Here is a 121,896-nt window from a genome sequence, read left to right on the forward strand (position 1 = left end):
CGCTCGGTGAAACCGGCTGGGCTGGCGGCGAGGAGGATTGAACGTCGGCGCGTGCTCTCGTTGCTCGGAGAGGAGAAGCAGTGAAAGAGAGAGAGAGAGAATGGAAGAAGAAGGAAGAAGAAGAGAAATCCGTTTCACTTCCTCCGCGAGGATGCGATGCCTCGTGCCGCCGCCGGTAAGCGCGCAGCTTCTGAACCTCGGCGCGCCGGTGGAGAACTGCTTTCGCGCTGGAGACCCGGCGGCGCGGTGTGATTGGTTCTCGCGATGACCGCGATGAGGCGCCACTTCGTGGGTGACTCGGAGAGGAGAGCCTCAACTGCGGAGGGCTTTTGAGCTGTGCGATTGGAGGGAGCGCCGCTCCATCCGTTCTCGTGGAGCAGAGACGGTAAAATTTCTAATAAAATTAATTACTGTTTACTGAAACTGAAACTGAAAAAAAAAAAAAAAACTGCGCAGGGTACGGAATACCGGTAGAAGAAGTAGACAAGACGAGCGCAGACTATCAACTTGGTTTACTAACAACATCAATCTTCCACTGATGCCAACGCACATGCGCACAGGCACTCGCGACAGCATCACATACCATGTTAAAGGCATTTTATCTACCCCGAAAAGTTCAGGCCCCCAATAGTTCAAGCTCCTTTTCTTTTTCTTTTTTTTTTTTTGTAGATAAACGGAAGGTTCACTAACACACATACCTGGGCCAACCCTCATAATCACGAACGAGCTTTACTTGATTACTAATTATGTTTCTAAACATTTTAAGCGTAGCTTAATTACATTACAGGTTACAGCTGGCCGAAAGTCACGACATCACATTACTATGACAGTTGAAAGTTAATGAGATTACTTCAAAATTATACTAAGGAAAGTTCATTATTTGGGCACGATTCATGTGCCCTATATTTACAGCACTATACTTTGAAATCTTGGAGATCTGTGGAACTTCCCGCGCTTTAAGTTTGGCACTGATTGCTTCGTCCCTGTTATTTTTTTTCTCCACTTCTTCGGTCATTTTTTATGTCATAAGGCAAGCGGATATGCTATATTTAAGTCAAAAGTAATTGGGAAAATAATGAGTAATTTTCTTCAAATTACTCGCTTGAAGCAATTGGTTACGTTACTATATTACCAGCCCCCAAAAGTTATGCATTGCATCCTCATAACAGCAACAAGTAATTTAATTACTATAATTTCAATACTGTCAAGGCTTTCTTGGAGTGAATCCGTGAATCGGACCAGCCGTATGTCGACGCCTGTGCAAATGTGCGCTGGTGTGTACTCCTTTGGGAGGAGGAGGAAAAGCCGACAGGTGTCCGATTTTCTACCCTATGCAGGGGAAAGCTAATTGAGGGATTAAAGGAAAGAAGGAAGAGGGAAGGACACGCTGTTCTATTCTGCTCTGTGGAGAGGTTGATGTTTATATACGCCCTCGGACTACTCGCGCGGGAAAAAAAATTCACCCTGCTCATTTCGATGTGGTATTTCGATAGAATATGTTCCCAGTAAAAAACCCTACCACGTGTGGTGCATGACGGCATATCCTTTGTGTAAATTACAGGATATTGCAAAGTGTCGTTATCCAATGCCCACTGTTGCTCCTTTGAGGCAAATCCCATTGTTTAGACGAGCAAATGAATAAATCTGTTCTCCCACCCCGAGTGATATTTTGATAGCTGTCATTTATTAAGGCGACATACTTGTATGGTTCATCGGTTAAAGACGCCGGCGACGTAGACCGGTGGCGGAATGAAGAGGAAGGGTACGAATAGTATGGCGACGGTAAGTGTAGATATAATTGTGCCAAATGGTTGTAGGAATACAATTTCAACTGAATTGAAATTGAGCTTAAAGAGAACCAACGTATATTTCAGGAAGGAAGGAAGGAAGGAAGGAAGGAAGGAGGGAAGGAAGGAAGGAAGGAAGGAAGGAAGGAAGGAAGGAAGAAAGAAAGAAAGAAAGAAAGAAAGAAAGAAAGAAAGAAAGAAAGAAAGAAAGAAAGAAAGAAAGAAAGAAAGAAAGAAAGAAAGAAAGAAAGAAAGAAAGAAAGAAAGAAAGAAAGAAAGAAATGAAGAAAGAAACGAAGAAAGAAACGAAGAAAGAAACGAAGAAAGGAACGAAGAAAGAAAGAAAGAAAGAAAGAAAGAAAGAAAGAAAGAAAGAAAGAAAGAAAGAAAGAAAGAAAGAAAGAAAGAAAGAAAGAAAGAAAGAAAGAAGCGCAGACAGGGAGATTAGCCAGTATTTAGACCGGTTGGCTGCCCATGTGCTGGGGGAAGGGGGATAAAATATGATAGCAGAGAGATGTTATAAAAAAAAGGATAGCTGGAATAGAAAAATAAAAGGAAAGAAGAATACGACACTGCTTAAAGTCTGTCTCCAAGACCAGTTGTCCTCTCAATAACGCTTTCAACGCCTTCTGTGCCGAGGACGGACTCGGCCAGTGTGCCAGAACCCTTTGTTTCGACAAGCGGCGATTATAGAGTCTATCTAACGTATTGGGAAGTTATTGTCTTGGCGCACTGAAACCGGAACGCTCACACTGAAGATGGGCGATAGTTTCTTCGCTGCTGCAGATATTGCACGTAGAGTTGTTGGCCATTCCAGTCAGAAAGGAGTAGGTATTCGTGAAGGCCACGCCAAGTTACAGGCGGCACAGAAGCGTCTCCTCGACTCGCGATATTCCTGACGGAAGACGGAGCTGGAGATTGGGATCCAAGCTGTGTAGACGAGCGTTGGTAAATTCCGCCGTATTTCACCGTGCAATTGTAAGTTCATGTGCCAGCGAAACGAAGCCTTGTAGCTGCGTAGGTTCTGGAGAATGGTATAGCTGTAAAGTGGACACCGTCATGTGCATATCCGGCGACCTCATCTGCACGGTCATTACCCTATATACCACAATGACCCGGTGTCCACCGATACGCTATGCTGTGTTGTTTTTCGATTGCATGGCGGTGAAGAAGACTTATGCGGGCAACTACGTGCTTATTAGGTCCATAACGAAATGGTGTCATAAGACATTGAAAAGCTGCCTTGGAGTCAGGGAAGACGGATCAAGCTCGTGAAGGTTCTTCAACTACAAACTCTTGTGCTGCACGGATGGCGGCGAGTTCTGCAGCCGTCGATGACGTCAAATGCGATGTCTTGAATTTTTTTAGTGACGGATTTCGCGGGAAGTGACTGAAGTGGCAATCAAGAGTGAATCAAGTGACTTACGTGCGAATCAATAACGAATCAAGCTACTTCAGTCTTAATTAGCAGTGAATCACTTCACGCCATCACATCGACCAGTCCACAAGGGTTCCCGATACATCGACTGCTGAGAACCACTGCCTATAGGGTTTCGCCTGCAATCTCCTTAGCGTTGGCTAAAGGAACCCGATTACCTTTGTATATTCTTTGGCTGTTCCCAGATGTCACTTGAAAAACTTCCCGCTAACCATCTTGCATAACGAACCGCTGCTTATTTTCTAACATAACTTACAGTTACCCATTTCTTTCCGGTTTTTGTAATACTACTAATCTTTTTAGCCACTCCAACTTGCGAATAAATAAGCAAGACAATCACTCTGTCATTGATCCTCTGGAATCCACGCTCTAAGCGGTGCGCGCCCTCGGCAGATATCGCGGACGGAATTGGAGAGTTGGGCTCTGAATCGGTGAGCTTTATTGGCGAAGGCGCGCCATGGAGATGATTTCGCGCGTTCGCGAGAAATGCGCCGCCTCATCGGGTGCTATATCTCCGCGCTTCGGCGATGACACTCGAGCGAGGCGAAATCGCGCCGCCTTCGACTTGTCAGCGACGCCAAATGAAGAGAGATTTACCCTTCCAATATCGACCGCGGAAATCTGCATCGTTCCGGGGTGCATTCGGCGAACGCAGCATCTTCCCTGCGCGTTCGACCGAAACCGCTAGCGACATCTGTCGCTCGGCTGAGCCTATACCCCGAGCATGCCCTCCAACCGTAGTCCTGCCCACTCACGCCTGCAAAGATGTGTTTTCTTGAATTCTCTCTTTCTCTTAACGCGACGCATTATACAGTCTAACCCGTATATATCCAACCCACATTAAGTAGTTATTGCGTATATCGAACAATAGTAAAATTCCCTTGATATATTTTCGATATATAGAAAATATTTTATATATCGAATTTCCTGTATATAGAGCTTTCTCGTAATCCCCGTCAGATACAATATATCCGGGTTCGACTCCATGGAAAGTAAAGAACACCGTCGGAAGTCTTCAATAAATCAATTAAAAAAAAAGACTTACCTACCAAAGTGACGCCTTACGGCTGTGGCGTTGCGTTTCTTTGAGAGAGGGTGCGGGTTCGATTCCTCGGAGGGTGTTCCGAGATGAGGAGCGGTACGCAGAAATACTGACTACTTACATTTTTTTTTTCATAAAATACCGACTACTTACATTCTTTATAAGGCGCACGTGCACGTTATAAAGAATCCCGTGTGGTCAAAACTGATGCGGAGTCCGCCACTACACGGTGTTCGTCATAATCGTATCCTGCGTTTTCGGCGCGTATAACATTAGAAAGCAAACAGAAAAGGCAGTTTTTTTTTTTCAAATCGTGATAAATCACAGTGCAATCTTAATTTTCGCTCGATTGAGTCGCCCGCCTTAGCTGAGGCATCTTTGTGAACGTCATGGCAACCTCCGGCTTCCACCTCTTCGTTAAATAAGTATGCGTACGGAGATGTCGGCGCTTCACAAAGACGCCGTCTACTGTTTCGGTTGTACTTATTATATAAAATTCAGCAGGGAGAGAGAGAGATACAGAGAAATACTTTTTATTGGAAAAACATATTTTTGTCGGCGTGTGTACTCCGCTAGCATGCTACTCCGTATAGGAATGGGATTAGGATTCCAGAAGAGAGGGAAGAAAATAATAATACAAAGAAAGAGTATAAACAATTATGAGATTTGCAAGTGAACCTGATACATAATGTACAGCCAGGATGTATTTTTCATCCATTGTGAAGCATGCCGCGTTTTGGACTTCACGAACGGTGGACGTGATCTGCGATAAAACTTGTTAAGGCTTTCTATCTGTATGAAATAGTCAATCATTAAAGCTTTTCGACTAGGCCTGTTTCTTACAGGTAATTGAATAGTGACTGTAAAACCAGTCGCTATTTTGAAGGGCCGGACACTGGGCCTAATATGCTGAGCAACGTTAACTGATCGTGGTAAACCAACACTCTGCTGTTGGTCGTGCTGCTTATAAAGTAAGTTGCAAAGTTAGATGTTGTTCTGCAACTGTTCATGTTTTCTTATACCCTTCGCAGTCGACGATCTCCCCCCTCTCTCCCCTCTTCATCCCAGCTCCTCTTGTGTCTACAACGGTGCGCATTAAATTACTCTTCTGCAAATCGCACCAGATTAATGACATGCACGCTGTCAGTAACATATATCTGTACCTTTCGAATAATACTTGTATTACACTCTCTCTCTCTCTCTCTCTCTTTCGTTGCTTTTACAACCTCTCCTGATTTAATTTCCGGCCTTAAGATTTCCCTTCTTGTATCATACTCACTGGTGCTCACGCGACGGTCTCTACGTTCTCTAAACCTAAACCGGCCCCCGCGAGGAAACGTTGACGCCGCAATAATTTTCCTGGATAGGTCTGGTCTCGGACTCATAATCACAGCCCGTTGAGTTCAGAGCGCAGCTGGTGGTATATAAGCTTTCTTACTTAGATATACCGCCACGTCTCCGTAACGCCCCTCCTCCGCTTTACGCTGGTGTCGGCGCCGTGCTCCGCCTCATCGACGGCGTGCAGTGCGGCGAAGCGTACCCGTATAGTAGTTGCCCGCGTGGTGCCGGATCTAAGCTGTGTTGCCTGGGGGGGGGGGGGGGTTATTGGCCTAAAGGGCTAAAGAAAGTGAAACGGCGTGGCCGCTGGCGAAGACACACAGATCGAAGTCACAGCAACGACAAACCGAAAGAAACTAACCCAGAGACCAAACCAAAACCAAACCTGAAACCAAAGGAGCCACAAATATTGTCCTGCCTGCCAGCGCTTACGTTAAGTGAACTTGTTGCTGGACTAGAATTTGTTGCTGGCGATATCTTGTCTGCTGTTGATGGTTTTCCATAAATACGCAAGCTCACCGAAAAATAAACCGTTAGTTGAAGTCAGCGCTCTGTCCTGTGTCTTTGTGTTAGTGATGTTTGTGCTGTTTTGCCTATGAACTATGCATCACCAGCTAGCCTCCCAGCAAATCTTACTGGGCTAGTTAGTGCATAATTGTGAGCTTCAGAACGCAAATTACGTACGTGACAGAGAATAATACACACAGCACAGCGTTTGTTTGTGATTGCATACACCCATGTGCTACGTTATGTCATTAATCGATCGAATGGAAAAGGATAACGAGGGATCCTCCAAGTCTACCCCATTTACCAGCGTAATAGCGGCAATGTTTTGGCTTAATGCTGACTACCCTTCGCTAGTGTTGTATAGTGTTGGCTACCAAGGGAACTGAATGTAATTAGAGGTAATCGAAGATAATGCTGGCGCCCCTTTCTCCTCGCATGTACCGCTAAATCACCGCCGTTTTATTTCCCTTCCACGAATACTCCGATGAGCTATTGCAAACCTTCACCTCGGGCATGTCAATAGACCCCCAGGTTTCGTCACTAACGACAAATTCAATTAATATCGTCACCTGCCCGCGAGATCGGGACACCAGGGCTTCTGGATAGTTTACATTATGCAAAGAGCTTCATAACAGTAAACTAGAGGAAAATCTGGCGCTAGTGTCAATGGAAGCTGCAAGGAATGCCGCTTCAGCTAGCATGGGAATAAAGCTTTTAAATGGATTTGCTTAATATTCGTTATTTCGTCTCCGTGTGGCCTCCAGCCGCTTTGTGGCCAGACGAAGTTCAGCAAAACTTCAGCAATCTCGCTTTGCCACCATTATCCTATTAGGCTGACCAATTCAAATGAGCTTCCGAAGTTGACAACGAGCCATTCTTTCATCCGAAACAAAAGCCAAAACATGACAATAAACAAAACTACAAGCGCGTTCGACGCAGCAAGCACGAAGATTAGGCAAATACGTGCTTACCCATCATTCTCCATGGTGGCTGAACGATCACAGCGCCACAGTTCCCTCAGGTAAATATTGCGGGAAACTCTATCGTTTACATACCATATGCTCTTGGGAACGGGAGTTTCTCGGAACGGTCAGTGACGTAACATGGGCAAGCCATCCTTTCCTTCTGATATCGATGAGCTTGCTTTCTGTTTGCAAGCCGCCGCAGGGGTCTTGTGTAGTGGTTATGATGCTCGGCTGCTGACCAGAAGGTCGCGGAATCGAATCCCGGCCGCGGCGGCCGCGTTTCGATGTAGGCGAAATGCTAGAGACCCGTGCGCTTAGACTTGGGTGTACGTTAAGGAACCCCAAATAGTCGAAATTTCCAGAGCCATCCACTAAGCATGTATCATATTAATATCGTGGTTCTGAGACGTTAAACCCCAACAATTATCATATTATTATTGCTTTCTGTTTCCGTACCGGCCGACATGAGCCTTGTCGTCTTCGCTGCGCTGCACGGAATTAATCAGACTCCACTGTAGAGGTCGGGGTGGACGGCGCTTTCTTAACCCAGACACGTTTGCGGTCGCAGCTTCCGTGAGTTGGCCGGCAAAATCCGGGGCAACCGCAGGAAGCTCTTCGTAACGTCGCGCATAGCAATGCACATTCTCGGCAGTGAACCGCATAGAGAGAACTTGCGTGTTTGCTTTCTTTTTTTTTTCTTCTCCCTAAGCACGCCCCCTTCCCCTCTCGCTTCGCCCTTCAGACGTCATATAACAGATTCTCAGCCGGTCTCCACATAACCGGACCTCCCTAACGGTGCCGCGTTCACGCTCCGAGGAGCACCACTTGACAAGCGCGCCACATGCGTACACGCGTTGTCTTGTTTAAAACGAGGCGTATAGTGCGCGGGTCAGCGCAGGATTTATAAGATGGCTGAAGTTGGCTTAGCCGCGGCGGCTCAGTGCTGGCAGTTTAACTTGAATGGGCTAGCTTGTCTCCGGCGTGTTTGTGACGTCGGTGCACCTTCTTGTGCCTCTTCCACAATAATAAATAGTCACACGGTCTTTTATGCATTTGGCTAAGACGACTCCAAGGCGAATGTCATCTTCTTTTTCTTCCCAGTCGACTGTATCCAACGGCTCACAGCGAACGATGCCGACATCAACGCCGACACCGAAACGAGCGCAACGAGTGCGTGGTTTAAAGGCCTACTCGTTACAAAGTGCTCTGGCATAATTATGTCATCATCATCAGCAGCAGCAACAGCATCTGTGAAGTGCGCAGCTGCGCAGCTGCACGCGTTGCCTTACGGACGCGTAGTGGGTATTTCGCCGATTCCCCAAAAGGAAGAATTGTGGTGCATCGGGCACTTCGCAACTTTACTTGTAGTAGGCACTCTAGGATAGTTTGAAACGGGCACAGAGGTTAATTTTCTCGCGGCACGGTTGAAGTGCCCAGTGAGATGCGAAGCCAGGATAGCAATTGAGAAGGCGGTGCGCACGGGTCCCGAGTATACGCTATCGCGTTCTACTCTTGAAGGCGAAGCTCGCGCGTCCTCCCAATTTTGTTTGTTTTGTTTTGTAGCGAAGAGCAACGCTACAGTGTGGCATCCTCTCAAGCGCCATCTAGTGGGTCTGTCTCTAACGTGCATTGCTCGTGAACGCCGGCCCTGCTCGGGTTCCGTGAACTGAGTCGTTGGTTGAGCTACCGGTCGACCCTTACGCCAGCGTCCAATCAACGCCTTTACAGTTTGTTTGTATTTGCGCGCTCGCTTTCTTGTCAGCTATTCTTTCCAACTTTATTTCCCCCTCTCTTCCCCCTAGTGTAGGGTAGCGGACCAGATGCTATAATTCTGTTTGACCGTCCCTGCCTTTCCCTATTTTTTTTCTCTCTCTCTCTTTCACAACTCTTCCCTCACTTTTCTGAATTACACAGAACTGACCTGCATCTACTCGCACACTACCAGCAGTAACTAATGATGGCTCACCGGTTGGTAACGGTGTCTGTTGTTGGCTATCGCTTGCTAAGATCGGTTAACATTAGCTATTTTGTGTTACAACCACGAGATTGTCTTCATTCAGTCTGACTCCAGAGATTGATCTGTCTGCCAATTTTCTGTAAATGCTGCACACACAGATAGACGAATCAACTGAGTTTGTGACTATGATAACACAACATCTAAAACATGGATCGTTACAGCAATAGACGATGGCCAAATCATCGGGTCGTTGAAGTAACACTTCATCATTTAGGAAAGTCGAACTTGAAGAGGTAGAACTGGCAACAAGGGTTAGTGTGTACTTAAGAAGTGAGAACAAATTCAAGCGAGGCAAAATTTAGAAGAAAGGGGAAAAGAGCGAAGAAATATAAAAAGAATATAATAGGAATGATAAGGACAGTCTGAATCAGCATCACGTCATTGCTTGAATAACAGTGTAGTTGTCATCGTCGTCATTATAGTAGCAGTAGTTGTAGCAGTAGTAGCATCAGTATTAGTAGCTATGGTTTTCCCACAAATTTGCTAAAATTGTTATATGCGCCATTAGTGTAGTTCTATAGAGAAATAAAAAAAATCCAAGGTGTTTGGCGTATAGCTTTTATACCTCAATCGGTCGTGCCTTAGGCTATGTGAAAAGCCTTCAGCACTGAATGTAGTAGAAGTACCGAAGCAATGTATTCATCTGTGTAAAGCTAGGAGCAGTGTTTACAGAGGATCAAGTTTAGTAGATGACGATGCAATGCGGTGAAAACTCTTACAGACACCACGCGTCAACTGCCTCATTCCCTCCTTACGGTGTCTTTCTGAATGATATGGTATTTAGGATGTCTGAGCGCCTGTGGAGAGCATTCGCGTGAGTTCAACCTAGGCTGTTGTGCTGCACGAGTTGCAACTTCCACTGCGCTTCTGGAGATTGACAGATGGAGACCAATTGCAGATGTGCAAAAATATGGATCTTTTCGTGTGGAACGAATATATAGAGCACAACGATAGAAAGGTGCCTATATAAAGATAAAAAGAAAGATATAGCAATTGTCAGGGTTTTACGTCCCACAACCACATTTGCACCAAAACACACTTGTACTAAAAGCAGGTCACGGCAGAGATAACATAAGGCATACTGGAACGTAAAGTCATCTCGCATCAATGCAAAAAAAAAAAAAAAACTTACAAGAGAGGTCGCTTGCCTTACCCACCATACTTGTTCTACCAAAAGCCACTAGCTTCAAGCGACCTTAGGAACTGGGCAAACGGTAAGAAAAAAAAATCGAAGGCATGGAGCGGCATACCTTAACGGCAAACGCTGGTTTGGGGGAGTTATGAGTTGACAGGCCCAGGGCATAAGGCCACGACGGCATGCTCTTTTCGTATGCCGTGCGTAGCTTATACGCGCTTCATATTGGAGCGTAAACTTTGTTTGCTTGCCGCGAGAGCAGGGGAGACCTTTTACGCGGTTGAACCACCACTGTGCTGGGCGATGCGCTTACGCGTGTATCCTGTTATTCGGACGCTTGATCGCGTAACAGCCTGCCCCAGCGCCCCGTGGCCGTGGCCTGACCCTGGCTTGGATCGTGCTGACATTTTTTTGACAGGCAGCTCGGAGATAAACAAAAAACTGTTCGAGGGGTAAAAACGGAAGTTTAGCCAGCTGGCATGCGTCTGCATATGTAAGAAGGCACACCCGGTTCGCAGGTCTCGTGGCTGTCATCGTTGGTGGGATAGGCAGCCGCTCCGGTAAGCAAGCACGCAGTCGCAAAAAAAAAAGAAAAAGAAAGAAAGCAAATAGCGAAAGGTGGAAGAAAAGGAACAGCCACTGGCGAAGTGAGCTCCACTTTACGATTGAAATTGGTTCCATACAGCGCGGAGACTTTGTTGTTTGTTACTGCGTCACTTCCTTCCTGTATGTCGGCTTCACTGCCAACATACTAGCGAGAAACAGATGAAAAGAAGACTCGCCCCCGAAAAATAAAGGGAAGGGCGAGACAGGTAGGTCGCTTCTCGGAACACCGGGGAACATGCCGGAGGTCGAGGGGCGAGGCGTATATGGAGTGGCTGTGTGTGTGTATAAAACAAAATCGGTTCACCCTCCGCAACCTGCAGCACTAAGTGCTCCCAGGACCTCGCTGATATCGTCTTCTTTACTTCCGTTTTTGTTTTGTTTGTTTGTTTGTCTTTCCTGCTTTCGAAGCTGTTTACGGTCGAGCAAGAACAATTCGTCTAAGCGTGCAACTAAGGGTAAAAACAAGCGCAAAAGAAAAATAGAGCCGAGTCCGAAGGAACGCGTCGTTTCGGCCCTAAACGTGGCTCTGGCAGCCAAACGCATCGCAGTGGGAGGCAGCGAATTTCATTCCACTAGCTCGGCTAATTTTTCTTTATACCTGTGTCTTCGTGTCGGCCTACCGGCGAATCCTATCCTCACACTCCTGACTCTGTTCTGGTTTTTGTATTCTATGAGGCTGTGCCTTGCGTCGACCGCGCTTAAACTTTTGATGCTGCCACCGTTGAGACTTGGATCGTTCTGTGAACCATGTGGCTGACACCCATCAGAGAGAATGCGTTGGTGCCTGGGCCCTTCTTGAAGACCACCATGGTCGTTGTGGCTCGAAGAACCACGCTGAAACGTTGACGAGAAACCGCTTGCGAGATTGCTCTGCATGATAGTTACACAGTAAAAAAAAAAGAGAGAGAGAGAGAGAGAGAGAGAGTGTGTGTGTGTGTGTGTGTGAGAGAGAGAGAGTTCGAGGGCTCGAGACAGTCTCCTAGGACGGGGTGCTTGTGGCCCCACCCCGCTCAACGCCGCCGGACATATTCAATGAAGTATTTACCCATTCATTCCTATGACTTATTTTCGTTAATTCAGACTTACCACGTATATTACTCTTCGTGGAATAACTAATAGCCCAGCAAGGTTAGAATACGGGCAGTAAACAGAAAAGTGCACAGCGCTGAATTCACAGCTAGATTTATTTTCAAAAATTTATTCCGCGATGAACACTCACCGATTAGCCCAACTCTCGATCCTGCTTCAGCACGTATTTCACTCTCTTTGAAGAGACACATGCCTAAAACAGAGTTAACGTGTCTCTTTAAAGAGAGTAATACACGCTGGAGGTCAGAAATCACCGAAAAGAGAAACACATTTTTTTCCCTTAGAGTGTAGGACGGTACGCTTGGGCAAGTGTGCAATGCAGGCCGGGGCGTATGAGCAATCAAAGATATATCTAATCGATGTCAATTGAAAGACAAGCGTACGAATTAGCGGGTTTTGGAAGTATTTAACAACGGAGGATAAAGCTACAGTGTAGCGAACAAAAATTCCGGAGGTATCTTACACTGTCGCTAAGGCGACTCAAAGGCGAAATCCTGAGTGCCGATGCATTAAGGACTGAAACGTTCCGTCAGAATCGTGTCGTGCTTGTCCAGGCTTCCGTGTCGTTGCGTACCTTTTTGGACTGCCACATCATCCACTAAGCCATTTTCTCGCTCGGCCTTTCCGGGTTACTCCATAGACGTCAGCAGGCCGAGTCTGGCGAACGCCGATTTTATCTTAGGGGCGAAGCTCCTTATTGGCCTCGAGGCCCACCACTGGAAACGCCGGCGCCACCGTCGGCGTGACGTGCTTGGCAGGATCACGTGGTCTCAGCGGCCGCGTCGGCTGCTTGTGGCGCACTGCCGCGTGCTTTGAAAACGAGTTTCAAGTCCCACATGCGCTGCGGTCTGTTCAAATTCGGAAGTTTTCTCTCATTTTCTACTCAATTTAAACCATTGTAATAGAGTGGCTGCCTCCGAAGGCGACGAATATGGGGCTCTACCGCTCGGTGCCGCAGTGCCGCGCTTACGCAAAGGAGCCCAGTGTCAGCCTGCACTGGTAACCGCGGGACAAGAAACAGCGTGAAGCATGGGTTGTAAAGCTAAGAACCGGCAAGTAGCCATCCGCTACGAGTCTTGTGTGCAACAAGCACTTCCGCGACGAAGACTTGTTACTGCGTCGGGCCGGCGATGTTCGGTGAGTAGCAGACAGCGCGCACTGAGACGAAGGCTCGCACGCGCTTCCCGCCGGCAAATGATGCTTATCTGCCACAGGATGGTAAAAGCGCTACCTTTTACCACGTGCGATGCCATCTCAGAACCCTCCAATGCGACCTCTTGATCGTCGGCCCCGTGCTCAGCGTCTACAAAATCGGCTGCAGATGCGCAAGTCATTGTTTAGATACGTTAATTAAAAAAACGCACAGGGTCCCTTATGCATTCGTTAAAGATGACTAGAAGGCGAAAGCCATCTTCTTCTTGTCAGTCGATGTACTGATTCTCCCGCGCCCCCCTCCAAAAGCGTTCTGCGCCTAACGGGGTTTTGCACGGCCTCCGCGACCGATCACGGAGGCAATGCAAAGCGACCATGACGTGTGAATACGTCATCATTTGACGTCACATTATATGATGTCATAATGACGCTACATATTTTGGCGATCTGTACATCATGATGACGTCATATGGTGACACCATCACGTGACGATTATTTCTTGCATCACTCGTGTTGCCGACGCCGACGGGCAACCTTCCCATTTGATGATGCATGCATTGCTTCATAAGCTATATAAAGTTTGCATTGCCTCCGTGAACAGCCCACCGGCCAACCCCATGTATTTTCATGGAGCCTCATTTATTTACGTGGGAAAGATGCCACCCTGTTCGCGTTAGGCACGACACTGCTGCCAAAATTGCTGGGGTACTTGCCAAATAATTACTATCCTCTTTTGCGGCTCCTGGTTGCTGCAATAACTTCTATTTTATTCACCGCTATTTCAAGTTCATGTGGGTCCTAGTTCACAGCCGACGCTTGCAGAACAAGTCCGGCAAACGTTACTGTATTTTCTTTCTTTTCCTAGGCGTCGCATGCTACTACATGCTCGGTCTCGTAGACTGGTTCTTCTTCCACCAGCAATCTCGAAGTGGTGAAGCTTTGGTCAATGAATTTGTTGATGACAGAGAGCGGCAAGTTCACTGGAATGCAAACGGAACGATAATTAAGGAGCATTAAAAAAAGGCGTCGCATTTGCTCACGTTTTGTGTGAGCACCAAACGAAACGAATGCGCTGAATAAAGAAACAGAAGCAGCGGCATTTGCCCGCTGAGAAGACCGATCAATACGCAGTGCGAGACAGCTTGTCAAATGACATTGAAACGTACCCGAATTTAGACCGAAAAAGAAAAAAAAAACACTGAATCGTCGGGACGGCAGATCACAAAGTTGCCATGCGCACCGAAGCCGCAGTTGTAAGGAAATTGTTTTTGAACTGCTCTGATAGCGTCCGCGCAACAGTAGTTGTTCGTTTACTCACAAATTATCATATTTTGCGGCTTAACGTTCACAGCGCGGTGCCAAAACGCGCTCGTAGCAAAAGCGAAACCGTCAGTACGAACATACATGCAGACGCTCATACATGCAGAGGCACCGTCAGTCGTCGCGAACCCGTGCAATCGCAGGCTTGAGGCTTCTTTCTGTTATGCTCCGTTTGGTTATACAGGCAGTCTACTCTAACGAGATATTTCACATAGTTTGCACTCAGCGAGTGACTACCTTTCACGCAAGAAGTCGGTTCAGGGGTCTCCAACGCGGCGACAGCGTGAAGTGGGTGCTCGGTTTTTTGCAAAGAGAGCGACTGTACACTATCTTGTGCTTTCAGTTCGTCGAAAATCATTATCTTGACATTAAAGAACACAGTTCATTTCGAAAGTACTTACAGAAATGCCCTGGAGGGCTTCCGCGAGGTGTTTTTGTAGAGCGCCGACAGCAAAACCTATGGGGAGCGCGCCGGCGGTATCCTGCCTAGCACGCAATCGAGGCGCGTCCGATAGAGGGTGACTCCGTAACTCCTCGAGGCCAATAGCATCACCTGGTCGGTCGTCGCTCCATCCGGCGTTCCCCCGCCGTCGCGTCTCCCGTATCATTCAATAGATCGCGCTGTCCCATAGAGATGCATGCAAACTGCAGTTGGGTGACGATATACGAGATGACGCTGTCCCATAGAGATGTGTGCAATATGGCGGTTTGGTGAATGCACGCTCGATGGCGTTATAGGTGCCGCTGCAGCGTTGACACGCAGTGGAGAAAAAGAACTAGGAGGCTCAGCAGTAAATATACGGCTGGCAGTGCGGGCGATATGGCAACAAGGAGCATTAAGCGAAAGGTCAGAGAGGCGGAGAGGACTTATTGGATGACAGCGATGAAAAGAAGCCGGTTCTGAGTAACTACCGAAAAGGAAAAAAACGAAATAAGGAGGGAAAGGTTTTATGATAATTCAAGGGGAAGCACTTTGCTGTTTGAAGCAAGGTCGGGCTGCCTTAGAACGCGTAGTTATAAAGCCAGATTGAGTAACGAAGAAGAACAATGTACATGCTGCGGGGGAACTAAGGAAACGATGGAACATGTACTGATTGAATGTGGCGATATTCACCCAGGTATACGTGTGGGCACGAGTCTACATGAAGCCTTGGGTTTAGGGACAACAATGGAAAGCTGAACACGCCCGCAATAGAAATAAGTAAGAGACTGTTAGAGTATTGGTGGCAGAAAAGTAGAGATAAAGTAAAAAAAATAAATAATTGAGAAAAAAAAGGTCATTCTGCCTTAAGAGGCAGAGAGATGGACCGTGAATTTATATTTTTTGGTATAATAACATAGATTTAATCAATGTAGATAAGGCATTAGGACAACATGAAACAAGGAAGTTTTTTTTTCTTTCTTTTTTTTTCTCCTTCGAGCCTGGTGGCAGACATGTCACCGCCCCGTTATAAAGGGGACGCTCATAGCATCCATCCATCCATCCTCTCAGATTGGCTGCTGCGCCCGTTATCTCTCATTCTCCTTGATCGTCGCCGTACATGGAGGAGTGCGCTTGCCTGATCGTGATGCTTGGCGGACCATGGACGACGAGGAGCGCCGGGTGCGGAAAGCCCGCTGCGTCTGGTGCTCGTCGGTAGGATCCCGAGGTGCGAGCTCGAGAGGCTGCCGCCAAGCGAGCGCGGTGTAACCATCACTGCTTCAGGAGCTTCGCCCGAGCTCTTCACCATTCACCCGTGGATATGCTGTAATTTTTTTATTGTCATAAACGCCGAAACACACAGCTCTTGCCTGGGACGTGACGTGCTATCTTTCAATGCGATATCGTGTTAGAGCTCGCTTCGCGGAAATTTCGGTGTCGGCATCGCCGTCGTTGATTGTGAGCTAAATATCAGCGTTGCTCGTGAGCAAAAATTCGAGATATATGAAATTCGAGATCGATGCAAAGAAGTAATAAAAAAAAACCGGGTCGTGTGGGAATCGAACCCAGGACCTCTGCGTGGCAAGCAGGCGTTCTACCACATGACCACGCCGGTACTCGAAGTTGTTGAAAAAAAAAACACGATATGAATATTATGTAGTGCGAAAAGTGTCATTAACACTATTGCGTGGCAGAGGCGTAGAATCACACCAGCCGTCGAAACACGTGAATTGCGCAACGAGTGTTTGTTTTCAAAGCCCAACAATAACGAAGCACACAGGCATAACTAATTATCATCATCAACAACAGCAACCACGGCGTGTGCAGCTGCCCGTGTTGCCTTACGGAGCCGTAGTGGGTGCCTCGCCAGCTCGAAAAAGGAAGGAATGTGTCGTACTTGTTCACCGAGAAGAGAAGCCGGGCTAGCGATTGAGACGCCGATGCGAAGAGGGTCCAATTACGCTATCGCGTTCTGTTTACTCTTGAAGGCGAAGCTCAAGCATCCTCCAAGTCTTTAGTTCTTTTTGCCACGTCGTGATGACGCCGAATTTTTAGAGCGCGGCTATTAGGCGCCCGTTTCTGCGTTGAGCAGCGTCGCCGTTGGCGTCGGCGGCGTAACATAGCGAACGAGGACGAAAGAGAGCGAACGCGGGGTCTGTCGATATCACGAGCTACTGGCCTCTAACCTCGCTTTCTTCCTCCGTCACGCGCGCTAGCCCCTCAGTCGGAGCTCGTGCGCATGCAGGGCTGGCATGTGCACTGCAGCTGGCTTCGACTGTAGTAACGGGCCTGTCAGCGTTTCGCTTGGTTCGCGACGCCTGCAATGCACAGAGTGGTGTGCGCAGCACTCGAGCGCTGGCAGTTTCTGTGGCAATACGTAACGAATGTTACATTGCCACGACCGCGGATGGCCAAAACTTCAAACCCAGTTGACGTTGCCACAACACGAAGCTCAGAATTCGCATTAGGCAGTATCGTAATCGTCGGTGAATTTTTTTGTCTGGTGAGGCATATAAAGCTTTAACAATGAGAAAACATTCGCTATAGAATCTGGAGCGGTGAACGCGCTTAGAGCAAGAAAGGCTGTCTGGGAACGAGAGGTCTTGTGTGGAAAATATATCTTGCAGGATTGCGAACTTACAGATGTTTCAACGTGTTCGCAAGGGGGCGCTCGCTATATTGCAACGTGTAATACTTCGTTTAGAGTTACGGCTAGGTGGTTTGAGTCGCCGCCTGATCAAAATGGCACAACGCCAGGAATGCATGCACGATGCTTTTAGGGTTAGGGGATAGTAGCGGCAGACGTCACGTTCTGAATTTATTTGATGTGCTTTGAGCATGATTGTAATGCGAGTGGCTACGGGAAACTTATGCCGGATATTATTTAGACTTTTCGCACACGCCCAACAATCTCGCGCAAATATCGCGCGCAAGCTCACGAGGTTTCGAAGTGTTTATCAACGTAGCAATATTACGCAGGAGGGCTTTCGGGAAAAAAAAAGAAGAAACGTTGACAGCCAAGGTACCAGTAGAATCAACAATCTTGCAGCCATCGTTTTTCTGCGAGACCTTTTCTGTTTGCAGGACCGACGCCTCCAGAACAAACATCCCGCAGTGGGGGCAGCGTTTGTTGAAGTTTCTTTCGGAGATAACGGTCTACCTCGTATGTATACAAAGATGACGCGTCGCTCAAGGGGTTCCAGTCTGCCTTTCCTGAATGATCGGAGGGATGCGCCTACGTCATTGTGTAAAAGCACGAAAGCGTTTGTGCAAATGCGTGACCTTTTCAATCCGCATCCGCAGCTTTCAGTCAAATGAGCACCATTCATGTTTAATGTTTCTTGCAACTGTTTGCCCGCGTCATACAACGATGACCCAGGTCAGGCCCTGAAGTCTTGTCTCTCTTCCCTTAAGAGCCGATTTTCCACCAATCTTTCTGACAGTAATGGAGGAGCAGGCGAAATGGTAGTTTGCTCATCGCCAGTCCCCGATGGCGTTTCAATTCTCTCGCGCTGGGGGCGAACTGGTGTGGTCTTTCTTATGCCGCGAAGAGATAAGATCAACTAAAGGTAACGGAATGTGTTCGGCGATGCTTATGTACTACTGGTTAAGTAATCTATTAGTTGGCGGGACTTGGTACCGAAAGGAAACACCACGGAATGCAAGCTGCGCTACATAGATGTATCAGAGGGAGCTGTAGAATAACATCACGCGCTCACGGAGGTGGTGCTCTGACAGAATTCATTTTCATGCGATGTCTATGCGGCGCAGCTTGCACTTCGTGACTTCGAAATGAGTGTTCTATGCGTAGAATTTTAGGGTTGTTATTTAGCAAGTAGGCAGGTGGAGGGCACAGGCGTTGGCTTGATAACCCTGTGTGTTATGACGTCGGCGCTGCAAGTACTGGCCTTTACGAAAATCGGTGTAGAGGTTACGTTTCATATTAACACTCAAGCTGTTTAAGCCGGTCGTAAAAGCTTTTATTTGTACGAATATGTACAAAAAACTATCACCATCACGAACGCGCATGTGCCACAGAAATTTGGCAAATCCCACTACTAGTTTAAGTCCGTAGTTTAAGTCGAACCTCTCTGCGCTGAGAAGCGACCTAGAAACAACCTAACATCACCTAGCTAAAGCCTAGCAACAACCTAAAAGCGACCAGATTAGACTTCAGAGTCGTCCGGCTTCGCTCTTTCAGGCCTTGCGCGACTTAGTGCAAGCTTCGGCATTTTTTTTTTTTCCTAGGGCTACCAGCCCTACTTCGTATCACAGCGCAACGTGTCGCTATCGCATTCATTCGTTCCGCCTTCCAGCGAAAGTGTGAGTTTCATCATTATTGCGTCCTTTACTCATGTCCCCAAACGTAGATTTCGACCGACCAGTCATTTCGTCGGCCACATTTCCCACCTCTTTTCTTGCTGGCTTTAGTTTCCAATTCACCGCCGTTATCGCTTTCCGGTCTCATATATGGATCTGATTGAAGCGCACGGCACTAAATTTTGCGACCCCGGTGTCAGCTGAGGAACACTAAGCATAGCCACTGAGCCGCTCCTGTGTGCGTCTGTACACGTTCACACGACATGCTTAGGGTATCGCCAACGCAACTCCCATACTACTGCGAGTCTTCCGGAATGCCACGTACCCTGTGTCGCATTCTCGCGACCCACAAGACACCCGCTATAACCGAAAAGAGGAGTAAAAAACAGCCGAATGGAAGACGACAGAGGAGGGCACGGGATATCTGGCTCAGATATATTAGCGCAAGGAATAGAACTACAAACACACAAAAAGAAAGAAGACGAACGTCAGCGCTTGCCTTCGTCGTCTTTCTTGTGTTTGTAGTTTTATTCCATGCGCTAATATGTCTCGGCCAGTCATGCACGACCATCTAGCCCAACAACTAATTTGTTAGAGCAGGGAGGACAGTGGCAGGACGTGCTGTACCTGTCAACGTCTCCGAATTTCCTTCTATCTAGTAATGCTTCAGATTACAATAAACCAGCGCTCTCGCTTTGTGGCCGGTCTTGTCTGAATGCGAGCCCGGTACCCGGTATTCGAACCTGCGACCTTGCTCTCAGACGGGGAAGATTGAGCAAGTCTGGCATCTATCCAGAAACCTCACCGCAGTGAACTACGGCCTTCGGCAATATCTGGCTGCTTCGTAAAGTATGAAGGTATCGATTAACCGTGTATACACAACCAAGCGAGAGCCCACTGATCAAAAGTGTCCACCTCTTGTGTTGGGAGACAACAACCCGGAGCGTCGTTGTCGCTGAACGTTGTGGCCCATGTTAGCTCGGAATAGGGTATATGGCACGGAGCAATCAAAACCCGAAGGCTTCAAAGGAGGCTCGTCGACCAACGGGTGTTCCACGCGACCACAGTTGGCTAGTAACAATAGCGGCGTCTCTTCAGTACGAATCTTAGTGCAATCCTGTCTTGCGGATTTCCGCGCACAATCCGTTAGGTCATTTCATGGTCGAAGGCATGTAGCACTACGCTAGGACTAATGAGATGTTCTATTTGGGAAATAGCCCGCTCTTTGGAAAGTTCGGGTGGTGAGTTCATTCTTGCGTATTGGAACTCTTTTTTTTTTCTTACTTGGAAGCTGTACTCGAGTTTATAAGAGGATTCGTATAATTTACCTTTTACGCATACGTATGTGTAAGCGCCCTTAAACACTAGGACGAGTAGTGTGGCGCATAGAACGGGACAAAGGAATTAACACGACACACACCGAGCACAAACTATCAACAGTTTATTTATCATAGTACCCACAGCGCCCAAGGGCATTACGAGAGTAAAGGAAGGGCATTGACGAGAGTAAAGGAACCCTTTTATACATTTCCACGACAACATTGCGCATTGCAGCAGTGAAATTTAACAAAAAGCGCATGCAGCGGTGCAAAATAGTGACAAGAAACCATCACCTACACGTGCCGTGTCACTCACATATGCTAATTCCTTCTTAGATAAGGAGTTGGAAGCTGTGCTAATACACCGGTCATTTAGACAATTGTGATGGTGCGGGCTTCGATAATGAGGCGGGCCATTTCATCCTTCATCTTGACTTCCAGCTTTACTTTTTCAAGCCTTGCGCGACTTATAGTTCAAGCTTCGCCGTTTGTTTTCCTAAGGTTCAGCTCTTCTTCATATCACATCGCAATTTGTCGCTATCGCATTCGTTCGTTCGGCCTTCCAGCGAAAGTGTGTTTATCTTTATTTCGCCCTTATATCATATCCCCAAATGTAGATTGGCCGACCAGTTACTCTCTTGGCTACATTTCCCGCCTCGTTTCTTGCTGGTTTTAGTTTCAATTTCACCGCCGTTATCGCCTACCGGTCTTATTTGGATCTGATCGAAGCACACGGCACTAAATTTTGCGACCTCGCTGTCAGCTGAGGAACACTAAGCATTGCCACTGAGCCGCTCCTGTGTGCGTCTCTAAACACGTTCACACGACCTGCTTAGAGTACCGCCAACGCAAATCCCACACCACTGGAAGTTTTCCGGGCTGCCACGTACCCTGTGTGACATTCTAGCGATCTACAAGACACGCGCTCTAAACGAAAGGAGAATTAAAAAACAGCCGAATGGAAGACGACAGAGTAGGGCACGGGATAACTGGCTCAGATATATTAGCGCAAATAATAGAACTGCAAACACACACAAAAAAAGAAGACGAAGGTCAGCGCTTGCCTTGGTATTCTTTCTTGTGTTTGTCGTTTTGTTCCTTGGGCTATAATATGTCTCAACCAGTCACGCAGGAGCAACTAGCCCAACAACTAACCTTTTTTAGAGAAGATAGGATAGTAGCAGGACGTGCTGTCCCTGTCAACGTCTCCGAATTTCCTTCTATCTAGTAATGCTTCAGATTACAATAAACCAGCGTTCTCGCTTTGTTGGCGGTCTTGTCTGAATGCAAGCCCGGGACCCGGTATTGGAAACTATATGACCTTGCTCTCATGTGGAGAAGACCGAGGCGGTGCGGCTGGTATCTATCCAGAAAGCTAACCGCAGAGAACTACGGCCTTCGGCAACCTATGTTTGCTTCGTGAAGTACAAAGGTATCGATTAACCTCATATACACAACCAAGCTAGAGACCACCGATCAAAAGTGACCACCTCTTGCGTTGGGAGACAACAACCCGGAGCGTCGTTGTCGCTGAACGTTGTGGCCCATGTTAGCCCGGCATTGGGTATATGGCACGGAGCAATCAAAACCCGAAGGCTTCAAAGGAGGCTCGTCGACCAACGGGTGTTCCACACGACCACAGTTGGCTAGTGCCAATAGCGGCGTCTCTTCAGTACGAATCTTAGTGCGATCCTGTCTTGCGGATTACCGCGCACAATCCGTTAGGTCATTTCATGGTCGAAGGCATGTAGCACTACGCTAGGACTAATGAGAACTTCTATTTCGGAAATAGCCCGCTCTTTGGAAAGTTCGGGTGGCGAGTTCATACTTGCGTATTGGAACTCTTTTTTTTTTCTTACTTGGAAGCTGTACTCGAGTTTATAAGAGGATTCGTATAATTTACCTTTTACGCATACGTATGTGTAAGCGCCCTTAAAGGGGTCATGAAGTACCCCTTGGGCTGATTGAAAAAACACATCCTGCGGAAAGCTGACACGGCTATGAACTGCTCTGCCAAATATTACAGTCGTGCGCGCCGCGTAATGGCCACAAGCGGAGCGCGAAGTTGCCGTTTCCCCAGGCACCCTCTTTTCAAACAGAGGCCGGTTCTCACTCTCGTCGGTGTGCGGGGCGTCTGTCCGCTGTACGTAGCAAGAGACATAGCATGCTTATTGGCCGATAGCCGACGTAAATCGAGAGCGGCGTTCGGATCATGCGCTTCTTGCCGCGGGGTGCCGCCACTTGCCGGCGCCGCACTCCTCAGTACACGGTAGCCGCACTCACGCAAGCGAATCACAGCGGGAGAGCGATCGCGTTTCATGATGCGCGCTGGCGTAACTTCTTTCCCCCATGCCATCCCTCCCTGTCTAGCTTCCAGTGCGCTCGCCGGCACGAGAAAAGAGAGAAAGCGCTGGGAGCGTGCGCCAAACCCCCGTAACTCCGCTGATTCTTGACGGATTCGAGAAATTTTTGCGGCAATCGATTCGGGAGGCAGTACACTCCGATACTGAGGCCATTAGATCATTACTTGGAAAAGTGGTTCATGACCCCTTTAAACACTAGGACGAGTAGTGTGGCGCATAGAACGGGACAAAGGAATTAACACGACACACACCGAGTACAAACTATCAACAGTTTATTTATCATAGTACCCACAGCGCCCAAGGGCATTACGAGAGTAAAGGAAGGGCATTGACGAGAGTAAAGGAACCCTTTTATACATTTCCACGACAACATTGCGCATTGCAGCAGGGAATTTTAACAAAAAGCGTATGACAGCGGTGCAAAATAGTGACAAGAAACCATCACCTACATGTGCCGTGTCACTCACATATGCTAATTCCTTCTTAGATAAGGAGTTGGAAGCTGTGCTAATACACCGGTCACTTAGACAATTGTGATGGTGCGGGCTTCGATAATGAGGCGGGCCATTTCGTCCTTCATCTTGACTTCCAGCTTTACTGTTAAATTGTTATTGTTGTTAACAGACTGTGATACAATAAATTTTTCGAAACACACTTTTTTCAAGCCTTGCGCGACTTACAGTGTAAGCGTCGCCACTTGTTTTCCTAAGGCTCACGCCTTCTTCATATCACATCGCTATTTGTCGCTATCGCATTCATTCGTTCGGCCTTCCAGCGGAAGTGAGTTTATCTTTATTTCGCCCTTATATCATATCCCCAAATGTAGATTGGCCGACCAGTTACTCCCTTGGCTACATTTCCCGCCTCGTTTCTTGCTGGCTTTAGTTTCAATTTCACCGCCGTTATCGCCTTCCGGTCTTATTTGGATCTGATTGAAGCACGCGGCACTAAATTTTGCGACCTCGCTGTCAGCTGAGGAACACTAAGCAAAGCCACTGAGCCGCTCCTGTGTGCGTCTCTAAACACGTTCACACGACCTGCTTAGAGTACCGCCAACGCAAATCCCACACCACTGGAAGTTTTCCGGACTGCCACGTACCCTGTGTGACATTCTAGCGATCTACAAGACACGCGCTCTAAACGAAAGGAGAATTAAAAAAAACAGCCGAATGGAAGACGACAGAGGAGGGCACGGGATAACTGGCTCAGATATATTAGCGCAAGGAATAGAACTACAAACACACAAAAAAAAAGAAAACGAAGGTCAGCGCTTGCCTTCGTATTCTTTCTTGTGTTTGTCGTTTTGTTCCTTGGGCTATAATATGTCTCGACCAGTCACGCAGGAGCAACTAGCCCAACAAGTAAACTTTTTTAGGGCAGATAGGATAGTGGCAGGACGTGCTGTCCCTGTGAACTTCTCCGAATTTCCTTCTATCTAGTAATGCTTCAGATTACAATAAACCAGCGTTCTTGCTTTGTGGCCGCTCTTGTCTGAATGCAAGCCCGGGACCCGGTATTGGAAACTATGACCTTGCTCTCATGTGGAGAAGACCGAGGCGGTGCGGCTGGCATCTATCCAGAAAGCTAACCGCAAAGAACTACGGCCTTCAGCAACCTATGTTTGCTTCGTGAAGTATAAAGGTATCGATTAACCTCATATACACAACCAAGCGAGAGACCACTGATCAAAAGTGTCCACCTCTTGCGTTGGGAGACAACAACCCGGAGCGTCGTTGTCGCTGAACGTTGTGGCCCATGTTAGCTCGGAATAGGGTATATGGCACGGAGCAATCAAAACCCGAAGGCTTCAAAGGAGGCTCGTCGACCAACGGGTGTTCCACACGACCACAGTTGGCTAGTGCCAATAGCGGCGTCTCTTCAGTATCGAATCTTAGTGCGATCCTGTCTTGCGGATTACCGCGCATAATCCGTTAGGTCATTTCATGGTCGAAGGCATGTAGCACTACGCTAGGACTAAGGAGATGTTCTATTTGGGAAATAGCCCGCTCTTTGGAAAGTTCCGGTGGCGAGAGCGTACTTGTGTATTGGAACTCTTTCTTTTTTTTTTTTTTTTTTGCTTGGAGGTTGTACTGGAGTTCATAAGTGGATTCGTATAATTCAACTTATACGCACACATATGTAAGCTCCCTAAAGTATGCACCTGTTTGAAGTCCAAAGAGGTGCGGCCTGACGTATATACAGGGCGTTGTTTTGTTGTTTTTTTATCAGTGGAGCTGTTTATAAACTCTTCGTTCTGCCGTTTCGCGTGACCAGAAAACTAAGCTGCGCCTAGCGCGTGCAACGCAATAACTCGGCCTGTGCGCGCTCTCTTCGCTCTTTTATTAATGTTAGGATTGGCTATAAGTAACGACAGTTAGCTATTGGCGACGTACATTCGAGAAATAAGGATAGTTACAGCACATTTTGGCGTATCGCCTAGTAATTTGGCGGATAATAAGGCCTGGAGCCTAAAGCCCCTGAAACTTCGTGAATTTGCGACACTCTCCTCGTCCAGCTTGATTCCTCCTCAGTTCTCCTCCTTTTCGCGCTCCCTCTTCGACCATGGCGCTGCCTGCACTGCTACTGCAGCGTAAGTGACGACATATCGAAGAGTTAAATGCGCGCACGGCCGGGCGGTGCGTTACAAGCATTCGCGCTTGCAGACTGGCTGCGAACTTCCTCATTCGCGGCGCAATACTTCTCTCCGGTGGCTTATACATTTGTATTAGGTGCACTTTTCGATTGTTTTGACAACTATTCCACATTGAAAGTGCCTAAACTATAGCGTAACCGTGGCTCACATATCTGAAGGTACTGTGTACGCTATGCAGTTCATCGCGTAACTTTTGTAAAGAACCCGTATCGCCAGGTCCTGTGGCGAATCGTTGTAAATGACACGAAAGAGACTAAACGCTAACGTCACGGTATACAGCAAACCTCTCTGAAACCTAGATATTCCTCGTCGACCTTGCCAGGTGAATTCGCAGGGTGTGTCGGTTATAACGCACGAAAGCTGGCACGAAGAATGAGTGGCAGCCGCTCCGAAGGCTCGGAAGGGTGTTACAGCTTCAGTACCGCTTACGTGCCAATGTTTGTACTAAGCACGCATGGCCGCACAGATAGTAGACACCAGCGTTATCATGCCTTTAACGCGTCAATGTTAACAGCATTATACGCGCTGCGAAATTGTACGTGCGTCTCCAAGGCTTGTAACGCTGTGTAGCGACGACCACGCCACGTATCTCGGTCGGACCCGCAGCTAGCTTGTGCAAAGGTACATAATATACCCTTCTATCCCGAATCCACCGCCTGACCATAAGCGGTAAAGAGGAAAAAAAACCCATTAGCTGTAAAAAAAAAAACGCCAGGCCTGCGATGAAACCGCAGCACAGTCACAGCGAAAGCTGGAAGAGCGGCGTTTCTAGAGCCCGTTGTAAGCTCTCTTCGGACTACAATACAAGTACACTAGAAAGGTACCCACTACGCCATAAATCACAATTTTTGTGAAGTTGGGAAGCACCTACTAAGCCATCATTCGTCATTCTGCGGAGAAGCGAGGCACCAGCTACACGTCTGTAAGGAATTATGTGCACTTTGTTGACGCGGCGACTGATGACGATGAAGAATTATGGTTCATCCCTTTGTAATGGGTTGGGAGCTTTAAACGGCCCACCAGTTATGTAATTTGCATTGGGTGACGCCCGGTCGTTATTTCCCTTTCCCGTCATGCTGTATAACATACGTTGACGTGGAAGAGGGACGGGGGGGGGGGGGAATTTACTGAGACCCCGAGGAAGTGGATCATGCGCTTATGGGCTTCCTTGGCAACCAATACAAGTGCACTTGCGAGGAACCCACTACGCTCTAATTCATTGTAATTTTACTGAGACCCCGAGGAAATGGATCATGCGCTTATGGGCTTCCTTGGCAACCAATACAAGCGCGCTTGCGAGGAACCCACTACGCTTTAAATTATTGTAATTTTTGAGAAGTAGGGCAGCAGGCACTGTGCCATTTTGCGTCATTCTATGGAGAGCCGTGCTACCTGCTAAACGCATGTAAGGCATTATGCGCACTTTGTTGATGCTGTGCCTGATGACGATTAAGAATTATGGCAGAGCCCTTTGTAATGGGTTGGAAGCATTCAACAACCTACTCGTTGCGCAATTCGCATTGTGTGACGCCTGGTTACAGAATTCGCGTTGTGAGACGCTTGGTGCTTGTTTTGCTCTTCTACCACGCTATATTGCATATGCTAATGTGGTTCCTTCCCGACATGAAGCCTGTACAGGACCTTTTTGCAAAGCAGTTTCAAGCACCGGCATAGCTCAGAGGTTGAATACTGGGCTCCCACGCAGAGGGCCCAGGTACGAACCTCGTTCCATCCCGGAATTTTTAAATGCGAAGCATTTCTTAGCGAACCTCAGGCACTTTGGCCGTTTCTATCTACGTATCTATCTATCTATCTATCTATCTATCTAGTCGCCTACGTCTGGGCGCTCTCGTGGTCGTCTTCATAACTTGTAATATACCAAAATTGGCCTAGCAGGGGATCAGTGTATGACGAACACGATTCACTGGTCATGACATGAATAACACAAAATACCTGTCGCGTACGTCATGAAACCCTTTCTCTCAGTCACGTGTGGCACATACCCGTAAAGCAGAGTTAACGTTATGCGGGTATGTGCCACAGGTGATACACAGTCTCAACCAACACAGTAACCGCGAAAACACACATTGACACGCAAAGAAAGTGATAATAATAACTGTCGGAGTTTTATGTCCGAAAACCACGATTTCATATGAGAGACGCCGTAGCGAATGGCTCCGGAAATTCTGACCATTGGATATTCTTTAACGTGTTTCTAGATCGCACAGAACACGGGCATCTAACGTTTTGCCTCTATCCAAATGCGACCGCCGCGGCCGGGATCGAACCCGCGACCTTCGGGTCAGCAGCCGAGCACCTTAACCGCTACACCACCGCGGGGAACGCAAGGAAGTGAGGAAATTGAAGACAGAACACCCCTGGAAGACGCTCAAATACCATCCACTCGTCCACATGGTCCGCAACGTGGACCACGGGGATTACGCAAAAACCGGCGTCAATGCTTCCTACAGTAAATCTGCTGAGAGAACCAGGCCTCTCATCATTACCGGTGTCTTGAACATTGATTTTTACAAGACCCAAAAATGCTTGATCCTTATATTGCGTGAAAGACGGATTGGATGTAGAGAGGGCATCAAAAGACCTCGCTGCCACGTCCACGACAGCAGGCATTATAGATCATTTCATCGTAAGAGGCATCCAGGATTTCCACCAGCTGTACTATACCTCGCACTTAACCACACTTAGACCCCTCGTAACTGCGATCACCGGATCCGATTAACAAGTCCGGTCCAGCTGCTGGTGCTCATTGATCACGGTGATGATGACCTTCTTCGAGAACTGTCAAGGACCCCTTCTACACATACACACGGGTTCGTAAAACGTGCGTGCATTCTCCGTCATAACGGACAAGTATAAGCATTACAAATGTAACTGACCGTAACGTACGTGCAGTGCGCTTGGGCGTGCCATTCGGCTGTGTGTATATCTAAGGAAACTTTGATGAATTAAGCTTAGTTGCGACTTACGCCTGTCCTGTGCGTCTGTGTTCCTTCTTTGTCCTGTTCGGATTCGCACTATCCAGTATTGATGAATATAAGCACTACATATCAGTTTACCGCGTCTGGTGTTGGTAACACCCATGTTCTGTTGCCATCGCTAGACAACTGTAAACAACTGGTTATATAATACATAGGCGACTTTTCAACATATGAGTCTGCGTATACCACTTTCATATTTCTCTAGCGTCATTTCGTAAAGTTTCGCTCAATGTGAGAAATTAGGCCGTCACCATCCCGCGCATGCTTCGCATAACATCGATTCCCACGGTACGTGGGATCTGCCAGTTTTTTTCTTATATAGTTTTTTTTCTTATTTCGAGCGATACTGGTTACGGACACCGGCGGCGGCGGCGGAGGACAACTACGGCGCCAAAAACGGCCGGTGAAATGATCTCATAACAGCTTTCGCTGTAAAAGCGATTGCGTATTAAAAAGAGCCACGAATTTGCAATCTCACCTTACAAGGCTAGATTTCGTGACCCAGTCCCGTGTTTTATGAAAAGAACTGTGCTGAATTTCTAAAGTTCCGAAATCAAATTCTTGCACGTGTCCACGCGTCCCCGTAAATTAGACAGTCCGCGTTTCACGGCAGAGCTGTTAAGCTTTTCGTTAGGCCGTGCGGATTGAACAGAAACTATCATTATCATGAATGGCCTCTACCTTATATGGCACCTTGCGTTGCCTAGCACCCAGCAGAGCTGCGCCGAGCGCTTGCAACGCAATAAGTTAAGCATAATCAAGCCTAATAAACTAAGAATAATTAAATTAAACCTAGTTAGGTCATGTCTAATTAAGGTAGGCTTATTTTAGTCCACTTGAGCCTAATGAAGCCATGTCTAGTAAATTTATGCCTAATTAACACTGATTATGTCTTATTACTAAGCTTATCCGGATTAAGCTAATGTAATAATAAATATAATATCTGGGGTTTAACTTCCTAAAATCACGATATAATTCTGAGAGACGCCGTAGTGGAGGGTTCTGGAAATTTCGACCACCTGGGGTTCTTTAACGTGCACCTAAATCTAAGTACACGGACCTCAAACATTTTCGCCTCCATCGAAAATGCAGCCGCCGCGGCCGGGATTCGATCCCGCGACCTTCGGGTCAGCAGCCGTGCGCCATAACCACTAGACCACTGTGGTGGGGCCATGAAGCTAATATAGACAAGCTAATCCGGAATACGTTAATCCAGATTATGTCGAGTTCGCCTAGACAGGTCGGTGGTTAAGCCAGACCGGATTAAGCTAATCCGGACGAACCCGAAATAAGCTAATTTGATTTATTCCGAAAATCGAAACTGCCGATTTCGGCCCTCCGTGACCAAGCCATTCGTATGTGTGTGGATACACTAACCCGGATTAGCTTGATCCAGATTTAGCCACGTTAAGACAAATACAGATCGAGTCGTGATTGATGAAGCTCGGCTCTGCGAGCCCGTGCCGGATATTAACCCACGCTTGGTCAAGTCACGTTGTATTAAGCTAATCTCATCCGTGACCCGACTGAGTCAGTAATAGTTTGGTCCAGCCTTGCACCAATAGTGCAAGCTGGCTGAACTTTTTTAATTGAGCCTTTGCTGACCTCAGTAGGCTTTATGTTGAGATGTAACGCAACGTTATGCTATACATTCTAAGAGCTCTTTCGAAATCACTCGGGATCAGTTCAGCACAGTAACTGATCGACAGCGTCAGTAGGACGTACAGACTACAGACCTTGATGAGTTTGAGGATTATATTAGATGTCAAGTTGACATGCGCCTGTTGTAAAGATATGAGAACGTTCCCGACTAGTCTTGTTATGTATTCAGGGTGGATTGAGATTTTATTGGCGCAAGAGGTGCGCATGTTTCCTGCCATAACTCTTGGCCTAAATGTGTATAACAAACACAATGCTTTCTTGATAAGTAAGTCTTTATTGAACTAAATAGAGATGCCATCTTTCAGGCTTTACATCCAGAAACGAGAACGCGAAGAACAAGTGCTATATGGATGAAGCGACGTCACGTCCATTCACACAAGAGGCATTAACAATATACATTGAGAAACAACGCTTGAATTATCTATACAAACAGAGGACACGTTTAATGACGTAACCACAATATGCTGTCCCACCGAGTTTTCCGCGATGGCTCCTATCAAATTCTCAAACCTTACTGCCCCATTTATATTTGATAAGATTTTGTGGATTGTGTCAATTAGTAAGTAAAACAAAAGTTGTGTTTGACGTACACATTTTTAACTCGAGGTAACATTGAAAATATACGCACGGTTTGCTTTAACAACGATGCAAAAGGAAAATTTCGAACTCTAACTGAGGGATCCGCGACGGAGCTCTGATGCACCTGCTGACTGATGCAGTCGTAAGCTCCGGCAACGCTCTATCAAACGTATTTCGTGCTAGCATATGACATATTTTATTCAACAAACAAGGCAAAAGAAGGAAACATAAGAAAGCTTAATAGTGGTTTGCATAGTAATCTTCTTGTAGTTAATCGCAGTTCTTTTTTTTACAGTGCGCGTCTCGAGCATTTCTGGTCACAAGAAAGGAAAGAAAATGAAGCAAGCCTCGACATTTTGAGCGTCTTTATGTAAACCCTGAACTAGCTTACAAGTTAGTCTATCTTGACTCGCGCCTTCCACTATTGACGCTGCCAGCTATTTAGTTTCGTGGTCTGGTTAACCACTCATGACTTAACATGCACAGCTTTATGTTGACGAAGTTCTCGCGAAATTGAAAAAGAAACCGAAAATCCGTGTCGCTGTCATCGTAATGTACTCACTCTCTCAGCACACTAACGCTTCTTCGGATTTTCACAACGGCATAGAGTAGCCAAGCAAAAGCTCTCCTGGTTAATCTTTCTGCCCTCCGTCGTTGTTTCTTGATTTCTATTTTTTTTCTTTCGCATTCTCACAAGCCTCTGCTAAACAGGCTCTGGTCACGTGACCGCCGTGCTAATGAACTGCAAGGTTACACAAGGTTATCCGAAGGTTGAGTAGCACTGACCATTGGGCGAGTTGGTACAGATGCATCCGAAGGTTCCAGGTTCGGTCCCTATCGGCGGCAAGTTGTCTTTTCGTCCACTTTACTTTCCTCACATTTTTATCCCAATTACTACAATACACTTAAAACATTACAATTACCGTCCCCTATACCTTATTTGTCTGCATTGTCTGTTGGTTTTCATTAAGGTTGTGTCAAACATAAAAAACAAGGCCTCAGTATTACCTTCCTTCCTTCAAGTTTACACAAGCGAATACACGCAGTTACATTGCATACGTTCGTTGCAACCATTGATTACCACCTTTGTACGAGACATCAGTGGTGAATTTGGCAAGCACTAAAGATGGTTTGCGTCATTGAATGATCCGATTTTTTTTCTCATTTACCTGCGCTGCCCTCTGCCTGTTTGGTAGGGGCCTGGACAACCGGTATTGCCAGAACGAAGGCCTCCGAGATAAAGAGGCCTTTCACGACTTTTCCGCTAGGGCAAGGGCGCATACGCCGCGGAATCGTGAAAAAGGCAGATTGTTGTTCGGCGGTTGTCAAGCACTGTTTTCTATTGTTGCGTCCTCACTTCTTTATCAGTTAGGACTGTGTGTCGTATAGCATTCAAGGCTTATCGACTTCAGCGCGACTCGCTATGAAGGTGTTACTGTGATCCCTTAGAGAAACCGGACTAAACGACGCATTGTGGCCGTTCACTGCAAAGGTTGGTGTGTAGTTTCTTGGACAGTGCTATTGCCATGACACTGTAGTGTCGTCACTGACTCTCCTCCTCTTTCATCTTTTCTCACTCCCTTTCTGCTTCCCACGCACAGGGTAGCCAACCGGAGAGTTCCTCTGGTTAACCTCCCTGTATTTCTTTTATTCATCTGTATATTTCTCGCTGGTCATATTAACCTTTTTTTTCATATTCCGATTTCTTTTGTCGTTCTGTTTACCCTGGAATTTCGAAATAGCGGCTCACCCATAATCGCACGCTTTAACTATCTCACTTTAATGATCTAAGGGATGTGCCAAGCCAGCCCCATATCTTTACTATGTCGGACGTGTCCCGTCATTGTTTAACGTGCGGGGTTACGGAAATGCAGATTTGGACAACAGTGGCTGCCTGGTGTTCTATTCTACGAACGGTTAACTTCACGCGTTTACCCCTGGAAAGCCAGCAACCAAAGGCAGGCCGCTCAGAGCAGCACATCGTTGCTTCATTTCCATTTCTGCATGCGTTGCAACGGTTTTCCTCCAAACTCGTACAACGGGCGGGTGCTGCAGTGCAAATCCTCCCCGCCCCCCTGTCCCTAATGGAGATCCCGCGCAAGCATATGCCCACGCCGATTGACCACTTCCGAGTCGACACTACGTCCGGGCTCTTCACGGCGGAGTCTCGAAGTCACTGTACATCTGGCGAAAGGACGTGTCCGCCTTGCCGTACACCATGGGTCCACCGGGCACCCGGGAGGGCGACGCATGGTGGTAGTGGCTGCGACCCGCAGCCGCCGCCGACGTCGCGTGCACCACGGGCGCCGGCAGCGCGGTGGAAGTGACGCCGGCACCCGGGGGCATCCGGAAGTCTCCCATCACGGAGGCGATGAGCTGCTTGCGCTTCATGGAGCGCCGCTGCCACCGGAAGCAGAAGAAGCCGCCCAGCATGAGACCCACGTGGATGGCCGACACCACTAGCGCGGTGATGATGATGGTGTTCTGCGGATCGCAGGCGGGCTCTTCCTCGACTGGCCTGGGAGGCGGCGGCGGCGGCTCTGCGAGAAATGGGGACCATGACGAAATCCAGCTAAGTGTATAAAGAAAGTGGAGGAAATCGATAGGCCGAAATGCCTCGAGAGTTGGAGAGACAGAAAAATCAGAGGGAAGATTGCAAGGTTAGAAAATTTAGCAAGTTGGTCAGTATTATTCTTGGGGTGTGTTCCACTACTCACCGTACACGGCTAAATAGACATCAGAGCGGACGGCAGCCATCTTAAGTCACATTCCAATTCTCACATAGCCGGCAAAATAAACAGCTCCGCGCGGAGAGCATCAGAGAGAAATACGATGCAGGCTACATTGCTGTCCAAACATGATGGCGGCTAAGCGGAATGATTCGATAGCTTGGCTCTAACAGGTATGGTCGTCTGCCACAAATAGACGTTTTTTTCAATGTAAGCCACGTTCAGTCTTTTATATATTCGAACACGAATAAAGTCAAAAGAATACCAACTATGTTTGTTTTTCCTAGCTTTCTCGTGTCGACGTGAGGTGGCGTCATGTCGCGAAGTGGTCATCCGGACGCATTCCGTTACTTGGACGACTCGGCCTCGATGCCTGTCTTCTACGCTGTCCAACGTTGATTGTCTACGAGGCTGTCCGAGAATTGGAACATGAATATAGGAGAGAGTGAGGGGAGGAAACACGAATGTAAAGAGAACAGAAAGAGGCAGCACAAACGTCGCGCTGTGTTCTCGTGTTCCTCTTGTGTCCGCGTTTGCAAGCCTCACTTTCGTCTACGATGAAGCACAGAGAAGATTCAAGGAAGTGAGACAGGCGGAGTCCTGGTTGGCCTTCCTTCGTTGGGAAGTTAAGAAAGATGACCGAAGGATTAGAAAGACGGGAGAAGTTCACAGTGTGCACGCACGAACAAACATTTCAGCATACACATCGTTCAGTTCTCCAGAACACGTCGTGCATACTGTGATCAAAACGATCGGTACCAGCAGCAGCAACAGTACAGCCAACGCTACTGAGAAAAGACAGGCAGCGATGTTGGGACTCAACCACGTTTAAACATTTTTCAAGCACTCGACTCTTTCCAAACGCTGTCAGGCATTTGGTCTGTGTCCTCACGTTTTATCGCGGCGAGTAATTGCGGTCTAACCGCAATAATTTGTTCAAAAATAAACAATTCGCAGTGTCTCAAAGCCGCTCGAAAACAAAAATTAAGCATATAAATGTGCTACTCGTGAAATATATGTGCAACTGTAGACACGGCCGATTAGCGCCAGACACCATATAGCGTCATAATTCATCGCAGTAATCTTACTCGGTAACTCCATGACTTTATGTTTCAGAGTTCGAAGAAATGAGGTAGTATAAAGTGAGATATGGAACGTACAAGTATAACTACTAGTACTGGTAATGTACTAGTAACGTATTGTAAAGGCATTCACGAAAATGTACCCGCCTTCCTGTCGACATCCTTCATTGCTACGTAGCTGCTATTGCCTTGCTCCTGTCTCTGTGTTACTTGGGTTTAGCCCCTACTGCACTGAGCTAAGATTTCGTCTGATAGGTCGACAGAAGACACTTTTGTATATGTGTTCATCGGATGAAGAAATTGTCGTTATGTATAGGTATTAAAACGAACGAGATGTCCTATTCAGACATCTCGCAAATTGGGCAAGCTCGGAGATATTCACTACCTGCAACGTACCCGAAAGCAACTACAACATCCAAGAACACCTAGGCGGGACTTCGGAAATTAGCCTATTCTTCGTGGCATAGGCACACGAGGACAGCTTATGCCCGAAACTCTGCTGCTGTATAAAGTTGCGCGAAACATCCTTTTCGTGCTGGCAAATGTGACTGCTTTCCACGCGCCCCGCGGTAATATATTGTGAATGCGATGCACATCGGATGTAGTTTGCCTCGCGCGGCTCCTACGCACGAGCTGACAAAAGATGGGTCCCTAACCGTCGCCATCGCGACAAAAGAGGGCGCATAATAGACGCGCGTGTAATGCAGCTCCGGAGTAAGAAGTATCGCAATCACCTCGCCGACAGCGCTTTGTCCACGAGACGACTGTCGCAAAACTCGCCGGGGACACTTTTTATGGCCCGGAGTTCTTTCCCGTTTTGTGTTCGCCGAGTTCGGCCGGCCTCCTACGCGTAAGCCCGGCTCCCTAAAACGGCGCACCACTGTGAAAGCCTTCCTGGTGGTGTCGGCCAATCACGAAGATCGAGCGTTGGCGCACAGGGTGTTACTACGCAGCTAGTTTCGTCTCCTGCTGACAACGGCTCAGCGAACTGAAGACGGCTGCTTATTGGCTACTCAGGATTCGGAAGCGGACGATAGTACATCGAACGCCTGCGTAAAAATAGAGCGTCTAATTGAGGCTTCTCGATTGCTGCAGGACTTGAATGACAGCTAATACGACAGACTGTTGATCAAGACGCGAATCTTATCTGTTATGACTGCTTGCGAGAGCTAAAAACGGAAACTACAAGATGTCTAGAGAAAGCGACAGACCGACGTATAGTAGTCTTTGCCTAGCGTTTGAGCTCTCGCCGGGATTCATGAACTAGAAAATCCTGCCTGCAATATTATATGTCCCCATGATCGTAACATAACAGATTCATAATGTTAGACGCTTGGAGAAAGTGGACGAACTACTTTTAGCTGCGGACGAAGCATCAACACGCTGCACACGCTCCCGCCACGCTGCACTTATTTAGCGAGGTAGTGAGTACTACGTGTACACACACGCACACCATATAGAGAAAGCGGCACGCGCGGAATTCGTCTTCATTACCGTCTCATGACACCGAGCGGTGGCCGGCATCGTATAACGCCAGCTAGCTATAGCTACCCCCCCCCTCCCCCCTGCCACAGCCGCACTGACGACTTCCTCACCTCGTTTTCGGCTTCGTGGAGGCTGGTAGACGCCGCCGCCGGAGTTGGTGGCGGCGTTCCTTGCCCAGCCGTTGTCGGGCTTCCCGCCGCCACCGCCGCTGTCTTCGCCCACCATAATGGCTAGCGAGAGTGGAACTTCCTCGGGGTACGGCTTCTCGGTCGTGGCGACGATCTCGCGCAACGCCGAAGAAGGTCCGTACCCTCCTTCCATCTCTCGCACAACGAACTGGCCGCTGGAATTCGTCGTCATCTGCTGCTGTTGCTGCTGCTGTTGGAATAGCGCGTTGTCCTCGCCGTCCGCGAGGCCTAACGTCGCTTTCGTTTCGTTGATTCCGGGGGAGAAATTCAAGGCGTCGCTCCTCGCTTCCGCAGGCGGTGAATGTAGAGCCCCCTGCCAGGCGTCCGTCCGCGGCGGGACGACGTCCATTTGTTGTAGTCCTCGTCCGCCCTCTCGCGTTCCCCGTGAAACGAGCTGCTATCGCCGTTAACGCTTTCCCGAATACGGCCGGTAGGACCCGAAGGGTCCGATTCGAGTCCGGGCTTTTGAGAGTCCCTACCGGAAGCCAGATCTCGGCTCGTTTGCCTTAACGACGCGTTTACGCGGTCCGCGGTTCGGTCGAACTCGCGATGATGTCCCGCCGCTTCGTGGTAATGGAGTCCACGGTTTCCGGAAAGTTCCTTCTTTTGCTCGTTTCCGGCCATGTCGTGGTGATTAGGCTGATCTAATCGACGATCTTCGTTACGACGACGCTCGGCTCCTGGCTCGATGGCCCCTGGTCTCGGCGGTGGGCCGTACGGCATCCCTTTCCAGTCGTGCGAAAAGGATTGCGTCGAATGTGGCCCCGTTCCGCGGCGATTATCCGTATATGTGTGACTAACACGATGGTCGTAGTACCCACCGTGCCCATAGGGGCTCTGACCGCCGTACGGTGGCGGTGGCGGCGAGCCGTAGTGGCGGCCGTAGCCCAATCCGTAGCCACCGTAAGGCTGAGAAGTCAAATCGAAAGGAACGGCCGTTGCCTGCTGAGAAGGAGCTCGAACGTCACTTTGCATATGTGGGCCGTCAGGGTCAGGGTTACGGAACACGACGGCCGAGGACACTTGCTCGATTCTTTCGCCCTCCTTCGGAGCTTGCTGCATTTCCGGGCTGCTCACGTTTCCATCTTCGGGCAGGTACATTTCCTGCTTCCGGAACATCAAGTGCGGTTCGCTTTCCTCGGCATCGTCGTAAGCATCACCGTCCGCTTCTTCCGAATCAAAACGAAGAGTTTCGTTTGCATCGGGAAAAGGAGGTTAAGGTCGCTGCCGCAGTCTCTTCATCAGCCTCCTCGGTGACCGTTGTGTTGTGAGGCGTCTCTTCCGCGCTCTCTTCCATCATGTCACCGGTAGCGTTCTCGAATGGAACCCCTGTCATCGTCGATACACTATCTGTTGTCGACTCTGGACTAACGGTAGTCTCCGTAAGGCTCTCCGTGTCGCTCTGGGTCGTTGACGTCTCTTCCGTGGAAGCCGTCGTCGTGGTAGCGGGTTCGACCGTTGTGGTCTCGGGAGCTTGAGTCGTCGTAGTTGTTGCGGGCGGCTCGTTCGTAGTGGTAGCCGTTGTGGTCGTGGTTCGCACGGAATACGGTCTTATCACGATGGTCGGTTTGTGCGCCTTGAGGAAGATCGGCCTGGTTCTGTTCCTGAAAGCGAATCTGGCGAGCGGAGGGAAGGACACGTCCCTTCTTCTGCGGCCAAACGACTCGCCACCTCCTTGGCAGCGAACCTGCGTAAAGTTGAGGAATGTTCACCATGACCTGTGACAGCATTCATTGCTTTCATTTTTGACGTACCATCCCGTCACATTTCGTGCGCGATAAGAAAGGGTTGCTTTTAAATTTATATCCGTGTTATATGTTAGCTGCCAATAATAATATCAACCGACATAAAGCACCACGTTGTAATATCTAGAGCGATAAAACTACAGAAGTACCGATTAAAAATGATGGTAGACGCAGTATTAGCAATACCCAGAGCCATCTCTGTTGATTCGAAGCTGTATCCGTCCACAACTTTTGCAGAAATAGAGCTCTGGAGGGGATGGCACGAGTGACTGAACAATTAATTTATAGTTATACACTTTGTAAAGAATGCACTTCACCGTTTCTTAGCAAATTTGAACGCAGAACTATCTTCAGGCTCGGGCTGCTTTTTTTATCTCCACGAAAACACTATCTCCTCAATTCCTCCAAGCCGCTGTCAGCTGTGACATCACGCGCTTAAACAGAACTCGTGCTCCTGTATATTCATAAGAAGTTCACGAGGATATCTATGGGACTTTTCGAATAGAACACGCAGAATAAGGCTGGCACTCACCGGGTCACACCTGTCTTGGCAGAACCTTATTTGCACCTCGAAGTTAACCAGACCGGACGAGGGAAACCGAAACGCCTTGAAATTGGCGAAGAGCGCACCCGGTTGCCTGTAGTCCGGTCGAAGAGGCGGGAATATGCTCGGATCCACGGGACAACTGCGCAGCACATCGGGAGAAGGCGAGAGAGTGACGGTCAAGACGTTACGGAATTGAACTCAAGTCATTCTGGACGCCACCTTTTAAGGAAGCCGCATAAAATAGCTACTTGTCGCGGAACATATACCCCGTTGAATTTTTCCTGAGATTAACCGTTCAGAAAACCGGCCGCATCAAATAGTTTGCAAGTAATCCAGATAACGGCGAAAATAGGAAAGAGGAAGAAGTGAACGTCGTTTGATAGAATCTTCAAAGTCGGGCTACTCTCTTAAATTTTCAGCAGGTAGTGTTTCATTGCATGAGTGACCCCTGCTGTCTTTGTAGACTGCTTCCCAAATCTGTCAGCCAGGTTGATAAGAAAGCGCGGCATTGTGACACAGGTAACTACAAGCGTCGAGAGCAAAATGTGTGTGCATCCACGCATGTACAACTAGGTTTTCGTGAACGCGGGCACTCCCATCTTTGCAAGTTCATTCATTCATTCATTCATTCATTCATTCATTCATTCATTCATTCATTCATTCATTCATTCATTTTTGTACAATAGGTGGCATTCCCTATGCATCTCTTCTATAGCATAAGCGTTTTATGCACACAGCCCTCTTTTCAAGTTACAGGCTCGCTTGACCACATCTCCCTATCAATAGGAGTGTCGCTGCCGATGTTTACGGTTACACGTAAAGTGTATTAAGAATTTCTACGTGTTACTGAGCCGTCCGTTTCACACCTTAGTTCCCGAAAGAAAAAAAAATGTATCACAGTAATATCGTTTCAGCACATAGTATAACCACGTTAAACATCATAAATAGCGTCCACTGTGCCCGATTTACCCTTTGTGCATTGCTGCATGCGCCTACCTTACATTATGCTGCTTGCCAGCGTAGTTCTCGCCCTTACGTTCACGAAATTAGTCGAGAAAACCACCGGTACCGATTCGCCTTGCGTGTTCGCTCGGCAACAGTGTATTTGGCTAGACAATATGTCCATAACACCATTAGAAATTTAGCTAGCGTGATTCTGCACAAGCACTGCAGCTCCACATCAACGGCACGCGTCGTGATACTAGTAAATGATATTGTACTTACCCTAGGCTGTCAATGAGGAAAAGCGATTCGCCATTGGAGCTCCTCGCGTAAAGGTTTCTCGCAAAAATGGCAAATGCACCTGCAGGGCGACAAAAGCGAAATTTGTTAATTAGTATTGGCTCATTACATTGACCCACTTAAGATGCGGCCGAACTGCCTTATATTTAACGATTAAGCTATTTTGACTGTTGCTTCCCTGCTTTGTGTGCACACCTTCGTTAGGCTGTTTCATTTAGAATCATTCCTTCTCAGGGATGATTCCTCAGGGATGATTCTCAGAGATGAACGACCAGCCTGTTTAGTTCTTCCAATCGTATAGCATGTCATTGCGCTGTAGCAAACGATTACTGCTACGCATCGTCGCTCACGCCGTAACGAAGCTTTGAAAGCTCGCGTTTATAAACTGCTTGTGGATCATTAAACAACGACTTTTACATTAACCAGTAAAAAAAAAAATACATGACTCGAGCTCTGCCGTACTACGGTAGCTGGATTTATTCGCTTTTATGTGGCCCTGGTGAAACCGTAGTGCACCGTGTCGCAAAATTTGCCGCATGAACGACAACTCAGAGATAGTGAAGTGCGCTTTATATGGACACTAAGAGAGAAAAAAAGATTTTTCTCGATTAGTGAATTACTCTTTCACGATACCAAGGTCACCACACTTGCCGCTGGGAGCCGCTTGGTAAGCGACAAAACGCGCAAAAACAAAATGCGGGTGGCGACGCCACCTTCATGTTCCTGCACCAATTGCGGTGACGTCATTTATTTCGAAGGCTTCTACTAAGACATACGCAGTTCCTAACCGGTAAAAATGAGGTACATTTTCCTCTGAGGGGACCAGAGACTTAACATACCGAATGTCAGGAAATTTCGTTGAGCCATAGTCGCCAAAATACGAAGCATACACTTCAATATCCATGACGTCACGCGAGGAGATTCCGGCACGAAATTTCAAAATGAGACTTTGGCCTTGATTTTGTCGTCTGTTATTAAAGCTGTGATGGTGAAATTAATGACGTTAGCGCTTTCGAAGTAAAATTTATCAATCGAAACTGATTCATCGTTTCACTGTATAGTGTACCTTTAACAGCACGAACGACGACTCAGAGATAGTGAACTGCGCTTTAAAGCAAGATCAAGTACAAAAAATGGGGTGAGGTCTCACTGCCGGGCTCTTGTATTTCGATCCTGAGCGTGAGCTCGTCCCCGAGGCCGACCACTCCTGCGTCACGCCCGCTGGGATCCAGGATTCGCATGACCACGTTCGGAGGCGGGGCGGTGTTGGTCACGACGGACGTTATGGTCGGCTGGTGGCGAGTTCTGCGGGCAATCACGAATTCGAGGTGGTTGCACGGCGCTGAACGAACGGAAGGCCAACAGTCGTTACACAAAGCCGCCATGTAAAGCCCGCGCCATCACCCCTTTGAGTCTGTATCATACGGAAGCATCAAGTGATTTGCGCCGCTTCAGAGCAGAACACAGTTGTACCACCTTTGTATCGGCAGCCTTATTGCGGTAAAGATAATTACTGACACAGACCGACCTCATTAAGGGACGCTTGTCAATTACACAACTGCAACCTCTAGGCTAATTATTCTCTCATCCCTACCTTTAAACCGTCATTTGTACTTACAAAGCAGGAGTATCTATATGTATGTTCATGAAAGAAGCTGAGGCAGCATGCGCAGAAAGAAAACCGTATCGACAAAGCTGTAACACCTCGAACTGTAGGTAGCGAAAAGAAGCGCACGCATTCACAAGAGGAGGTAGGACAAGCTCGGACTCGTACCGATTATTAACCGGCAAGAGCCGCTACAGTAACAAACGACATGAAACGAAGTGCGCATGCGCTATGGCATGACCTCGAAGCATTATCTATCGTATGCACCAAGAAAAACCTTCCGCATATTATACTGGATGATAGACTTACCACTAACGCACTCACTCAAGTGGTTATTCGCATATATTTTTTTAAAGGCTTGTAGTATCAGTAGTGCTTTCGCTCGGAAAAATCTGCATTCTATGCTATACCCTACATGCGCAGTAAAAAATGACTTAGAAATGTTTGGATGCGAATTCTTTGGTACGGATTCATCGATAAAAACACAGCGTTAATTAAAACACGGACCAGGAAACATCACAAGAGGACAGCGCCAGTCCTCGTGTGATGTTTCCTGCTCCGTGTTTAAATTAGCGCTGTATCTTTATCGATGAAAAAAAAAATAATAACGCTTCTTGTGCTTGGTCAAGGAGGACTCCCTGCATTCCTGCGCTGCAGTAAAGATATCTTGCGAATGGTACAGTGGCATAGCCCGGAGAATACGACCAGCTCCGCAAGCAAATATTACGCCTCTACGAAACAGGTATCTGGCAAATCGTTTCCTATAGCTTCTAACCGCAATGTTTCCAGCGAATACAAATACGTGATGACCGTGACGCTGTTACTCCCCATCGTTCATGTTCACATACGTATAAATATGTAACTCACGTGACGTCCAGACCACCACTGTAGGCGCCATTTCGCGCGAAAGTGGAGCCCAGCGTGACCGTCCTGTCGCCAGCTTCAAAGGAGCACACGACGCGAATGTTACGGTCCGTGTCGGTCATTATGATGGGGTGCTGTTGGACGACTACTTCGTTGGCATAGCGACCATCCCCCTGCGTACAGAAAATGACGAAGAGAAACCGACTCAGGCTGCTGTTTATGCAGGTGCACAAGCATATGGGCGCCAAGGCATAATACGGCACACGCAATTTTTTTTTTTACGGCGAAAGCCTTAGATTCCTCTTCAAACGCAAAAATTTACCGGCGTCCCGCGTCGGCGTCTCCCGTCGGCGGCGCCAACACGAGTGATCCAAAAAATCATCATTATTTGATGGCATCACCATATGACGTCACCACTACGTTACAGATCGCGAAAGTTCGTGACGTTATTATGACGTCACACTGACGTAACGTCACATGATGACGTCATCACACGACGTCGTAGCGTGATCAGAGGTAGGCCGATCACGGAGGCAGTGCAAAACCTGGTGAGGTGCCTCCGATCCTAGAGGCAGTGGAAAACCACGTTAGGTGTAGAAAGCTTTCCATGTGTGGCGAGGCAGAATCAATGCGATCGACTGAGAAGGAAAAAAAGATGACTTTCACCTTTCAGTCGTCTTGGGTTAGTGCATAAGGGACCCTGTGAGTTTTTTTTTTTTTTAGGCTCCCCATTTGAAATACTCATCACGTGAAGAAACGGGTTATGATTGCTGATGAGATGTATCTGAAAGATTGCAACTCCGTATAAAATTGGCTGACAACTCAATCACTGGATTAAAATTAAATCATGACGACGTTGCTGTTATAACCATTTAGGTGTCTGGTGTGAATGTACAAGTAAATAATCATTGCACACTTTCCTTAGTATATTTGCTTTTCTTTTGTGTTGAATCGTTACATTATACTATACATATTTAAAATTTCATTTGAAGAATCCTTGGCCAATCTCTCAGTGTGGCTACGAATCATATGTGAGGTAACAGCAACAGCAACAACAAAGAAGTCATCGAACAGCCATCATTTGTCAATTATAGGCACACATCCGCAATCATTGAGCCAAAAATTAGCCAAGCTAAGCCAGTTCTACCCCGTTCTTGCACTGCGCGAGTAAGTACGACAGGGCAGGTTGCTACCGTTCACCATTCTCTGTTCACCTGTCTATCACAAATAGCTTGGGAACTAGTACACTTAATGTTCTCTCGCACATAAAATAGAGATAGATAAATGAATAATTCCAGCGCTTCATTATTCCCTCTTTCTCTCGTAATGTCAGTCAAAATGTGGAAGCCTCTTTCCCACGCACCCACCCAATTCGCGAATGACAAGGGCGTTAGGGCGAGCCACGAGCGTGGCGTTTAGGCCGGATGACATGTAAAATAGTTAGCGCTCGGATATATTTATGCGACTATTCGAGCGTGAAGTTTCTGAAGGCGTCGTGAGAAACCGAAAGTATTTCCAGCTAACTTTCGCTCGTAGAGCCTGTCCCGACATCCCCGGACTTCGTGCATGGCTTGCGACGCCCCCTGACTGCTTTAAGTAGAAATTCTCGCCTTTTTTTTGTACTTTATATCTGGAGCCGGCTGGCGTGAACGTGAACTCCACCATGTTACGCTTAGTAAAAGCATCCGGCCGCGTATGCGGATGTGGTTTTGCATAAAGAATTCGCTTACGCGTATATTATTCTGTCAGGTCTTTTGAGAAGAAGTCGTCGTAACATTGTTAACGATTTCTTGCTAGTATAGACTGAAAGCGTACTTTAACGCAGCCCTTTAGCGCAGCATATTAAACACGCCAATGAGGCAGCACAGCTGTAAAAAGTCGCATGGTCCCTTATGCATTTGTCGAATACGACTCGAATCTGAAAGCCATACTTTTCATTGTATTCTCAATAGACTGTATTGATTCCCCTTCCCCCAAAAGCTATCTGCACCCAACGTGGCTTTTACACGGCCTCCGGGATCGGAGAATCTGCAGCTTTCTTCACATAATGCGTCCGCCGCGGTAGTGTAGCGCTTACAGTGCTCAGCTGGTGATCCGAAGGTCGCGGGTTCGATCCCAGCCGCAAGGACGTCGTTTCGACGGAGGCGAAATGCTAGAGGCCCGCGTACTGTGCGATGCCAGTGCACGTTAAAGAACACCGGATGGCCAAAATTTCCGGAGCCCTCCACTACGGCGTCCCTCATCAGTAAATCGTCGTAATACCTCAGATATTATTATTATTCTACACCTAACGTGGTTTTGCAGTGCATTCGGGATCGACCCGCCTTTCACCAAGCCGCTATGTCATCATGTGATGTTATGACGACTTCACAAATTTTGGCCACTTGTGACGTTACGATGACGTGATAGAGTGACGTCATCACGTGATTGTGATACTTTCATCATTTGCGTTGACGCCGCCGCTGTCGACGGTCACTTTTTGCGTTTGATGAGGTATCTAAGGCTTTCGCCTTAAAACTTGTGCAGAGATGACTCTCAAATGTTTCAACGCTATGCTACGCAAAATAGGCTTATAAATTGTGGTGTTTATTGTTGGCCCCTGCGTTTATACTGTTATGTATTTATTTCTGTTCTTTTAAACAGGCTGGGGAGGTTCACGGTCCGAGTTCCTGCATACTTCGGAAGTCAAGGGTTAGCTACTGTACCTGCTCACAAGGTCCCAGGGTTTGAGCCCCGATATACTTGGTAAGTAGTGGGCTCGAATCGTTATTCACCTCATACCATTATAGATTTCCAATGTATTTACAATGAACTCAATGTGTTCCTACGGGAAAGGCGTTGTGTCACAGACAACTTTGGTGAGAAATTACAGCCTACGAATACTTCGCCTTGCAATATCGCAATCGATATCTGGGGGACATATTCACGGAAGCTTTTCTTACAACTACCGTGTCCCGAGTACATACACTAGTTTCCTGGGCCGACGAAAGCGCACCTACAAGATTAGACATTCAGCATGCGTTACTTGTAATTAAACTATTATGTTTTGATGGTATAATCAGTGTAACGTGTGTCACTCATGTAAACCCCTAGACTCGACTTTAAAAAATTATTAGAATTTATGCTGCCGTAGTGGCACGAAAGCTCGCTTCACGGAAGCTTAATGAAACGGAACTATACTCGGTAATATCTTTTTTCAATACTTGGTTCAAGTGCTAGGCTTGTTCCAGTGGGGTTCCACCCATCGCATATTTTGTTCTTCATACATACGTACTGTCGTCAGTAAAGCAGTGGTTCAGTAAAGTGGGCTTTCCGCACATATTACGCATTAGTGGTGAAGCCAGGTTTAACGGGCGCTTTTTAGCAACGTGCGAACGCCCACAGGGTCAGTCGGTGTTTCCAGAAGGCTGGTGTTCAACGGACACATATCAGCTTCCAACAGTGCTGATGTTTTGTAAGCGTTACTGGTCGTCTCGACTAACGAACGTGCTGTAAAATGCAGGGAAATATATAGGTACCCGCACAACCCATGGATGACGGATGGTCTTCTAAAAATTTAAGGATGAGGGAAAACATGTGCAAAAAAAGACTAAGCGTCAGTTCTGTAACACTGCACTCGCTAAACGATATAACAGTTGCTGTAAATTATTGAACGTTTTGCTTAAACAGGCGAAGAAAAAGGTACTACGAAAGTAAATCTGTACAGAATAACAATAACCCTTAGAACCAGTGACAGCTACTAAACTCTTTTTCTTAATAGGTCGTTTGGTGATGCCCCCATAACCAAAATAAATTTTAATAGTCTAAGTATATCGGAGCCGAATGAAATCGCGAATGCTTTCTCGGACTACTTTTCTTCCATTTATTCGAATAAAAGCCGACATGCGCATGTGCGTAGCACCTTACTCCGCACGACACAGTCATTCTTTTTCTTACCTGTCACACCAAATGAAGTGTTTTCCACAATTACTAATCTTAAAAATACAGGGCCTGGTTTTAGATAAAATATATCTGTGAAACATTTAAAACTAGTTACACATTTTATCTCGGACACGCTCTCTAACATTGTTAACCTGATGTTTAAACACGGCCCATTCCCTCCTTTCTTGAAAAAAGCCAAGAATATTCCTATTTTTAGAAAAGGTGACAAACAAATAGTTAACAATTACCGACCAATTGCAATTAATTCCTGCCTTAGTAAACTCATTGATAAATTATTTGCTAAGAGTCTTAATTAATACCTAATAAAGTCCCAGTTGCTAAAGAATATCCAATTTGGTTTCCACAAAATGCGTTGGCGGGCTAGTGGTTGGCGGATTAGTGGAACGTTCAGGGTGGTTTCCACCCAGAACGTTCCACTAATCTTGCTGTGCTGTCTCTGACTGACTACACTAAAAAATGCACCGATTCAGGAAATTTAGTAGGATCTGTTTTTTAGACTTCACTAAAGCTTTTGACACGATTAACCATCAAGTGTTTTTTAACAAGCTTCAGTGTTATGATATAAGCGGTCCTGCGCTAACATTCTAAAAAACACAAAAAGCTACTTACTTGACCGACAATGCACAGTACGTAGCAAGCACAATCTCGGCAACTAAATGCATTAGCCAAGGTGTACCACAGGGCTCAGTTATAGGTTTGCTTTTCGTTTTATATGTTAACGATCTTCCGGATTTTTTTTTAACTCCACCAATAACGATCACTGCGTTTTATACGCTGATGACACTGCCATATCTTCAGCCGATAAATCGATTACTGCTCTTACTTCAAGGTTAGATATGGCATTGAGTAACATTCTGAATTGGTGTAGCAATAATTACTTAGTTCTTGATCTTCTTAAAACAATATATATGTTGTTTTAAGACTGCTCAAAGGCTATTAACATTTATTCATGAACTAAGACTTGGGACTCATTTTATAACCGCTTACGATGATGTTACTTTTCTTGGCATAAATCTTGACCCTAACCTTACATTTTGCTATCACTTCCACCATCTCAAGCAGAAGACTTCGTTTTGCATTCGCGCAGTAATCAAATATCGTCATTTTTTTTTCTCGGGAGGCTCTGCTAGCGTTGTACTTTGCTTTCATTCATAGTCACATTCACTACGGTATCGTTTCATGGGGCAACACGTACGCTTGTGACTTGTCATCAATTCAACATATACAAAATCAGTCAGTACGCATCATCACTTCCAGTTCCATACAATCTAACGCCTCTGTGTTACTCCATTTTTACATTATCTTGCCTGTTAATTATTTGTTCCAGTTTAACGTAGTCATCTTGTTCCACAAACTACTTCATAACAAGCTCATGCTTCCGTTCATGTCATATGATCTATTGCAGAATAAAAATGTAACAAGATTTGCAGCTAATAACAATTTTTTGTTACCCACGGTTCATACTAATCTCCGCAAAAAAAGAAAAAAAAAGACATCTGCGTTCACTGCAGTTTCACTTTGGAATGATTTACCATCGGCTATTAAATCTCTTGTTTTTCTTGCAGTCTTTAAAAATGATCTTAGGCATCACTGCCTCAAATAACTGTACTCATATTCTGGCTTTTGTAGCATCGACTTTTTTTTTTTCACTTTCTCCCTTGTAACTTTAGTTTCTTTTTTCTGTGCTTTTTCATTTTTTATCGATGCGAACTGAAATGTTCTATCTAATAAGTTTTGCATTTGCCAGTAATTGCGTTCATTTGCTGTGTTAGTTATTACCATCAGTGTTTGCATAATTAACCGAGGGTCCCACTACAGTTCTTTTACTTTGGGACCCTCGCCTGTATATCTTTGATTCTGTAATACTTTTTTTTTTGTTTGAAGTGAAAAAAAATTAAGAAAGTGCGTCCAGGACATCCTATCTATGACGACTAAGTTCTTCACCCGCGTTTATTATTCCGTTATACACAGTTGGCTCGTGCGATCTGTGCCAAATTTTACGACGCGTTTTTCTTTCCTAAGCGTCAACGAGCAACGCGTGCCACCTCCAGCGGCATCACATCACGCCAGAGATAACAATTTTTAAAAATAAAATGGCCTTGAAGAAGTGCTGTCCTGTTCCGATGAAGCGGATAGCGAAATTTCGCTCCTGAACTGTTCAAGATGTGCGGCGGAATCGAATTATAGAGTGTCATCACTGAGCGGTAAGCACGCCGAGACAAGGACAACGAAAACAAACATAGAAGGCGATTGTGCTCGTTTTCCTTGCTCTTGGTGCGCTAACCGGTTTAAATGCATTACTTTAACAACTAGCTCGGACCCAGATTCCAAGTCACCACTTAACTACGAAATGACGTGAAGTTGGCTTCTCCACATTAGAAGTAATATTGCGGTGAAGCGTGCCTTCAAAAATTCACATGGTCCATTATGCATTCACTAAGAGGGCTCGAAGGCGAAAGCCACCTTCTTCCCTTTTTCTCAGTCGGTTGTACTGAATTTTCCCCTCCCCCTTTTCCCCCTTTCAAAAGCTTTCTGCACTTTACGTGGTTTTTCAGTAGATCCGGCATCGCAGGCACTACAAGCCTTGTGCACCTCACTGTGTTTTGCAGAGCCCATGGTATTGGCCCACCTTTAACCAAATGACGTCATGCGATGACGTCACGAATTTTTGCGACCGGTGACGTCATGATGGCGTCATAGTGATTTCATAACGTGATGATCTTTTTTTTGCATCACTCGTGTTGACGCCGACGGTCACATTTTTTTTACCCGCCGGGGTGGTCTCGTAGTTATGGGGCTCAACTGCTCACCCTAAGGTCGCGGGATCGAGCCCCGGCCTTGGCGGCCGCATTTCGGTGGAGGCGTAATGCCAGAGGCCCGTGTACTTAGATATAGGTGCGCGTTTAAGAACACCAGATGGGCAAAATTTCCGGAGCCCTCCACTACGGCGTCCCCATAATCACATCGTGGTTTTGGGACGTAAAACCCCAACAGTTATTGTTATACGGTCACTTTTCGCGTTTGATGAGGCATCTGCGGCTTTCACGTTAAAAGTGCACAGACGTCTACGTGAAGGAGAGCGCACCTCGGTCAGCGTCCCGCAGCGAGTGCCGAGCGAGACGGCGAACTGGAGTGTGTTCTGTCCATTGCCCACCACGAAGCACTGTGAGGGGTTGCCCTTGGCGTAGACGCGACCGTGGAATGGCGTGTCGAAGTTCATCGCCAGCAGCATGTCCTGCTGGTTGCACTGCACGCTCACTGCAACAAAGAAAAAGTCGGCACGAAAGAGAACTGCTTTTAAAGATAGCTTAACGAAGACTTTCGTAGCACTCACACAAATTATCATGCGATCCGTGTGAATCCGTTGTTTTGAGATTAAAATTTCGCTTTGGCTAAGCATGCAGCCTAGTACAATTGGTTACTGCAAATTAGCTTGGAGTTTTTTCCGACGGACTTCTGAGCCTCCACTCCGGCTGATCATGTTCGCCGGTAATACGGTAACGCGCAAACAACGGAGAAGTTTGCGGACACACCAAATAGGGTATTTTAGACGTACCGCTTTACCGCGCGCTAATTGCGGAAATACCGTACCCTCGTGGTCGCCACGTATCTTTCTTTAGTCTGAAAGGCCTATTCTAGCCATTTTGATCATCGTATCATGATACCGTACGCAATGAACCGCTCGCGCGGCTAAGAAGTTTTAATGGAAACTACTTGCCGAACACGACGGTACAGTATTATTGTACTTACCGTACGGTAAACCGGCACTGCTAAAACTCCCTAATAAAGTGTTTTAGAAGAGGCAGTAATGCTGTTCCGTTGTGATCTGCAAGCATTTTTTTTAATTGGGCGAGCTACGAACTAGTGGCGCGAAGATTCAGGAAAATCAGCGGAGCTAGAGGCGTTCCTTCGTCCTTTCCCTCTTCCACAGCCTCGTTCCCACCCCTTACTATACTATACTATGCTATACTATACTATACTATACTATACTATACTATACTATACTATACTATACTATACTATACTATACTATACTATACTATACTATACTATACTATACTATACTATACACATGTGTTCTGCACTGAGTCTAGCCAAAGCCATCTGTGGCCAACACGCAGCTGTACCAGATCATCACGTGATCGGCATTTTCGCGGGCTTTTGCATCGGTATACGTGGACATGACAATGGCTGTTACTAAGGGCTGTCTATGGTTCACGTGACATACCCTTACGTGGGACCCCGTATGTACGGCTAGGGTAAGCACGACCAAGCATTTCTATAATTCATGAGTTATTGATCACTTATTCATTGGCTAGCTATTGGTTATCACAACGTATCGGGAAGGTACTTTTGGGTCAGGCTAAGCTCATCCAGGCATTTTCTATGATGTATTGGTTGTTGCTTGATTACCCATTAGCTATTCATTGACTATCGATTAGTTATCACAAGGTATCGATCATGTATTTCGGCCATGCTAAGCACATCCAAGCATTTTCTAGAATTCATCGGTTATTGATTAATTATCGATTAGCTATTGATTCGTTATCTATTGGCTATCACTACGATTTGGCCATGTATTTGGGCCATGCAAAGTACATCCAAGCATTTTCTAGAATTTATTGGTTATTGATCGATTATCAATTAGCTATTGATTTGTTATTTATTGGCTACACTAGATATCGATGGCTAGGGTGAGCTTAAGTAGTCTCAGCCATGCATAACTAGACTCAACTAGGCTTAACTAAGCTTGACTTAGACTGTATAGGATATGCAAAACTAGGCCGAGCTTTTGCGAACGCCGCACTTCGAACGAAAAGCTTAAACAACTTAGCTGTTAAAGGGACTGACAACCAATTTTATGGTGCCTATTTTCTTTAACGCAACGGAAAGCTTATCGGTGAGAGTGCCTATTCACGGAATGGTAACGTAGAAAACGCCGTGACACATTTGTAATCTGCATTTTTCTATCTGCGACGAACATGAAATCGTATACACAAGTGACAACACATGCTGCAAAGAGTGAGCGCGAGAGCGGTTCGTGTTCGAGCGTGGTGGTTTACTGCGCACGCGTGCACTCCGCGCATGCGCCGCGGCTCGACATGTTCCACTGTCTACCGCGAAGGCAACGCCGCTTCTCACAGTGCAACTCCTTTTTACCTCGTAAGCAGCACAAAATAGAGCAGGGACAGATATTAATATACATGCTCCAATGTTCAGGACTAATTATGGCGCGCATGACAGCGTCACACTACGTGACTACGTACAGCAAAGTGATCCACTCCATAGTCCAACTTCAAGGCTCTCCCGCTAGGCTACGCGACATACAAGTTCTTTTGTTACTTTTAAACACGATTTAAAAATTAAATCCTACTCACAACGCGAAAAGGATGCTGGAATATGTCGCCATATTTCACGGTATTTTCTTTTCTACCGGGATCTAATCACACGTTCTGACCATTTGTCAGTCCCTTTAAAACTTCTTGGCAACGCGACTTTCTTATCGCGGACGGTTATACTTGATGAGACGATGAAAATGGCTAATAGTGGTCTTGTAGACTGAGAAGGCTACGTGCCGATTTTTCGCTACGCACCACCCCGACCACGGTAACCATATTACCGTCATTGATAAAACAGCGTAGTACCTCTACTGAATGACTGGTCAATCGACTGACGAACAAGCATTTATGGTTCCCATAAATGCTTGTTCTGCTACCGTGCCTGGATAGCCGAATGGTTACGGCGCTCGCCTTCGGACCGTGGGTAGGCGGGTTCGAATCCCGGCACGGGATTTGCGCGAAGTGCTCGGGGACGCCCGCACTGGCGACCAACCTTGTTCGCACGTTCCCTTCTCGCTGTAGACAGAGTACCGGCGGTGCACGAGCGCGGCCGCTCCCAGCGGCGTGCTCTGGGCGTCCTCGCTGCTAAGCGCGCAGTCACGGTGCACCGTCTCGAAGTTTACGGCGCGGCAGCTGAACAGGCGCTCCAGGTCACACTGGCGCTGACACTCGGCCAGGCTGAACGCGTGGCCCAGCCGGTCGATGATGGGCAGGAACCGGTCCACGTGCTCGCGGTACTGACACGTCGATGGCTCTGCGATAAGGAGACGCTTTAAACGGCGTAAACATGGTCATTCAGCGTAGGTATTTATGCGCGGAATTCTGGGCTGGTCTCGAGTACACTGTAACCAAGCAGTCGGAAAACCCGAGTGTCCTCGTGTCGCGGAGCTATCCGTTAAAACTCTTCTGTATTAACGAGAGTAGCGTGCGTGCGTCTATATGTGTTTGTATGTTACGGAAGCACTTCCCATATTATTAAGCGAAGCTTTTACACCTCACAGATTTCGGCGACGTACAATGCTCCCGGATTGAAACAGGACAATTCAGGGCTAAGTAACGTCCATACTTTTGTTTCCACCCGCTGCAGTTCGGGTCATCTATCGGCGTAATTTCGACTCGAACGCGTAGATCAGAGCCAACGTCATCTTTAGAGACCAGATTCGTCGTGACATGACGTTGTTATTTCGAGCAATTGCGCATACCAGTCGTTATCGTCCGTTGTTCTTTCTCAAATGGAGTTTAACTACAGCAGCTATTCTTATCGAATATTACGTATTGCTCATGTTTGGTTTGTTATACCTCAACCATATACTTACCCGGGGCGCACATGTTCTCCAGGTAGTCGATGTCCTCCGCCGTGCGCGCGTACAGAGCCGGCCGGGTGCGCCTGTTCTCGGCGTGCAGCCGGCACAGGAGCCGCGACTGCTGGTAGGTTGCCGAGCGGCACACGAACGTCCGCTCGCGCAGGCACAGGTCCTCGCATTGGGCGCGCCGCAGGACGCCCGGTACCTCGCGGTCCGCGTCGCCGCCCAGCGTGTGGCCCACGGTCCGCTCGAAGGACCACATCTTCCCGCACGTGCGTTCTGCGCGCAAGGAAACGCGTTAAGGAATGAGAGAATCGGAGGTTCGTTTGAACTACATGTAGTGTTCAGAGAATGGCTCGGAGACGCCCGCACCGCACACTCGTACACACACACACACACACACACACACACACACACACACACACACACACACACACACACACACACACACGCACGCACGCACGCACGCACGCACACACACACACACACACACACATACACACACATACATACATACATACATACATACATACATACATACATACATACATACATACATACATACATACATACATACATACATACATACATACATACATACATACATACATACATACATACGTCGTGCCGGTCCGAGAGTATTGACAGGCCTATGTCTGTCAGTAAGTCTAGTGGCATGACAGCAGCGCAGCTGTCTTAAAATTGCGCACGGCACGGGATTTGCCTTTCAAGAAGAAGAAGATGTTTAATGACAAGAAGGAGGAGAAATCGGCCTGGAAAGCGGGTTTCTGGCCTGTTACTCCTCACGGGGCCAAGGAAAGGCGGCTTTCAAAAAATTTGAGGCACCTACGCGTTGGTGGTGTGAAGACTGTGGAAACAGCGCAGCTGGTGACCTTGCCTTTCTCGTTTTCCTCCTCCTCGTCCTCACCCTCACCTCCCTTTCGCACCCCTTTGCTATACTCTAGCATACATGACCATACTATGCTTTCTTTGTGTCTCTCTTCATTTCTTTCTTTCTCTCTTTTTTTTGTCTTTCTCTGTTTTTCTTTCTTTCTTTCTTTCATTCCTTCCTTCTTTCTCTCGCTCTCTATCTTTTTCTCTTTCTCTCGCCCATAGCAACGCAATCATATGGTTCCCATAAACGCTTGTTCTGCTACCGTGCCTAGATAGCTGCATGGTTACGGCGCTCGCCTTCGGACCGCGGGTACCGAGTTCGAATCCCGACTCGCCAATAAATTTTATTTGGTTTATTTATTTATTTCGTCTCCTCCTCCCCTCCACTTCTCATCTCTCCTTCTCCCTTCGTTGCTCCTCTCCACTTCACCGAGCACGTTTTCGCTTAACGCTCTCCTCCCCGCTGCTTGCCTCAGCTCTCCTCGCTTTGCTAGGCTTTACTCTCTCCCACCCCAGGCTCCCACCTCCTTCCCCAGCGCTCTCCGTCACTCTCCTTCCCTCCACTCTATAGACCTCTAATGTCTTCGCTTTCCCTCGCACCTGCTGTGCTCGGTAGTGAGGCATGCCCAGTGCCTGTGGCGCATACCCGCCCGAGCTTTTGCTAACGCCTTGCGGGGGATTGGCAAGCTTAAACAGCGCCACTGTTAAAGTCCTTCCAATGTGACGTATACAACAACCGCTTTATTCCAAGATGTCCATGATGCGGGAAAGCTAGCGGCGCTCAGCTCGAGTCTTCGGGAGACATAGAGCACAGTGACCGATGGGCTGTGCTTCTGCGCGCATGCAGTCCTATCCTATTTCCTATTTAAGCTAGCCATAATTTGTGCAGCCCATCAGAGAACCATCATCATCATGAACGGGCATGTGCCTCAGAAATTGGGCAAATCCCACTACTCACGACTGGTCCACTAAGAATGAAGGCTACAGTTAGCCCAAGAAATGGCTATCATCACGGGTATGTGCAGCAGAAAATGAGCATGCCAAACTAGTCACCATTGGTTCACTAAGAGAGAGGGAAAGCTATAGAAAGAAAGGGAGAGAGAAAATTTCAGAGAAACAACGGGAATAAAGACATAAAAAAGATAGAAAGACACAGAAAGATATAGAAAGAGAAAGAAGGAGAGAGAGAAAGAGATAGAAAAAATAGAAAGATCAAGAGATAAATAAAGAGAAAGAAAGATTAAAAAAAGCAGAGATAAAGAAAGGTTCGTTCTATGAGAGGTGCGAACGCTCGATTCTGGAGTTTGGACATCCGTGTCGTGACTAACCTAGCTCAGTCGTAGCAACAACCTTGATGCATCCAGATTAGACTTCAGAATCGTTCAATTTCGCTGTTTCAATCCTTGCGCGACTTACTGCAAGCTTCGTCAAATATTCTATTCCCCATTTCGTTCTGCCTACTCTAGGGTAGCAGAACGGGCGCTTGTCTCTTTTCCATCCCCGATATTTTCCTCTTAGCTCTCCCTTTCAAGAGCCCCTTTCTTGTGAAAGAGATGTTTATTTACGTATCTTACAAAGCTTTTCTTAGTTGACAGCACGTAGGTGTGGGTTACGTTGATTGTCCTAGAGTCCCAAGTAAGTTATGCGAAGTATGTATCAGCGAAATGCCCGTCTCGTGCTTTGGTATCGTCGGTTTGTGGTCACTCATTAAGTTGGACAACACGCGCAGGCACTCGTCACGCTCGAATTATCGCACAAATTTCGAAAATTTGATTAACCTTGTCATATTCCCACAATATAGAAGCGAACAGAAATTATAAGTCATTTTCAGCGCTGCATGCACATTTCCTTTTGGCCACGATTTCCAGTTTGCTCATAATCTTAGAGGCCTTCTTCCTTTATGCATTTAATGCGAACTTTTTTTACCCGGACTACGCCACTGTGCCGAACAGTCTTCTTTCCTCTCCAAAATAAAAAAAGTTCGCTTGTTTTGTGTGTATTCTCTTGTTTTCTAAGTTGGCATGCAAATAAGCAAGCGTATATAGTAAAATACGACGAATCCCGGCAAAGTGTGTCGTAAAGAGCTGAGAAAGTTCCAGCAGGAGACCACCCTTTCCGACATGCTGGAAACGGGCGGGCGCGCGCACGCACGCACGCACACGCACACACACACACACACACACACACACACACACACACACACACACACACACACACACACACACACACACACACACACACACACACACACACACACAGGCGCGCGCGCGCGCGCGAATGAACGAACACACTGACGCGATTATTTTCGGGATCCTCGCTGTGTTGCGGCGTCAGCTTTATACAACCAGAGCACCGCGAATTGCTCGTTCCGGTGCCTACGCGCCGTCCCGAAGCGGTTCGCTCTCTTTTTTTACGTCATTTTCCAAATCCTTCCTTTCTTTATACACTCCTCTTCCTGTTTCCAAAACTCGACATCCGCAACTATGGACTGCGTCGAGCGCGGCAACCACCTCGCTTGTTTGCAATTCCGCCCTCCTGCCATCCGCGGCGCCAATCTTCAAAGCGCGTTCAATTTTCTTTGTTCGAGCGCTTTTTACGTTTATCTCCCTCTCTCCTGCCTCTCGGTCTCTTTCTCGCTCTCCACCTTTTTATTCGTCATTATTACTTCTTTCTCCTACTGCGCGAAGCTCGGCCTTTCCTGCACGCATCCTCGCCGCCTCCGGTCGTGGCCGGGTGTATAAACGCGCCCGTCTAGCTCGTCGCGTGGGTCATTATGCGCGTGGCGGTTAATGAACTTACCGCCCCAACACACACACACCACGCACTCTCGCTATCCAGCGCGCCTTGCTCGCTTCGAGAGCTCTCGCTTCGCTTTTGTGTGGCACATCGGGCACCGGACACATCGGTGACGCGAAGCCGTAGTCCGGTCTTCGCGCACGAAAGGCCGCGCCGAGTTTGCTTCAGCCATCGTTCATTACCGTATTCCTTTCTTTATTCTTCATTCATTCTTTTTTTTTTTCATCCTTATCCGCCTTCGTTCCCTCGGGCGTCAGAGCGTCGCCAGCAGAGCAGATTGCTGGGTGGTTCGGAGGCGCCTATCACTTGATGTATCTTTCCTGTAAGCGCGACAGCGAATATTGAACGCCTAATCACTCCAGCTCTATCGTGTTCTTTTGTTGTTGTTGTTGTTGAAGCGTGACAAAATATGCATATATATTGTGCGTACGTGACTAGATCTGCGCGTCGAGCGCGTGAACGATCTAGATTGACTCGCCGGCGTTGAGGAAGCGCGAGGGGGGTGCTTCTTTTTAGGACGAAGGGTAACAAACTGTATACCTTACGTCCTTTTAGCCTACCTGTATGTCTGCCCATCTCCTCTTTTAATTAAGCGGGCGATAATGGCGAAACCTCGTTGGCGCATGTCAGCTTAATGTATACGGAGTGTGACGGTGGGCTTTCGTCGTCGGGCAATGAGTGATGCGTGCGGAAAAAGACTGCTTTGAAGATTTAAGCGTGTATCTAGGTGTTGCCGGAAGAATCGCGCGAGACGAGGTGGTGTTCCGTTGTCTTATCGTGTATCTATAGGAGATGTTAAGTAATAAACCAATGCCAGTGTGTTTCGAATATTCCTCAGGTGGAAAAAAAATTGCATCCCTGAAAAGCTACCGTCGCCATATCTGACCCTTTCTTTATTATTTCATTTTATGTCCGCACGTAGTATGTGCAGTTAAGACAAGATGCATTTTTGTCGTCAACAGGAAGCATTTCGCATATTCGAATTTATATTGAAAGCGGAGCTGCTCAAGCTCGAGGTGAAACGGATGAGCACAAAAAACTATCATCATCATAAACGGGTATGTGCCACGGAAATTGCGCAAATCCCACTACTCACCGCAGGTACACTAAAATGAAGAAGGCAAGAAAAGACTCTCTCTCTCTCATCTTTCTATTTCCCTTCCCCAATTGTCTGTATATGGTAGCCAACCTGAAACTTTTCTGGTTAACTACACTCTTAAAAAAAAGGGTGTCTGTACTGACTACCTTTGGGTGGTAATCGCCTCGCTACACATATGATGACCTTTTGGGGTGTCAAACGACTCCCTTCGTTCTTCAGACCAACGACTCCCTTCTTCACAATTTGGGGTGTCAAACGACTCCCTTCGTTCTTCAGACCAACGACTCCCTTCTTCACAAGCAGAGAGTCTACGTTACTCCCAACGCAGGAGTCTACGTGACTACCTTTTATTTCCCGCTAGTACCTCTAGGTAGTCAGGGTGACCCCTTTGCCATGGTAACGCTGACCCCCACTGGAGCGTTCCTTTGACTCCGTTGTCCTTAAGGACAGTGGTGTACATGACTCCCCTGGCAAGAGTCAGTGTGACCACTTCGTGGTACTCAATGAGACACTCTGCAACAAATAATGCGTTTATTTTTCTTCTTGGTCGATATTGATGAAACTTGCTGAGTTTAGGTTTACTTATGTGGCGATTTCAAATATGCAATTATCTGGAAGAAAACGCAGTTTTTACACATAAAAATTTCATGTGTCTTGATGAGCAAGCCTTTCCAAACTTGGAGTTACAAAGTAAATCGACATATCGCTATAGTTAGGGGATAAAAACTGTATGCAATAGTTTTAAAGGAGTTTACTGCGCTGTTCTGGCATAATGTTCATGAACCCACTAGCCCACATACGAACTCGCGTTTTAAACCCATTTGAGTTAAAAGTTACGTAATATTGAACTCTCGTGAGCGAATCACCAGCTAGACATACACTTACTGGTCAATGTTCAGCATACTATGACTATTGTTAAGTGGGTTTAGGACATGCATTCTGGTTATGTTGCATACAGTTCCCATTTCATATTATTGTGATATGCTTACTTTGTAACTCGTGCAGGCCTAACATGGCACATGAAATGTTTGATATACTTAACACGACATATAATAGTAGAAAAATATTTGCATTTTCAAAATCAGCGTACAAATACACATAAACTAAACAAGTTTTATAGAGATTGATCAAGAATTTCAAAAGAACTTCAAATCAGAGCGAACACCATTAGGGTTTTTATCTGACAATCGACGAAAGTTGGTGCCGCTACCTCTTGTTACTCAACAAGGCACTTCCACCGGGTTTACTCAAACAGGAACACTGTGGTGGATGCATGACAGCCGCAACAAGTTTTTGTAGCAACTTTACAGTGCTGCACTCGATTCCTCTGGGGGAAATAAAATACTACTCGAAGTTTATATAGATGAGTCTCAGAACAATTTCCGCTCGCGTAAAACAACAAAAAATGTTGATTCTAGAAGAAAGTAAGCCATGCAACACGGAAACAGAAGAGATGCGGACAGCTCAAACGCTAGCGTTTGGTTTGTCTGTGTCTTCTCTTTCACGTCTGCATGCCTTCATCCTATAAACAAACTGAAATTTCTGCGATTCGTAAAATTATTCTTTGAATCGGTTTTAAACACTTCATGCCATTTCATACATGTTCACATTGTAATGACAACCTACTGTTTTATCAGTAAGCACCTAAACTATAGGCACAACATCCTGCGAATAATGCGTAGTCCTTAGCCACGTCACCACAATTGTTAAGCATTTTATATATATATATATATATATATATATATATATATATATATATATATATATATATATATATATATCTGTGTGTGTGTGTGTGTTTGACATTTTTGAGCGCGCAAAAGAACAGGGACGAAAAACGACGCGGACACAGCGCTGACTTCCAACATATGCTTTATTTTCTACAGTGGTACATATATATATAGACAACAAAAAGCAACGCACGCAGGTGCATTGTACAGGAAGGCTTCATGTAAAACCACAAATAAGTATGCATGATAAGCAATCAAACAACCTGATACCGGATTTTTTTCTTCTTTAAGAGATCAAGCGGTCATTCCTGACTACCACTATCGTCTAGTCACCCTGTGGGCCTTGCTTAGAAAGTCTAGTTCTTTTTGGATAGGTCAATTGAAGGTGCACTAATGCACATGCATAGGTCGGCAAAAAATGTGGAGCTCACTCAGACTCACTCACGAAACATATCTTACCCTTAGAGCTCACTCGGACTCAGACTCACCAAACTTTTCCTCATCCGGACTCACTCGGACTCAGACTCACTATAATTTTTCTCAACCGGACTCACTCGGACTCAGACTCACCAAAATATAATTCACTCGAACTCACTCAGACTCAGACTCACGGCTCGATCTGAGTCTGAGTGAGTCGACTCATGAGTCCGCTAACCTATAATTAGCCTTTTTCTACCATAATGTCAATGCTCTTTAACGCCAATATTTCGCATAATCGGTGCGCTACTTAGCACCTTTTGATCTCGTACCTTCAAATACGAGTTATCTGACTTTGTAGTTCAATAAGGACCGTTTTATTGAAAGAGATGACTCACACGAGATATTTTTATCAGTAACTTCCCATGAAGAAGTTTGCGGGGGGGAGGCCAAGGCACCTCCTCCCCTCTCCCTCCTCATCTCACGCCTCTGATCAATAAATAATGAGCTGACGTATGAACGGTAGCGCGTTGACGTATGCGGGACTACACGGGAGTATAAATGTGAGCCGACATAAGGCTGATAGTAATGCTGAAGTTGAGTAGACAGGACCATAGGTCGGCAAGAAATGTGGAGCTCACTCAGGCTCACTCATGCAATATATTTTGCCTTAGGGCTCACTCGGACTCAGACTCACCAAAATTTTCCTCAACCGGACTCACTCGGACTCAGACTCACCAAAATTTTTCCCAACCGAACTCACTCGGACTCAGACTCACAAAAACTTTACTCACCCGGACTCACTCAGACTCAGACTCACGTCTCGATATGAGTCTGAGTGAGTCTGAGTGAGTCGACTCATGAGTGAGTTTGCCGACCTATGTGCACATGTCTCCCAAACTTGCAATCTTCGCCGCTTCAATTATCTCGCGTGTTGTTTGTGCCTGGCTCCTTCCTGTCGCAGTGCACTGCGAATACATGTGATCGCACCCACACTTCCTGCAGTGGAAAGCCAAATGTCCCACACCTCCAGTTCGCACGTTATTTGCGTGCTCACGCAGCCTGTCATTGGCACACCGTCCCGTCTGCCCTATGTATTTCTTGCCACAGGACAGCAGTAACTCATAAACGATGTTGTTCTCACATTTAACAAAGCTTTCTTTGTGCTTTTTTTGGCACCTGGGTTTTTCAGAACCACTGTAGGAGGCCTTGCACAGATTATAAAGCTTGTTTGGTGCTGAAAGGACGACTCTTACGTTGGCGTTGTTTCCTATCTTTTTCAGCCTATGTGAGACATCGTGAAGGTACGGTATGACGGCGCATTTCTGCTTGACAGGCTCCGTTTCTGGTGAAGCCTGCTCCTCACCCTCGCGAGCATGTTTGACAGTCTTGAGAAGACCCTCCGCCACAGATGTGACGACATACTGAGGAAACCCCGCCTTTTTCAGGCAGTCAGCTTGCGCCTGGAAACTACACGAACACTTGTGAGGACATGAGCGGCGAAGCGCATTCATTAGGGTTAATTTTGCAATACCCCTTTTAACTAGCTTGGAGTGGCCCGAAGAAAACGGCAGAAGCGGCTTATTGGCCCTAGGCTCGTACGACCAGCAGACCTGGTCTCGCTCGAAGAACATTCGTAAGTCAAGAAAACGCAAGGCGTTGTTTTGCGGCATTTCATGCGTGACTGCGAGCGGTTGCAGGAAACGCGTGAACAGATCAAGTACGTTTGAAGAATCATTGCCAAATTCGCCTGGACTTGATTCTAGAAAGACAACGTAGTCGTCTACATATCTAAACACCTTCTTTACATTTGTGCCTGTTACTAGAAACTAGAAACAGAGCTAACAGGCACAAATGTAAAGAAGGTGTTTAGATATGTAGACGACTACGTTGTCTTTCTAGAATCAAGTCCAGGCGAATTTGGCAATGATTCTTCAAACGTACTTGATCTGTTCACGCGTTTCCTGCAACCGCTCGCAGTCACGCATGAAATGCCGCAAAACAACGCCTTGCGTTTTCTTGACTTACGAATGTTCTTCGAGCGAGACCAGGTCTGCTGGTCGTACGAGCCTAGGGCCAATAAGCCGCTTCTGCCGTTTTCTTCGGGCCACTCCAAGCTAGTTAAAAGGGGTATTGCAAAATTAACCCTAATGAATGCGCTTCGCCGCTCATGTCCTCACAAGTGTTCGTGTAGTTTCCAGGCGCAAGCTGACTGCCTGAAAAAGGCGGGGTTTCCTCAGTATGTCGTCACATCTGTGGCGGAGGGCCTTCTCAAGACTGTCAAACATGCTCGCGAGGGTGAGGAGCAGGCTTCACCAGAAACGGAGCCTGTCAAGCAGAAATGCGCCGTCATACCGTACCTTCACGATGTCTCACATAGGCTGAAAAAGATAGGAAACAACGCCAACATAAGAGTCGTCCTTTCAGCACCAAACAAGCTTTATAATCTGTGCAAGGCCTCCTACAGTGGTTCTGAAAAAAACCAGCTGCCAAAAAAAGCACAAAGAAAGCTTTGTTAAATGTGAGAACAACATCGTTTATGAGTTACTGCTGTCCTGTGGCAAGAAATACATAGGGCAGACGGGACGGTGTGCCAATGACAGGCTGCGTGAGCACGCAAATAACGTGCGAACTGGAGGTGTGGGACATTTGGCTTTCCACTGCAGGAAGTGTGGGTGCGATCCCATGTATTCGCAGTGCACTGCGACAGGAAGGAGCCAGGCACAAACAACACGTGAGATAATTGAAGCGGCGAAGATTGCAAGTTTGGGAGACATGTGCACTAGTGCACCTTCAATTGACCTATCCAAAAAGAACTAGACTTTCTAAGCAAGGCCCACAGGGTGACTAGACGATAGTGGTAGTCAGGAATGACCGCTTGATCTCTTAAAGAAGAAAAAAATCCGGTATCAGGTTGTTTGATTGCTTATCATGCATACTTATTTGTGGTTTACATGAAGCCTTCCTGTACAATGCGCCTGCGTGCGTTGCTTTTTGTTGTCTATATATATATGTACCACTGTAGAAAATAAAGCATATGTTGGAAGTCAGCGCTGTGTCTGCGTCGTTTTTCGTCCCTGTTCTTTTGCGCGCTCAAAAAGTCAAACATGAATTACCAACTTGCCGATGCCTACGCTCTCTCAATATATATGTGTGTGTGTGTGTGTGTGTGTGTGTGTGTGTGTGTGTGTGTGTGTGTGTGTGTGTGTGTGTGTGTGTGTGTGTGTGTTGTGTGTGTGTCATTCCATGCCAAGTGTCCCAGACGTGGCGCTCGCACATCACAGATTTTGCTGATAAAATTTGTGCCTTTTTCCTGTGCCACATGGAGTATTGTGGCAAAACACTTTTGGTCGAAAAAAATTTTGACAATCATGGCACCCCCTCGAAATTCGCTTCTATTTATTAAACTGTACCTAATAGAAAAATGTGTATAAAATCTATTTTTGTGTGTTGAGCTACGAAACCGCGCTTGCGCTATCACAGAGGTTCTGTTTAGTTGTCCCATTCATTATTTCCGATTTTTTTTGTGTTTCACTACCAGCTACGTAGCTTCAAAAACTACAAAAATCTTCAATGTTCGTGAATTTTTCTTGAGCTATTTGCAACTCACCCTAACCAATATTAATCATAGCCTGATTTCCAGGAAAGTGTATTTTAGTACAGAAATGTTTAGGGGTAAAATAGACTTCAAATCTTTCCGAAAAAATTGTGATATTTGAGAAAATGTACGATTTGTCACATGTTTGACCGTATTTTTCATACTGATGCGGTCAAAGTAAAAATCCTCGTCATGTGGCGTTTGATAGAAGACTTCATCGTTAAGTAACGAAGAAAGTCTAATCAAATCATTTTTTTTGTTTTAAGGAAGAAAATAATTTTTGAATTTGGCCCTCCGATCGCGCAGTGCATTTCATTTTGCTGCCACTTCGCCGCAAAGCACGTGGTCGCCCTTACAGCTGACACTCGTCACAGGCAGCGGCCAGATGCGAGATGTATGTCAGCGGCTCGTGAGTGGTCGAAAGTCTTGTCGCGCTGTCAGGGCGACGAGTAATGAATTTGCGTTACAATGAGCATTTGCTAGGCGGGCCCAATGGGAAATATGGACGCCCGAGAGCAGCATGTGGAGTCGTGGCACAATGTCCTAGAGGGACGTCTGCACAACTAGCATACACATACTGAAAGAAATAATGCACACTGTACACACTTCTTTCTCAGGGTATACATGTTGTACAGACGGCCTCTAGCACAATGTGCCAACGACGCCATAGGCTGCTCTCGGGCGTCCATACTTCCCATTGAGCCCGCCAAGCAAGCTCACATTGTAACGCGAATTCATTACTCGTCGCCCTGACATCAACGTGACAAGACTTTCGACCACTCACGAGCCACTGACATACATCTCGCATCTGGCCGTTGCCTGTGACGAGTGTCAGCTGCAAGGGCTACCACGTGCTTTGCGGCGAAGTGGCAACAAAATGAAATGCACTGCGCGTTCGGAGGGCCAAATTCAAAAATTATTTTCTTCCTTAAAAGAAAAAAATGATTTGATAAGACTTTTTTCATTACTTAACGATGAAGTCTTTTATCAAACGCCGCATGACGAGGATTTTTACTTTGACCGCATCAGTATGAAAAATATGGTCAAACATGCAACAAATCGTACATTTTCTCTAATTTCACAATTTTTTTTCGGAAATATCTGAAGTCTATTTTACCCCTAAACATTTCTGTACTAAAATACACGTTCCTGGAAATCAGGCTATTATTAATATTGGTTAGGGTGAGTTCCAGATAGCTCAAGAAAAATTCACGAACTTTGAAGATTTTTGTAGTTTTTGAAGCTACGTAGCTGGTAGTGAAACACAAAAATTCGGAAATAATGAATGGGACAACTAAACAGAACCTCTGCGATAGCGCAAGCGCAGTTTAGAAGCTCAACACACAAAAGTAGATTTTATACACATTTTTCTATTAGGTACAGTTTAATAAATAGAAGCGAAATTCGAGGGGGTGCCAGGACCGTCAAAAATTTTTTCGAGCAAGAATGTTTTGCCACAATACTCTATGTGGCACAGGAAAAAGGCACACATTTTATCAGCAAAAGCTGCGATGTGCGAGCGCCACGTCTGGGACACTTGGCATGGAATGACCCTTAAATATAAGAGCTACAGAAAGATCACGAAGGTCCTGATACTGTAGGAAGGCATTTGACACACGACGTACGTTTTAGCACTATGCTAATGCTAAAACGTACGTCGTGTGTCAAGTACCTTATATATATAAGGTATGATATATATAAATATATATATTTAGCGGTGGTATGGAGAGTTCCGTACAGAACTGAAATACAGAAACACCGTCCAGAAATACAGCGAGACACATTACTGTCAGAATGAGTGAGATAGTGAAAAGCAATAGTTTCGCTAACATCGTTCATTACTGTCAAATGCGGCAATATACTAGACCTGGCATAAACATTAGCATAGCCAGCAGTCAGTTTTTATGAATAGGAATCAATGGCCAGCCATAAAGCACTTCTTTGCGACATCCATTACATATTTTATGTGGCATACAGCGCAAAACATGCAACATGTGTAGTTCTCATGTAGTACAGGATTCTCATGTAGTCATCTGAGATACAGGACCCCAATAGGTGACACAGCTTGCGTGCATGAGCTTGGCAGTGTCGTGTTCCCAGACCATGTCAGGGTCAGGTGGCATTCTGGCGAAAAGGACAGCAGGTTGCACTGATTCGAGACCACTCACGGCCAGACCTTAAGCGTGGCTATTCCGAATTCTTGGACACGTCTTGACTACCTCGAGACACGAAGTTTCCAAGGAGGCTTCCTGGTCAAATGCAGCTGTAGAGCTTCAATGTGCAGTCTTGAAGCAACCTGAAATAGTCAAGTGCACAAAAATAAACACATGATGACAGACAGATCGATCACCTTTTAATCTGACAAGGGAAGCGCTCACACACCAGATTCCATGAAGTGTCATGGCAATGAACAAAACCAGGGATACTCATTAACTTTGCTGTACTTTGACGGTCTGTTACTCCCTTAGCCAGCTGCAACTGTTTCCGCTGCATGACCTCCATACAATTAGAAGGATGTTTTTTTAGAGAACGCATATTTCTTATCAAAATTGTATAATAGTCACGCTCAAGATGTTTTCGCGCACACACTCTATGTCAAGAAGGAAATAGTTTGCTGCAACTAAAATGGCAATGAAGAGATTAATTAACAAAAACTCATTAATTAACTTTTAATTCCTGACCTGGAGGTAGTTGTTTATATTAGAAAGTTGTATCGCGTGCCAATTTATGGCATACACATTTTTTTTAATCGCGAAAGTTACACGTAATTCGTGATATTCATCCTTGAATTTCAAGGACGAAATCGAAACTGATAGCGCCTGACGTGCAGGAAACGTCGCTTCTCTGTTACGTAAGCTCGGAGCTACACGTGAAAAGAAGGTGATGATAGTTTAATGAAGGTGGGCCGAAGCAGAATGTGATCAGGAAAATCTGCAAGCATTCAGAAATACACAAGTAAACAGCTTATTATTTGGGTGCGATGTGTGGTACTTATCTGTAAACAGTAGAAAGAAAAGGTTGATATTACTGCCGTTTCGGATGCGCGCATCTCGAAAGAAACAAATGAGCACCAAACGCCACATGCAAAGGTAAGGCGATCCGCTGACACAAGTTAGATGACTTGCCAGTTTTCACGAAAAGGTACGACCACGACGCGCCTTCATTCAAATTTCGTCACTCCCTTGTCGCGGGCAGCTCCGGTCTGACGTAACAGAAAAACCGCGTTTTCTGTGTGCCGGACACGATCAGTTTTGATTTAGCCCTTAAAATTTCACAATAAATATCTCGAGTTACGTAAAACTTTCATGATTTCTGAAAAATGGTTATACCATAAAGCGGCACGCACTACAAATTTCTAATATAAACAACTGCCCTCAAGTCAATAAATAAAAATTAGTTAACGGGTTTTTGTTAATTAGTCCCGTCAACGTATTTTTTGTTGCGGCAGAATATTTCCGCCTCGAACTAGAGTACTACTGGAGCGTGACTGTCATAGTTTTTTTATAAAAGATATGTACTGTCTGAAAAAAAATCACCCTGTATAGCATGGCAGCAGTATTTTAATAATAATAATAATTGTTGGGGTTTGACGTCCCAAAACCACGATAAGATTATGAGAGACGCCGTAGTGGAGGGCTTCGGAAGTTTCGACCACCTGGAGTTCTTTAACGTGCACCTAAATCTAAGCACACGGGTCTAAACCATTTTCGCCTCCATCGAAAATGCGGCCGCGGCGGCCAGGATTCGATCCCGCAACCTGCGGGTCAGCAGTAGAGCACCATAACCACTAGACTAGCAGTATTTAACGAAGACCTGTAGGTCGCGGGATCGAGTCCCGGCCTCGGCGGCTGCATTTTCGTTGGAGGCGAAAATGTTTGAGGCCCGTGTACTTAGATTTAGCTGCACGTTAAAGAACCCCAGGTAGTCGAAATTTCCAGAGCCCTCTACTACGGCGTCTCTCAATCATATCATGGTTTTGGGATGTTAAACGCCAAATGTTATTATTAGTTTAACGAAGAAAACGGCAAAATGTGTATACAGCTACACGAAATATGGCGAATGTACGACAAGACTAGGCTTGCCTTCACTGCCTTCTTTCTGTCGCATCATTGTGAGCGTGCCCTTCTAGTGCCTGGCTTCAGAAGAGCTGCACGAAGGTGCAGCTATTCTAAAGGCCTAATGTGCCATTTTTTCTTCAGATCTATATCAACAGCCAAAGGTCTCGTTTTTCCGTTTGTCTGGAAGGACAACCCACCAGCCAGCGTTGACCAGTATAGAGGGTTGGGAGCAAACTCGGGCAAACTGTGCAGCACAAACATCACCTCAAACCTCAAACAATCGAGGTGATGAGAAGCGGTCAAACAAAAAGGAACAGTGCTGAAGTGACTTATATACATATTAAAAACAACAGCTGATTATGGCACGAAATTGGGACAATTAAGGTGCATTGTAAAAGAATGTCAAATGAGGTACCCTGCTGTAAAAAGTGCTTAATATTCATTGCAGACTATGGCGAATAGAATTCAAATAGGATACAGCGAGTGTTTCGAGGTATAATGACGAAGCAATAATTGCTAGAGATTTATGAGCGAAAAGCACAATGCGACTAAGCGGTGCTACATAGTGGGAGATCACGGATTAATTTCAACTACCTGGAGTTCTTCAACGTGCACAAATCAGAGGGCATGGGAGTTTCTGTATCTCGCCCCCTTCTAAATGCAGCTGCCGGGGTCAGGAATAGAACCCGCGTCTTTGGGCTTCGCAGCGTAACGCTTCCAAGTCAATTTTAAAGGATTTTTGTCCACTGCCCACAACATCACTGTAGACTGTATCTTTGTGTTGAAAATAATAACGAACTGAACCACGGCTGGTATAACAAAGGCATCCAATATCCACGAAACACGGCGTTTGAGCAGTATGTTTACTGCCATTATTACTAGCCGGTGTTGTGTTTACTATTAGGTACTAGCACCACACCACATTAGACAAAGCAAGTATCACAGGAGGATGAGGTTATGCTCGTATGCAGTTTGTGGACAAAAAAAAAAAAAAAACTACAACTTTGAAGTGAACTCACATTTACCTTTGTTGCATGATAATTTTTAGCATCATAAGATCAAGTCACCACTGTTTCAATTAAATGAAACCGTGCTACAAAAGCTATTGCATCAAAGTTTTATAGCAGTTACGCACGCACGCACGCACGCGCGCGCACGCACGCGCACACACACACGCACACACACACACACACACACACACACACACAAACAAACAAGCTAACACGGCGAGAAGTTCGAATATGCAGCGAATAAATACGTATTAAACGTGTTTCAACGTCTGGGTAGCAAAGGAAAGAAACACTAAATTCTAGAGTTTCACGAGCCAAAATCATGATCTGGATATCAGGCATGCTCGGGCCGGGTGCATTAGATTGATTTTGATCAGCTGATCTTACTTACCCTTCAAATATATATCGGTGCAACGTTGCTCTACGTGTCACCACACTCGACTTGCAACCGAGATTTCAACTCGCAATTTCATGTTTTTCTGGCATGTATGGAATAAGGAAACACGATATTGGCGCGCACCACTCCGTTTTACCCGCTACTGGATAGTCCAGTGCGGTTTTCGTCGTTGCCAAGCCATTGAAACACGATAGCAAATCCGTGCAACTGGAACATCAGAAAGACAAGTGGCAAAGCTACGTGTGAAGCGAATAAAAGAGTTGTAGGCAGAAGCCGGCAGAACTCACCTGAAATCTATAACGACCGTAGCAGCGTCGTCCACAGGCTTCGTCTGTCGGTGCCACTGGGATCCGTCATGCGCTGCCATCTTGCTCAGGCAAGTTCACGACGAAACGAAGCTTACTGCAGGGACTTCTCCGTCCGGAGGCTGCTTTTCCCAAACACTGAGTGACACTGCTTCAGCCGAATGCATAGCACGGAAGGAAAGTCACGCAAAACGATCAGCCAGACACGGCAAGAGCGAGCCGACGATACGATACTACGCCACGAATGCATAGCACGAAGAAAGTCACGCAAAACAATCACTTGCAATCACGCCTGACGACACAGATTATTCTGGCGGACTAAAGAACGACCACAACGAGACGGATCACGAACAATGCCGTCTAACGACGCCAAAATGGCTGTCTCGTATTGATGGCTTCGGCTTTGGATTAAAGTAGCCTCCACGAACGCCTAAATGGTTTCGGTTTTGTTTTGGTGCTATAGAACACACATCCATGCATAGTTAAAGCTCTGTTGAATAATATCAGGGTGGAGGAGGCGAAGCGTGCCCTGTGTGTGTCTGTAAGGGCTGTACGGTGGGAGGGGGCGCAGGTGAACGTGCATCCCCTGCTCTAGGGGCTGGGAAAATGCGGTGAGGCCGTGTGTGCGTGCCTAGCTGTGCTCAACGTTTGCTGAGCGATTTGGTGGCCCGCGCGGATTATCGTGAAGATATAGTTTAGCTGTGGCGGGCAGAAATGATGACCACGCGAGCTATAATTCTGGTGGTATTGTCGCTCTTTAGGAGACGCGGTAAAGCGTCGCCTTGATAACCGGTCTGCGCGGTTATCATGCCAGCTTTGCGGCACATGTTTTTACGGCCGTCGAGTTAGATGTGTTCCCGATCGCCAGTGCGTTCAACACCATGCACGTCCATTTCACTAATAAATGTATGTTTTCTGCCATACATGCTGTCGTAGGAATCTACAAACCTCGCTTGCAAACGTGCGAAGATTCGCAAATTTGTCAGCGCTGCCATTGTTAAACGTTGTCATAACTGAATGTTTCGCTTGGGGGCAAGATTTTTTAAGAACCCTGTTTACTTGTAGACGTTTTCGAAGCGCCGTTTCAGCAATATCGTAACTGAAGCTATAACACAATACGTGCGTAATTCCACATTTTACGAATCAATGTTATATATTCTCAACCAAAATTTTTCGGTATACCACAGCCAAAGCAGCGAACTGTATCTTGGTCGCAGCCAGTGAAGCTTTCTTTTTAAAAAAAAAACCCACCCTGTATATGCAGAACCATCACTGACTCCCTTGGAGCAAGGGAGTCATCTATTTCATTCAAGAGCGTCGACCAGAGCATTGTGACTCCCTTTAGAAAAAAAGGTGGTCATCGGCTGCCACAAAGAGAGTCAAGCAGACGTGACTCCCTTTTGACTCTCTTTTTTTTAAGAGTGTAGTCTCCTGCCTTCTGCCTTTCTGTTCCGCCTTCACGTAATGCAGTTCTTGCCTCCTGATGTAATTCGTCCAGACCATTAAGAAATCAATACATGAAATAGAGGTTCTGTGCTGGACCCGTACCCTGGAGGCATATCTTCTCGAAGTAGGCCATGACCGGGTTGGCGGCCAGCAGCTGCCTGTTGTCCTCGGCAGCAGTGGAGAGCCACGATGCCGACTGGAAGTTTCCGTATTCAATGGTGAAGGCACGACACCGGTCTCCGAGCCGCTGGCACTCGGTGTACGCGTCTCGCACAACGCCCACTGCTGAGCGCGTAGGGATGCGCTCCCTTGGCGCGTACCTGTGACAGATGACACAGAACTAAGTCAAGTAAGAGGAGAACGCGAGGAGAGCTCAATCTGTTGTTAATTGCTTGTTGTTAATTAATTGTACTGATAATAACCACCATCACCTAAATCATTAGACAATTAACATTACGTTAAGAAGGTATCCTGATGTTAATTGGTTGTTGTTAATTAGTTACAGTCTATTGATGGTGGAACGCCGCAGTTATCTTCCATCGCATGCATTTATCGGCTTCCTCGTCTGCTAGCTTCGTGTAGTTGCAACTGATTGCACGCATACACGGCAAGTGCGATTTTTCTGCTAGCAAGGTTGAAACCGCAAACTTTCAAGGTACTGAAGTCTGCATGGAGTTCTAGTAAAACAACAATCAAGCCTACTGGCTTCAGCTTTATCATTCTATAAAAAAAGATTGAGATGTTTTAAGCACGCAGAGACTGCCAGTTAAAAATGACAACAGAACCTGTCCCTGAGGATAACAGAAAACTCTGTTATTGCAAGATTTCTCTGTAGTTACTGCAGAATTCTGATGCAACGACAGATGTTTCTGTTATGCGACAGCCATTTGTTGTCGTGACAGCAGAGGTGAGCTCTGTCGCGTGTGTGTTGCTACAACGGAGAGCTGTAGCATTGCAACAAATGTTTTTAGTGCCGCATGAAAATGTGTTGTAGTAACAGGCACCTAATGGTCACAACAGAAATGTCGCTGAAGTAGCACGGAAGATTTGCTGTAGCACTAGAGAAGCCTGCTAACAAAATAAATCTATAACAGAGCCTCGCGATAGACGACAGAGTAAACAAGTTGTGCCACGTCCCAAAATACACCAGAATTTTCTGTCGTCGAATTCTGTTATATTTTGCCACTGGGCTACGTCAGCATTAAACAGTGAAGGTTGTAGTTTGGCTTAGCTAGGAATGTCATCTAAATACTAATCAGCAAATCGTCAAGATTATAAATGAACAGTTAAGTCATGAAATGAATTGCGAGGATTTCGCCATATGCAATGATGCTGCTCAACATTGAAAACGACCTGTAGGCCTGTGACATCGCCGAAACCATACGCATTATACCACATTTCTTTCTGCTCCAGATAATTGTTGCAGCTGAGAAAGTCAGTGATGCCGTTGTGCTCTACCTACAGTCGCGGCCAATATGAGCTGCAACATGCTGCTAGTGGTCAAGGCGGCGCTAACACTGTAGCGCACACACAGATGACAGTCAATGGCGTAATCATTGTTTCGACTACTGATACTTGCAAACCCAGTTTCACGTTTGCCGGTCGTACAGTATAGGCTGAGGACCCCTTAAACCATTGCCACTGTGCTTGTAACTCATATTGAGGGCCACTGTACATCTTAACGCCTTGTTGAACGATTATGACATTCCCGTGTGGGTGTCTTTTGTGTTTCTACTCATATCCTTCCTTCTCTCATTCTTCTTTCTTGTTCTTTTCTGCTTCCCCTTACTCGTTGCCCAGTGCAGAATAGCAAACCGGTTACGCTAACATCCCTGCCTTTTTCATTTCAATTATCTCTATCTCAAGGTTATTCTCTCTTAATTAATAATTAATTAATAAATCAAGCGCCTCTGTTTGGCACTCTTCCCTACGACAATCGCTCCCGCACCTCAAGTCGTGGCCGATGGTCTTCTCGTACGTGTACTGCTCGTACGTGCAGAACCGGGGAGGCGGGTAGGGCTGTAGTCCGTAGGAGGCCTCGGCGGGTACGGTGTCGGCGCCGAGCCACCCGGCGGAGGGTGCTGCGAGGGCGGCGAAGACCCCGGATGTGGTGGAGGAGGAGGAGGAGGCGGTGGGTACGGCCTGTCAGCAGGGAAGGAACCGAGAAATCGAAAAAAAAAAGTTTGATATCTTGGCTCTCTCGACGCTGGCTGAAATGCGAATTCTCTAAGTACAGTGTCATAAAATCGAGCAAACTGCGTTCCTGGGCCATTCGACGCGACCTGTTATAAGGAGTAAGAAGTCAGCGTGAGAATGTAAGGAGAGATGCGAGAATGGTGACAGTGGATAAATCTGGTTGAAGAGCTGTTGGACACAGCGTTGACTGCACTTCGTGTGTCCTCGGTTCCACTTCATCTTCTTAATCACCAACGAACTAACACGAAAAGTGCGTCCCTAGGCTACCACTGAATTTGTTACGGAACAATGTGCAGCTACCACACGACGCTATAGACTGTTTTACGGATGGCTGTTCGTGCCGCCATATTGGCTTGTTAAGCTGGTGTTTTAGGGGCGAAGCTCCTTAAAGCGGCACCCGTTCGTCCCCGTCGTAGTACGTAACCAGTCTTAACGCTAGTACCAGATCTTGACCTCCAAGGTGGTGCCGGTGGGAGATTTCTCCTGTGCGTTGTTGAACAATAAAAAATTCGCAGCGTGCGCGTTAACTAAAAGCCGAATTCTTCTGTTTCTCATTCCCCATTAGCAGCCATTGGCATGTTCCAGTAGGAAACGTTAGTAGAAGTAGAAGTGTAAGTGTTAGCTAAAAGCCGACTTCTTCTGTCTCTCATTCCCATTAGCAGCCATTGTTTACCTCCAAGGTAGTGCCTGGTGAGATTTCTCCTGCGCGTGATTAAACAATAAAAATTTTGTTCAAAACGCCGTTGATTGATGAAATAAACCAACGGAAGACGCCAGATGTTTTCTAAAAGCAAAACGAAAAGACGCCAGCTGCTTAACGAAAGACACCAGATGTTTCTCCACGCTCGGAGCAGCAAATAGTAGAAAAACAGTACAAATAAGACGATAGAATAGAAAATATAGAATCGCAAAACAAATCATGATAATCAGCGGAAAAGAACAGAAAAGAATATAAAATGTCTCATAATCATACGAAAAGAACAGAATAGAGCAGATAAGCAAAAAGGGAAACACAGGTGAGTCAATGCTCCGGAGTTCGCAGTTGGGGTGGAAATGGCTTTGAATTTTTTGGTCATACGGAAAAGTACCTGTGCGGCGGGCTCGGTGGTGTGTGCGGGTAAGGCGGCGGGTGTGACGTGCCGCCGACGACTCCGTTGTTCCGGCTCTCGTCGTCCATGTGGCAGTCCTTCTCGGCGTACAGGGCCCGGCTGCGGTACTCGAGCACGATGGGCGACACTCCGGGACGGCTGTCGGCCGACAGCAGGCACTGCGGAGGGCCCAGCGTGCCGTGCTCCACGTACGTGTACGAGCGGCAGTTGAAGTCCGGCTCGCGGTTGCACTCCATCTCGCAGTGGAAGGTCGAGCTGACGCCGTGCACCACGCGGGTGATGTGCGTCATGTACACGTCGCGCTGGATCGGAGCGTACGGACAGGGACTCGTGTCTGCGATAGAGAAGGCCGTATTGGGGCTAGTGTTCCTGTAAAAGCTGAACGTTGTACTCAAGCAGGCACAGAAAAAAAAAAAAAACATTACACCATTGCTTACTCACAATATGTAAGCGCGCTTAAGCATAATGCATTCCTGCCGGTATTCAGTGTGTCGGTATAGAAATGCATCCGCTAATTCTGACTCCGTTTTTCGCAGGACTGAACCCCCCCCCCCCCCCCGTCACTTGCGTTAACTGACGCGGATATATCGAAGTGCGAAATAAGTATGTGCTTCGTGTCAAAAAACCGCAGACAATAAAACAAACAGATCTAACCGAACAAACCATTTACACAAAAGATGAGATGTTTGTTTATACACCTGTACTACATGGCTTCGACTTGTGGCATACGAAATTATAGCTGTCTCATTGACAAGGTACCCGAGTGAACGCCCAATCCATTGGCTTCCGTTTACTCTCCTTTGAGTCTCTGTCTCTGTGTATCGCTACTGTCTAGCACCTTGACAGTAGCGATACAGCAGTCACTTCGCTCTCATTGTCCTCGCCTTTTACTTGCTTGGCTAACCTGCAGCGCTCTGGGTGGATGGCGTCCGGCTAGCACGCGTAGACAAGGTTACCGGTACTCACTGACGGTGCACTGGTTCTCGAGGTAGTAGACGCCCCGACCGTAGATGAGCCGGGCGAATCGCGAGTTTCGGTCGTCGGCGTACAGGCGGCATTCCTGCAGGTTGACGTCGTAGCTGGCCGACTTGCACGGGAAGCGACGCTTCCTCGAAGCAGCGCCGCTCGCAGTCGTGCAGCGTGATGAACCGCGTCACCTCGCGAGGGCTCACGCCGCGGAGTTCCTGGTCCACCATGCGCTCGAACGTCCACAGCCGCTGGCAGGCGACCGAGGCTGCGGAAGGGTGCAGTGTATCGCGAGCACACGCGGTACCGCGTCGTCCCTCATGCTCCATGCATTCAGTTCCAGTATTCATGCACGCTTCATCCGTATTAAGCGGGAAATATTAAGAAATCTACGAAAGATGATTACAGAAGTGACAACGGAGAGCCAAGGAGGATAACCCGAATTATCGCCTCATTCCCTGCGCTGCTCTGCCGACGGAATAAAAGGGTTAACGAAAGATGAGCAGAGTGGAGAGAGAGAGAGAGACAAAGGCAAAGGAAAGGTTATACCCGGTTTACTACCCACAGCGGGGAGAGGGGGAAGGGGAGAAAAAGAATAAAAAATCAAGGAGGAAAGAGTGATACGTGCACATATATATCAGTGTTCACCGCCCATACCCAGACAGTCACAATCGATGAATATTTTAGTCCTGTTCCTCTGCGGCTGTTTTCAAGTAGACTAGAATTCAAGATGCTAAATAAGGCTTGCAAGGATTGGCTGTCTCAACGTGGGAGTGGCCCGCATCGGTATGATCTTTCAGGTCGACCCCTTCGGACTCAATAAAGTTTATCATACCATACCATACTGGCTTTCAATACTCAATAAAGTTTATCCCGGTTAACAAGAGAAGATCTTCAGTTGGCCACCTTGTACTTGGGAATGGGAAAGTGGGCATTAAAGAATGAAAGAGGAGAAGAGTATATGGAGGTACCACAATTGCATTATGACTATGGCAATTGTCAACTAACACACGAAAGAGTAATAATGATTGCGACAACGTTTACCTACACGGAAGCTCAATCAATTGGTCAATTGGCTGGTTAATCTTATGAAAAGCGGGAATGCGTTTTGGCTGTCTGTAGAGGCATAAGACAATGTGCCATTATATTTTCATCCCTGCAAGAGATGCCGTCAGAGTGCCTCTGTATTCAGAAGGAGGCATTCCTGTACTCAACGGGGCATGATTGCCTTCGTAGCTAAAGACATAAAAAAGATGTACCTTCCTCGAGGTTTCAATATAACTACTTGTGTGGTTAGCATGCGGGCCCGGATTAACGACCCCCTACTTTGATTCATTCCTCTTTGGGACCGTGCCCTGAACTGACGTTGGAGTGGCGAGACTAACCTTACAGGCTGCTAGGCCCGTATCTTATGTTTAAATAAAGACGTTTATGCAGTCATTACTACCGCTTGTAGGGCAGGAAAAGAAACGACTCAGTGCCACGGGCTCTTTGGAAACAGCTCACTGGAGCACCAGGCGTGTCATACTCTTTGGGGCGCGTTTTCTTTACCGGGTACGCAGATTCCCTCGAAGTACGTCTTTCCGGGACTGGGCCTGAGGTGAGCGGGCAGCGAGCCGGAGTAGTAACCGGCGATGTAGCACTCGTGGCGGCGGTAGTCGATACTGAAGGAGCGGCAGTCGTCCCGCTGCTCGCAGCGCAGGATGCACTCCTTGGTCATGCCGTCCGCCGGGGCCGTCAGCAGTATGGGACCGGGCCTCGAGGCCGACTCGTGGCCCGACACCCGGGCGAACGACAACTTCTCGCCGGCGCTGCAGTGCCGGACTGGGTGGATAGCGAGATAAGGATGGATTAGACAGATAGCAGGTAGGATGCTTTTAGTGGAAGCTGAGGGATCAGATGCAAGCGTGCACTACGGACCGCTGGGCAGAATAGACTCGTCGTGTAGATTTTATAAGCCACAAGGACTAACCAGGCTAGAAGAAACGTGAATTCAACGCCTGAGAAACGATTTTGCTGCCCGTGGCTGACCATCGTTTGGGGGGATGCGCAACCCAAAAGCGCTATGTTGTTGAGAACTTCTCGCCTTAACGAAACTTTATGAATGGCTCTTTTTTGTATATGTGTGTGTTTCTGAGTGTAAGTATTATTTGTGCGTGTACGTGATCATTATAAACATCATAGTCATCACGCGAAACCCGGAGTAGCAAGCCAGGCGATAAAACAGGCTAATGTATCCGAGAATATCATTAAAGATTGCTATCTAAATATCTATCTTGTAATACGGACACATCTATGGTTGTCCGTAGGCTCTTATTTCTAACTAAAGTCACTGGAACGGGAAAAGTACCGCGACCATCCTGCGCGCCGCCATATTTGGTCCAGCGCGGCCGAAGCGGCGGCGGTGCGGTGCTTTTTTCACGTGGAGTAACGCACGTTTTACGCATTGCTTGCGCTTTTGCAGCCCCGAATGAAGCATACCGTTGTTCTCTGACTGATTAGGAAAGAAATAGCGGCAGTTTTCACTTGATTACATGCGCACGCACGCGTACTAACGCGATAAAGAAATGCGAACTGCGCGGCGTTTACGCGCTCGGCTGTCTGCATTTATTAAATGCGAAGCATTTCTTAGCGAATTTCTGCGACTTTGTACTTATCTATCTATCTATCTATCTATCTATCTATCTATCTATCTATCTATCTATCTATCTATCTATCTATCTATCTATCTATCTATCTATCTATCTATCTATCTATCTATCTATCTATCTATCTATCTATCTATCTATCTATCTATCTCTATCTATCTATCTATCTATCTATCTATCTATCTATCTATCTATCTATCTATCTATCTATCTATCCGCCCCCGACTTTGTGCTGTCCTGGCTGCTTCGTTAATGGGATGTACACCAAATTTGGTATGGCATAACATGACTGTATGACGAATATAAATTACAGGTGATAACATGAAAATATTGACATTCATGCCATGTACGGCATGAGTTACATGCCATGCTCATGGTGCACTCGCGGCCGCTTCGATAGCTTGATGCACAACAAAATTGGTATGGCGTACGTGACAAGAGTGTATGACGAACATAAGTGACTGGTTATAAAGTGCAAATCATGAGAGACATGCCATGTAAAACATGATTTACATGACATGGTCTCGGGGCGCTCGCGTTCGTTTAATGAAATGCATATATACCAAAATTTTTATGACGAGCTATTTCTGTATGACGAACGTTAGTAATAGGTGGTAACATGAAAATCATGGCTTCCATGTCATGTACGGCATGACTTACTTGCCACGCTCATGCTGCGACGGCGGGCGGTTCGCTAGCTTGAAATGCACGCAAATTGGTATAGCGTGAGGTGACTGTATGACGAACACGTCATACAGTCACCTCACGTGGTAACGTGAAAATCATGACTTGTGTGTCTGTATGGCATAACTTGGATGGCACGCTATGCTCGCGGCCATTTCGTTAGCTTAATATATACCAAGGTTGGTTTTGCGCGCCCTGACTGTAGACGAACATGAATGACAGGTGGTAGCATGAAAATAATAACATGCACGACATTACGGCACGATTTGCATTAAACTGTCTTGGCGCGCTTCCGGCCGTTTTGTTAACTGGATGTATAGCAAATTTAGTATGGTATGGCATGGGTGCGTGACGAACATAAATTACAGGTCATGCATTGTATATACCAGAATATACGTACGTTTCATTCGCGTTGTGATTCAACATGCATGCATGTCAAACATGCATTGTATAGTGAACTAGATCTTACATGACATGCGTACCATTATTTTCATGTTACCGCACGGTATTTACGTTTGTCATACAGTCACGTCATGCAATACCGATTTCGGTGCATATCAAGCAAGCGAACCGGCCGCGAGAGCATCATGAGCATGGCATGTAAATCATGACTTGCATGATATGCGTGCCATTATTTTCATGTTACCGCCTGTTATTTACGTTCGCATTACGGTCACGTCACGCAATACCGATTTTGGTGCATATCAAGCAAGCGAACCGGCCGCGAGAGCATCATGAGCATGGCATGTAAATCATGCCTTACCTGACATGCATACAATTATTTTCATGTTACCGCAGGGTATTTATGTTCGTCATACAGTCACGTCACGCAATACCGATTTTGGTGCATATCAAGCAATCGAACCGGCCGCGAGAGCGTCAGCCATTATTTTCGTGCTACCACCTGTTATTTGTGTTCGTCATACGTCAGGCAGTACCAATCTGTAGGAATGAGTTTTCATGGCGCGCTGATCATTATATGTGAGCCCAAAGACGTCAATTTTACGCCAAACATAATAAAGAGCCGCCCGGCAATGTTATTGTGCATGAACCTCCTGCGACAACCACGCGAAACAAGCTGCACTAGTGCAGGATAGGCGCAAACAATCCCCGAAACAACATTCGAGAATTCTCAATGAAGCGCTTACCTCACAAAGGCGGGTATCAGTCGTGGGAACAAATTCTTCCCGCCTTATTCTGTGCAGCCACACGGCCCGTCGCTTGGCATCCTTTTTTCCCGCTGAGAATGGCAAAGAGGGCCTTGCACCCAAAAGTGCAGCACCCGGGCATTCTTCGATGCCTCGATAGGCTTTCGATGAAGTCTCAAAACGATACGGGATGTCGTAATGTTCCTGCACGCTTTCCTGAGCCTATAAAAAAAATCGCCCTCCAAAGCGCCGTGCGTCTGCGGCCGGGAGACACTAGCGAGGCGAGCGAGCTGGACCATTTATGTGGCGAAGCCGCCGAAAGGGCGCGGCGGCGAAGAGAAAAGGAACGCGGTACTTTTCCCGTTCCAGTGACTTTATTTCTAACAGGTAAGCAGCGCCCTTAGCGTTCAATAACGACAACATATACAAAATTGTAATGGTGATATGCTCTCACCGTGAAATAAATGGTCATATTATGACCAAAGTGCGTCATAATAGTCGAAGTATTGAAATTTGTCTGTCTACTTCGGACGACTATCAATCTAAAAAAATGTCAATTCACTAGTATTCACGGACTACCGTTAGTGAACAGGTTTAGCTAAACAAGGGCATCTAGCTAAACGCATTGCCGATGCTGACACTTCAGTTTCTCTTCGTTATCACTTCAACACTGCGTGACTTTTTTAATGCAAACATCCTTTTCTGACAAAGGTTTACATGGTGAAATAAGAATTTATGATTCAGTAATATTTGAACTGTTCAAGTTTATTTTATTAGCAACATGTTTAACCAATGCACGTACTTGCGGTTGTGAAATACTGAAAGCTCGCCAATAAAGCATTTGCCAAGCTTTTAATTAAGCTTGATCAAGTTCTCATGTAAGCCGGCGTCCTTGAGAATTGCAAAACCGATCTATGCAGATAGCAAGGCAGTGCTACGATCTATTAATGCAAGCCAAGGGCGTCCTGCTTAATTGCCATTGTAATAGTGTGCGTAGAGGTTTTTCTTTCTTCCAACCAACCTTCCGTTTCTTTGCTCTTCCATAATATCTGACGGTGCGAACCATATTTTTATTATTTCACGGTTGTAATAAACTACACGATGCAACAAGATGCACCAACCCACCACGTCACAAGGCACCCATCATGCAATCCATGAATCGGCACAGCTTCACCTTTTGCATTTCCAGCGTCGCGTTGTTCCATACAAAGCACACATGGCACATTTCACGATGCATGATGACAAGCACATTTTTCACCCGTTCACCGAAGCTGAAAGGTGTACGCAAGAAAGGGCATTCTTATAATCGTTCATGTGAAATTAAGTAAAGCGTACTGAAGCTAACGGGATTCTGCAACTGTCTTTGGACATTGGGAAGGCTATACGGTTCATTACCCATAATCGTCCATGTGATATCATGTACAAGCAACCTCAACCAGAGCCGGCTTTGGGGCCGTTTCGATCCGAAAGCCTCGAAGCATTAAATGCATTCATCCCTGTTTTAAAGACGATAGTCTTTCTTGGGGAACTTAAACGCAGAAATATTGGTCTGTCTGTCTGTCTGTCTGTCTGTCTGTCTGTCTATCATTCTGTCACCCGATTCAGCCACCCGGCCAAAGTTTAAGCACTTGCGGAACGCCCAGCCATCTTGAATTGGTAGCGCCGTTCATACTTGTGAACATTATAAATCAAAAAGCAAATGTTACTCATATCTGAGGCGCAGCATCAGTACATAAGTATTAGGTGATGTGTTCCTTTACTAGAAAATACATAGATAGGTAATTCTAAAGACCCTAGTTTTTCATAGGCTGCGTGGAAAATGCTAGTGTTTTTTGGGCTGCGCTGCAAATGCGACGCTATGAGCCAGATGCGGAGATTCAACATAGAAAAGGAGGACTCATGTGGTACGGCCGGCAGACGACTATCGTCTTTCGACAACATTTGCAGCGAAGCACGCAGATACGCGGCGATTTTTTTTTGTTCTCTTTCTGCTGCGCACACCTTACGTCTTTGGCATGCCCTGTAGACACCGACGTTCCACCAGCTCGGAAGAGCCGAGCCATCCCACCAACCAGTTTACCCAGTCCAGCACCCAACCGCCATGCCACTCGCAGGCTTCGGCGAAATTTCGTAAATCGAAGGCTTACACTGGTTCCCTTGGAGCTGTAACGAAGTTCGCGGCACGCTCTCGGCGTTACCTGTGGGCGGAAACAGTGTCGGCGTGTGCGGCGGCTGCGCCGTCGGGAAAGTGGGCGACGAACTGGTAGGACCCGTGGATGAGGTGCCGCCGCCGGCAGCCGTGGTGCCCGAACCGCCGTCGGTCACACCGACGCCGTCCTTGCACGAGCGCTCGTAGAACAGGATGCCGGGCCGGGAATTTGTACTGGCCGGACCTGCGAGTCAGACAGTGAGCAACTTACTGAGCAATGTCACGCGCAGGACAGTTGCTCGTATTAAGCATGCCGATTAATATGGATAACACAAAGTGTCTTAAAGGGGCCCTGCAACACTTTTTAAGCATGGTCAGGCAACGCTGCCGATCGATATTTGAGGATCCTGAGAGCACGCGAGCCAAACTTTATAGCGCAGCACGCTGCCTGGAATTTGCAATTAATTCTCAAAGTCACCTAGAAATTTCTGGCTCTTCTCTCGACGAATGATGCCATAAACCCAAACGACCGCGCCATAAAGTTCCAAAGTCCACGGCCATTGGCCTATATGAGTATCGTTAGCTGCATAGTTACCGCTACCGCCGCAGGATGCCGCCACGTGCCCGCTCACGCGCTCGCGATCACAGTGAAAAGTAAGCCACGCGATCGAAGAAAAAAAGAAAAGAAAGTGCTCAAGCTCATGACGCGCGCTGAGGAAAGGACGCATCTTGTTGCCCCCTTGTCACCCCACCCCTCCCCTGCGTAGCTTTCAGCCAGCTTGCTGGTACGATAGGAGAAAGAAAGCGCCTGAGGCGTTCGACAAATCCCTGTAACTCGGCTCATACGTGACAGATTCTAAAAACTTTTGTGGCAGTCGATTTGTAAGGCAATCAACTTCTTTATTCGAGCCATTCGATGATCACTTGGAAAAGCGTTGCAGGTCCTCTTCAAAGATGAAAACATATCTCATTAAGAAGGATATCGTTGTTACTGGATGGATATCACATTAAGAAGTGGGGGACGGGGTGTGTTAGCGAACCTTCTCTCTCTCTGTACTCGAATGAATTTAGATACCTCCATGCGTGTGTCAGTTAGTAAATATGTTAGCATATTCAGTTCTTGCTTTTCATTGAACGCATCTGCGCATGTGCCAACGGTATATATATTTCATGACGACGTTGTGGAATAAGGAGTTGAAAGTAGCGCTCATCCCTTATGTATCTTCCTTGTGTTGCGTCTTTTCTTGCGTCCAGTAACTTTTTATCAAGATGGAAGCTTGATTTATCAACAGTGGGCCATAAGAAGACCTCAACACGAAACCACAAAAGGACTCGTCTTCGTCAGGGTATGTTGCGACCCTAACGAGTCCTCTGATTAGTCTCCTTGCCAAGACATTGGCGCCCCGCAGAGGCTTGCTGAGTTAAACCACTCTGTCATCTGACAGTTGATGAATGGCGATCATGACGAGCACATCGTAGAAACGAAATTACACAAAGAAAGGCGTGTCTGTCGTGAAATGTTAACGTTTTCATCAGCTTGGAACAGTATGCTTGGTCCTGCTACTCTGGGGTGCTGTTCTGGGCACCGTCAAATTCCGTCGATTTGTCAAATTTCATAATGGCGGTATTTTCAGCTCGTCAGAAAGGCTGCAGCTGCCCTCTGGGCCAATCAGAGTTGACAAGTTAGCGAATCTGACAACATGGTGGGTTGCAATAGTGTCTACAGACTAGCACCTCTGCACGGGGAAGAAGAAAAGATGAGAGAGAGAGCGCTGAATGATGACGGTGATGATGGCGGCAGGAATAAATTATGGATGCACACAATGGCTACGTAACACACAGTTGTTTTCTTAAAGCCTTGTATCTAATCTAGCACTTTTCGAAAGCCCATAACAGCCATTGTATACGTTGTTGCTACTCTTTGATCGCACACTGCCGACAAAAAACAACCTCAAGGTAATGCTTGCATTTCGATTCCTGGCAGCGTACAAGCGAACGTCCTCTGCTGTGGAAAGTAGAGAGGGTGATCCCAAAATCGGTCATTCAGCGATGATAGGTCAATTATAGGTCATTCGATTATTCGTGGTTCATTCAGACAGTTGACAGCGCTCACGTCATCAGGCTGACACGAAGTGCTGGCGCCAGTGTTTCGCTGATCTCGGCGTGTATTTCTCTCATACTGTTTTGTTTTGCGTGCGTTAAACAAAAGGCACAAATACTAGGACTGGAATGTCGCCATATAGCGTTGTTTCAGCCAGCGAGACATCGAGTACATTGTAAGCGACCGAGGACGGGCTTAATTTTTAATTCTCCCAGTGTTCCAATAGAAAGTCCCATAGGTATAGACGATCTTCAGTTTTGTCAAAATTTTGATGATACTGAGGTGATTTAGGTATAAGGCATCTTCTAAAAGCCCAGGATCCAATGATCTCACAGATATCCTCATTCATAATTCTCACGTTCATTAAGTAATTGATCTCTCTCGCTATGCTCAGAACCGCGAACACACTTACCGGCGCTTACGCGATCGTCGCCGCTAATGAAGCACTGCCCGTTGCTGGGATAGTAGGCAAATGATCGGCAGTTGAAGTTCGGGTACGTGGTGCAAAAGGACTCGCACGACTGCTCCGATATGATGCCCGTCATCTGCACCACGTCAGTGTAGACCGGGTAGGCGTCGGCTGTCTTCTCGTAGGGGCACGTTGGTGACACTGAATAGAACAAAATATTGGGCCTATGTAATAAAGTAGTGTGGCAAAGGCGTAGGAGACAATTTTCTGTCATTATAGAAGCCATCGTTACGTCAAGGAATATGTGAGTGACAGTTCGATAAAGAAGGAAAGCTATGATTTTTTTTTTCCTGTACTTTCCTTGGCGTTATTGTCTGTTAGTTCTCATTAATATTGTGTCTAACAAAGATAAACGAGCCCTTGAAAAGAAAAAAATCATAGCTTTCCTTCATTCATAGCGAGGGTCTCGTCCTGGCAGACTTAATGCCTTCAGGTAGTATGCGAGGGATTATTGGTCAGCTGCCAACTCGTAAAAAGATCACGTGCTACGTGACGCCAAGAGGCAAAAAAAGAGTGTTCCACACTCGCCGCCATGGCTGCGATTGGCGCTGACTAACACTCCTAGGTTTAATCAACATATATACCCCAGAAAGTGGACGGGAGGATGACCGCCGCCGTAGCTCAGTGGTAGAGCATCGGACGCGTTATTCGAAGGTCGCAGGTTCGGTCCCTGCCGGCGGCAAGTCATCTTTTCGTCCACTTTACTTTCTTCACATTTACATTCTAAATACTACAGATAACGCCCCCTGTACTTTCCTTGGCGTTATTGTCTGTTAGTTCTCATTAATATTGTGTCTAACAAAGATAAACGAGCCCTTGAAAAAAAAATCATAGCTTTCCTTCATTCATAGCGAGGGTCTCGTCCTGGCAGACTTAATGCCTTCAGGTAGTATGCGAGGGATTATTGGTCAGCTGCCAACTCGTAAAAAGATCACGTGCTACGTGACGCCAAGAGGCAAAAAAAGAGTGTTCCACACTCGCCGCCATGGCTGCGATTGGCGCTGACTAACACTCCTAGGTTTAATCAACATATATACCCCAGAAAGTGGACGGGAGGATGACCGCCGCCGTAGCTCAGTGGTAGAGCATCGGACGCGTTATTCGAAGGTCGCAGGTTCGGTCCCTGCCGGCGGCAAGTCATCTTTTCGTCCACTTTACTTTCTTCACATTTACATTCTAAATACTACAGATAACACCCCCTGTACTTTCCTTGGCGTTATTGTCTGTTAGTTCTCATTAATATTTAGTTCGATAAAGAGGCATATTTGCCCAATACACAAGCGATGAATGAAATGTATGAAATATTCAATAAGGCTTCTACCCCAGATAAACTATAATCGTAATGTATACGTGAATTACTTAGCGAACATTCGTGTACAATTACACGAAAACCTTTTTTTACGGCTTGAAGTACAGCTTCATCTCGGAGCATGCTGCCTGCAATTAAGACGGTAGAAATACGAGCCGCCACGTAAATATGCAGAAAAAATGACCGCATAAATAATACACATTGATGACTATCTCTTCTAACAACAAAATCGAACTTTTCCAAAAATAGTATTCCCATTCTTATTCTAGAGAAATGCCCTAGAGCCACAGCCAATATATTTAACTTCCACAGTGCATGCCTGTGTGTGTTACGTTGGAGTTCATTATGCGATCAACTGTAATTTTATGCGTCGCCTGCGTCATACAACGCAACACGATAGACGGGCAGCCACGAAAACTTGTTTAGCGTCCATCAAATCACATGTTTTACTGCATGCGTCAAAGCTGAGTTCAAACACGAGTTCATAGAGTAACCCGCGAATAGAAAAGCCACTGTTTCGTTACTGGAAACGAGGGACCGATGTCGCGGAGTTTTTCGTTCGTAAGCAACCTTTACTATGGGCTGACTACCGTTTCTATAATGTTAGGTTCAACATCGCCATTGGCTGCTGTTCTTATCAAGATTTTTTGTCGGACTCTCCAATGTCCACAGCATGTCATACTCGGGAACAGTTCAGACGCTTCCTGTGTGATTGTTCCCTTTATTACTCAGAGCGACAGATTTTGAAGACAGCACTACATTAGTAAGGTGATTTGAGCTTGAAGCTGCGGCACCTCCTCGGTGCGTGACAAAGTTCCGCCTGTGCGATGCGTAACACGAAAGCGCTGCTGATGTTATTAAAGACTATCCATGTGACCGAAATATTTTGAACTACGCTTTAATGTATATATGTGTGCGTGTGGACTGCGTATTATTTGTGTCCATGTGTGGTCACTGTATGTATACTGTAATCGTCACTCGACACCTGGAGTAGCAAGCCAGGCGATAAAGCAGGCAAACATCTCCAAGCCTTTGAGTAAGAACGGTTTCGTGAACACCAGCCCAGATGTACCCTAGTCGTCTAAAAGGAGCGGTTACCTTCTAGGCACTGGTTCTCCAGGTAGTTAATCCTGGGGTTCGAGCTCTTGATCACGCCGTCGGGCTGCGTCCTTCGGTCGTGGCGGCTGAGGCGGCACTCGGCCGTGTCGTCAAAGTACACGGCCGACCGACAGTCGAAGGTCTGCTCGTTGAGGCAGTACTCCTCACAGTCGCGCCGGCTCTGGACGTGCGCAAACGACTTGTCGTACAGCGTGGGCACAAGCTCCAGGCCCAGCACCCGTTCGAAGGCCCACGCCTTGCCCTGGCAGGCCGTGGCGAAATTGCCTGTCGACACGACGATGAGTTAGCGACACAGAGCAGAACATGCGTAAACAAGCACTGTACGTATGGGAACGACGGGCACGTGAGGACAGCCATTCACGCGTCAGTGCTTCCCTTTGAAGTGTGCCTTTCACCCAGTAAAGCTCGTCTCGCTTGCATTTGTCAGTGGTGCGTTTGTGCTGATGCCGTGGTTACGAAATTCCGTTACGGCAAACGCAACCTAGTGCATGGAAGAATCACGTCGTGTGTCAAGTGTGGGTTTATGGATTCATGTGGAATATGTTTCAGTAATTTATTTTGGCACGACATGGTATGGGGATGCCGAAACAATCTGAGTATCCTGCCCATAGACGAATAGAGCGCACAACAAAATCAGGAAGACCAGTGGGAGGCGTTGCTAACGTTACCAAACCCTGACGACCAGCTCTGGCTGGTCGACAGGACTCGGGCGTCGGCTGCAAGCCCTGACTGCCTGCAACTTGGAATTCACCCACCTATGGCCGAAGACAACGCGCGTATGTTCCTGGTATAAGGCTTATCTCTCTCGCTGCATAAGAGCAGGAGTCGACAATGTATCAGTAAAGGATAAGAGTAAAGTCATCACTGTCCTTGTTGGTGTTCACTCCAATACACAATCCATTCCGTGAATATGTCTACAACAAACTGAAACACTCGCATGAGAGCGACGCAAGTTTTGCGGGGTTCTTTGGGGCCATCTTTTTGCTGATTTTCATGCTTTTGACGATTTTGCACTTTATACTCGATCGAGTTTACGCAAACTCCATTTCAGGATTGCTGAGGTAAACCATTCCCAGGATTTGGGGACATCTGTTCGTGGCGCCATCTCTTGGCGGCAGCAACTGCGTCGTGTCATAACTGAATGGGAAATAGCCAAAAAAAAATCATATCTCTCGAAAAAAGCTGGTTATCAAAAACGACTCCGGGTTATATGCAGCCGAGACCCACTGGACATTTTGATAAAATTGCATTATCGCACTACAAAGCGCGTGGCTTCCCAGGACGACTGAATACTACCCATTAGAAACACATGGGACCCCATTGTAAAATATTGAATTGTATTGTATTGTATTGTGACCCTGCAATTTTACCAGAATGTTCAAATAAGTATCTGCTGTATAGAACCGGGAGTCGTTTTGGTAACTAGCTTTTTTGTCAGATATGATTTTTTTCGCCTATTTTCCATTCAGTTACGGCAGGCCACCGCTGTCACCGACGAGAGATGGCGCTACGTGCACATGTCCCCAAATCTTAGTCATGATTCGTTCGCCCTTATAGTTCAAGTAGCTAAATGATACGAAGGGCGGCGGTCATCACGGAGTAGCTGCTTATACTGGTGCTGCTGAGTATGTATGATGTTTCTCTTTATTTAGTTAGTTTTTTTTTTCCTTTTTTTGTGTATGTGCATTAAACTGAACCAAAACATGCTTTATTATCGTTTCATCTAGGAACGCTTTTCATGTCATGTGATTCGCCTTCTTGGTGCGCTGGGGGCTTTAACGGCACCCTGACCTCTCCAGCAACCTGAAGTAGCAGGAGTGTTCAGCTAACTTTGGTTGTAATTATTGACGAAATAGCGCTATCATCTACTCAGTAAACCATGGAGTTCACCTGTGATGAACGCAGTGCCCAAATACTCTCGTCTAAAATGCCCAATAGATGGCAGCAGAGGGCCTACCTCTTAGACAGATCTTCTCGAAGTAGTTCTCCCCCGCTCTGGGACTGAGCTCCTGCGTCCTTCCCTGCGAGTTTCGGTCCAGTTTGTCGCAGCGCATGTTCTGGTAGTTGACGCTGAACGCCGGGCAGTCCAGGCCGGCCATTTGGCAGAACTGTCGACACTCCAGGGTGTTTCCGAGGGCGCCGGGACTCGACAGCGGAATGGCGGTGCGCGCTGCCGACCGCATCACGAAGCCCGTCATCTTCTCGTACGTGAATACTCCCAGCGTGCACTGCTCTGTAAACAGACAAGAGACGACAGAATCAGTGTACTTTGAAAACTTTGAGCACTCTTAGGCGTTGTCACACTGCTCTTCTATCGGGCATCGGGGTGCTCACTGTGGAACATTGTGTTAACGGCAAGCCCCTAACGATACACAAAAATAAGCTGCAGATTTTGGTGGTGGCGGCATAGTTCGTGAAAAACCGGGCGCCGGCGATCCTATCGAAATGCGGGTGTACATAAATGCGGCCCTCGAAATTACGCCGGTCACACTTGTATTTGCATGTGCCGTTTTCCAATAATTGATGCTCTCTCGATGCTGGCCTTGTCGGTGACCAGTCGTTTCTGACATGACAATCTCATTATTTTTATCGAGGTGACTTGTGATTTAACGTTGGCACGTTTCACTGTTGCCATTTATTGGTGCATTTCATTATTTCACGCATGACCGTCGTTGTTGCCTGTAGCAACAGAAGCGTTGCAGTGCTAAGCGCGTGGGTGAAGGTCCAATTCTCGGCACGGTGGAAAGGAAACGTTAGGAGGGAGCGTTGCGCAGTACGATGAGAAGAAAGAAAGAAAGAAAGAAACAAAGAGAGAAAGAAAGAAAGAAAGAAAGAAAGAAAGAAAGAAAGAAAGAAAGAAAGAAAGAAAGAAAGAAAGAAAGAAAGAAAGAAGCTCAGGCACGCAACGCTAACTCGCTTGCCGCTATTTTACCTATACGAGAACGGCTCCTAATTTTATTTTTTTACATTGGAAAACTGCACACCGTAAAAAAAAAAAAAATCGCTGTGCTCCGTACGGAACGCCTATGCGCGCGTTAATGAATGACATCTTTCCGGTGCTGCTTCAGACTTTTTCTTTCGGAAGCCACGGAAGTGGCTATTTCGCGCAAAGAAAACACAAGGGGAGGGTTAAGGGGGTTAAGGGCTCCCCTTAACCCTCCCCTTGTGTTTTCTTTGCGCAAAATAGCCACTTCCGTGGCTTCCGAAAGAACATGAACCGACTAGCCCAACAACATGTGCTTCAGACTTTTTGTGCCGAGGAATGCGCAAAGCTCTGTAATTATCTGGGATCGTTTGGGATCTTATCTTAATAAGCGTATATGTTTTTTTTTCCTACGTTTCTCAGGCGTTTCCTATCACATGCACTCAATTATTCATTTCTTTGTCTTGTGCTCCTTGCGTTTTGTAGCAGTCCTTCCACTCAATGTGCACAATATGGAAAGTTCCGCGAGGCGGCCTTTGAAGTGAGCTTCCGGGGGCTCGTTAACATGACTAATTATACTAGCTTTAAGGGTAAGACGCATCAATGTGCTGAGAGGCCTGTAAGAAAGAACAATGTTCAGGTAATTCTAAGCATCATTATGGAGCAGATAAGGCTCAAAGCACCCTTACACTTTTCCATACCGCAACATAGTAACCTGTCCTGGAATGAACAGCGCTTAAAGAAGCAAATGAAGAAGATGAAAGACCGCCCTAATATATTAAGCACCCTCACTGTCCCTTCTTTCTTTCTTTCTTTCTTTCTTTCTTTCTTTCTTTATGTCTTTCTTTCTTTCTTTCTTTATCTCTTTCTTTCTTTCTTTCTTTCTTTCTTTCTTTCTTTCTTTATGTCTTTCTTTCTTTCTTTCTTTCTTTCTTTTCTTTCTTTCTTTCTTTCTTTCTTTCTTTATGTCTTCCTTTCTTTCTCGCTATATTTCGCTATTTCGCTATATTTCTTTTTTCTCACATTTTCTAACTTCCGCCCTTTGGCGGAAATCTCAGTAAGCAACAAGCGCTGTACTGGAGTCGTCTACAGACTAGCACATATCCTCATTTACACGAACTACTCACAATATATCCAGACAAATGCACTGACGTATATCCGTGGCGGTGAGGCACTACAACTGTACCGCATATACCATACATCTGCCTGAAGATAGCTGTCTCGGTCGACTCTTGCAGTACATAACCACAGGAACGTGGCCTTGTTAGGCGCGACTTGCCGATATGTCCCTGGGAAGCCAGCTGGCGACTGTGGGTCAGGCTAGGCGAGCCGTTGTGATCAGCGGGGCACTGGAAGGGGGCCCGCGATAATACTACTTTGTTTCGCTCATGTTTATTCTCTCTCTCGTGCTCTCAGCCAAGGGTAGTAAACTCAAGTAGCAGCTGACTTATTTCTCGTCTTCCGTTCGCTCTCTCATCTCTCCACTCTATTATTCAAGGCTCCGTAGCGCCACTCCGAGAGAAACGTTCGTAAAAAAAAGAAAGAAAGAAGAAGAAGGCGTAAATGAACATCCAGCGCTCCCTTAACCACAAACAGGAACGTCATCACAAACATACCGGTTATGCACTTCTTTTCACCGTACGCTGCGTTGGTCATGGGCGGCAGCCCGCTGGGACCCAGGCTGATGGTGTCGTCGCCGCTCAGGTAGCACCGGTTCTCCATGTACGAGTAGGCGCGGCAGTTGAAGGTGGTCTCGCGGTCGCACTGCGTCTGGCAGTCGTCCACCGCCGTGGCAAACTGCAGAAGGTCCATGGACACCACGCCCACGCCGACCCGGGTCTCGTAGCGGCACGACGTCGGAGCTGCACGCACCAGCAAAGCGGCACAGCCGAAATGCGTCACGGACGTTTCGAACTTTAGTTTTGCTGTCCCGGGAACCATATCATTTTACCATAGGGCATTCTAGAAAGGACACGACGTGTCGTCAAGTCTTCGAGGTATCGTTGGAAATGACCAAGGAGATGGCAGCCGTTCGATCTGCCCCCGATAATAGATATTGCTAAGCATTGAGAGCTTGGCTACTTGGTGCTGGTGAATACTGCGAAACATTGTACTGGCGAACAAGGATGGACAGGAAGGCACAGCACAAAGCCAGCTGTGTTGACATTGCGTTGCTGGCGTTGTGTTGTCGCTTTCTATCCTGTCCATGTCCTTGTTATTCAGTACAATGTTTCACAGTATCTATTGCGCCTCGATTATGTGCCAAAGTTACACCGCGAAAACACGACACCTTTGCATGAGAACTTGTATTGGCCCAGTGGAATTCGAAGGATCTTACAAACAAGCGCCTGTTTTCCGTGGATCCGTGTCCACAGCTCTCAGTCTCTTCAGCACACCTTACCACGAAGGGAAGGGGCCCTCGTTATTGTCTGTGGCTTCGAGTGACAATGCCTACTCTTACGTCACGATAATAGCCCCGTTACAAATTCAAGCGGTGGGCTCAGACGAGATTAGAGCCTCGTCTTAGATGGAATCTTGAAGGTCCGACTGCTCTCTAGAATGATCCCTTCTTCAGCATGCTTGTGCCACCAAAAAGAAAAAAAAAAGATCGCAGCTTACTGCGCTTCAGTTCAGTGCCACAAACTACAGCTGAAGAGTTGTCATTGTTACAGGCTTGGAAGTCATACGCATCAGTGCTGCGATCGTTATTGTCTGTTAACATTACTTTTTTATAACTGGCTCAGAAGGAAGTCTTTGCAGTGGAGGAATGCAATGCAGCGCTGCCAACATTAGAGCTAAGTAATCAAAACAAGACTGTGGTTCTTTGGGAACGAGGCAGACAAAGTGGGCATCAATGTGGCAAGTGTTGGGCTACTTGGTTTCTGTTGAAATTTATGTTTACTGTGACAAGAACTGTGTCAGGCTTCATGTTAGTAAACTAGAATTACCAATGACTGAGAAACAATATTTGGAGGCTATAACAATTGTCACGTGACCATAGGTCGGCAAACTTACTCATGAGTCGACTCACTCAGAATCACTCAGACTCAGATCCGGCCGTGAGTCTGAGTGAGTCCGGGTGAGTGATATTTTGGTGAGTCTTAGTCCGAGTGAGTTCGGCTCAGGAAAATTTTAGTGAGTCTGAGCCCGAGTGGGCCTGGTTGAGGAAAATTTTGGTGAGTCTGAGTCCGAGTGAGCCCTCAGAGCAAGATATATTTCTTGAGTGAGCTTCAATTCTTTTGCAGACCAGTGCACGTGACTATATGAATGTAAGGCGTGGCGGTGCATAGAGAACTAGCACATGCGCGTGCTTATGAGTATGTGACCTCCCTTGCGCTGCACTAGGTTTGTCCTCGTTTTCGCTACAAAGGACTCGGCAGTGGTTAGAAGCGTTTCCAAGCTGTCTTCCGCTGAGAAACGGACATTAACCGCGTCATCATACGTGCCCCATACTGCACGCAACGTGCACGCATAAGGCTTCAGATAACAACGGAAAGTAAAAGGAGTCTGCCCTCATTTCCCCTGAGGACTGCTATTGATGCGTTCTTATCTTTGCGGAAAAGGGAACTAAAAGGGCAGCTTTGCCCCGATAAGGCAGCCTTGTAACACCGCAAAGCCGACCTCGCCGTTGGCCATGAGGTAAGGTCAGAGACTGTCATTGCTAGCGCAAGAACACACAAATGGTCGTTGAGTGAAGCATTCGTGAACTTCTCGCTGTACAGGCGAGTATGACTAACGCATTTCCCACAGATCTGAAACGTACGGCGCAACGCTGGTGGCCATAGCCAGAGGCCTTCCCATATCTGCCTGCCAGTGTGACGCCGTATCACACATAACCTTCCGCAAGAATTGTCCTCCCATCCCAGTGGAACTCTGGAGGTCTAACGCTATCCGACCGTTCTCAATAGGAAGCCGGAAGTTAAAAGAAGAGACCACGAGGGGGGAAGGGACGATGGAAAGCAACCGGACGCCCATACGGCACCGTCCTCTCTACCTTCGCTCTATTCAAAGTTCGCGCTGGTCTCATTTACGTGCTTTCGTGTGGCACAGTTACCCCGTTTTTTGTTTCTAGACCCGAATGAATGGACGGTGAAAATCCTTGAGCTCATACCTAGCGACGCCTCCTGTGGTGTGGCACTTTTCGAGGCCTGGCGACGGCAGTGTTCGCTTTCCGCGCTTGTCGAGCGGTGGCAGCACTGTTCCAAACGTTCAGTTATTTACGTTGACCCCTCGTTTCTTGCCTACGGGGCCGTTAGGGTTCAATGCAGAGAGAAGATTTGAAGCTTGAGCCATTCGTGCTCTACTCAGAGCTACCAACACAAGGCACGCGCGTTCCATACACTTCTGTGACAGTCGGTTGACGGAGGTCGCCTGAACGCGTGGTACTGGCAACATTCCGCGACTGAATGGCCACCGAAGTTATGCGCGACTGCCTTTCTTTTGCCAGACCTAAGAGAACGCTCGACACGTGTACACAGCTCATCGTGGACATCAGGAAGTGACAACGTCACTTCGTGCGTTCAAGAACACATTGAAGCCAGACCACTGAGTCTAACATAAGAGAACGTTACACAAACCCACCCGTGCTCATAATTTTCCACGTCCATCAATGCCTAAATGTGCACTTCTGGATAATTAATGGTTCGCGGTCGGTGTCTTTAATTCTATTATATATTTTTTTTTCTTATGAACAAGTATTACGGGAAGGTTTCCTGAAAAGTTAAATAGCGTGAACAGGGATGAAAAAAGTCACAGTTTCGCCGCAAGGCCGAAGCAATGATTGCGATAGCAAGAAAAGCGACCCGTGATGTACGCGCTGCTACGCTGCAGAAACATCTAACCCCCGGCCGCAACTACCACGCGAGCAGACAGCGGAAGGGCAAGGTTCTCCCTGCGCAAATATTAGAAGAAGCGAGCGAGCTGGCCGACGACTTTTAAATGCGCCCGTTGCGCTCCTCGCGCCATCTCGCTGGTAATTAAGAAACGCTTATAAGCGCCTGCCGTCTCTGAGTCCTTCCAGCGGTAAAGGGTGTGTATATAACGCTCGCCGTTAGCTGTCTGAAGGATCTGCGCTTTGTGGCATAGTGGTTAACACCACGCGCTGCGGACAGAGAGGTCGCTGGTTCGATTCCATGCCACGGCAGCATTTTTCCGAATTAACTTTCTTTGGGACTTATATATATATATATATATATATATATATATATATATATATATATGGTGCATGACGGCGGCGGCAAAAACCAGAAGATACTGTCCATATAATTGCTATCGCAATAAAACGAGCACTGATTCCTTTGCATATGCGGAATGCATGTGAAGCCTATATTGCATAAAAGTGCTGGTCGCTAGGGCGCAGTGGAACTTTGTTATTGTGCTAACATGTATAGTGTATACACTTGCACACGCGTGTATACCCACCGGTCGCGGAGCACTGGTTCTCGAGGTAGTCCCTGGTGCTACCGGGCACCTGTCGGAAGGCCTGCGGCTGCGAGCGCCGGTCCTCGCGGCTCATGCGGCACGTCTTGGCCACCTCGTCGTAGTCGGCCGAGCGGCAGGGGAAGGCCTCCTCGAGTAGGCACATCTTCTCGCATTCTTCCTTGTCCTTGACGTTGTGCTCTTCGCGGTCCACGAAGCCCTCCAGGTGACCCTCCTTCACCCGCTCGAAGGCCCACAGCCGATCGCCGCACAGCGCGTCGAAGGAACTTTTCTGCACTGCGGACGAGGAGAGCAAGGCGACCGATGTGAATCAAACATTTCTATAGATGAGATTGAGAGGTAGTGTAATGGTTAGAACAGGCTGCCCATTGTCCATTTATTAAAGGGGCACTGCAACGCTTTTTGAACGTAGACAGAAACGCTGCCGATCGGTGGTCGAGGCTCCTGAGAAGACGCGAGACAAACGTTATAGCTCTGCACGCGGCCTGAAATTTACAACTAGTTTTCGCAATCAGCTAGAAATCACTCGCTCTCCTCTCGAGAAATAACGCCGTAATCCAAAATGACCGCTTCATAAACACAAGGTCGACGGCAATTGGCTCATTTGAGTATCGTGAGCTGCACAATTGTCGCGGCCGCCGCGGGATGTCGCAACGTGCCCGCGCAGCGCGCATGCGATCACAATGAAAGTAAGCTACGCGTTCAAAGGAGAAAAAAAAGAAAGAAAAGAAAGTGCTCAAGTTCATGACGCGTGCTGACGAACGGACGCTGCTTCTTGCCCACTTTTCATACCCCCCCCCCCCCATGCGTAGCTTTCAGCGTGTCGCTGGTACGAAAGGAGAGAAGAACGGAAACTTTATTGTCAAATCAATGAGATTTGGGTCCGGCGTCTTTTTAGTGGGCCTGGGCACCCACCGCGGACGCGGTTCCGAGGAAAGCGCTTATTAAGGCGTGCGGCAAATCTCTGTAACTCCGCTGCTCGCACTTGACGAATTCTAAAAAATTGTTGCGGCAGTCGATTCTTGAGGCAATAATCTCCTATAATGAAGTCATTAAATGGTTACTTGGAAAAGTGCTGCATGGCCCCTTTAAGGCGAAAGCCTTGGGTGCCTCACCAAAGGCGACAACAATACAACAGTTCAACAGTACCGCTGTGAAAACGTGCGTCACAGGTACCTCCCCTGAAGCATATCTTCTCGAAGTAGTTTGTGCTTGGCGTGGGCACGAGCAGGTCTCGGCGGCCGACCGAGTTGAGGTTGAAGGCGGCGCATCGGAAGCCGACGTAGTTGAGCGAGAAGGCGAGGCACTGCGCCTGCTGCTTGCACAGGTTGATGCAGTCCCTCGTGAGCGCCTGGTCCGGCTGCTGGAGTAGCGTCTGTCCGCTCACCGAGCCGGAAAAGGCCAGCCCCGTGGTCTTCTCGAAGCTCTCGATACCGCCGAAGCAGTTCTGGCCTACGAGAAAAAAAAAAGAACGAAATAAAATGCAGCCGGTTCCACGCCGTGAAAACCTTCGCACGGCGAAGCTGTAAGCGTGCGAGTGTGTGTGATTGGCTAGAGAGATCACGTGGTGTTGTAAATACGCCGCTAGATTTGAAATGCGTGCGCTTGCGTATTTCGTGCACCACCATCATCAGCATTTAGCATCATGATTATTTAGCATCATAATTATCGTCATTTATTTATGCTTGACTGTGGCGCAAAATACATTTTGTGAAGAGGGGGGTAGCAAAGAGAAGAACGTGAGGCTTCACTTTCTTCTCTTTTCTGTCCCTCTTTTCAGGATATGTATATTGCGCCACAGCCAAGCATACCTAAGAAACCCAAGCACCAATCCACCCAAAAAAGTCACAGTTTCGCCGCAAGGGCGAAGCAATGAATGCGATAGCAAGAAACTAATGCTATACGAAGTGAGGCTCGCCAATGGATACTCTCAGTTTGAACAGCGCTCCTGTTGCAAAGGCGGCCGAAGCAGCGAAGGAAACTAGCGTGCTTCAAGTGTCGAGCTGTGACACTTGATAGTTCGCGCTCATCTTCTGTTTGTTCGTTTAGCGGCGTCCCTTGAGCTCGAGTGACTTTCGTACGCTCCGTAACATGAGCGCGGACATCACGGTGAAAGCTCGAAACATCCCTCTTCCCCTCACCACGAGAAAACCGCGCGAGCAGACGGCGGAAGGGCAAGGTTCTCCATGCGCAAATATAAGAAGAAGCGAGCGAGCTCGCCGACGACTTTTAAATGCGCCCGTCGCGCTCCTAGCGCCATCTCGCTGGTAATGAAGAAACGTTTATAAGCACTGGCCGTCTCTGAGTCCGTCCAGCGGTGAAGGGTGTGTATATAATGCTCGCCGTTAGCTACGTGGAGGATCTGCGTTTCGTGGCGTAGTGGTTAGCGCCACTCGCTGCGGAGCGAGAGGTCCCTGGTTCGATTTCGCGCCTCGGAAGCATTTTTCTGAATTATTTTTCTTTGGGTGTTTCATATATATATATATATACATACTTATACGGTGCATGACGGCGACGGCAGAATCCAGCCGAGACTGTCCATATAATTGCTATCGCAATAAAAGAAGTCCTTTTGGATCTTCATTAGGCGTTATCATCATCGTCGTCATCAGCATCGTTTCATTTTATTTCTTTATTCATTCCCACTTCAGATCACGTGACCTGCGTACTACTACTACTACTACTACTACTACTACTACTACTACTACTACTACTACAGCTACGACGACGACGGCACAGGGAAGACCAAGACAGATTTGCTGTATAAACAAAGGTACATAACTCAGGCTGCGTTCCAATTCTGGACAGCATCGCAGACAGTGTACAGCTTAGAAGACAGAATCGAGCTCGAGTCGTCCCAGTAATGAAACGCGTCTGCAAGACGTCTGCGCTACGAGACGCCACCTCGTGTCGACAAAAGAAACATAAGGATACTTCATAAAATAGCTGTGCTTTTAACTTCTTTCATGTTCACACATGCAGTAACTTCAACGTAGCTCACAGTAAGCGCGTAACAACACTGGTCACGTCTCCATATGAGCGGGCGACCTTCCGGGAGAGTTTTTAGCCTTGTGGCCGTCCACCATCTTGTTGGGCAGCAAGACAGCCTGCATCGTATTCGTCTCCAATGCTGCCTTCGTCAAGCATTCTGTTTTACCGGCAACGCGGCACTTTGAATGGGAATGAGCTGCTGTACGCTAGTTGTTTATATAGCTGTCTACCGCGTGCATTGGAACATGTCCTGAGTCATTGAATTTATCTTGAATGAAGACAAAGTTTGTGTAATAACAGCGGAGAGCCAGGATTAGGAAACATTAGCAAACACTAGACCACAGGTACCATTACTGAGATAACACTAGCCATCACTTAGGTGCACTAGCAGACATTTCGAAATAGTTAGCCAGCATGGACAGACATGCAGCCATTTTTAGCCAACATAAGGCCGGCACTAGCCATCTTTATCCAACGAAACCTTACTCAGATCCGTGCTTTCAACTCCATAGTTCGTGCTCCGGTGTCTAGGGTGTGGTTCCTTGTGTATATATGATCATGCATGCAGAGCAAGTTCCCATCTGTACACATCTACAGGCACACAACTGTTCTTGACTTAGGCACACCGCCCTACTAATACAGGTGTCCCATCCATTCCCCTTCCACCTCAACCCCTCAGTTCACTCAAGGTCCGTAAAAATGTTCTCCGGCAGGATACACGCGCTCTTATACCACCGCGTGTCTGCTCCCTACCCCATCATCTTACTAGGGCAGAGGAAGTCGTGCTTAGGAGGCTTCGTGCAGGGGTGCTCCTTACACCGACTGTCATCTCAACCTGGAACAGGTTGCATTTACAGCTGGTGCTACGTGTCTGTACTGCTGTATTCCAGTGATGCAAACAGATGCATACCATCTTATATGGACATGTCCAGGGTTACTACAATCGGAACGCTCCCGTCTGCTACTGCAAGCCGGCCTTCGCAACAGTGACACGACCAGCTATGGCCGCGAGATGCATGATGACAAGTTCCACAAGAAACTGCTTCACTCCATAAACGCCGGCCTGACGGCGCACATCTAATACACATATACATACAAAATATTATGCCTTAAAGGGACGCTAAAGGCAAATATTAAGTCAACGTTGATTGTTGAAATAGCGGTCCAGAAACCTCGTAGTGCTGCTTTTGTGCCAAGGAAGTGCTTATTTTGAAATAAAATCACGTTTTTAGTGGTCCGCATCGCGTTAGCGTACTTCAAATCTCCCGCCTGAAAATACGACTTTCATACGTCACTGCTGCCGTGCCCAACGTTGCCCGCTTTTACGCGCGGCCGCCGACACTAGTAGCAGCCGAGCGGAAGTAGCGGGACCCAGCAACAACGGCGCTGCGGCAAAGACTTGCTCGGATGGGCACATCCAAAGCCTTCACCAAGTTGCGGTTGGTCTCGTAATCCTCATTACGAAAGTGCAGCGAGCACACACGCAGAGGTTTTGACTGTTTAGCACACTGGCGCAATGGCATGACACTAAGCCACTTCGAGCGTAAGGGTTCATTCCGCGGCACCCAGTGAAAAGACACACCGGTTTCCTTGCTGCAGCACTGGCGTTGTGCACCATTCGGGCATCCGGCAATATCACACGCATGCGGCATTTTGTCGAACTTTCTGTCAGAGCGACTTTCACGAGCGCGCAAAACACGCACGGCAGTACGCGATCCCGAAACTACCACTGAGACGGGCGAGGCGCAGTTCGGCGAAAACGGAACCTTTGAACCACGCGCGCCGTTCCCCATGGCAACGCCACGGAGGTTTTGCTTTCCATGAATCAAACGGAAACGAACAAACAGCATTTTATTACGTCTTTTGATGCTCGGAATGTTCTTTTTTTTACTGCTGCTAATTTGATCACTAAGGATTTATTGTAGGCCGACTTCCATACGTCATCGGGATCACTTCGAAAATGTCCCACTCGTGGCGCCAATCATGTGATACATTTAGCTTAATTTCTCGGTAAGTAGGGCACTGCTGTTGATAATATTGCCGTTTTAGAAGTTATCATACATTGGGCTTTCACTCTGACATAAATGGTTATTTGCCTTTAGTGTCCCTTTAAGGGCAAGTTTATGTCGCAATAAAAGAAAGTACTCGCTTTTTTTTTTTTTCTAGAAGACTCTCAGGGTCTAGTCTAACTGGGAAGGGAACAGTTAATCCTGCAAACGCCATAACATGGCGGTGCGTATAGCAGCGCCCTGTGTTTAAAGCACATTTATTTTGGGTACTTTCAGCACGTTCTTTGTACTTTCTTTGTAAGTACGTTCCTTGTTATGCGAGCTTCGTAGCTTCTCGGAAGGATTCGCGCGTCTGCTGCGCCCGCATAATTCAAGTTCAAAGAAAACGCTGGTTTGGTGTCGACACGGTCCGTTTCGCAAGCATGATAGGAAAAATGAGGGTAGAACGATGCAGGAACATCTTTAAGAAAGTCGTTAAAAAAAGGCGAACTTCAATACCCCTGTGCAGGGTAGCAAACCGATTGTTCGCGCCAGGTTAACCTCCCTGCGGTTTTTTTTTTTTTTTTCATATACGTCTCTCTCTCAATACCCGAAAACACTGATGAAACGCATTTTATCACTTAAAACCACCTCTGTACTCTGGTATATCAGAATTATTTAGCTTCTACGCCCCCTTTGTTCTTGCCATGATAATGACAATGGGTGTTCGGTTACGCCGGCAAATTAACAACTTTCGATAAAAACTTTACAGTGCCGTGCTCATTATCATAAACTTAATCGCGACCATGGCAAACTCTTAAACCTATATGCAGCTCACTCACTCACTCACTCACTCACTCACTCACTCACTCACTCACTCACTCACTCACTCACTCACTCACTCACTCACTCACTCACTCACTCACTCACTCACTCACTCACTCACTCACTCACTTTTTCTAACGTCTTCGCGTACCTATTCTATAGTCGGATACAACTTAAAATGTCCGGGGAGGCCCCGCCCAGACGACCGCATCGCGGCAGCCGATCGCCTCTGCGACTAAAGAAATAGTCCCGCTCATGCACGCGGCAATGTTCACCGAAGGCATGGTCACCCTCCACTCGGCTTATGACGTCAGTCTGGAGTGCGCGCCCGTTGTTGCAAACTTCCCTTGCATCAGCCTTTGAGGAAGAGGTACCGCGGACTTCTAAAGTAGTATCCGACTATAGAGTTCGCGACACTACGTTCTGTCAAAATGCTGCAACCTGGTGCTTCAAAAAGCAAGGCACTGCTTGACGGCGAGAAAGTTCAAGTTCTTTCTCGATCGTCAAGATCTCAGGCACACCCGCTAAGCACGAAATAAATCTCGCAAAGCCACACTTTCGTAGCCAGGGCAAGGCTTGGGTGTCAGGCAGAGAAGTGGCAACGTGCTCGATACCACAGCAGCGGTATCGATCCGATCGTGTCAAGGATGTCACGTGATTCCACGAGTATTGCGGTTCTTCTCGCTGGCGAGGCCTTAACGACTGCGCCACCAGCAATAAGGTTCAATTACGGAAGCCGCCAGGCACTCCCTCTCACACAGATTGACTAGCGGAACCGCGTCAGACGATAGGAACACGTACCAAGCCCTGAAGTTATTTCTGTGTCTTCTTCGTCGTGTCTTTCGTTAATACCTAATGCCCCCCACCCTCCTCTTCGTTGACGACAAGAAGAGCTTCGCATCTGCGAAGCTCTTCTTGTCGATCTGTTCGTCTGACGCGCCGGCTGCCGAATACTTCAACCTGAAACAAGCTGCACGTGTACCCCTTATGGGGCTACGAAAACCTCTGCTCAGGTGATCAAAGCCTTCGAAGGCACCGCGCAGCACCTATAAGTTTTATTGTACCGACATGCCGACGTTTTAGAATTGCAAAGATGCTAGAAGCGTTCGCAGGCTTTTGCGAAAGACTCATATTGATCTGGGCCATTTAACGAAAAGTGCATGTGCACGCATTTCTTACCATTTTCTTTTCGCTATAGAAGAAGAGTGTAAACATAATCGGCTACATTCACACCCAAACTTAGTGGGCAAGTCACGAACCTAATTAATTTTGCCCACCCCACCCCAGGTTACCCTCCCTAAACCCAACTGGTTAAAAGGTGACAAGGGAAAACTCTTTAAGTCGAGATGAGTACTTAACCTTATAGTAAACTATTTAATTGGCCAAACTGCAGTTAGTAACCAAGGTTACCCAGCCACTTCGTCTGTGTCACTGACGTCTGTACGACATACGGAAATAGCACCAAAGCACTCGCAGGCGTCGCTTCCCTCAAATTAGGTCGCGATACCCTGTTCCCCCGTCTTTTTTTCTTCTCTGATTCCGACTGACACATTTGCATTTTTTTCTTATCTTATTGTATACCGCAGACAAGCCAGATATTACTACGTTGACAACATCATAGTACATGGCTAAAAAAAAAACAAAAAAAAAACTCGGTAGAACGACGCACTGCAGATGTGAACCGTGCCATTTGGACGTAAACGCTGCCGCAGCGCAGAGGCACGCCTGCGAGTAAGGGGTTCCTCCTTATTAAGTATTTGTTTTTATAGTTAATTATTCATTCGTTTTTGTTTTTTGGTTTTTTTTTTTGTCGCAAAACGGGAGGCCGCGGGCGCGCTGTAACCGGGTCGCCCACGAATTCCGTGGCGTCTCTCTTAAATTTAATTACGGTGCCGCGGAAGGGGGAGACTGTGCGTCGCACAGTCGCCGACGACGCGGGACATTTCATTGTGCCCATTATTTTTAGCCACACGCTAGAGAGAGAGGAGAGAGAGAGAATAAAGAAAGCTTAGCCCCACGAGAGAGATAGATGGAGAATAAAGAAACCAAGGCGGCGCGCGCTTTGCCGTCGGGCAATCTAAATGTCAGCGGCGTCGACGCTGGCTTTGCTGATGCGCGTTGGAATCCTTACGCTCCGCGCGGGCCTCGCATACGAAACGACTCGGCGATGCGAGCTGCGTAATGGCGAATGAATTAAAGACACGCAAGCCGTTACGCGTGCAGGCTCGGAAATAGCGGGAGACGTTGTAGTGTGTGGAAGATAACGCCGAGAGAACGATGTAAACAAACAAAGCAAAACGTGACTCGTTCGAGATTAATTACGGAACCGCCGTCCCACAGAAAACAAAGATGAATTAGAAGGCTCGGATGCGTCGTTGTTGAACGCACGCTTAATGATATGCGTGCATGAGGTAGCGAATGAAGTACCCAGAAAAGGCGAAGGCAATAATATTAGTTCTAAGCTTTTACGTTAGTTTTTAACATACATACATACATACATACATACATACATACATACATACATACATACATACATACATACATACATACATACATACATACATACATACATACATACATACATACATACATACATACATACATACATACATACATACATACATAGCATGACTTTCATGTTACGACCTGTCATTTATCTACGCCATAAATTCATGTCATACCAACCAATTCCAGTACATTATATCCAGTTAACAAAACGGTCACGAGAGCACAATGTTGTTGGCAGATAGATAGATAGATAGATAGATAGATAGATAGATAGATAGATAGATAGATAGATAGATAGATAGATAGATAGATAGATAGATAGATAGATAGATAGATAGATAGATAGATAGATAGATAGATAGATAGATAGATAGATAGATAGATAGATAGATAGATAGATAGATAGATAGATAGATAGATAGATAGATAGATAGATAGATAGATAGATAGATAGATAGATAGATAGATAGATAGATAGATAGATAGATAGATAGATAGATCCCCGATGATACAGTGGTTACGGTGCTCCGGCTCAAACTGCGATGTTTATAGATAGCCCACGTGTACGTGCTTGCAGTGCACGTTCAATAGCCCCGCTTATACTACTTCGTTGACGCACGGAACACTGTCCAGAACGTTACTCCCACGATGATAGGCTTTCTCAACTGAGGCGCCCATAGCACTACATTACACTAACACGGTCGATTCAACCGCTTCAGTGTACTGCAAGAATCGACATGCTTATTCTCGAAGGGCTATAGGGGCTGCTTGACCTACCTGCCTGTATTTCTTTTTTTTTTGGAAACACACTAAGCGTCCGCACACGCCTGCTTTGTAAAGAGAGGTAGAGTGCTACCTGCCCACGCGGAAGCTTGCTTCTGCAGGCCTTGTGCGCTAAAGGTAGCATAATTCTCACTCAGAACACAATGAGCCCAAAAGTGTTTCAATTCGCGACCTTATGCCGTCGAGACATGAAAAAGGATAACCGACGTCTCTTCCTGTAAAACTATAAGACCACGCTAAAAAGTGCAAAACGCCAACTCTCGCTTATATATGCATGCATCTAACACAGCCCGTATGTGTTGCTTGCTCGTAGCTAGAGCGATACGCTGGCCGCGAGCAGCTGGCCTTATATATACGCGTCAGGCGCTATTCTTCACCGGAGATAAGTTATGCAAATTGACGGCGACGTGCGAGCCTCCATTTCCATATATCAGTATAACGCGCCTGCGCATTAGTGCGCTTATATATTGAGACGGGTTCCACGGCCACCCACGCGAAGTCGAGACAGAAAAAAAAGGCCTCGCACGGGCCTCCTGATGCCCGTAGGGTCGATGCCGGCAGACGGCTGCCAAACATCGGACGGAATTCCTTTTCCACTAATCTCTCGCGTTTTACGAATTAAGCTGGTTTTTCCCTTTCATTTTTCCCTCGCTTACTGCAGTCATGTGCGTGATCGAGGCGAAAGGCGCGCCGATGCTCTTAGCGCTCCAGGCATCCGTCGCACTCGCCAAATTCTTGGGTCACGCGTTTGTTCCGCGCCCTGCCACAAAGGCTTTCCCAAGACGTTGAAGTCACGAAAAACAGAACTTTAATTGTGGGGTTCGCCGTTACCAAACTACGCAGTTGGTTTAATAATATGCACCGCTGGGAAAGGATCCACGTAATAGCTGTAACCACCATGGGATTTGTTTTTCTTTAACTTCCACGCTAAGCACGACGTACGAGCGCTTTTGTATTCCGCCGCCTTCCCCCCCCCCCCCCACCCCCCACCCCTCCCCACCCCCCACCACATCGAAATGTGGTCGCCATGGCCTGGAACAGAGCTCACAATGTCGTTCTCAGCAATGAACACACCGATGCGAGTACGAGAGAAAAGAAAAAAAAGAAAGAAGACATTGCAGGAGTATGCGATTTAAAGTAGCGTCACACAGCAAAGTCAGCAAAGCTGTGTGAGAGAGTCCTCGCATACTTCACACATCATGTCTTGTCACTTCCCGAAATCTGCTACCAAGGCTTTGCAGATGCTTCTCTATATCCGGCTAAACTTCTTCGCTATAGCCCAGCCTTTTCGAACGCTTCACTATGAATCCGTGATTAGTACTTCCGCTACATCCGCTGTATCCAAGGTTTCACTATAACCGTAAAATTGCTTAGCTATAGCGGAGTCTGTTGGAGCCTTTCGCTGTATCCAGACCATGCAGTCCTGTACTTTTCGCTACATCCGTCGAAATTCGTTCGCTGTAGCAGAACTGTTTCAAACACCCCGGTGTGTATATCCGAGCTTAGTACTGCGATACTCTCAGCTATATCTAATGCATGTTCCTTAATCCTGAACACCTCTCCCCCTTTCTCTTTCTCTCTACCTATAACTTTCAAAGTACCCTGCTCCTTACCCCATTAAAGGGTGGCATACCAGTTTTCCTAGACTCGTTAACATCCCTGCCTTCCCTCCCTCCTGTTCCTTCCTTCCTTTATCCTGCATGGACTCTACTGCGCCAGCTTATGTATGCAATGCACCTGAGGCTATTCCGATGTACCGACTGTGCCATCACGCGAAAAATATTCGAGGCTTTTCTGCACAGCTGCCCTGTTATGTGGAGCAACATCCCACGTTCGACATACTCTCTTGATATCGAGTGTTACACAATGCGGTGTTCATGCGTGGGGAATGTACACCACCCCTTCTCATTCTGAATCGTGTCCAGTGACTACAGTAAATTACAGATATTTATTCTGTTCTTGCGAAATTTCTCCTCTTACCACTGCGCCGCTCTATCACAATGAAGAAAAAAATTGCGCGCGCGTTCTTCTGAGTTTCATTTGTACCAATCTACTTTTGAAGTTTATTATGAAGGGATAAACAAGAAGATTTGTATCTATTTCCTAACCTAGATACATTCAACGAGTCTGAGAGCCAGTGGTCTTGACAGGATGTTTTAATGAACTTGTATGCTTGTATTGGTGTAGCATTTTGTAATTTTGTATTTCACAATATTTTTGTTTGAAAGAGTATGCGAGGCACGCAAGCGGGCACACCATTCCGGATTTCCCTACGTAGCTCTCTCTCTCTCTCTCTTTCTCAAGCTCGTGTTCAACATTGGAAAAAACACCCTGTTGCGGGCGGTGTTATGTAACAGGGCTGTACTGCGTATGGAAACTGAAAGAATTCAATAGACCTTGCCCGGCTGATCTGCCCGGCTGAATAGACCTTGAACGGCTGATCGCCAACGAGCCCACGATCGAGAGAGCATCAATTACTAAAAAACGACGCGTACAAATTCGATGCGACCGGCACGCCTTCGAGGGTCTCAGCTGTTTGTACCCGCATTTCAGTTTTTTTTTTTTTTTTGTCACACCTACAACGCCGATTAGTGAGGCAAGATACAAGCTCGGCTTGAATCGATTTCACTACTGCGTACAAAGGTGATATTCATTTTCTATGACACCGGGGCTATAGAGTATTGGAATTTATTGGGCGGCTACGGAAGGAAGACCAGGCAGAGATGTCTGACGCAGTGCTTGCCAGACACGCTGCAAGGTTAAACGCGTTCACTCACCGCATACAGACGAGGCCAGAAGCGCCGTTGAAAGGACCAGTAACCATACCCGGGCCGCAGCACCTGCAATAAAACGCAAGCACGATTAATGAATGTTTCATTTGAAGAACTCAGCGTGAAAATTGCACGCAGAAAGTGCGCATTTTAAGTCGTCTCAAATATTTACTAATTAATCTGTTATTGGTTATTGAAACATTAGTACCAAACTATTTCTAACTTATGTCAGTGAGTATCGAAGATACGTGTATCTTCGAAACTATCTTAGATACTTTTTGGGTATCTTGTATCTGTATCGCGATACGTTTCGCAAAACAAGTATCTGTACCTGTATTTCCGATACATTGAAGAATGTATCGTGTATCTTAAGATACAAGATACCGCGGTCGCACCACCACCGTGCGAAGCAATAAACGTTGGCTGACCTCGAGCTTCTCAAGCTGATACTGCTGCCACTATGTCACAGGAACAATACTAAAGGCAGTGCCATGATCTTTTCTTTCCGCAAGAGTTTCCTAGCGAGGAGAGGCGATAAGCTCTGAGCGTCCCTATACATTGGTTGAGCAGAGTTACGAGGTGGCGCTCGCGTCGTCTCGACAGACAAGCGCGCGAACGTCTGCGCCCAGCCGAATTTTTGTTTAATCGTTTTTTTTTTAGTTTTGTTAGTGCCATGACACCTGACACTTAGCCACTCTCCTGTGGCGCGTATTACAATGCGTGCGGCGTCTTTCGAACACATGCTGATGCCGATATAAAGTCATTACCGAAGTTCCTCTTGTGTGGTGCTTCGTTACGAAGTCTGAAGGATGCAAGAATGGCGGGTTGCTTTGCCTCTCGTGGCTTTCACACTTCGGTGATTTGAAGGATCTCGTGAATGTAAGTTTGCATTACACGCAATGAGATTGGCTTATATGCAAATAAGATTCTAACAGCTATAGCACCAACGGTACCGATGCTGGATTTAACAGAACAAGCATTCACCTAACAGACGCTATCTTGGCGTACGTCTGTTTTTTTTTCTTTTATTCAAGGAGTTTTTAAAATCATAATTCGATTGGTAGCAGAAGCGCCATCTAAAATACGTTGGCAAAGATATTCGAGAAACACTGGCATACCACATGCTCCGTTTTTCTCATGAGCGTCCCAAAGAGTCGTTTTACGTCATTTTCCGCAGGCACTAAATTTAATTGTCGTAGCTATTAGGGGTTACCCGCCGCGGTGGTCCAGTGCTTATGGCGCTTGATTGCTGGCCCGAAGGTCGCGGTAACCGGATTTCGATGGAGGGAAAATGGTAGAGGCCCGTGTGCTTGCACGTAGGTTTTAGATCCCAGGTGGTCGAAATTTCCGAAGCCCTCCATACAGCGTCTTTCATAATCATATCTTGGTTTTTCGATGTAAAACGCAACAATTATTATTAGCTCTTAAGGGATGCCTCCTATATCGTGTTTCTATACTTATTCACTGTGTTTGATACAGAACCGCTTTTCTATTTTACTTATATATATATTTCTTTCCATTGTTTAGGCTTCCCTGAATCTTTTTACTGTTGCTAATCACCAGGTAATCGGATCTATCATTGTCCATAACGTGAATAACGGCGGTGTCCTGCAGCGCTTTGCGCAACTGTACAATACCTCTGAAACGTTTCTGGGCTGCACGTGTTCTTCGTGACGTACAACTGTCCGGTGAACCGTTATTGCGAAAACCGTAATATGTTTACCGGCAAGGTAGAACTCCACAGCGGTATTTGCACCATCGTGCGGAGGCTTCTTATTGAAGTTCATATGATTAGTTGACAACCCGCTTGCTGGTCAGCAAGCAGAGCAGCGACCAGCTCCCATCAGTTACCAAAGCTACAAGCAAGAACCGCTATCAGCGAAATGTATAAAGAGCTGTCATGTTAAGCAGCTAAAACAGCGTCAATAAGTTGCTTCGGAATGAAACACATATACCTTGAACAAGAAGTACAAAACTTTTGAGATACTAACACAGTTTTCATTCAAATGAAAGAATTGGTCGCAGTTAATAGATTTTCAAGCGAACATTTATGTGCATAGGCGTTTAGTGCTGCATTATATAGATATATATTAACAAATTTGAGAATGTATCGAAGTACCTTAAAATACTATTGGAATGTATCGTATCGGATACAATCAGTGCTGCAGTATCTTGTATCTGTATCTCAAATATTCTTGCTTGAGTATCTTGTATCGCGATACAATTTCAAAGTATCTTTGCCCAGCCCTGCCAGTGACACACGTTGCGCTGCTGATCACGATTAAGCATGGTGGGTACATGATTGCTATAGAGTGATTGGCTCCCTTTTGCAGCTTACGTAACTGTGCCAATCACGATCAAGAAATTTGATCCAGATCAGGCCCGATCGCGATCAAACGTGCCCGTGTGACACTGGTTTTAATCTCCTGCAATTCCTTCCTTCCGTTCACTTGTATCTTCATTTTTTGTTTCATTTCAGTACAAAAGTGGTTACCGTTTCACAATGTAGCGTTCCTTATGGTAAATATTTTTAAGGAAGCAAATCGTGTATTCACAGAAACGTCTTACGCTAAAAATTTTCGTAAGAGAATATTTCAGCCAATTACGATGTGGGATATATCATTAGCGAAGCCGGCTAACCAATCGGAAAACGCACTTACGAAATAGAAGCTTTGCGAATTCGACCCCAGGTTCCACCGCAGGTTGCTATACGGCGTGTAGTTTTCAACTCTGTTTTCAATTTCAATTTGCTTTCAGTGACATAAATATTCCGCGATCTGACGCTATCGTTTAACGGTGCCGAATCAATATAGCTAATGAAGTGTGCAAGAAACCCTAGCAGCATTGACAGCATCCAATTACGGCAGACGGACAGCTTTAATACAATTAAAATCACTGGGTTTCCTCAAAATACGACTTCAGGCGAAAGCTATTAAGCAACCATTAAAGTTTGTTCGTTAGTGTTGTTTTCAAAGTGCTTCACTGACATCACTACTTGTTTTGCATGCTATAGATTGGCGCGTTAGAAAGAATTGGCGCGTCAGAACGAACGTCTAGGAACCCATTAAGAGGCGGAAAGGCGGAGCAATCGCCCGCTTAGATTTCCTGGTTAACCTCGCCTGTAGCAAGCACATAAACCACTCAATCAATCAACTATGTGTACATTGGTTTAGAGGAGTGAAAGAAACACACGTGAATTTGTAAGAATTCGGACTACTTCAGTTCGAAGCAATTCGAATGTCATTTGGTCGTGATTAGCGCGTACTGTTGCTATCAGGAAGCAGGTTGGGCGAGGTGCTGGAAATTTTTAATCAGTCACGTATACTATGTTGCTACCTGCCGCCGTTGTGTAGTTATTATGGTGCTTGACTGCTGACCCCAAAGTCGCGGGATGGAATCCCGGCCGCGGCAGTCGCATTTCCATGGAGAAAAAAATGCCAGAGGCTCGTGTGCTTAGTATAAGTGCACTAAAGGACCTCAGGTGGCTCTCATAATGATATCGTGCTTTTCAGACGTAAAACCCCAACATTTATTGTATTATACTGTTATGCTTCGTTTCAAGCTGCCCCGACGTGTTATGCCGGCTTGCGACGTCACTTGCCGGAGTCATGCGCGCGCTCTTCAAATCCCGCATTCATTTTCTCGCGTGGAAATCGAGCACGCGTCATTAAGGACAGGGGGAAATCGGGTTTCGTTATAACAACGGGACGTCGGCGCCGTGACGTGCGCGGGAAGGAATGACGTCACGGGAATGCGCCACCCGGAATTCATCGCCCAGCAGCGCACGTGCACCATTCGACCCGTCGAACTGCATGGAAGGAGGAAGCGACGGCTACGCAATAACGGGAACCCTATGGGGCTAACAGGCCGCGTATAACAACCGTGTCACCCGTCGTGCTCCACAGGCGTTTCCGATGGATATGCACGCGCACTCTATCCACACTCCTCCTCCTCTCTCTCTCTCTCTCGCTCTTTGCCCCTGCGACCGGTGAACACACACACATAGTTCGCAACGGATCAGCGCTTCCAGACCGATTTCTGTCATCTCGCTCGGTTCGCTAAATACCAGCCCCTTCATGGCTGTTGCTTCCTTTCTTTGTGTATTGCTTTCCTTTTTTTTTTAATTCATCTTCTCTTTTTACCATGAGCTTATTTCCGGCGATGCCTGTCACATTCATAACAGTTCGTCGCCGTTTTTCATTTTTTTTTCGCGGCTTTCCACTGGGAGTTCCACTGGGCACGGTTCCAGCGTCGGAACTGCGACTGACTGGTTCTGGCGGTCATGTTCACGCACGGGAAAAGAAAGAGGAGGGGAGGGGAAAAAAGTGGGGGGGGGGGGGGGGCGTTCCGACAAACGTTGCGCCCGCCGGAAGTAGCGCCTTCGCTTCCGGACGTTTCGCGGCACACCGCGCGCCGATACAGATTTATTATTTCGAGGCGCTCCAGCAAGCGCGTGGGCCATGCCACCCGCTGACTGCGCTCGCAGCGGCGGCCCCCGCCGGCCACCAGCCGAGAAAAACGAGCCCATAGCTGGAGCTGCTGCCGGAAGTGATTCGGCGGCAACGCAACGCGAACGTCCACGCACGCGCCCCTGGCCTCTAGCGTTCTATAGCGTCTCGTCAGACGTAGACTCACGCCGCTTCTTTCTTGAAGCGCGCCTGGCGAGCGCTTCTCTTTATTCAAGGGCACGACTGCTGGGTTTCTGTAGGGCTTGGGGGCGCGCCATGGACCGACGGGCCTGAATAATCCGCCCCAATCTACTCCGCTTCGTGAAAGAGTGGGGCGGGGTACGAAAAAGGAGGAGAAGGGTTCGAAGCCAAAAAAATCCCTGCGCGCTTCAGAGGATCTCCAAACTCCGCTGATAAAACAGTTGCGTTCAGCAGTGTTGCTCCAATACCGCTGTCGCGCACACGCTTTTCAAAGAGCGTTAAAACCGGGGTCAGTTCTAACCTAAGAGACCCATTCGCTCCTTACGGTGGTTCTGTGCATGGAAGCCGATCGTGATCCAAAAGCTTGATCCTGATCGGGACCGCTATGCGAACGTCTTGGTTTCCCACTCGTGATGGTCAGTGCAAATAATACACATGTCTAGAAGGCAGTACACGACAAAAGTGCTGTATCGTGACAGAAAGCGTACGACAGAATCCATCAGCGCTTTTGTCGTGCACTTTCTTCAAACCCTGTGTCTTGTTTGCGCTGGCCATCATGTGTATATTCCAGCTCGCACAATTTGCTATCTGGTTTCCCTTACTGTGAAGTGCGCCCGCGCCGAGGCCCGGTGTCCAAAAACGCGACATTGTGTTCATCATCCGAATGCGGGAACACTCACTTGTGGTCAGCTGCTGTGCGGTAACAGTGAACACTGTATACACGCGCACGCGTGGACGGGCTCGCTAAGCCGACTCTGAGTTTAATAAACAGTGACTGTGGATGTACACCATTCAAACATTACATTACGATCGACACGTCCATACAGAAAGTCGCGAAAAAAAAAAGGGGGGGGGGGACTCTACATTTTCGTCTATTTAACGTGCGTTCATGCTGCTGTCGACCTTGCATGTTTTAGTTTGTCCTAAAAAACGCTATTATTAGGCGCTGTCACGCGGCCTTTCAGTAAATACACATGCAACCTGTAAATTAACCTTGTTATCACTGGCCAAAGTTGAACTGCACTGTCTAGGTTCAGGTTAGTTGCACACAGACCATGGCGCACATATCTTAACCTTCGAGTGCACCGTACCCATACAACGCGAGAAAAGCAACAACAGGGTGATAAGAAGCGAACACAAAACGACAGTAATAAGCAGAGCCATAGTTTCGTTATCTTGAAGGCTACAGAAAGGCAGTCGTCAAGGAACGGCCAGAAAAGCGGAACTCACAGCGCCCCGCATTTCTGGGCCTACCAACGAATTAGGGCAGAGGCATCGAATATACAGGCGACTGCAGACGTAACCAAGTGACTCTATGGTCGACCGAAATTCCAAAGTGGCACGCGATAACACGACACCGATTGCTACAATGCCGTGGTCCAGCATGACGGGACGTATGCCAGGAACAGTATTATACTCGTAGTAAGCCGTAACAAGATTACATCACCTGTAATGCAACTGAAAAGCACAACGCATGTTTGTGTATTTGGCCGAAAGCTAGAAGTTTGTGATGATTCTCGTGCTAGTGCCTTGACGTTTAGAGTGCATTATTAAATCTCTGTATTACATTTTACCGTACTAATAATGCAGGAAGACACTTCTGAGTATTGCAACATTTCAGAACGCATTATGAATTCACATATACATGACTATATAAACTATCGGATTTACCACAATGTATCGCTCCACTACGAGTCAATAGGAGGGGTACGAGTGCTTGTTGGTAGTGGGTCATTTCTTAGTAGCTACAAGAAAGCTTAAAAACGATTACGAGCCTACCCCTGAGCAAGTTCACAGCAGATATAGAATAAATGAATGAACAATTAGTTGATTTACTGGGTGAGCTCGCGAATGCTACTGACAATTCTCTACCGAAACAGCCATATCCCGAAATAGCTATAATCCAGCCAAGCCAAGTGAGACTGACGGCATGCGACGCGCTGCACGCAACCGTCGGTACAAGGCCCCTTCGGCTCGAAGCAGAGGCCTGCCCCGGCAAGCACCTTTGGCTTATGCTGATCTCACGGAGATGCGTGATGGAGGCTTCGACCTGGCAACGTGCTGCAGCGTGCGGCTGCTCGTGGTGCGTCTATTCAGTGGTTCCCCACCCTTTCGGCCGTATAAACGCAGCCTCCCATCTCGGAAGAGGCCCTCCCGAAAAGCCCCGCAAAGTGAATCGGGTCACGTTTCAGGATGACGCGCTGCCAGTCTTCATCTTGGCTGACGCGTGCGCGCCGCTCGTGCATGGGACGGGCGGGGTTCGTTAGGTGTTGGTTCTGGGAGGAAGGCTCGGCTCTTGGTAACCCCCGGCGGCGCGCAACAAGAAACGCCGGCTGTAAAGGGTTCCGCGATGGAAAGCGGAGCCTGTTGTAAAGGCGATGAAGAGCTAGTAAAAAAAAAGGGTGCAGCCCAGGAGGAAGTACGCATCCAGCTTCTCGATGCATACCTACGTATGCGTCAGGCGCTCCTCACAAAGAGGAGAAGGGCAAGAGGAAACCAGGAGGGATTCGAACTCTCCCTGTCCACAAGAACGGGGAAGATCAGCCCCGTTTCTTCCCAATCTTAGCTGTCATCCTTAGGTCATCAATGAGAGGAAGGGCAAGGGGCGTGGGAGGGGCAGGAGGACTTTGAATCCTCCCGGTCCTCAAGAACGGAAAGATCAGCACCGCTTGCTCCAATTTTTCAGCTGTCATCCATCAAATGTCACACTTACGCAGGATACCATATTCAATGTCCACACCGACTGTGTGGTCGTTGCACGAACGAACAACATCCGTTTAAACAGAGCTGCAAGAATCGGCGTTCATTACCCTTTGCACATCCTCCTAACCCATACGCCCGCCACGTGTCGACCGTATCTATAGCTCCTTATGTTCAATTATTCTACGATCCTAATATCGTGTTTCTAGAATGATATATTTCACGTTTCTGAGCAGTCGTTCCTTCAAAGTTTCCCTTCTAAAGCCCACTCGGTAATAATGTTAGTGTTTTCTTTTCAGCTGAACCGTTGCTCAAACTCTATCGTGATGTGACTTGCATTTTCATGTCTAGTGTGCTGTTAATAAGCGCTCGATCGCATTCGAATCGGTATCATGCCAAATGGAAGCTAGCAAAAACCGACGCCTGCGCAAATGTATTGACGATTTGTCCGGATTCCGAACCGTGACGGTTTTTTCATCGATTATAAGAAATTTTATTTCTGAGAAATTTGTATGGCTTTTCTTTTGGATTGGTGCTGCAAACGGCTGAGTGACAATTTTTCCTTTCGTTAAACTTTTATTTTTTACAGCAGGGCTGTTATGGTCGAGGTTAGCCGGTGTGTCGTAGATAGAAAATGATCATCATCAAGAACCGGTACGCGCTCAATCACCGCCCAAGCACTCGGTACGGATGGTTAACAAGAGCAGCTGAAACGTGCGGCCCTTAATCGATGTTCGCCACCCGTCTGTTCCCTTGTTAATGTTTAGCGGACCAGTGTGGTGAGTAGTGGGATTTTCCCAATTTATGTGGCACATGTGAGCTATAGGAGCTTTACGGCAGAGCTGTTATGCTCGATGTTTGCATACATGCGTAAACAGAAAGAGATAGAAAGACACAGACTAAATAGAAAGGATAAAGGAAGGAAGCAAGCATATCCACAAATAGTATAGTATAGCAAGGGGTGGGAAAGAGACAGGGGAGGGGGTAAAAGCCTATCTATCTATCTATCTATCTATCTATCTATCTATCTATCTATCTATCTATCTATCTATCTATCTATCTATCTATCTATCTATCTATCTATCTATCTATCTATCTATCTATCTATCTATCTATCTATCTATCTATCTATCTATCTATCTATCTATCTATCTATCTATCTAGCCGCCTACGTCTGGGTGCTCTAATGATCGCCTCCTTAACTTGGTGGTGACCACAATTGGCATCGGAGGGTAAGAGGATTTGACGAATATGGCTGTCGGGTCATGACGTGAATAACGTGAAAATCCTGTCGCGTGTCTCGTCAAACCCTTTCCTCCAGACGCGTGTGGCACATACCCGTTTACCACGGGCCGCGGTGTACGGGTATGCGCCACAGGTGATTGACAATTTATATCTACCCAGGAACGGCGAGAACAGACAGTGGTAATTTAAACGAGAGAGCGTTAAGAAAAACCTACATCGGCAGCGTTGACCCGAGGAATGGAAAGAATAAAAAAATAGGATCCCAGCAGGAATCGAACCCAAGCATTTTGCGTGGCAATGAGGTATTCTGCCACAGAGCCACGCCAGTCTATAAACTGGTTGGGAAAAACAGCGTATGCAGCCGTAATCCCGGTACAATGTCCATTGTGGTTGTGGTGCTACCTATCTAATTTTACAAGAAAGCAATATACACTGCATATGTACTCCTTCGATACAGGCGTCATATGAGACTACCGTCTGTGGTTCCAGTGTTGGCTCCGCTTTTATAGCAATCTAATAAATATAACATTTGTACTCCTATGATTCAGCAAGCTATGTTTAAGCACTGCTCGACCCCGGAGGAATACATTAACGAAAGTTAATATTCACATGACTCCACCATAAAGTGCACTTAGTTTCGATAATACTGACGTATGTACTCTAAAGTGAGGGCTGACGTTACGTCGCACCATAAGTTACCCTTTAAACGCCTGTGTTGTCGACGTGCCTGGTAAGCTCACGATGTGCACACAGCTACTACACTTACAAAAACACGTCGATCCACCTCCTAACGTTTGGCTCAAAACCATAAAATACAGCATAGAAGCACTCGCTGACTGCTTCGCATGAAACCGATTCCCACAACGCGTGGGATCTGCCGGGTTTCTTTTCTTTTCTTTTTTTGCTTCATAAAAGTTATTTTCGGCCGGGAGGGCTGTCAATTCTGTCCTGGAGTTGTCTGTAGAAGAGAAAACGCGCGGAGCGATCGAGCCGTACTCGACATGAGACACGCCGTCACACCAGTTTCCAAAAAAGGCGAACGACCAGAGAGTGAAGAATCGGTGCGAATCTAAATTTTTCGAATACGAATCGAATACGAATATCCACCTTCGAATATCGAATCGAATATCGAATATCAAAGGAAAATGCCTCCACAGTAACAATATTTTATTTAACATGTAGCTATTTGAAAAAAAAAACATTAACAGCCTGACTGGCAACAAAACATACACAGCTATCTCCAGAACACAATGTCCAGGCTAGCACAATGCACATCACAACGCAAGCAAATATCACGGCACAATGAAAGTAATGACTAGATGTTATCATGAAGCAATATGAGTGCTCCACATGATCAGGCAGCAGGCGCTCCCTTCTAACATAGACAACCCCCCCCCCCCCCCCTGCCACTGAAAAGGCACGCTCGCTTGGAACAGAAGTGGCTGGTATAGGGAGGTACATGGGGCAAAGCTTTGCCAGACTGGGGTATCTGAAGGTGCCTACAGTCCGCCACCAGTCTTTCTTCAGAAGTGGTCCCGCATAGTGAACGAGTGGTAGTGCGGCACGTTACGGCCGCATAATATTGAAAATGTATGGTTACATGATCGCCAACAGCGCTGCACGTCGGAGATGCACCAGCAATAAATCATACGTATTGGGGCGCTCGTCGCAGGCAGATATCGTGCCTCCGTGTACTTACGATGTGTATCGCTCCTCTCGACAACGTTTTAGCTATACGAACGCAGCAGAAATGTGGAAGACGAGTTATTTTATGCATGATAATCGAATCGCATGTTAGAATTTTTCGATTATTCGAAGTTATCGAACATTCGAAACTTTTCGAATACACGATTTTCGAATCGAATACGAATATTTCGAATGTAATATTCGACGAATATTCGAAACTTTCGAATATTCGCACACCCCTAATTTTCACTCATGCCTGTGGGGAGTGTGGGATTTTAGTATGACAGGACAGTGCGCAAACCTTGCCGAGAGTAAGTAGCGAGACCTCCCTGCCTGCATTTCGGACGCAGTTTCAGTTGTTCTTATTTTCTTGTCGCGCTAAAAAAGTCACACGGTCTATTTGCATAAGACGACTCGAATACGAAAAACCATCTTTTTCTTCTATGTCAATTCCATCGACTCCTTCCTACCGGCCCCTCCCCGCAAGCTTTCTGCACCCAACATGGTTTCGCATTGCCTCCGGGATCTGAGGCATTACAAGGCTTTCTGAATATCACGTGGCTTTTGCAGCGCCTCCGGCATCGGCCCTCTCTTTTGACCAAACGACGATGATATCTTGTTGTGACGTCATGATGTACCGTAACGTCATAGTGAACTCACGGTGTCGTCACAAATTATGCCGCGTTATGGTGTCATGATGACGTCATATCATGACATCACCGCGCGATGATGATTTTTTCGCGTCACTCCTGCAGACGCCGACGGCGATGGTCACTTTCCGCGTTTGATGAGGCACCTAAGACATCTAAGGCTTTCGCCTCGGTGAAGTTAAACGTTGATTCTTTGGAGCTAGGCTTCTAACCTACCGATGGTTCTTCTACATACTTCCGACTTTCCGATCGACTCGGAAAGTGGACAGAAAACAGCGCAAAAAGACGGAGCACCAGAAAAAGGAAAACACAAACAGTTCCTCTTTTCTGTTGCTCCGTCTTTCGCGCTGTTTTTTTTTTCTTTTTTTATCCCTACAGTTACGAACGCTATATGTGAATGCTATTTAGCCTCAAGTTTCGCTCCCGGCTGCTGTTTGAGACCGTTATTCATCTTACCGCGTTACATCGACTGTTGGGAACTATGTGGTCCAACCTCGTCCTCTAGTTCAACCAACTCCCGGAAACAATCGCTAGCAGCAATGAAGTGGGACATGCCGGCCGCGCTGACATGGCGCGATCGGTTGGCATATGGAACCGCGGAGAGCCGTCAGTGGGAAAGAGAGTGGAGAGCAAGAAATGAAAGAAAAATATGATGTGCAGGCAGCTTTTGTTTTGTTTGTAATTTACTTTTTAAGGCGTTCACTGCAGTAGCGTAGCAAGAAATGTTTTTTTCGGAGGGGAGGGGGGGTTCAACCATACTCTATGTTTATGTATACCCATGCATGCGTTTGTATGTGTGCGTGTATATACACACACTGAAAAGTTTTGGGAGGTGGGGGGGGGGGGGGGGGGGGGGAGGCCTGGCTACGCCAGAGGTTCGCTGCCAGGAGACAAATTGGCTCAACGGAATTCGACCTGGCCAATAGGAGAAATGCCTTCCTTCTGGCCTTTTAGCGATCTGACTGCCTGCTCCTGCTCTGCGCTTCTCAGTCATGCCGAAAAGACACCCAGGAGTGTATTGATTAAACATTGGACACTTGACTCACCCTGCAGAACATGGGAGCGACCACGTTCTGCGAAGCGTTCGGGACAAAGCACAATTGCACGGTCACGTTCAACTGTTGGCGCCTTTGTGCTACCTTAAGCACATTTCTGCTTTCCTGTCGTAGATAGGGGTCGCGCACGTCTTCGTTTGAAATTATTTGCACATGTCAAAGTTTATTGTACCTATATATACGATATTGAAGGCGTAAAAAACGTTGTTCTGCCTGCCTATTTCTGGCGCCTAAAACGAGCTTTTTAATGCCTAAAAATCCGGCCTCTAATTATTACCCATCCCCGCTCTATTCCGTGCTGCTTACGAGGTAAAAGGAGTTGACGCTGAGAAGCGGCGCTGCAGTCGCGGCAACTAGTGGAACGCGTTGAACCGCGGCGCATGCGTGCGGTGTGCACGCATGCGCAGCAAGCCGCAGTGCACAATTACGAACCGCCGCCGTGTTCACCGGCCACTGCTTGCAGCGTGTGTCGTGTATATGACTTCGCATTCGCCGCGGATCGAAAAATTCTTTCACGGCATTTTCTGCGTTACCATCCGTGATTAGACACTCTGACCGGTAAGTTTTCCGCTGCGTTAAAGAAAGCAGGTACTATAAAGATTGGTTGCCGGTCCCTTTAAAGGGACACTAAAAAGAAACAATGAATTGGTTTAGATTGATAAAGTGTGCTCGGAGAACTCTTGTGTAGTTTATTTCACCACCATAGGTTTATTATTAGAGGAGAAAACCAAGTTCAAAGTTTAATTTTTAAATTTCACGCCGAACTTCGTGACGTAAAAGATTTCAAAGAGCATTTAACGTATTTCCACAAACTCGTTATGTCAAGTCTCTGGCCCGCTCAGAGGACAATGTACTTCGATTTAACCGATTAGGAACTACGTAGGCCCAAGCAGGCGCTGTCGAACTTATGTGACGTCACGGCAAATGGTGCGGGAATTCAAAGGTGGCGTCGCCACCTGTATTTTCTTTTTGCGCGCTTTCTCGCTTTTTAAGCGTCTTCTCGCAGCAAGCGTGGTGTTTTTGGAATCGTGGAAGACTACTTTACTAATGCGAGAAAAATCGTTTTGCTCTTTAGTGTCCCTTTAAAGGGGCCATGACACGGTCACCCACTAGATTGCGGTTTTTAGCGAAAAAGAGGTAGGGGGTCTATTGTGCCTGTACATGTATGAAAAAAGGACTGTAAAAGAATATTTCATTGCAAAATGAGCCCTAGAAGTCACCGGCTATAAACCCCGCCCACTGCCGGCGACCGCCATTTTGCCATTTTGCCATGGCGTGTGTGACGTCATGTGCTTCGTGGTGTGGAGCCGTCGTCTGATACGCAAATTTCAGCCCCTGCAAATCGTCCCATTTTCAATGCCAGGCTTAAGAAAGCTGAAATAGCTCCATTGTACGAGCAGCTGACCACAAAACAAAATCGTTGGCCGGAATACAGACGCTCGCAAAGCAAGCGGCTTGTGACATCACGGCTCGCGAGTGCGCCAATGTCGACAGACTCTCGGGCCGATCGCGTGGTTATAACAATATTCATTATAAATTAAGTGCTCCACCAAATGCGCTGAAATTTCGGCAGCGTGTTTGTGAACACCCAACGAATAACACACATATCGCAGATTATGAGCGAAAATTGGCTGTCATGGCCCCTTTAAACCAGCTCCATCACTATGCAGCAACAACGTGCGACTTTTTTTTTTTTTTATCGAGGTTCACAACACTTACGGCGGCTTCGTGGTGAGGCCCTCATTTGCGCTTCTTGCTTCTCATCCAGCTCTGCAACAGTGTCCGCATGGATGTCGATGCAATCCAGCTTCCGCAGACCACAGTATCGTACGAGGTGCACTCCGCACAACGCGAGTCTCCTCCAAGACACAGCTGGACAGTCGTGCAGTGCCTCCTATTCCTGGTCCAGCCACACACTCCGCAGAAGCTCGCTTCTTCAACGCGAGCCCTTCATTTCCTCCTTCTTCCAGATCTCGTAACGACACCGTATAGTCCAAACACCGGGGGATGTTCTTCACCGCTGCTGCCGTCGCGAGTTCGACGTTTAGGCTTGACGAGGTTAACGGCAACGGCGTGACGTCGAACTATCGCGAACGCGAACGGGCCCAGAGCGTACGCAGGCCGCTCCGCTAGCGTACAGGCTCGACGGCAACGCCACCGTGAGCCGCGCGGGTCAGCGTACGCGATAACGGAAACGCCAACGTCACGCCAATGCGGTGCCCAATGGCTGGGCGACCGGACGAAGCTCCATTGTGTACCTGGCTCCACAGCGTTCCTAGCCCCTCTCCCACACCCTCACATTTTATTTATTTACTTTTCAGTCAGTGTCCGGTATGGGTCCGCATAACCATCCTCCCCAGTCTCGCCACGAATGGCTCGGATCCAAATCGAAACGACCCATCGTATCCGCGCTTTTGAACAGCATGCGGCGTTACCGATATGATGCAGGACTGTGCTCAGGGGAGGCTCTTATTGCGACTCGCATTGCGTGTTCAACCGGTAATGGGTCCTGGATGTCAAGGGTGGCATCGCGCCGCTCATCCGCTTCTCGCCGTTAGGCACTGGTTTAGGTTCACGTTAAGGCTACCGCTTCGACTATGCGTTATAAGCAGCAGGTTCGACTAGAACTCATTAACTATTCACTGACCCAGTCAACTGACCGAACAGAAAAGGGCAAGGAAAATGCGGGAGGCAGCGGAAATGTATTATGCTCCTTGGCTTTCAATGCAAGAATGATGAACAAAAAAAAAACAAAGATGCCTAGAGGGAGAGGTTTCACTTCTTATTTTTTCCTCGTAATGCTTTGCATGCCACGGTCTGTTCTTGGCTGCCAGATCTGAGAAAGGCAACTAAGAAGCCAGTGGCTACCTTATCTAATCTTCTTTCTTTTTCGATACGCAAAACTGGTCTTTATCCGGTTTTACTCTATTCACACCCATTGCCATATACAGCTCGTTCCACCGCTGGAGTAAGCTTGAGTGGACTTGGTTTTACAACGAAGGGGTTAAATATTGTAATTCTACATCTTTTGGGTCATATCGGCCTGCAGTATTGTGAAATAAACCATATAAAAAATGGAGTCTGTTGTTCCGTATCAATCAGCAACGCAGCGCAGCATCCGCGGGAGTCCAAGGTTTTCGCTTTGAGGCTCAATTGGCAACAATTATCACTTTTAAATGCGAAACGTTTCACAAATCGAACAGTGCCGATTCATCCGTCTCTTCCACCGCCAGCCTCCGCTTCGCGCTGG

General features: G+C 46.9%; 2 protein-coding genes across 3 annotated transcripts in view; both read right to left on the reverse strand.

The window, feature by feature from the left end:
- The window catches only part of LOC119404747 (uncharacterized), a 252,979-nt gene extending 252,845 nt beyond the window's left edge, over positions 1-134 (reverse strand). Inside the window, exon 1 of one of the 2 annotated variants that reach the window (XM_037671412.2) lies at positions 1-134. This exon is cut by the window's left edge and continues 699 nt beyond it. The gene's annotated coding sequence lies outside the window, so the exon portion shown is untranslated. The other variant, XM_049419000.1, reaches the window with a different exon arrangement.
- Positions 135-31,900: 31,766 nt separating this feature from the next.
- On the reverse strand, positions 31,901-120,500 carry LOC119405393 (uncharacterized). The gene is given in 26 exon segments (XM_049419381.1): positions 31,901-33,252; positions 36,119-36,433; positions 37,018-37,365; positions 37,502-37,883; positions 38,474-38,627; positions 39,713-39,791; positions 40,881-41,035; positions 42,204-42,373; positions 49,228-49,400; positions 51,975-52,235; positions 52,798-53,064; positions 70,638-70,855; positions 72,484-72,677; positions 73,810-74,174; positions 74,807-74,945; positions 74,947-75,074; positions 76,358-76,630; positions 81,485-81,679; positions 83,949-84,146; positions 86,413-86,697; positions 88,391-88,666; positions 90,973-91,218; positions 94,778-95,071; positions 95,972-96,247; positions 106,668-106,730; positions 120,366-120,500. Coding segments are annotated over 26 exon segments (5,865 nt in total). The 5' UTR covers positions 120,391-120,500; the 3' UTR covers positions 31,901-32,866.
- Positions 120,501-121,896: the final 1,396 nt, after the last annotated feature.

Source organism: Rhipicephalus sanguineus, chromosome 9 (assembly GCF_013339695.2).
Source record: "Rhipicephalus sanguineus isolate Rsan-2018 chromosome 9, BIME_Rsan_1.4, whole genome shotgun sequence".
Classification (NCBI taxonomy): Eukaryota; Metazoa; Arthropoda; class Arachnida; order Ixodida; family Ixodidae; genus Rhipicephalus; species Rhipicephalus sanguineus.